Source organism: Caloenas nicobarica, chromosome Z, assembly GCF_036013445.1.
Source record: "Caloenas nicobarica isolate bCalNic1 chromosome Z, bCalNic1.hap1, whole genome shotgun sequence".
NCBI classification, from domain to species: Eukaryota; Metazoa; Chordata; class Aves; order Columbiformes; family Columbidae; genus Caloenas; species Caloenas nicobarica.
This window is the reverse complement of record NC_088284.1, coordinates 88,113,322-88,257,500: the sequence shown is the minus strand read 5'-3', so window position 1 is coordinate 88,257,500 and position 144,179 is coordinate 88,113,322.

Below are 144,179 nucleotides of genomic sequence, written 5' to 3'. Positions count from 1 at the left end.
TCAATAGTAAAAACGTCAGCTCTGAAAAATACTAAGCAAAGAAATCTGTAGGTCTAAGGAGTTATGGACTTATAACACAGATACTTATATCCCATCACAGTATCTCAATACCCAATTCTAAACCTTTACAACCTCCAACATTATCATGTGCTATGAATGGATAAGAATAAGCATCCTGGGTTTGAGTAAAATATTTCTCCAGCTAATAAGTATTTACCTTTCTTCATTAAAACTATATCAATGCGCAAAACTATGTTAAATGCTGTCTCACAGCACCTTCTCTAAACAAAACTATGTGTCAGATTCCCTTCTCAAAAAAAGCTACCTGCAAAAGACTGACATATGCCTGGCACTAAGTGTAACACCATGAAGGACAGGAAAAACACAGAGCTGAGATGAGATGAAAAGAAGTTTCTCTGAAGAAACACTTCCTAAAGGTAAAATTGCTTTTTTCTCTTTTTTCCCGATACTATTCAATCCAAACAAACTTCTTGGTAAATTGCTCTGTAGATGTTCTTCAGAAGAAGCAGCATGCTGACCGTCAACGAGTAATTCTAGTTACCCTCAATGCCAAAAGATTTGACCATATCCAAAATGGATAACTTCAAGGAAGAAATTATTATTGTTTCCAAATGTTCTGGAGAGCTTAAAAGGAGACAGAAGCTGCATGATCAAAAGCTTTCTGTATAACAAACTGTCAGAGGTATTGCTGAAAGTTTGGTCTAATTAATGGAGGCAGATAACTACATACGTCTGACTTGGCTCAGTGGATTTCTTCGTTCCCAACATATTCGATCATATTTGTGAATGTGTCCTCTTGCAACTACTGAACTAAATTCGAGCTTCCAAGAGTCTGCCACAGGACAAAATATTATCTGCATACAGATTTTCACATACTTACATGGGGCCAACATTTGGATTTACACAGAACTGCACCTAAGCAGCTAACTTATCAGGTCAACGTTCCAGCTAGCAAAACAGCAGTGGTCAACAGCCTGCAGAGACTGTACATCCAACTCGGAATCCTTATACATACAGGAAGATGTTTCTTCATAACACCTTTTCTTGCTAGTGGGATGCCAATGCAATATATTGTAAATGCAGTGTCAATATTTTAAGACACCATGCAAATAAGCACATTAAAATTAAAGAATCAAAATAAACCTAAGTGCAATAAAGCCAAATCAAACCATTGTTTCCCTAACCTGAATGAAATCCTGAAAGAACCTGTGCTTGGATCTTGCTGCTTCTTCCACGGAAAGGGGAAAGCAGGTCAGGGGAGATCCTCGAATAGCTGGATTTGTTGCTCTGGCTCACGAAGGCATGAACAATGCTGCCAGGAAAGGCTGCCTCTGGTGCCAGCAGCCACTATTCCACACACTCGCATTACACACGTCTGGCAAGCGGGTCTGTGGCCATTGTGCTCGCCCCAAGCAAAGCCAGTACTGCCTTCTAGTGTCCTCTCATTCCTTTATCTCATTTGCGTACTTTATTGTCCCGACATGTGTGTCACAGAATCACAGAATGTTAGGGATTGGAAGGGACCTTGAAAGATCATCTAGCCCCTTGTGTGTGTATATGCACGTGTCTCTATACATGTGCATATATTCAGTGGTTAATGGTGGAGAAGTATCCAAAACTTCCTATTTCTTTCCTGTCACCCCAAAAGGCACCATCTCTCTGTTCCTTACCATTCAACACCACTATTTGTTTCAGGTAAAGTATGATTTCGCAACTTCTCTCCAAAGCTGTGATCTTACCAGTAAGACAAGCTTAGAGAGAGGGATGAACTGGTAGTGGTGACTACATCTAGTGAAAAATTTGTAAGTGGGGACAAAATCTGCAGCTTCACAGCTTCCTCCATCTTAGATGTTATATTTTCTAATGCAGACTGATTACACAGCAGCAACTTGAAAGTGTCCAGGTAAAACTGGAACTGGCCTGGACTAGCACTGGGCCTAAATAGTTTCTAGGATAGTTGAATCTGAATTACAACCAAACCGAAAAGATGAATCATTTGACTCCCTGATAAAAGCCCAAACAAACATTTTTCACAAATACTTTCCCTATAATTTAAACCCACTATAATCAGCTTAGACATGTTTTTGTTTCATTTTACAAATTCATTCTATTGTAACACGAAGTTTAATTATAGTCTATTCTCCCCAAGTTCAGATTCAGAGTTCCAGTTTTGAATGGCGTTTATGTTGTTTCATATTTATGCAAGACCACTTGAAATACCCCCACACATAACCCTTCTGACCTCCATAATGCTCTGTCTTGTAGAAAGCCAAGATTCAACTCCTCCTTGAGAAGACAATTTTCTTCCACTTTTAACACTCACATTTTGTGAGTGGATGGTATGCTTCAGTCAATCTGTTCAGTGATAAGTTCTGGGGGAAAAAGGAAAAAAAATCCTTCTATTTCCTCATATTGCATTCACTTAGAGGACGAGAACGTTCATTCACTTAGAGGCATTTTTTCATCCTTTCTGAAAACTGGAAAATGTCTAAGTTGCCTTTCCTTCAGTTCAAGTGCCACCTTCATTACTTCATTTCTTGTGCTCTGACACACAGCCAAGGGGGTTGTATTTACTGAGAATCGAGCGTAAATACAGTGCCCCCAGTAAGAGAGAACTGGCATGTGTCTTCAGGTAACTGTGGCACCAGGCCCCAGAAGTGGTTGAAGTTACACTAGGCTACTTTTGGAGGTTGGACATGGATAGGACTTTATTCATCTGAACGTAACCATTTTATTCTCTAAAGCACATACAAACATCAGCACAAGACACTGAAGTAAAACAGGTTCATTGTCCTCAAGATGCAGTTTCTGAGGGAGGAGATTGAGTAATCTGTCTTTACAGCTTTCCAAAAGGTAGCAGAAGCAAGCAGTTAATGTGTAAAGTTTTCAGTACAAGATTTTTTTAATTATTATTATTGCAATAAAGTTTCATATCTATTGTTTGAAGAAAGACTGACTATAATTCTTTTGTATTTTCATACAACAGAGGTACTCAGTCTTCAGCACCAAAATGCTGTGCTGCCTGTGTCACAGCGGAAAACACTGAAATATTGGTTCCATATCAAAAATGGTTTTTTTTTCTGTAGAAGATGCTTTCCCCTCTTTATCATTTAGTGCTTCTCTGCCTAAAAATTGAGAGTGTTTTTCTAACTGGAATAGAGACTCTGAGAAATATCATCATGCACTGAACAGAATTGAGAATCTTGAGTACTTTATTGTCAAGAGCAAGTTTCAATAACATATAAATTAAAATACCTTACAAAAGAATTGGAGCAATCATAGGGAATTATCTATGTTGGTGGCAAATAGTAGTCATGAAATGAATTTCAGATACTGGTTATTTCTGAACTAATAAATGGAATGACAAGGGAGGCCTCTCAGTAATACAGCATGAAATGTATCATAGCAGTTTCATAGCTGTATTTTTTAAAAGCACTATTCAGAAGGGTGGAATTGTTGCGTTTCTTAAAAGATTTCAGCAATCTCGGGTGTCTCACTACTTTTCCTGTCTTATTTTTGAAAAAGTTAGGTATTCCAAATCTTAGAAAAGGAGAGGCCATTGTTACTCATTTACACTTGAGAGCTATTAAATACATCACTTCACAGAGGAAAAAGAAACACAGACCCATGTCTACATCTCCTTGGAGACAGCCAAGGCACAATAGACCAGGCCTCAGAAAGGGCAACTAACACAATATTGCAGGCTTCAAACCTCAACAATGACTTCCTTTCATAATCATTTCAAACCTTGTCTTAGGTTTTTCATCAAGAATAAAAAACAATTAAACTCTTACCATTTTTTTCCCTAATAGCATCTTGAACTTTTACTGGAAATTTCTGATTTCGATGTGTGCCCACTTTAAAAAAATACAAAGAAATAAGTTTAACCTTTTCTTTCATTTCCCTTCACAGCTTCTATAACAAGGTTACTGGAAGAATGGTTCTAATATCTCAGCCTATGCCTCAGACATACAATAACAAAGTATTTGGTTTGTATGCTACTTGAACCTAAGTAGCTGCATAGAAGAAATGACAGTTCAGCCAGCTCATCTCTATTTTCTTATTTTTGTCTTGGTTTGATCAAATGCTCATGAAACTTTTGACTCCTCCAACAGGGTAGCAGTACGTAGATGTAAAGATTAGACAGATTTTCTGAAGATCAACATGCTGATTTTTACAGGGACTGATAAACACAGTTGGTAGGGATGACTTAGGCCTAGTTCTTCCTTTTTTTTTACACTACTGCAGAAGAGCACTGTTTGTGCCCTTCTGTCTCCCTTTTCCTCTTTTCTCCTTTTCATTTAGAATAAACTAAAAGAAAATGTAATGTAATAGTAAAAAAGAAAGTACACCAAAAAAGTAGGAAGAGGGGGAGAAAAAAGGAAAAGACACCGGTCTCAAGAAAAACAATTTACTTAACATGGGAAAGGTCATTTATATTTGTCATTGCCTTACCTTTGAAAAACCTGATATTCCCCATCCTTTTAGTCTAGCTGCCAAAGGCTGAATGTTTCGAGTAAAATATTCCAAACTAGTTTCACCACCAAGTGACTACGTTGCATCAGGGAACCTACAGCTGCAATAGGCTTTGGAGTCTACCTGGTGAAAAACATATTTAAAAAAATTTCAGTTACCTAGCCAGGGTATAAACAAAAACATGCGAGTTGCAAAGCTAACCAGAGCCCACTGGTCCCATTGAAAGTAAATCCCAGCTGCCATCAGATAAAATGTGTTCCTTCACATCGTACAAAGAAGAAAAAAGCCCCAAACCTGGATACTGACATGACTTTTCTCCCTAGTCGGTCCTAATGAAATATAATCTTAATAAAGATGGTGTTTTTGAATCACAGAATATGGCATTTCAAAAAACAATGGTATTGTTTGATTTAAAAGGCAGTGATGCTGCCTCAAGCAAAAGTAAATCTACTTCCAATTTTTGCGTATATGAATTTATCCTCAACAGCAGCATTCCAAGGAGTTTAAACTATTTGCCAAAGAATAATACAATGGTGCATGATATTTGCACTTCCTCATGAATTTTGCTAACTACATTAAAAAGGAAGAAACAAACCCTGGAAACATTGAAGCAAGAAAAACAAACAAACAAAACCCCCCAAAACACACAAAAGTCGCCACACGAAACAAACAAGACACAACAAAACAAAAAAACCCCACAAACAAACAAAACACCACCACAGCAACAATCAACCAAAACCAACACGAAGTAATTTATTAACTAGTAATTAAACCAGTTTTCGGTCTTCTTAAAAATCTTAATGCTTTCCCGTACCGTACTCTGAAATGGCATTACTTTATTTTTGGTAATAAAAATCCTAAAAAAGAAGAAAAATAATAAAGCAACAGCAATCTTTTTCACACAGGATTTAAAACTTTGAGCATATTCCATACATTTTACAATGCATTTGCCAAGTGTCAGAGCCTTGGAAAGGCAACAAGGTCTTGCCTTTCTCAACTTCCAAGTCTTTCTCTAGCAAGTCTTAACAACAGCTCTGGATGCAGCCATGCCACTGAAAGAGAGCTTTCCATCTTTCACTCTACTTTCAAAGTGATTTCCCCTTTAAAAAGACAACTTGAAATGCAATCAGTACTTTAGAAATTGCTAGGCTTAACTCTAGAACATTTTGCAAGGTAAAACAGTTTAGTGGCTGGGACACTGAGGCAGGGCTTGTAAAAGGACTATCCAAATAAGGAGACTAGAAATAGCCCTACAAGGGCTCAGGGCTCTCAATACTGAGTCCAAACCTGTGAACTACTTTGCTGTGTCTTGGGATCTAGTTTTGGCTCCAAGCCAACATTTAAAAAACATTTTTGCTTAACTTAGGTTCAAGTTTCTGCTTATCCTGATGAGTTCTTCACATGAGCATTGCCTTGGATCCCTACCTGTAAAGGGCAGGAGAAGGATCTACGTCACCTAACTTCCGAGAGCTACTCCCTGTGCATGTCATGCCCTAATAGCTCATGGAGAGAAACTATCCAGTTAACCTATGTTAGACCTCTGACTTCAGATAAGATGAATAATCTGCATGGGAGACTAAAACCCAAACTTGTGGATGTATGGATGTCTTTGCTTAGACTGATGGATCCTACCTTGCTCTGCTAAATATACCTGATGTTTTGGGAATACAGCACTAAAGTACAGAAGGACAACTACAGTACAGTTTGAATAAGGAAGTTTTTATCTATGAACTCTACAGCTCTTGTTATAATTGTTGGGATTAATAAAATTGAAAAACAAATGACAAACTAACAACAAATACCATAAAGATTAGCCATAATAGAATACTTGGTAGAAACCGAAGTGAAAGAAGATTCAGATTGATCCAAAATAGGGGACAGAAAGAAAGCAAGCTCACTGGTCTTCTCTATCTGTACTGACAGTGTAAGCCCAAAAAGGGCAGAAAACTGGCAAGAACAACTAATTTTTCTCTCTCCCTTCCACTTGTCTCTTTCCACTCTAGTACAGATGTTCATAATTCATCCTCTTCTGAGGCTAACAAAATTTCAATTTCTAGACACTCCTAATGAATTTAACAAGACATCATCACACCAGAACTCCAATATTTACTGCTGTGGTGTGCATTTTTCCCAGGAGTGATTCTCAAGGATAGGTCAAAACCACAAGATTTCATCAAGTTCCCTCAGCAGAAACACCAGCATATTATTACTGACAAATAAAATTTACAGCAAAATAAATATCTCAAGGGTAATTTCTTGTTCTATTAAGCAAGAGAATATTATTTCCAAAAAGAAGGCTGATGTGACAGAATACAGTTACAGAATTCCAAAATGAATGATATGAAGTCTCCAGAGAGATGTTTTAAAAAGTGACTCAACTATCAGTGTTCTTGACATGCGAGAGAAAACTCCAGAGCTAACATCTGATATACCAACATATTAAAAAAATATTTTTTGTATGGTTATTATTTATGATTGGAAGCCAATTAGCATTGAATAAAATGAGGAAAAAATTCCATCTTCCTGACAAAACAAATCTATTATTTTTCTATATTCCTTTCTAGGAAGGGCACCACTTTTTGAATTAAAAAGGGGAAAAATCTACCAGCACAGTTTAGAGCATTCTGCAAACGTGAATAGCACGATGTCTCTTAGGAAAGACAAAAAAAGAAATATTTTATTATAGAAATCAAATAATATGTAAGTTTATACTGCTTCTTTATATATGTAAATTGTGCTAATATATGTCTAGCAGAAAACCACGTTATATATATATTATGGGCTTATCATAAAGGTTTTCCATTGTTTTATAGACCCCATTAATATACACAAAAATGAGTGTTCCTTTGATCATATTACTTGTGATCCATCTGTTTAACTGAGACCTGTGCAATGACACTTTAAACATGCCATCCCCATTTCTCAGATCCCTCTACAAAGACTTCAGCAAATGAGCAACACAGAAAGGAAGTATTGCTTAAAGTTTTGAAGCCAGATTTAATGCTTCAAATGAGTGGAAAAGTTTCACTTGGAAGGCACATCCAAAGGCCAGCTCAATGCAGCTTCAAAGTGGCTTAGGTTGCTCAAGGCCTTGCTCAGGCAAGTTTTGTAAATCTCCAAGGATGGAGATACCACTTTCTTTCTGGGCAAGCTATTCCAGTGCATGAGCTAATTGGTATCTTGCCACATACTTCAAAGAATTCTAATTTCCAGTTATTTTCCTTCATTTATAACTATGTATTTTACCATTTTCTAGCACTATTAAAAAACCGAAAATGAAAAAGACACTGACAAATACCATCATGACAACATAGGTAAGTGTGAAGAACTTAAGTATATAATACACATCAGGAAACCTGGGTTTATTAACTTAATCTTTGTACTATTAATTTGTTTTTATTTGGGTTTTTAAAGTTTCCCAGCACTAGTGATGCCTTGTCTAGTAATGCCAGTCACGGCAGTCCTGCGTACACAACACTGGTTTGCCGTGGTGTCAGAAAGAGACAACATGACAGTTAAAACCTGAAGGGATGCTCAGTTCATGAGTCTTTCAGGTGTGGCAGCATGATCAATGGCACATTGTAACACATCTGATTTAAACAAACCCCACACCCAAAATAAGCCTAGAAACCTGGAGTTGCATTCTTATGGCTCTTACTGCTCTTTTTCATGTAAATTAATTTGTGATTCAGGAAATCACCCGATTTCAAAAGTTTTTGCTCTTTTCAGAACCATTTCTCACACTTAGCCTTTTAAGTCTCTCACCTTCATGTGATACCACACACTTTTTACAAGCTCGCCTTCCTTTACGTATCTTCTAATAGCTTTTGTGTTAACTGGTAATGCTAACTGACTGCCAAACCCTGCATGAACATTCTCATTCTTTGTCAATTTAATATTCATTTTACTTTATTTCACGCTGATTTGCACTGGCCTTTAGCACAATCATTTGGCAATAACTCTTTTATATTTGGCCAAAGGTCAACAAACTTTGGCACGGAACTGCCTTCAAACCAGAAAGGGCTTACCAGGCTAGAGGAACGGCTGTGTGGTTGGATTTCCTGCTTCTGGCTGATTTCCATGACCGAAGTATGGCAAACTGGTTGGTGCTCCTTCTGCTTGCCCTCGTCTGTATCTAAGATGAAAGAAGAGCACACGCCTTAATTTTTCAGCAATGGTAGCAGAATGGTTGTTTCTTGGTGGGTTAAATTCTCAGGTGCTTTGGCTTTCTTTAGTTAGTGCATGAAAATTCATTCCTTTAAAGCTAGTACATACATAAGTATACTTTGATTTGTCTTACTATGAACTTGTCAGGTGTAGACTTATCCAAGTGGAGAGTGATGAAGAAGCTGCTGCTTTCTTCCCTTCTCCCTGCTGGATTACTGAGCACAAATAAAAAGACAAGTGACCACACTGTACGTTTGGAAGCGGAAATAATGTGCTGCACTGCCTCTAACCTCCCTGATTATAGCTGAATTTTCAGTCAAGAACCGTGACTGATTTTATAACTCAAATATCATTTTATTCTCTTTAGTTCTTATTTAACTGTGGTTATGCATTCTTTGGTACTTGAGAGCCATTTTTCAGTAAAATCAAAAGAGCAAACTGAACATACTGCAGGTAATCCAGTGCAAAAAATCACAGCATTAATTTAATAAGAATGCTGTTATCCATTTGGCAAATGAGACAATGGAGGGGCACTGACATATGTACAGCATGGACCAGTCTGAGACGAAAATACATTGATTTATGAGTGGCAAAGAGCAGCTTAATGTAACTCAATGGTAAAACTGTCACTGATCTTGCTCTCTCTCTGGGATTCCAAGAGAAAATGATGGGAAAGCCATTCTGTGCCATTAATGACAACTGAGTAAAATGTGCCAATGAGAGCTAACAACACACCTGCATGACACAGACCATTAAGCAGCCAGTTACAAGTCTTGAATAACACAAACAAATGAAAGTGACATCTATGGTCAAACCCTCATCTTACTAAACTGTTACATGCTTTCCAGAATAATTAATATGACCTGGAACTGATCATTCAAAAATTTAAACAACTGCCCTGTCTGCTTTCTCCTAGTTAACGATTATTTAAGCAAGCACTGACAAGATGTGAAACAGTAATAAGTAGAACGATGCTGAAGAAAATGTTTTCAGCTGCAATTCAGAAAGGCTAACAATCTGCAGAAATAAACAGAAGGGACTTCTACCCCCATGAAAAATCACTGCCAGGTAAGAAAATATGTTTCGAGGTTAAAAGGAAAAATGAGCAGCACCAAGAAGGATAGGAACGAGAAATATATGCACCATCCTATTTATCCTTTCTTCTCCCACTACACAGGAAAGGTGTGTGAATATTTTCTGATTTACTGATGGAGATTTTTGTTGTTTTCTAAATAACAAATATGTCACAGCTGTCCCCTCTGCAGACATGGAGATGATGCAAGATCTAGCTGAAAGGATTTGCAGATACCTCTCCCATGGTACTGGTCACCTTTCCTATGTCTTTAGGAGGAATTGTACTACATTCAGCTTCGATCACTGGAAGCAAAAAGAAAACAGGTTCTTGAACAACTCCTCAAAGGCATGTGATGCCCAACGACACAGGCAAAACCAAATGAGAGCTGTTCGCACTGAATGTATTATATCTTCACATATCACATCTTTCAAAAGCTCTCAGATGGAGAGTGTTGACAGGAGCACAGATGGACAGTCAGCCTCTGTGAGGATACAGTCCTTCTCCAAATATCTCCTGGGCACTGCCTTGGGCCCATGCAAAGGAGGACACTGTGCTTGTTCCTCTATGGAGTAAAAAATTATCAGCTCCTGCTGGTGTCATTCCAGGGCTAGGAAAATCAGGGTAGTTCTCCTGGCTAAATTTCAGAATCAAGGTGCCTGAGCATCCAGAGCAAAGAAGGTGACACACAGCTGACACCAGCAAAATGATGTGGGTCTAATAACTCTTAAATACTGGGGTGGGAGGCGCTGGGTCACAAATGTTTCTTAAGAAGTGAGACTAAACCCAATACAGCAAAAAACAAGGGCAAACCCTTAAGCAAAATAAATTATATTATCTCAAGCATGTTAAGCATCACTGCAATTACATTTAATCTCATCCTAGAAAATATTTTAGATTTCTTTTTGCATAACTCTGCTCATACTGATTAATATTCAAAATCTTCGTGTGGCAGACGATTTATGGACTAAACGTATGGCTAACTAAATGCCCAATTTAAATAGGTCCAGCACTGCAATTTAGTGCCATAGTTTTCAAACACTGTTTTAAAATGAATGTTTCTTAGGAATTTTTATTGTGAGAATAATGATAAAATGTTTTAATTAGGAAAGCCTAGATTATATTTCATGCCAAATCAGTTCAGATACCGTAATGCAATCTTATTCCTTTAAGTAAAGCAATAACTTTATAAGCCTTTAAAAATGCACTTTACTGGCTACCTTTTCATTAGAAAAAAAAAAAAAAAAAGTGTTACAATCAGAGCTATAGAAATTTCTGCATTAATGTCCAAATAAGAAAAGCAGTCTTGCTTTTCATTGAAAGAATCCAGGTTGGTGAGTGTCTTAACTCTATTTTTTGCTATAGTGCTATGAATGCAGTGTAACTCCATCACTTGAAAGAAGCTGTACTAGAATAAAGCAAGTAAGCAGAGGGCAAAGCTCATGCATGTTCCTTAAAATGAGGAGATATAATTCAGATCTCTTTTACTGTCCAGATTCCTACACAACGTAACCTACTAGCTTCTCACTTTTCCCATCTCCAAGCCTATTAAAGTAACCTGTTAAGTGAGAGGTACTTTAATGACTCTCTTCTTGCTCTCTTCTTCCATTATAATGTTATCCACTTGGCTTAGTTCAAGTGCATCTTTATTACTTTACTCATACCCTGTTGCCTTGCTTTTTTCCCCTCGGCTTGCTTCTTTTTTTGCCTTTGTCAGTCTGGTTGTAGATTCTCTTGGGTAAAGACCAGCTGTTAATATGCAGAGCATCTCCCTCTGTAATCAGTAGTTCTGAAAGGTTGTTACTAATGTTCTCAGAGGACCACTACAAATCATGAGTAAGTAGGAAGCCCTACACCATGGGCGTCAAACTCATTTTCACCGGGGGCCACATCAGCCTCGCAGTTGCCTTAAAATGCCCAAATGTAATTTTAGAATGGTATAAATGTAACTACTCTTACACCAGGGGCTGATATGGCCCCCGGTGAAAATGAGTTTGACACTCCTGCCCTACACAATCTCAGGAAAGCTCTGCACCTTGGATATTAGATCACATCCCTTCATTTTCTGCTCTTTTTACATCAGTTAATACACTAGTGACAAAATGAAACCTTGGTCATGTATACACCATTTAACCCAAAATGATGTTCAACTGTATTTCCATTTGATTCAAATGAGTCTTTTTTTCTTAATGTTGTGCTCAAATCACTGCATTCTGCAACAAAAAGTGAAATCATTTTGCTTATCTACTTGTTCCCTTCAGGGACACATCTCATTAAAAGAGTTTCTGGTGCAGCATACGCTTTCACAGTCCCTCCAAGGAGATGTAAAAATGATCTGATACTATGGTTTTTGCACTGTCTCAAAAATCAGTACCCGGATTCTTGATATTATTTAAAACAATCTGACATGGAAGCAAATCTCTTTATTGTGCCAAGTATTTTATGAATTATTAATTAGTCCATTACATTTTTGCCTGCAATGGGAACATAAAACAAGACAAAAGCACTCTGAAAGGTGAAACTTCAAGTGGTCCTGCCTGGGAAGACAGAAGTTTACTGCTGCATTTGTATTTACAATAAAACTTCTCTATTAGTTTTGGTTTAAACTGAATCATTACAATACAGTGTATATATAACTGTAGATTTAGGGGGGTTTGAAAGTTTATGGTACCACAACAATGCATACACCAGTGAAGGGATTCAAATAGGAAGAGGACGACAGACACATTTGGATGAGGCACAGCCACGGTATCTAAAAATGTCTCTGCACAATGTTTTAAACGGCTTACTGCACTGCTCTATTCAATTTGTGGTTTTTAATGAAATATAGCAGTCATCTCAACATTTTATAAGCTTGTATTGGTTAAAAGCATTTGGCTAAATGTCTAATGCTGCTGATGGTATTCCCATGTCATATTTTACTTCACAGATTTGCAAAGATAATAGTGGGGATAAATTCTAAGTGTTTCAGACTTTCGAAAGCATACTTAGACAGGGGAAAGACAGATTAGTAAGAGAAAAGGCCAAGAGGGTAACTCATTTTATAATAGAAATAGTGTGAGTAGCAAATAATTGTGCCATAATTAAAGAAAATAAAGCATGTCTTCATATTTGTAGGTGGAAAAAGCTGGAAACCAATCACATCTGGCATTAATAGTTCCAGTGCTCTCGTGCAGTATAAATCCAGCAAACTAGAAATAAAGCCTATACGTTCAGAAAGAAAAATTTAGATGTTCACACTGAGACTTTTTCTTGCTTCAGCATCCTCATCAGTTTTTAAAATTAGACAGAGCTCTAACACTCATAACAAATGCACTTATCAGCAGTTCAGTGTTCAGAGGATTGCATTTGTTTACAATAAGGTCCATTCATTATGTTTCTATAACACAGTGAAAAAAAAATCACTTTCCCTGTTCTTGGTGGCAATGAATAAAAAAGTAACATAAGAACAGAACATATTTTGCACAATTAATTGTACAAATTATGCCAAATGCCATTGTCATTGGACTGTTCACCCAACTAAAAAGATCTTTTAACGACTGTCAGCAACAACAAACTGTTGTTTACCCACCTGTGTTCTGGTTCCACTGGAGTTCTAAGGAAAATTTAATTTGCAAATGTTTCAAAAAGGCCTAGACCACATTTAACTAAATCTGAAGACATTGTGAAGCATACGTTCATCGTGTGGCCAGGTTCTTGTATAAAATACAGGTTCTTGTTCTGTATAAAATACTCCTTGAGACTCTTACTCAGGTTTAACTTGGACCACACTTCAATTAGCATTAGTGAAATATGCATGATTAAGAAATTGAAGATTAGCCTAGTATGTGGTCTCTCTCAGATAATAAAAGTAAACAATACAGACAAACTATTGGGGAAAGCAGATTTATCAATGGGAGATTAAGCTTTTCAAATGCTAGTGATGATTAAATGCTACAGAAATGCATGGTTTTAATGAGTTTCCATAAAGATGTTCTTACACTTGTCACTGTACTGCCTTTTAAATATTTCTAGAAGTCTCAGGGCAGAAAAGTTTTTGATGGCAATGTGATCACAGTAAGCTGTTCTTTGGTATTAGCATTTCTGAAACTAGTTTACTGGTTGCATTAGAACTGACTCAATTTGCTTTGAGGTCTATTAGTAGCTGAACAGCTAAATAACATTGCCTTATGCCTTCAGCCTTGTATGAGCTTTGGCATGAAAAGGTATATAAACTGGAAGATACATATACTACATATAAATAATTCACTATCTGTATCACATAGCTCAGTCTGTATTACACAGAGAAACAATTGCATGAAAATGAGTCAAGTTACATATGAGAACTATCAGTGGTACACTACCCAGTGCAAGTCTATTTCAACTTCTCCAGCTACTCCCAAAAACAACTAAAGAAAATACGAGCCGAAGAAAAAAATCCCACTCATTCATTAAATCTCTGGAGTCTCCCACTTTTAGTTACCTATAGAACCAAAAGTACACTTAGAAAAATGTCCTAGGACACTTGGGTGCAGAGCTGGCACCTTATTGCCTTCAAGAACAATGCAGCACCACAGACTCAAGTACAAAGTAAAGACAACCTTGCAATTCCAATTTCTAGACAACAACAGAGTCAGGCTTCAGTGCCGAGCTTGGCCACAAATCTTCATTATAAACCTAAAACAATTGATTAAGGTCCAAACTTTGTCACTCTCCCATTAAAATGGTACCTCACCCCTTGTTCACTTGATCCTTAAATAAAAGACTTCTATGGATGAAAATGCAGAAAAGACCAACTCTGTCCCTCTCTAATTCAAATGGGGACAGAACCACCACCTGAAAACCAGACTTGCCTGTCTTGTGCATTTAGATGGGAATAGGATAATCTATTACTGTGTGCATGTGTGGTACTCGATACAACACAGCTCCAGTGTCTGTTGAGATGTACTCCTGTAATACGTATAATGTGCTCAGGGGAAAAAAAATGCTCAAGTACCAAAGATACACAACAAAAACCTACACCAGCAATTCCTAACTGCCCTGCATAAACAAAACACTGCCACTTCTAATCAACTCTACTGCCCAGCCCAAGTACAGGGTATTTAGAGTTTGGAACTGGCATATGTTAATATGTTATTTGAAGTAGTTTGCACAAGAAAATGTATTTGTTAACAAAACCAATAATAATAATTGTAAAATGTTAGGTGCAAACTAACTTTACTAAAGCCCTCGTGATTATTGTTTCCTGGATTTACATATACAGGAAGCATTTAGGCTTCTCTCTTTATCTGCAGTAGGAAGAGAGAAGCTTTAACCTTCCAGTGTAAATCTTTATTCAAACAAAATAAAAAACCCTCTTTCCTAGAGGGGAAATATATTAATTGGTGTTTACAAACATTCACTTTTCTAAATAATCCCCAAATATTAAGCATTACTTTTTATTTGCAAAATTATAAGTCAGGTACAGGGCAGTATTTCCCAACCAAACAGATGGTAAGGCACCTGGAGAATCTGTTCCCACTGGATGATAAAACACACATGCTAGTCATGAGAGTCAATGATTCTCAACGAGTACATTACAGGCTCCACTTTGTTCACAAGCAAGTCACTAGGAAGAACACCATTACCCGAACGTGTTCAGTTGTGCTAGAATTTGAAGAAATATTTTGTAACAAATCTTATCCTGACTCAAAGACTCTCAATAAGTTTATCACCTTCTATGTCCATGCATCAGAGCGCTACCTCCTTCCTCCTCTTTCCTGGCTTTCTTGAAGTGCCCTAAAGTCCCAACAGGGACTCGGGGCTCAGTTATGAGAGCTATTTTGGTTCTGCAATTCCAGGGATGCCACAAGCCTGATTACCCACTGCCCTGTGCCTGCTTCCCTTTCAAACCCCACCTCATCGCGGGCATTGGTCTCCAGGCTCCTAAATTTAATGCTCTCACTGCTCAATTTCTTCTCCTGCTGCTACTGCAAATTCAAAGTAAATTTCTGTTCCCTTGGCATATGAAAGTGAAGTGTTCCCAAAGTAATAATCCTCTCCGTATGTTCCACTAAGCTGGTGAAATAGTGGTTATCCAAAGGACAGCAACAAAAACATGCAGCCCTGGCTCAGCATATTGAGATTTTTGTCTGCACGCACCATGTGCCCAGAATTATTCTTTTTTTCCTTAGTTCCACGCCAGTAGCTTTCTTTACAGAGCAAACTTGACAATTTATTCTGTTTAACGTATTTTACTTCTGGATTTCTGCTACATTTGGTGTCCACGTAATTCACTTACAGATAAAATTCAATAGTATTATCTTCATGTTAATATTTTCTTTTGATATTGCAGAAATCAGCATGTAACATTTGACTTGCAACTTGTATGGTCAGCCAGGTTGGAAAGGTTTTCAGGAGGAACCTCCCTCTGCTTTTCCCCAAGTTGTTTTTCTGATGAGGAATTTTAAAACCTGCAGTCTAAAGTAAAAAAAGGTCAAGAAAAAAAACATTTCCCTTGACTAAAAAGGGCATCATGCTTAAAACACTAATTTCTAAAATGCTCAGCTCCCAAGAAGCCCATATTGCAGAACCAAATCACTTGCACAGAATGATACACTGTAAGAATGGCATTTCTTAGCCTAGAAGTAACCCTATTTCTTCCTTTAAGCACCAAACAAGGGAAAATCACCACTTAATCTTTGGCATTTGCTATTTGCCTTGTAAATCATTGCTCAGCAGGGAGACTTGCTACTTCTCCCCTGTCAATATAACTTTGAAACAGAATGGGCTCAAGTTCTCCCCTCTTCTCCCTACAAAGCTGGGATAAAATAGCTACAAAAATATTGAATTTTTATAAATTTGGAAAAATGCTGAAAGAAATTGACTAAATAAAACACAATTTAACAAAAAAAAAATTGAGCATCCTCTCTGAAGTACTCAATAAAGCTTTTTCCTTTACATTTCTCACAGAGCAGTTTTCAAAATTGAAGCAAACTTTTGCAAACTCATTCGTTTGCTCTCTCTCTCGTATTAAAGAAAAATTCTGTATACCCCTATCCTTAGCTCAACGGTATGTAGCTATTACACATTTTGTCTGCATCTGTACTTGCTACATCAACATCTATCTTACACTTAGCAATTATTGCCATTCAAAATTCATGACCACGTGGGATCTATAAAACAAGGGATGAAATTTAGGTATGTAAACAAAATCCAGAACCTTGAATGTGGTGCTCAGGCTTTCAGCAGAGAGCAATGTAAGAATATGGCAGAATTTACTTTCAACTGCATCACAGATGTTGGGCTGCCTGAATACTGTATTTTGTTCAATGACCAGCAAATAAGGACAGAGTAATGCCAAGTGTCCCACCTCTGAGGTATGAGGTAGTATCTCTCTTAGATTTGCACACCTACACTTCCTCTAAAATCAGGTGCCTGCTCCCTCCTCTTCTTTTAAAAGACTGAAGTATGAGCCATTTACCTTTTTCAGGTGACAGCACGAAGTATAATAGTTAAAACACCCATATAGGAAATAAGAGCACCAGGAATCATTTTCCCTGTTTTTCTAAGAAGATACAAAAGCAAATATATTTTCCTGTTGTCTAGCATACCTTGGGCGAGGGCGATTCAGTTTTTATGCTGAACCTAAAAACCAGATGATGAGTCAATGCAAAATTGTATTCATATACTGAAAGGCATTCATTCTGACATGCAGGCTGGGTTTGTTCTTGTAGTTTTGCTTGCGTGATTACAGAAAAATAGGGAATGGACAAAATACATTTTTCCACAGAGCCTCTGCCACAGCAAGTGTGAAAAAATACCTAATGAATGTCTCCTGCTTTAGCAACAAAACATATTGAATCTTCTCTGCAGTTGAGCATTTCTAAAGGAAAAAATCGAAATGGAGTATGTTATAGTTAGTCCCTTAATATTGTATTGTATGTGAGGCTGGTTGTAAGGGAGATAGTTTTGGTTTCTGACTAGCCCCCAGGTTCTCACACTTAGGCTGCTAGATAGAACAATTTCTTTGCCTTTTTCAATGTGTCCTTGCTAACACCAATGTCAACATTTCTCTCAAATCCAGCATAAGTATGCCTGGTGTAGCCAAGTAAACATGACTTTTGCCATTGCCAGTAGAAGGCCATACATAGGTTTCCATTGTCCCGGAGAGCAGGGCCCCAGGAGTTGTCTGGGCTTGTGTTGGCCTGAACTGAGTGGGGCTTATTGTCCAGTGGCCTTGTGCTCGTGGCCTCCCTGGCTGCAGCTTCAGCTCTGCCAGCACCAGAGCTGGGGAAGGACTGGCAGCGCCTGGAGGTCAGTGGGTGACGACCCACAGTCTGGTGTCAGCTGAGGCACACGGGCCAGTCTGTGGCTGGGATCCGTGGGGAAAGCAAAGAGTGACAAGAAAATTGACAAACGCATGTAGCCAAGACTGAAGGGGACCTTCACACTCCCCAAAGCACAATCTGCATTTTGAACAGAATACCTCACTTTGGAGATGTAGATTCTTGTATTGGGAAACCAACGAAAGCAAGTTAGAAAATGTTTGTTTTGATTTTCCCTGTCTCCTGGGAAAAGAAAGAAGGAAAATGAGTTTCAGTGTAAATGTCTGGTCAGTATTCAGACTCTATTTTCTATTCAAAGAACATTAAGTTTAAGGAGGAGAAAGGGGAAGATCTACAATATGCCTTTGCACTGCAACTTGATTTCCATTGAGATGTTACTGGAGAGGAAAACTGAGACTCTTAAATGCCATAAGTTACCTGGAGACATCACTGCTGGAATGTGCCATCCTCTTCCTAACAGTCAACTAGGGCAACTTCAAACTTACAAATAGGTTTTTAAAACCTTCTGTAACAAAACACTACACTGGCTAGAGAGAGATGCTGTTCATCTGCTGTTCATCAAAACCTCAAGAGGATTGGTCACAACTGGTGTTGCCCTGATTTTGCATCAGGAGTTCACTCTTTGAACACAAGGTGTGCCACGTGGACTAATGTCTTTTCATCACTGGATCACAGGCTAAGACACATCTGACATCACCATTTCTGTTCCTCCTGATTGTTATTAGCTTACCATCATAAAAGTAACAATTATGGTATTTCTGGTATCCTAAGGATATGTTTAAATGATACAAATGTCTTTTTTTCATTAAGATGTGACAATCATATTTGTCACATATTCTGAACACAATAGCATTTGTGTCATTGTGCCATTATGATAACAAGGTGCCTTATTACCACTGAGTGTTTAAAAACTCTGGTAACACTGTAGAAAAGATTTACAACAAGGAGTTTTCATCCAATTAATACTGTCTGTCTTGGCTTTTGACAGCTGCACTGTTATGACTCTGCAAAGACAGCTAATTGTAAGTTGCTCTTACCCATAAAATATAGCAATTGAATGTGACATAATTATTTTAAATTTAGGCTGCTTGTTTTGACACTAATTATTTGTCAGATTTTAATCTAGGAGTGCCACTTACCTTTGGGGGAGGTAGGACAGAGAGGATTAGTTTCTATATTTTAACCCAGAGCGGCTGAGCTGGTAACTGCCCAGCCACGCTCCAGGCGCTGCCTGAAGGAGCTACCCGTGCAGCCACGGGGAGAACGGCTGCAGCCACCACTTGGTGTGCGAGAGCTGTTTATGTCGTTGGCAATGGTGAACTGTGCTGCTAAACCAAGTATTTCAGAATACGGAATTATGTTGTCATTCTAATCACTTATGTGTGATGTTATGTTTAACTTAATACATCCTAAATTCCTCATGAACTTAAAATACAGTGTACTTCCAAATGACTCAAAAGCCCTGTTCTGTTAATTAAGACCTATAGAACAATATAACGTGTTAACTTAGGGTTGGGCAATTAGCTTTACATTATTATACGGAGGGAACTGTGTTAAATGAGGGAGAAGAGTACAGTATTTTGTGGTACATTGACACCCCTATCTATTTTCAGTGATCCTGGTGTAATATTGTCTTCAGTGAATTTACTGTAGATTTATGCTAGTGTTAATTTAGGTCAGAATTTGGACTTTAGGGTTTAATCTACCTTGTTTTGTGTGCATGTCTCATTATAACAGAGCATAAATGGTTATTGAATTATTTCTATTATACAGTACTGATTTAAATGCTTAGAGTTTAGTTACAGATTTTTACTATGTTGCCTTCCTATGAAAGTATTCAATGATGATTTTACATTTTATTCAGGCTCACACTTCAGAAAAACTCTATGTCCAAAAAAAAGAGAGAAGGAGCATTTAGAGAGGGGTAATTTCTCACTGTAATTTAACTACGGTTCTTGGTTTCATTTCCTTGAGCCTGATCGCATGCCTACTAACACAAACTGATCATCCTTGAAAGTAGAACTAATGAGATCTTTTCAATGTTTAAAAATGTTACACAAATAATTCACTTCTATTTTTCCCCATGGAAACTAAAAATCAAATTGTGTCATGACTGTTAAGTGAATTGAAGCTTAGATAACAAAATAAAGTTCTAGCTACCTAAGATTTAGTGGTACAGAACTAATTTTGGCATGTTAGAGTTTGAACTTGTGAAATACAATACCTAGTTTTTAAAAATCACATTTTATGAGTGTGATTTTAGAAGTTTTCTACAATCACTAAGAAAAATATCTTTCTGCTATAGGATAAATTCAAATACAGTTTCCAGACACGGGTTGGGATTTTTATAGAAGTAACTCATCTTCTGAGGAAGCAGAAGCTAGGCATATTTCATTTCACAATGTTGCAAGTCTCTGGCTGGTACACCTGACCTAAAATATAATAGCTTAAATAAAAATAAATACAATATAAGCAACTCTTCTATCAATTTGCAACATTTTGGAAATGTAGGCATCATTACTTCCCAGGCAGATCTTTAGTTGGTTTCAATGCTACATACTGAGTATATCTCAGAAATCAAGATCCTGGTCCTGCCCAAGGCTGGAAAGCAAGGGTCTGGGAGCTGCTCACAGGCACCCAGTGGCAGCACTGCAACTTGGTTTCCTTAGCAAGATACCAGCTCCCACATTCTCACTCGCTGCCAAACTCTGTCCACAGCATAGATCAAGTTATCTTACAAGAGATTCAAAAAAAAAAAAAAAAAAAAAAAGAAAAAAAAAAAAAAAAAAGAAAAGATCTAATGCCTAAAATTAAACTTGTCTATCAGTATTGGCCATATATGCAAACTAGCAGATGTTGAAAAATATGAGTTATAGCTGGAGGAGCAATGAAGGCACTGTGAGTGCTGAGAAAAGGCTATGCCTGCAATTCTTGGTATATTATTGACCCCTACTCTTGGTTCCCTTTAACACTTTCTCAGACCATGCTACACCATAAAACACTGAGCTTCTTAAAAAGTATCCAAAACAGTACATGATAATTTCTTGCAGTGCTATAATTGCTGAAGTGAGCAGAGTCCAATCTGTATGTGGTACATTAGTCAAGAAATACTGCTGAAATTGGGAGGCGGGGGGAATCATTTCTTCTCTTAGAAAAATAATTGTGGACAGTTCAGAATGCTAACACGCTGTACAGATGCAGTCAGAAATGGCAACAACAACATGTATTCACATTTCCCCTTACACTTAAGCTAAGCTTAGAAAACAGGCTGAGACTAAATTCATTCAGTTAAAACCACAGAAATTGTCTTTTCTGTCAGGATACCAATAGAGCTAAGTATATATTATTTCCAAAAGCTCAAAGCACACAGAAGGTGCCTTGGCCTAGAATGATCACTTTTCATGTGATGTGGCAGACAAAGATCATGCAAGTCACACCTGTGCAGGTACCGCAATGACCAGTCATCCCCCGCATGTCACCTTGGACACTATTTACACAGCACACAGGATCTGAGGGTCACTCACAAATACTCATTTCTAGCACTGCCTGTACTTGCCACATAGTCCAATGCAGAATTCAGTCTTGGGTGAGCAACTTTTTCTATCAAAAGTTTAACCCCATGAGCTGCCACGTGACCTTTAACAAAGCTTACCATCCAGGGATGGATGCATCCTCGAGCATTTGCTTGATGCACAGGCAGCAAATATTTGCTCAAAATGGGAGATATTCCAGGTGCTGCAAACGCACATACTTATTACCCATTCCCTAGAAATCTACGGAGATAAAAGGTGAAATAACATAGCTTACTTTAGTTCATGCATTATTTTTTGATGCAGTCTCAAAGCCACAGAGCAGTAATTAAAAAAGAAAAAAATCTACAGGAAACATATGACTTATAGAAACCAGGGTTCAGCTGCCACAAGTAGTCATGCCTATCCAAAGTGAGTAATATTAACCATTGAATCAGGCTTAACCTGAAAAACTGAATGCGTGAAACTTTTCTTCTAAAAATATAACATCTAGCTTTTGGAAACAGATAAGAAAACAAAACCAAAATCCACATTTTTTTTTTCACATTACCAATCAGAAAGACCAATCTCATGTTGTAATTTTGATGTAGTTGTCTTTATATGTTAAAAATATATCATGTCATTTTTCCTTAGACAAAGGGAAACTCACAACAGTGGGCTTCTTCTTAATACTGTGCCTTTTATGGTCAGCAATGAGCCCCAGAACAGCCACCGTCTTTTCCATCTTGTTTGGAAACATGACCCTGATGTTGTTAATTCCCCATTACTCTCCCTCATTTGCCTTGCACAACTTCCTGTTGTTTTCCCCTCACAAACACATGCATTTTTAATCAGCACCTAAATCACATGTTTATTTCATCAGTCTCCAGATCACGTAGTTCAGCCTCAGTTCAGCCCTGACACTTTCTATTCTGGACAAGAGTCACGGCAGTTTTCAGCTATCTTTTACAGAAGTTGACGCATATCCTTGTATAACTATAATAAATGAAAAGGACCAACACATCCCCCTCTACTCCTGATGATACACTCATCATTATATTTCCAAATCTTCCAATCAGTAGTACTGAGGTTTCAGAAATATGTAATAATCCAGGAAGTTCAAGCAGTCATTTTTTCTGTTTGCCATCCTTACCACAGCGTATTATTTCTTCACTGATTCCCTGTTCTCAGTCTGGCTCTGCAACTGACGGGATATCACAAAGACACAATCGAGAAGCCAGAGACCAGGGAAGGGACAGAAAGGGAAATCAGCAACGGGGGATCCTCAGCTCGACATCGCTGCCAAAGGTTTCCTGCTACAGCCTGAGGCAGGAGAGCACACAGCATACCTTGACTACAGGAACAAGACATACTTCCCACCACAAAGATTTAAAAGGACAGCTTGATATTGGCTCATATAGTTTAGGGTAATTTTGATGTTTTAAACTATACCAGGTAGAAAAATTCTATCAAGGTCAAGCCCACAGAACAGCAGTTTCCCACCCTACATCCCCGACACTCAGTTATGGTTCCTCCTCAGCAGCTGAGAACTCCCACACACCAGAAAACTTTTAAAGCAACGAAACAGTTTCTTGCTCCTAGTCATGCACTAACAAACAAAGCTATGTAGCAGAATATGAACCTGTAAGTCCATCCGCACATCTAGATCAAAGCCAAGAGGACATTTATGTCACAAGTAATTATTTAAATGACTCAACGCTAACAGGTGAAGCACTTATCCAAGGTGATTTCGGCTAGACTACACAATACCTCTCCTTTTCAATCGGAGTTGTTTTCCACGCTAACTGAAGTGATAAAAAAACATACAGAAAACAAAATACTCTAAGCAAATTAGTAATGGACTCCAAGCGTACAAATATTCTAAAATAACTAGGGGTTGGCTCCCCCCCGCATTAGACTTAACCAGGAGGTGAGGAGGAAAATTAAATATATGCAAATGTGTCCAGCTTTCAAAAACAACAGCAAAAAGGCATTGTTCCCTCTTCTGTTTGTGTGTATTAAGGATATGTACTGACTTTATGGAATTACTACAGCAAGCTGTGAATGATGATGCATGAAATGAAAAAATCTCAGTCCAGTGCACAGGAAGAATACAAGGAACAGTAGGCTGTCAACAATACACTTTTTAGAGGAGAATAGATATATACTGCATCTTCCTTGGGTGCAACTGTGCTGAATTCAATGACAAGATCTCGTGGTATCATATGTGTAAGTAGGGGGCACTTCTGGGTAGCCATTAGACAAACAGACTCTGATTCTGCAGGACAGCACTGAATAATTAATACAAAATTATTTTTTATCTAATTGAGCAATATTTTCTATCTCAATTGCAGGCAGCTGTAAACAGAGTCAGCTGGAGGCTTACCAAAATTATGCGTGACAGTCTTCCACTAGATTATTGGTCAGAACAAAATAGCTGTTCAACATATATTCCACACAACTCTGTTTTACTCATCTGTTTGACTGCAAGAACAGGCAAATTCCACGTAATAGAGACAAATGAATAAACCCTTTTTGCAAACCTCCAGATACTGACTACAGTCTCAGTCATGATACAAAGCTCCTAAAAAAGGTAGTTAATCAAGAAACTTAAACTTTTCACCAGCCGAGCATCACGGAACACATGTTACAGAAGACAAAAAGAGCTTCGGATGAACTCTAAAGCAGTAGCTTCAAATTAGAAGAAGATACAATATATTCACTCCTTCAAGTCAACTTTTCAAGATGCAAGATTACATATTACTCAGCACTTGCAAAAACCAAGATAGGTTCCTTTAAATGCATTCAATTAAAGAAAAAACAACAGAAAATTGCACCCATGCCTATATAAGAGGACAGATTCCAAAGCAAAGATGCTGAAAGCAGCACACCACTGCTTTCATTCAGAAAGGGAAGAATTGCCTTCCCTTTGTCTTTTTGGGAGTGTAATGTATTTTAGAGCTATAGTTGATTCTCTGATACCACAGGCCTTCAGCACAGCTGATCTTCATGCCAGCTCCCTAGAGAGATCATATGAAGGTTCCCTGTATATCCATGTCACAGGTACACTTGAGAGTGCTGGAGCTTGAATCTCCATGTGATCAGATGCAAGTTTAGAGCAGCCGACAGAAGAGGTACCTTTCCCCTTTAGTCTGGAAGGCAGTACACAGGAAAGGTCACTGACTAAACATAAACATTTACTTTAGGAGGAAAATTATCTTTCTTCTCTTATTATAATACTTGAGCATTTAGAAATAAGACAGTTTTCCAGAAAACTTTCAACAATATATGCTAAGTACTATCACAGATACCATGAGTGTACAATGCACACACATGTACCTACAGATCCAACTGTCTTGCATAAGAGAGCATAAAGCTCATCTGCATCTCGTTCAGTGTGCAAGCCTCTGCTGGTGACATGTAAAAAGAAACAAATAAATAACCAAGCGGATTATTTCTTCTACAGCAAATGTCTCCCATTATTCCCACACAGTACACAAAAAACTAGTTTAAGTATTTAAATATATATATATTCCTAGCCTACATAAGAACACAGACAACAATAATGGAAAAGGGCTTTACCTTCTAAAATTGTTTGTTTCTTTATTCTGTATAACAAACACTTTCTGAAGTTGCCACACTGTTTTTGCCATGCTTTCAAAATCAGATAATATATCACTTCTCAGGAAATTTGCTAACAAAATTCAAAGACATAAGACACTATTTCTACAGAATTAGTCCAGTGTGAACTTTGTGTGAGAAGAAAACTAATTATCAGTTACAGGCGCTGTTTAAGACAAAACCTGAAGGGTGAACAAGCTCCAAATCGTTCAAAAGATACGCCTTTAAATGACCAAGTTCTAGACTGCAGTCCTTAAGAATATTTTAAAGCAAAATTGTTTCCCTAATACGTGTCAGTATATTACCAGTAAATAACACTTTGATGTATAAAACCCCATCGCATTGAAAAAGTTTCTATAGCTTTAAAATCAGAGCCCTTTCTCTCTTGGCTCAGACTGATGAACAAGTATTCTGCCTGATGGCCAAGAACATTAGTTTGTAACTCCTTCCAGGTTCTCTTGACATCATCCATCGGTCTGGTTTTACAGATCTGTTGAAGACGTTAGAGCAGGACCTGAAGTTAAAAACCTGTCTGCTGCATTTTTTTTTTCCTTCAAAAAGCTGCTGCAGACTATCCACATTAAGTTAGAGTTTGCTAAAAATGTTACGAAATTAGATAAACGAATACCTCTGGTGAGTCTCAGATTTCAACTAAATATCATGCTACTAAACATGTACAAGATGAGCATTGGAGAGAATGTCATGATTTACTCCATTCACACTCACATCACTGGGACTTAAGAGACAGATTTAGGGCCAAGCAGGCAAGACTTGAAATATGCGCTTAAATTTTTTTTACACACTTGATAGAATAATCTTTCATAAAAATGTAGAAACATGAGCATCAGATGGCGAGGCGATATTCTACTGCCAATTCTTCCATCACCCCCTCCCAGTCCCTGAGAAAAGAATACAGTTTATTTGTACTTAGCAGTGAGAAAGTGAGAGGACAACTCCTGGATCCCTGTTCAGTATGTGAGCGGCATTAGGAAAGAAAAGGTAATTGAAGCAGGGTAACTGAAGCATTAAAATACCTGCTAACAAAGACTTGTTATCACTTCACCAAGAGTAACTGTAATATATAGTTTAGGCCTTAGCGGATACCTCTTTCTGCATGAGGATCCCCATATGTTCTCTGAAAACGCACTCTCTCGGAAGAAATCCTTGCTTGCTGACCAAGAGACAGTAGTACCTCCTAATTTCTGTAACACCTTAGTAATGGCATTTGGACACGCTTCAGTCATGTCTCAATGGAGATGTGCTTATTTAATGATACTGAGGCATTAGAAATGGCACATAACTTTTAATCTTACGTTACCAGAACAGCATTAAAGTCTCCTGTGCTATTTTGTTTCAGGTTGGTTTGTTGTTGTGTTTGTTTGTTTTTTATTGGCACCAGTTAGGGCACAACTCTGTGCAGCCCTGGGAACCTGCCACTGATTTCCAGTAGGGAAGTGATCTCCAAACATATTTAGAGGCTGAAGCAGATGCAGTGCTCTAATGATGTAGCCGTAGGGCCCTCCTCTCTCCCTCCTGGCCAAAACCGGTTCTAGCATTCCGTTCAGAGAGGACAGCCTGCTGAGAAGCGCAGACAGCTTCCCCAGCTGTGGCACCACAGCCCAGCTAGAAGGAAGCCTTCTCATCCCTCTCGGTGAATCTGGACAGGGTTCCAGTGTGATTCAGAAGCCCTGCTGCTCCACACGTCGAGGATGATTTGGGTCATGGCCAAAGGCAAAAAATCTAGTTGTTGTGGGGTTTTTTTTTGTTGCGTTTTGTTTTGTTTTCAGGAATCTGAACCACCTAAATGTTGTACTTCTCTTCTTGCATTCCTTTTGTCCGAGTTGTTTCAGAGAAATGTTTTGTGCAAGGATTAACCAAAGAGACTATTTTTTTTTCTTGCCACCAAGTCAGAGCAACATGTTCAACTAAAAGAGAAAAATGTATAAATGAGAAGTAGTAGAGATTGTGAGGGTAAACTGAAAGACTGTTTAGCATCACTTTGTTTTAAAAAACTAATATTTTTTCTACCAAAAAGCAGGAAAATTTTTGAACGAATGCTAGACGACTGCATCTGTCATTTCTACTGTTTGGCTCCACCATATTCCCCCCCCAGCATTCGATACAATCATTACAGCGAGGGGGAGGTGGAAAGCAGATAGAAGTAGATGGGACAACAGAAAGCAGCCCAGCTGCCCTGCTTTCCCAAAATAGCACTGCCTGGGGCCACTGGCTCAGGTTGGGCTAGACTGATCATTTATCTGACCTACCAAGCAGAGGAGAGAAAAACAAACAACCAAACAACCAACACCAAACCAAAACCTGAACGGCAGTCCTACCTTCCTTTCCCTGCTTTCCATACTAACTGAGTAAAAGCCATGCAATGGTACTCAGCAAAATTTTCAGAGAAAAAGCAAACTTGGTAAATGGAAGCTAGGATTTTCCTCAAGCATGCTGTAGCCCAGGAAAAATCAATCCGAGAGTTTCCACCACTATCATCTGTTTTGGTTGAATCTTTTGGCCTTCTAAATGCGTCACAGTGAAATATTGCTTTTTGGTAGTGTTTGTGGTTTGGTTTTGTTTGTTTGGTTGGTTTGGTTTGTGTTTTTTCGGTGGGTTGGTTGTTTTGTTTGTTTGTTTAGGTAGGGGTGTGGGCTGAGTTTAATGCTGGTTAAACTGCTGGAATTATTTTTTTTACTAGTGACATCTTAGAGAGTTTCAGATTGTTAGTACCTTTAATGGTAATTTGTGAGGTGCCATTATGACACTCACTGACAGAAAGACTTTTTTTCCCTCTAACTGCATTCTCAGGATTTTGGTTAATCTGTTATCACTCTATTTAGGTTTTTAGTACTTCCTATTCAACATCTAAAATGTATGAAAAAAACCACGGTTTCAACTGTCTTGAAGGAGAAAATAATTTCAGTACACCTAACCATTAAATAAAAAAATGCAAAATTTTAGCACCTCAGGTCTATTTCGCAGCTATTTTAGTGACTTGAAAGTTTAGAAATACCACATATTTTACATTTTTAATTAATGTTTTCAAACTACTATGGCATTAACACTGCAATACAAGTGTGCCACCAAACAATTACGTTAATAAACAATTAAGTATATACAAAACATAGTTATTACTCTACCAATGAGAAATCAGCAAGGCTACTCATGATTAAATTAAAAAAAATTTCCCAGATCAAGACGTGAGCCAAATATCAAATTGAACAGTGTGTTACCTTTCATAACATTTCTCCTGTCAGAGCCTGGCAGGTGTAACAATGGTTCCTAAAAAGTTTCTTGCATTTTTAAAAGATACATGAACAGCTGGAATCTCAGACATTTTTCACTGTTAGTATATAGGCAATCACTGTGATAAAATCCTAATGACATCAAAGAATTTAGAGCAGAATAACTTGAAGAGCTAATAGGATTACACTTCCAAAGAGAAATCCTGAGCCTGGTCACATCACCACCAAAACTGCTATAAATATCAAGATGATCTTTACTGTTTGACAGCTTTGTGATCTAGACTAAGAGTATCCCAAAGCATGTTATTTTTTAATATTTTCAAAATTAAATTGGTTACTAACACAGATCTGAGAAAAAGATACGCTTTTTTGTAATTGTTTATAGAGATTTTTCAGCACGTTTATCCCTAGGATTTTTTCCAGATTTCTACTGAGCCCACAGTCCTTCCCTTGACTTCTCTTAGTTTCGTTTCGAGTATTTGGTGACCCACATCTTGTTCTAGTGCAACTAAAACACATGACTTGTGACTACTATTACATGATCAAAATATGTAGGGATTGTTTAGAACAAATGCCCACATTGAAATTTCTGCAACAATTAACAACCGTGGTGTAACACCAATGATAAAAATACACATCTGCAGCCCTCAGGAGTGAACATATAAAAAAGGAATGGAGCCGTGTGTCAAAAATACTTAGCAAATACTTCTCAGTATCTCCAAGGTAAAGTGAATAAGATAGTGAAATTAAGTGACAGGAACAGGTCACAAACAACATCTGAGAGAAGAAATCTACAAGAGAGGGTCAAGTGGAAAGATCAAGCTGTTGTTCAGTAAGCACAGAACAATCAAAAGCGAAGCAGAATAAATCTGAAGTAACACCAGTTTCAGTGTTTGAATTGCATCCCCACCCTGTAATATGATCTCCTCAAAAAATCTAAGTAAATCAGAAGCTTGAACTATTAAAATACAGTATACTGGTACATTCCTTTCTTTTTATGTAAAAGAAAGTTGTGAACCAGGAACTACAGATAGCCTGAATGATATTGAAAATCCCAGGATGTTCCGATATGATGATTCATGTTCCTAGGGGATGCTTCTTTAAATTTTAAAGTAGATTCTATATAGAATTATTTAATTGTAGACAGATTAAAAAGGGTATTATGCCAACTGAGCATATTCCCAAGCCACTACAAATTTCCCATCAAACCTTGCTTGCCTACATGAATTATATGTAACTAGTATCAATAAAAAGGCTTATTTTTATTATTTTCATTAAGAGTGTTTAAGAACAGGGAAAAGACAGAGTTTAACATAATTTCCTTTTCAGATATTTATCCTTTCAGGTCTCAGCAAGCTAAGCATCCGCTACTGACTCTGTTACAGCACTGGCTGGATTATATACTACAGGTTTACCATACCCATTTACCATTTGTGCTTGCAGGAAACAAAACACTGTACTGTCATTCCAGCACAAGAAACGATCACACACCTCCATTTCAGTTTACCACTCATCTTTAAAAGCACTATCACATTAACAAGTCAACTATAGTGAGCACATGTACAACTGTAAATAATAAAACCATTAGAGAGCAACCTTTTTAAGACCAAAAGAGTTCTTTCAGCTTTAACTTTCCACTCAGCAAAGATAATCAGGTCAGAAAACATTCTACTAAAGTTATTTACAAAAAGAGTTCCTGACCAGCTTCAGGAGACCTTTCGGTATCAGAGAAGATAAATCATTGGAAAGATGACCGTAGCCCGCCTCATTCTAAATCAATATATGGGAAATATCGAGTTGTAATTATAGTTGCATACAGACAGTAACCAGTACAAAATGTCTTTACAAGTTCCCCTTTGCCCAATTTCATCTTTCATACATTAAATAAAAACCTCTACAAAGACTGACCAAAATACGGATGCGAGCTGCTTATTTTGGAAATATTTGAAAGAGAGAAAGTCTTACACCGAATCTGAGTGGATGTGATGGCTATCTTTTATTACTAGTTAATCCAATTCAATGGTAAATGCTCATTGTATGCCATAACAATGAGATGCACACACATAGGGAGTGATTAAACCTCATGCACGTCCCTATACTTTTCAAATTTATACCCACATTTCAGTAAGTATAGAAGACAATGAGTATTATCTTTCCAAAGGCTGAGAAAAACAAAGGCAAAGGATTGTTCAGATAGAAACATGATCACCAAACTGTCTGTGTCAGGGCTGGATACATTTACAGGCCTCACTGAGGAGCTGTTCAGCTGCACACTCTGCTATCGCACGCAGAGGAATACAAAGCAGCACAGAATTTACCTTGTACTCATCCAGACTAGAAACATTTAATAAATGACCGAAAAATAATATAAGTCATCAACAATGGCTTAGTAGTGTTACAGCCAGGTTTGTGCTGTATTCGTAAGAGGTCTGGCCTGCCTTGGCTCAAGCTCAAGTTACACAAATCCTGGCAGACTGATCTGCAGAGGTTTTGTGCAAGTTTCATTGCAACTTGTGTTTTTGCAGTTCCAGTCTCTGCTCACTAAGCTCTGCTTTCTGCTTGTTGGAGTTGGGTGAATGGTTCACAACCAAGAAATTCTTCACAGTTACGGTTACTTAACTCCCTTGGATACTTAGAATTTACATGTAAAGTATACATGTATACGTGTGTATTCATAGCCAGGTGTGCAGGTGTATATACCACATGTATGGACATAAGGCAAAACTGTGAACATCTAACATAGTCAACATTTATAGGAATGCGGCAACGAGGAACGACGCATACAGCCGCAGACAGAGACGCACACATCCAGAGTTATTGTTAGTAGTGAGAGCAGAGCCAGGCAGAGCTGAGCTGACTTTTATTAACGGTTCTCAATTTATAGGTTTACAGTTACGGGCCTGGATCAAGAGGTTAGACAGGATGTTTTTTCAAAAAATGTTATCCCAAACACACCACACGCATGTTGTGACTGTTTTCAGTCACGTTCCCATGCATATCTTGTGGACAGCGTTCTGACCCACTCATTCACACGCCCATGCCCAACATTCACACATCATACATATGCGGGTGGTTTTCTGACCCGAGATATCATTCTCACTGGCCTGGGCTATTACCCCTTACACTCATAAAAAACATACTTCTGCATAACCTGTCCAAGGCCCTTTAGCTGGAACTGCACATCCTGCCATTCCCACATAGGAGCTCTGGCAATGCATAGGAAAATATAATTTTGTTACTACTGATGATAAAGTCACATGCCAAAGTTTGTGTTCCTAGCATCAATCTTCTCAGAATTACTGCCACAAACACTTGCATACAAGAATTTAAAACATTAGTTGCCTCTCAATCACGTGACTGAAAAAACAGACTTCCATCAACAGTTGAGCTTGATTTTTTTATTGTTTTCAACCAATATTATCATGATGCAATTTTCACACTGCTTTAGCTAGCACATCTATTCACACATGTGGTCAATCTAGCAATGATGTCGGTCCAAGAAAACCATCTGTGACTGAGTTGCACCTCCCTCGAAAACCTTCCCAACCCACTGGTCACAGGATATCTCATAAATGCCCTTGCAACAGGTGGTACCATTCACTCTATTGATATCCAGATGTGCTAATACTGATTTCATGTCAGGGAAGTAAATCAATGAGTAGCATTCATGCTGAAAGTATTGCCTCCACCAATAAGTTTGTATAATTTTATCTGTGACAAAAGCACACTGGGATTGAGAACAGAGAGGAGACAAGAAAACAGCTTTTTCTGGCTGGTTTTGACTTCTATGTTTAAGCAGGACTATTAGCTCTGGTCTGATCTGATCTTTGAATCTTTCCTTTCCTCTTTATCAAAATTAAGCTATAAAAATAAACTTCCTCAGAAAAAGTGTGCTCTCACAGGAGCTACATCATATTTTGTCTCTCTTGGCCCTCACCTGGGGAGCTGAAGTTAGCAAACTTACTTCTTGTCTTAACATCACAACTCAACACTAAATAAACTACTTGCCAAAAGAATGCTGAAAATTGATGCAGCAGGCAACCAAGGAACTTGGGAAATGCCACAGCTGGAGGTTGAAAGTGCCAATTGCAACTCCCTGGGAGCCCCTGGCACAATGTTTGAGCTGCACCGACTTCTGAAGTCAGCAGAAAACAGGAACTCATCTAGCACATACACAACGTATGACTGACTACTAGCACAACAGGAGGGATAAAGATAACGACAACAAGCCACTCAAAGTCTGCCCTTCTGTTCCTCTAGCACGTTGGCTTCTCCATTAGTTATTACCCTGCTTTGGGTACCACTTCTCCAGTATAGACTTGGACTATAATTGCCACGGCTCCAGAAATGAATGCGTCCATTTTGGAAACAATGGCTAAAAACATAGAGATCCAAGAACATTATTTTCCTAATTCTAGTGTTTGAGTATTTTCCAGGCCCTTTTAGATTAGGTGTGTTCCTGCAAAATTTTTGTACCCAAAAATGTGTCAGGAAAAAAACCAGATAATGTTCCACTTACATAGGTTTCTAATTCCACAACGATAGCCATGTTTGAGCACGGCTACTTAAAGTAATGAAGAAACTAATTTTGTTGCAGTTATTCAGATATGAGCTAAAACTTGAAAGTCGAATCATCTAACTTCGGGAATGCACAGCTGAAAGAAGTGTAGGGGAAAAACAGGGGGAGTTTTTCATAGAATCATTGCGGTTGGAAGAGACTCTCAAGATCATAGAGTTCTACCATAACCTAACTCTAGCACTAAACCACATCCCTAATTTTATTCTTAAATTCCTAAACAAGAAGCTCAGGTCCAGGCTGCTTCCTTGAAATCAGAGACTAGCCCTTAACTTAGTGCAAATCTAGATACTCTTTACTCATCACCACCTACCCTTGAATTATATATATACAAGTCTACATCAGAAAATGAGACATTTTACATATAAAAAGTATATCAAGAAGTAGTGGTCTTTCTCTGTAGAAGATGGTGACTGTTGGCTATTTCACTTAAGAGTGGTCTCTTTGAATACAAGCCCACAGTGTGACTGCACTGTATGATTTTCTAGTTAGCATATTTTCTCTTTTTCTCCTTAATTATTCAGTAGGTATATACCCACGGACTTTTAGCTAGAACCTGAATGCCCCAAGGGAAAGCATTTTCTCATTTAGCAACTCTATTTTTGCCACATTTTTAGCGTTTCTGTAAAGACTATATATCTGTAAATATCATGTCCTTTCTACTGCATACTGAAATTCTGAAAGGAAAATTGTCAAAAAGAAAAATACTTCACACAGGATCCAGATTTAACAAGGTATTTTAGGGAAAGAAGTGTCATGGGTTTTTTTTTTTAGGAATATTTGACAGTTTTACTTTGGGAAGACAAAGAGGGAAAATGGTAAAGGGACATCCTGGCAAACGTCTCACAGTATAGTAAAGTTAGGGTGTGAATCCAGGCAGCTTTCCTAGCCTTTCATTGTACATCCTTATTACACGGCAGGAAAACAACAAATTCATATAAAGGAGCTATAAAAGTCTGAAAGGCATGGGATTTAGTTCCATTTAGACTGTTTTTTATAAGGAGAGAAAACTGAATTCCACGAAGTAAAGAATCTGGAATCGCAAGCCATGGTGAAAAAACAGGGTCTTACAACAAGATTGGCACTTAAACCCTGTCTCTATTAATGATGATATTTTTTCCAAATTTTTGCATGAGCACTGCAAATGTGATCTTTAACAAATGATTCACTACAGTCAAGGCAGCCAACAACCTTCATTTATAAAGATTTTAATTATTAATTCTGCTCAAGTTTATTTGTTTAGATAGAAATACTACCTCAAACTTATTTTAATAATGTTTTTGGTTGAAATTTATTAGAAGAACAAGACTGCAGAAAAATAGTGTATTTGCCTATATAAAAATTAATTATATTTTATTATGTTTCTGAATGAACATGAATGAAGTGCAGGATATTTGGTAGAGAAATTTGACTTCATCATAAAAACTTCTCTAAGTTTATAACTCTTTGTAGAGTCTGTCAACCATATGTACTGTATATTTTGTTTTCAGTGAACTGGTGAGTTTCAACAACTTTGTTGAAAAGGTCTTATTTTTATCTCCCTTTACACTGTCAAAGTGTCTATGCATATGATCTGAGAAAAGTCCCTACTTTACCCTGACCAAGATGCTTTTGGACCAGAACATGTAGAGACGGAAGCAAGAAGTTCTGAAAAGGTTTTCCTCTAGTCCAATATCAAATGTGTACATAAACAATCTTTCAGCAAAAGACACTAAAACTGAAGTTTTCAATTAGTATCAATTTGTTTAAGCCCATCACCAGAATGCAAGTTTGAAGTTACACTTAAACATTTTCAGTTCCTGGTATTTCTCTCTCGAAGTTAGATGTCACAATCGTTACAAAATTAAGTCCTCCATCTTGTCGCACAAGGCAGGACAGAATGACCTTTTAAAATCAGCTTTCCCAAAACAGAAAGAACACAGCATTGACCTTGCATTATTTAACCTTCGTTGCCATTCACTGAGTAACAATTAGTACTCCGGGGTATCAGGCTTGAAAGTCTAGTGTTAATGTTTGCCATTGCCAGTTTAGACAAGGGCTCTCCATATAGCCCAGGTTTGTTAGAAAAGGCTGTCACACCTTACGCTTCTACAATAGGCACCTTACTAATTCCTGCAGAAGTACATACACTATTCCACAAAATAGCCTCACAGAGGTATATAGTACACAATGCAAGGCAAATCCACTTACAATAAGATTCATTCCCAGTAAATTTTTTGTGTGCGTGATCAATAGAAATTTTCCTTTTACTACAGAAAAGAAAAACTTTTACGTGCTGATGTTCAAATCACTCCACATCATTTAAAGCATCCAGATACCACAGCAAATAAAGTAAACTCATATGGTATCAAAAGATGAAGCATGACAGCAATTTTCAAAATCAAAGCTGTCTGCTGCATATTCTGTTCTCCAGATTCACAACTCTGAGCCTATGCAACTGAAAAGAGCAAAACTGACACACACAAAACATGACACACTACCTCATGAAAAAGGTGCGCTTTTAGCCAGCTGTACTCCAACGGACAGTGAAAATCCAACAAGTGCAAATGTTATACACTCCACAAAAGAGACTACCTACTAGATGTGGGAGAGGCAAACCAAACAAACAGCTCTTCCTTTCAAATCGAATGGACCTGTTGAACAGGTTCAGAAATTATTAGGAAGGAATTAACAGATACTTACACAGAGCAACAAGATTGAAAATTCCCACTCTCCTTCAGAAAGAGAGCTGAAACCACACATGCAAAGCATGTCCTACCCAGAGCCTTCTGTACAAAAGGAAGCACAAAGATGCCACAGGGTTCAGTACGGGCCAACAGCCACGAGCTCTTACGCATGTGGCTCAGAGGCAACACTTACCATCAGCTTAAAATATTCTCATAGCAGACATACATTTAATGACTCTATTAATAAAGTATACAATAGTATTACCTGTTCATGGCCTTTTTATTTCAAATGTAACAAAATGACTTGATAATTTCTCATGAGACACTATGTACACATTTAGAAGTATCAATGACTTAATGGCTAACTGAAGTGAAATCCAGATCTCACATATCAAAAAATGACATATCAGAATAGTAACAGTATCAGACAATAAGCGATGAAGAAATATGTATTACTTTCAGCTGAAAAAAGACTCGTTTTTTCACCAAAAGATACTAGTAACTAAATAACTCATATTACCAACATAATGTCATCACTTAAAAATTAATATTCAGACTACCTCTATGTGCAGTAGTGCCAACGGCCTCTAGCAACAACAGCTATTCTTATAACCACTGTGTTTCTATCGATAAGGAATACAATCACCTTTTCATGTCATTCTTCGTTATATCATCTATTAGAACCAAACTCTGAGACGGATTAATATGCAGAGATACTAATCAACAGGAGTAGGACTATAAATCATGCCAACTTTCCATTTATTATCAAACCTAGCATATAACGCTATGAATAGTGAAAGTAAGAAACGTAGAAACTCAAAGGAATATGGAGAGTAAAGTAAATAACTACAAAAGCAAAAGCAATTGCCACGCTTCTTTTAAAAAGTCATTTTTTCCGTATTCTAAAATGGATGATTTTTTCTTTTGGATTTAATTCGAAAACCAAATCAAAAACCTTCCATTTCAACAAATTTGAGGACTGGGGATTTAAAAATCATTCATATAAATGATGAGTTTGGAACATTTTTTTTTCAACATATCAATGTTGTCTCTATTATTCACTAGATAAATATCAACATCCATTCTCATCATGCCAAAAATGCATGTCCTCAATTAAAAACAGGCCTATGATTACAACATTACATTGCATTGTTGGTTTGGTTGTTTTTGTACTTGTTTTTCGTTTGTTTGTTCGTGGTTTTTGTTTGTTTGTTGTGGTGGTGGTGGTTGGTTGATTGTGGTTTGGGTTTTTTGTTTGTTTGTTTGGGTTTTTTAATTTTTGTCTGAATAGTACCTGTTTCTGTTCCAGAAAGTCCATGAAACTTTTATTTGGTTCAAGATAATAAGGAAAACCATCAGATGCCATTATTTTAATTAAACCCTAAGATGTGGATTTAGGTCAGTTTCAGTTAACAGAATCTTAGAGTGACACTAATTAATTTTGCAGGTATCTCACCTTTTCAGTGAGATAAATCCACAGTATATCACATGGCACAGTAAGTTGCAAGAAAAACGCTGACAGCATAAGTACAAATTGAAATGCTCTTTGTTAATCTATCTACTAGAATACCAAATCAAAAGCAAATCAGCTATATGAAAGTTGTAAAAAATGCTTGTACAACAGTAACTACAGCTCCAGTTTTAATGATGTCACTTCTTCCTTCTAAATCTGAAAAAAAAAAAGGAGAAATTAATTCGTTTAATTTCAAGCCTCTCCAAATGAATTTTAAACCTCACAGCAGTCAAAACACCGTAAAATTGTTCAAAAGTCCATGAAAGGGATATTAAATAGAATACAAAGTAGAGTGGGCTGTAATGAAGCCTGTTTATTTTTTGGCCTGCAGCAGATTGCTTTGTTCTTTCATTCAATAGGTGCATTCCCTATGGAAGTGAGTGTCTGGTCAATGAGAATGATTTGATCAACTACTGCAGGACACCCAAAAGATGCACTCACAGTTGTTTCCCTGCCCAAATTATGTCTCTTAGAATATATAATTTATTGTTTAATGGAGCACTTACCACAAACATTTCCAGAGTATCCCATAATCATGGGACTGTCATTGGTCCATTACACGAGAAGTATTTTTCCAGAAAGTAAGTTAAAGAATATGATTAAAATCCACTTTCCATCTATTATTCCTACTCAGCAAATAACTTAATATCATTATCAATTGCCTTGCATTACTAAATTAATGTTTACACAGAATAAAAATATTTTGTCACTAAATATTCTTGGCATCGTGTTCTCTAATTTAAAGTAGAAATATTTCCACTGGGTATCAAATGCAATGGCGCAATGTGTGAAAAAACCCACTGAAATGGGGCGAGGGGGGAGTTGGGAAGAAGCAAAGTTCCAGTGATAATTTCAACATTTTCTTTCAATTGCACAGATTTTAAAACAAAAAGTGTGACTTTTAGGTTTTCTTAATGTTACTACGACAACTTTCACTACATCAAGTGGAAATGTTCTAGGTATGCAAAAAAGCTCCTGTGGCAAAATTTTAAATTCTCCAGAAGTACTCTCCCTGTAGTGTTCTATGGCTCAGATGAAACTTAAGGAGATAAAATTCTGCCTTTTCAGTTACATCTGCTGTATTTCATTTGAGTCACTAGTACTACATACAGAAAAAAAACCTCCAGGTCCAGTATTATTTAATAGGAGTAAATCTCAGGTATATTTAGATATACTTAAGTAGCTTAGCATTGTTATTGGTAGCCTAAAAACTAATTGCCAACACCAATTAACTTTAATACTCAGGAGCCTTGCAGTCTGTAATGCATTTATTCCTGAAGCTAAATCTTATTAATGCTACTGCCCCTTTGAAAGTACACACTCAAAGAGAGATAAAAAAACCCACACATACATACATAAAAAAACTACCCACTTTGCAATAGGCTGTTCTTCTGGAACAAATTTTGCAAGAACAAAATAATTTAAAACCTGGTTCAAACTGGAAAACAAGATCTAACACAATATTTTGCCAACTATGGATCACACTCGCCTAACCTGAGAGCTTTTCTTCAATATATTTTCAATACAACACAAGTGAGGTACAAAGGAAAACCTAACAGGATTTCAGGAAAGCATTACAGATAGCTAGTAGTAAAGTCAGAAAGTGAGGATTAGCAGCAGAATTCAAAACATGCAAGGAAGTAAGGAGTTTAAGGGAAAAGCAAAATGTAAGCAGTGGAAGGGAATACACCTGGTAAGAACCAGGTTATTTTAAATTTCTTAAGGATTATTGTTGGGAAGTATTTTATTTAGTACTCTCATCAATGGCATGGATACAAATAGGAATAAGCAAGTGACACTATCTTTATTAAAGAGGAAGATGCTTAAGTTATCGGCGTGATGGAAATCTTGAGGACTAGGGTATGAGTAGCAGCAAAGTTCAGTAGAATAAAACAATAATTTACTTGGCTAACTTGGAATTCACGTACAGAAAGCATCTAAAGAAAGGAAAATCAATCGCAAAAAGACTATGACCTATCAATGTGATATAGCTGCAAGAGAATCTAACATGACCTTAGAAGACACCAAGCATGAAAAAAATATAACTGTACAAGAGGTTCTCTGAATCCATGCATATCACACTCATCAACCATCTTCAAGAAAAGAGTTATTTAAACTAGAATTGGTACAGAAAAGGACCCCTAGACTGAAAAGGAAAACAAAGAGCTGACTATAAGGGCCAAGGGATACACAGCTCTGAAGAACTACTTTGGTGCTAAAGGACATTGCTGACAAAACCAAACAGACAGAATAACCCCAAACAGGTATTAGCTGGCTGTGAGTAAATTTAGGCTAGAAATTAGAAAAATCCTATCCATTAGATCAATTATGTCTCTCATGGTTTTCCTGAGTGCTCTAAACATAAAGCTCTCTAAATTAATGAAATAAATTACATGACATGGAATTGAAGTATTAAGGGACAAAGCTTGATAACATTAAAAATTCCTTCGGCTTGGTTTATCCATTACCTTATATCATGCTAGGAAAAAATAGTGACCTCCTTTTTACACCTAGAAACCAGAAAGCAGCATATGTAGCTGATTTACATTTAAAACCTGTCTTCTGCAGTAGAGGTCAATCATTATGTCCAAAACAGTGACCTCGGGGAAAAATGTGCCATGGCACATACATAAAACACACTGTTCAGACAAAAAAACCCTTTGAAATGGCTGCATATTTTCAGCATTATCAGCTCTTCATTATTTTGCGACTATTTGTAGACATCTTTTAGCATCTATCTATGGCAAGAAATAGACATGGCAAATGCAAACTAAAACTTTTCCTGATGAGTAGTTGACCTAAAACTTCATAGCCTTTAACGTACTGAGCACTTCTTGTTCACAACTCATTATCTGCAATATATTCCAAAATGTCAAGTAAATACAGTAAAAACAATGAATTGCAGTTCTCACTTTACAAAAAGGAAGATGTTGGAGATAGATTAGCAACATTGTGTGTAGATATTATCACTTAGCAGTAATCCCTGGAGTATAAATTAATGTGTTTTTCATGGATACATTACTTGTTTATTTCGGGAAAAAAAAATACCAACTAGAAATTTTCTCTTCTCGCATTGCTATTTCCTACCACTATTTCTTTCTCTCTTAGCTTTCTCACTTGTTTTCACTGCTCACAGCTCTCTTCCTCCCAGCCCATTCCACTCTGCTTTTATGCATGTAGTATTGGACAACATTTTAAATGCCCCTTCCCGCAAAAGCTCATCCCCCTCTACAGATATTTATGTAGAGACAGTGCAGTGTTACTTCCACTACTATCACATATATATATGTGCAGTATGTATATCATTTCAGTCACAATTAAGTTGCCCTTTCTTGATTCTATGCCCTTTCTTGATTCTATGATGCAGACTTTGCAACTCTCCACAACACAACAGTTTCCATCAGAATTTTTAAAAACATTATGGGAAGGCCTGCCTTCCCTTACCCTCACAGAGCTCCAGGCCACAGTGAAATATGGGGAGCATGAAGATTTCCAAGCCAACAGAAACCTTTGCCAGGAAGCCCACGCAGCTGGGAACAGCACTATGGGTGAACCTGCCACCTTAGACACCTCTGCAATAGGGGTACGTTCATGGAAAGCTCTGCTCAAGAAAACGTGCCGTGTGCTACACTGGACCTCAAGCCCAAAACTCAGTTTGGCTCTCTGCACAGTTGTTTCACTCCATAGAGGTTCTCTTACTAAAGCCCAGGCTTTCACTGCAAACACCTTTGTAAAATTGGTGTGCTTTCCATAGCACCAAAACATGGGGCAATTCATCGGTCTTGTGTCATGTAAAAAGAACTCATCTCTGTGCTTCTCTTCCAGCCTGTGCAAGCAAACCTTGTGAACAGTGTGGTTCTCTATTTGAATAAATATTGCCTCATTGGTACTTCAGCTTTCATCTAGAAAAAAAAATATAGATAGAACCTAAGAAGGAATATATTGAGTGTACATATTGCCCTGAAATAATGAGATCTCTCTAAGCCTATTAGGCCTATCTGAAAAAGAATACATTTTATTCATACCTAGTGAGCAGAGAAAAAAGGAAGAGTGTCTCACGTTTGTGAAATCAACAGGAAGTTCACCCTCTCTCAACAATTTGTCTTACTGTGGTTGCAAATGTTCTCTCTTAGCAAGTATTTGGCCTTTCAGCTGACCAAGCGACATGAGAAACACAGGAACATCGTGACATGCCTGTGACAATTTTTCTTTCCAAACACAGAGGTGGAGACTGTTACCAATCCCTTAATGATCAGCAGCCATTCATCCTGTGCAGTAACTGAGACAGGATGGGAAGAGAGAGAGAATTTGAGAAAGTCCACGCTTATTATTTCCATGGCCTTATTCTTTGACTTATTGCCAGGAAGTCAAAAAAAAAAAAAAAAAAAAAAAAAAGGAAAAAGAAAAAAGGCAGTGGTTTTGCCTCTCCTCCTCTGTTCTGGATCAAATCACAAAGCTCCTTCATTTACCCAGGTCACCTGTTCTGAAGTGTTACCACAAATCTTTGCCTTCCAACTCTTCTGAGGTCCTTTGAAGAACCCCTCACTACAAGAAATACTTCTAAATTGCCTGTGGTTGGTAAGGCCTGCTTTATATAGGAGGAAAAATGAACTAAAATTCTGAGGGCTGCTTTGCTGCTTGTATTTGTTTCAGTCTGTGCTCACGCTATGCTCCAAAGAAACTGATAAAAGCAAAAGAACAGGTACATTCTGTACTGTTATTCTGTAAAAACTGCATTAGAGATGAGAAATAAATCTCAAGGTGCATTACTTTGTTAAGCATGAAAAGAAAATCATCTTTCTAAAGTCCAGTTACTCTCTCATTTCTAAAGCAGCTTCACATTGTAAAACTGCCCTATTTTTCAGTCGCCAGTGCAAGAAACTATAGGTTGTGGTGTTTTGTTTTGTTTTTTTTTTGGGGGGGGGCGGTGGGTGTGCGTGTGTGTGTGTGTTGGGTTTTTTGGTTGGTTGGTTTGGTTGTGGTTTTTTTTGTTTGTTTTGTATTGTTCGCCCCCCATCCCAGGATGATCATTACATGCAGTGTAGCGCTCTGTGACTCACAGGGGATTAGGATGTTAAGAGTTTATCAAATCCGTGTAACATCCAGTTAAGCAATATAAACAAAACAACAACCACAACAAAACCCCAACGACAAAAAAAACCAACAGCCAGGAAAAATAAAAGCAAGCACCATTCATACCTGACACAAGAAGAATGAGCCTACTACAGGAAGGCTCATTAGAGGATGCGCCAGAGAGCCCTGGCACTTCTGTCCTTCAGAACAAACGCAGAACTGTACACTGAGTTCTCCAGATGGAAACAAAGAACATTGGAAAGGGTGAAGACCCACCATTACTTTTGCTTCTTTGTAAATAGCCTATATATTTACAACACACACTTCAAACTGATTTTAAGCAGTATTTTACTACTAAACCTGATCTAGTAAACAAACAACTTAAGATCATTTACCAAGATCTAAATTGCCAGAATGCCTTCTATTGGCTTTCAGAGAGCATTTGATGTAAAGGCTCCCTGAGAAATGAAAAGTGCCGAGCCTCTAATTTGGAAATTTTGTTTCTCTTGGGTTGCCAGACACTACCCTTAATTTCAACTGTTGGCTGTAAACAACATCGATGTGAGGGCTATTAAGAAACAATCATTCAGAGTAAGCCTCACGGCGACAAGAGGCTGTTGCCAGGATTCAGTTTAAAACTGAACAGACACAAATACGGAGAAAATGCAACTCAGCTGCATGGATTAATAAGACAAAAATAGGGATAACAAAACTTAGTGTTCTGATTTACACGTGTGTGATTTTTATTAAGTATGTGTCATAAGACTTGTAACCTATTAGAGACTCTTCATTATGACATGTGGACATGCTACTGAACTTAAAAATAATTCCTAAATAGTTTTAAGTCCTACTCTTAAAATGTTTTAATATCAAAACAGAAGAGTTCTTTCTACCCACCACTTCAGTCTTGATCTTTTCATTCCTGTTTCTTTTACAAAAATATAAAGATATCTTGTAACAAAAAATGAAAATGGTTTCGATATGGTAATAATCTTTTATCCTACATGTATGCAGAAATACTAGAAGTCAAGCACTTCTAAGCCTTCTCCCCTACTCCCCTCAATATTCCCACAACAATTCTTTAAAACTGTGTTGTGGATTTTGAGGCAGAGTAATGCTGTGGCTGTTTCATGGCATAGCCTGAGGCTGCAAATGCTCTCAGTCCTCAAACATTATCCTTCAAAGTTTTTAGAAGTTTCTCAATTCTTTGTTTAGCCATCACAGGGAGTCTCACACACAAGTTTCATGCAACCCAGCACTGAAAGGAATTAAAAATCCATCTGCCTTTATGAATAATTCATTACAGAAAACACAACATGCATCATGCTGACTATATTTCATTGTTAAACTAGAGGTGTGCATTTTGCTAGTGGGAATTGATGGCCAGTTTCTCAATGAGTGCATAAACATCACTTGATCGACTTCAATGAAGACAGTTAACACTGAATTATACCATTTCAGTTTATAACTGTGGGCAAACCCGTTAAAAACCACTGATTAAGTTTCTGCATTTTCCCTTGAATGACTAGAGATGAATAGGAAAAATAACGTAAGATTCAAGAAAGTCAGGAGCCAGTATTGAATATTAAGGGCAAATAAGACGTTATCTGTGTTCCAGCAATGGTTATCTGCCTGTATATACAAGATTTTATTTGGACAGAGCAGCTAGTATTTCTCTAAATTCTCAGCAAAAATGTAATGTTAGATTTTCAGAAGGAATTAATTGTAAGACAAATCTACTGCTGATTAGAACAACAGTTTTCAAAATAAATATTTGATATTCAATGTTTTCATGCTCTGAAAGCATAATTAGTTAACAGGCATTAAATACCTAGATTTAGAAACATGCTTTGAAAGGAAGCTTGATTTGTAGCTGGAGCAAAAAAAAAAACCACAACCAAAAAACCCCCCACACCACAACACACCTTACATGCAAAGTTAAGCAAGCAAATGAAAAAGCTGCAGATTTTTCTTTCTACTGCACATTCCATTTCTGAGTTATGGGTCATCATGCCACAGGGGTGGACTCATTCTGGTGACCTGAACTCACAGAAAATTCCCCAGCTTCAATGAATTTAAAAGCAGAATGCTATTCGTGATGCAGGTTTGGAGAAGGATCTGTAATACTGAAGATTAATGACAAGCGCTTCTGGTGTTGCTTCTACATTTCTATATAACAGCAGAATGAAACTAGTAAGATGGAACCATTTTACTACTCCCATTCAGAACCCTCTGGTGGCATTAAAACCCTTAAGAATTATGTCAGTTCCAGGCTGCTGCTCTGAAAAGCTACCAAGAACAAAGGACAACTGAGATATAGATATAAATATTATGCTTCCCCTCCTTCCAGGCAATGAGGATAAAATGTTTTAAATAGCATACATCCCCTTCTCAAAATACTGAGAAGCAGCACACAAAAGAAGGAAGATCTCAGCAAAATTCCTCCCTTTATATTTTGAATGCAGCCAGAGAGGTAACTGGCCAGAGACACCAGTTCAAGGATGGGCTTGTGCAGAAGAACCATCCAGACCCTGCCCGAGATACCCAGCGCTGGCCCTGCAGGGGGGACCCCGGCTGCCCACCGCACGTCCTGCCTGCGAGGACGCTCCCAGCCAGCCCACACGCACTAACTGGCTGCCTCTAGTCCCATCCTTTCTGACTACGAACTTGCCTGTGTAATGAGGGTTTGCAGTTGCATATTTACTCTAAAAGCATCATCTTTTTGTGTAGTCACTTTTCACTACCAAAGTCCTAGCCAGCAAAATGAAAGACAGGAGAAATGTGGCTCATTAGGGACATAATAACTAAAAAACCAAATAGGACAGATTTTTATCTCAATTATTCTGGAATAATTCAACTATAATTTCACTGACTTCCATGGTATTAGTAACATTCATTAGTTTCCTGTGGATGTATTCCAGCATAAATGAGGTTAGAATCAGGGTCATCCTAAACAGATTAGAACTTATTTTGTACAGGATTAAAGTAGTAACCATGCTTATTTACCCTTAGTTACTTGAAACTCTCAATACTGGCTTAGATACATATAGCCAGTATGGCACTGCTTGCATTTGTAGCACTGGGAAATTAATTTCTTTTTCAAGGACATTCATTTTGATCAGAAGTAATGTTTAGTGTTCACTAATTTTAAGCTTTCGGTTGTGATTAAGGAGATCAGCATCAAAACCAAACGAAAAATTGAGCAATTTTACTTACTTGAGTTTAATAACTTCTTAATTTAAGATAGGTATTTTTATATATATATATATATATATATATAATTTAAGATAGGTACTTATAAATAAGTATTTATTTTCACATAAGGTACTAGCAATCTTTTGGATTACAATACCTTCCCTTTTAAAAATGCAGGAAAAAATACCCCACTTGTGATTGTTTTGATGTTGTGTTACGCCTTCATATAGAATAACTCAAGCTCTCCAGACCAAAACCGGCATTCAGAAAGTAGAACGATCAAGCCATATCAGTAACTTAGCTCAATTTCTAAATATTCGAGGACTTTGCATTCTTCTGTGCTTTCAGTTGAATACAAAGACTATGAAACCTGCGCTTGTTTGGGTTTTTTTTTTTTCTGTTTTACTAATTTGAAGAGAGCTTATTTATATTGCTAAGTTTACCGATATTCACTACGATCATCCAAAATGTTAGATGATGGAGTCCAGGAATTATACAATAATCATAGCGTTGATTCAAAAAAAACCTAGCAATGAAAGAAAACATTTCTAGTGATATGAGATGAAACAAAAAATTCAAAACATACACCTAAAGGATCATATTTTTTAATCAGTCTCCTATGCCTGTGAAGTTCAAGTTCATAATTCCTGATCTTTTGCTGCACACTTCTGTTTGTCTACATCTGGAAACTATTCCGGGATCTTTTTAACTGACCAATATCAAAGCTGTGGCTTGATTTGTTGTATTTAAAGAAATTTCTCATGTTCTTACTGCTGCAGATAAGAAAATATCAGTCCTTCTGAAAGCGTTTGTCAGGTTTCATGCTCATCACAAGCCAGCTGGTGCTTAAAATTAATTACAATTGGTTACCTTGGTAACATTAAATCATGCTTGAAAGTTTCAATATTGTTTATCCTTATAAGTTTCCACAGCAATTTCAGGGTAAATTTTCCAAGGGTAAAAGACTGGGGACCAAAGTTCAGCAGAAAAAGCAATCCAAACTGACCCCACTGCTAAATCAGCACCCCTTCTCTCTCCACCTTTCATAACCGTATTTATAGCTTTTTGCATTCTGTTTTAAAAACATTTGAACTTTACATATCTACCCTTAAAAGGCTATTCATCAAATGCCTACTGTTCACATTAGACACCTACTGTTCAAGTCATAGATTCTTAGACGTCTGGTAAATTGATATTGATTTCATGCATTCAATTAAAAGCATACGATAGCTGGGTTGAAAGCAGAGGGTGCGGAGCTTGTTATGTTGTTTTAAATAGGGGAGAGAAGAAAAAAGCTTCTTTCAAATACATCAATCTATTCTCGGCAGTCCAAATTCCCCCTATGATTTAGGATAAAGAAGTGTCAGAAGAACATTAAGTCTTACTCAGTTCCTTAGATTTGGAAGAGAAATTTCATCTTACTAGCAACATAGGCTTTTCAGTATATAGATTTTCCTGTAGGGTAAGGGGTGGAAGATTACAAACTCTGTACTTATATGGGTATATTTCAATAACCCTCCCTTTTCTATCTTACGTTTAAAAGGTTTTAAAAGTAAAGATCTCATGTATTCTGCAACTGCCAAATTGGTAGTTTAATCTTCTACTTGCCACAGAACTGGTTTGAGACTCTCCTGTTTCAAAATCTATGTAGTATAAAACACCTAGCAGCTAACAGTTGTGAACAAAGCTTCTTTATATGAATGGAAACTAACGCCTGTTTTCAATAAACTATTTATATCCCTGTAAAACAAGAGCTGATACCGTCACCTCCACCAGGAAATTTGCCTACTTCTCCACCATGAAATTTGCCTCCTCTTCTGAAATACAAAGAAAAAGTAGCCTCTTTTGGGTGCAGAATTATTTTCCCCCCGCTTCTACAACCTAGGAACTCCTAACATCCCCACCCTGCAAATGCCATTCCATAGTTGCTCCTTGCTCCACATCATTTGTCACAAGAGCTCAAGGATGAGGAATTATATTAGATTAACATACCCTCTCTCCTTACAGGTCTACGGGACAAAACTGTGAAAGAAAGCTCAGGGTTTGAGCAAGTCAGGAGTCTTGAGAGCTCAAATATGTGGCAGGAGAGCATGTAGTTAAGGCTTAAGGTAAGAAGAAAAGCGGTGTCTATAGCTGTCAATAACAGACCTTTCAAGTCTCACTCATCTCCTTGTCATCACCTCCTCCACACTGCCACCTGCTAAAGAATTCATACTGAAAAACCTACTGTCTTCTCTTCCCGATCCATGTGCCAATCACCCATGTTGGACACTCGGGAGTGGACGCTATCACATTTGTGTGCTGCAGAGAAAGCACCTAGCAGGGCCTCACACCCTCTGGAAGGAAATGGAGCCACTCCTCCAAATCCTCTGTATGGCCCAACTTGGATGCACACACCCATCTCACGAACCACAAAGCAAATATCCAATTTAGACACCCCCAGGATAATGAGAGATATAGGCAGATGCATGCACTGCCACTCCAGACATTTGTGAGAGAACTTGACTAAGTTCCCTAGACCTTTCAGCGCCTGGACTGAGGACAGAAAAATTAAATTGACAACTGCTGAGCTGAAGAATACAATGACCTCCATCAGTAAAAATTCTAGTATAAATCGGTGTAAAATACCACCTATTCAGAAGGTGAAGGCTGAGGTGCAATTAGCCTTACTTTTCAATTGAGGCATGCATAGAGGCAGAATTCTGGCACCCATCATGAAAGCAAGTAAAAGGCATTTCTTGAAAAGTGGTATTTAAAACATGTCCCCTCTTTCAGAGTAAAAAGTGAAAAATGTGTTCTTTGCACTTTTCCAGTTGCACAGAGAATTGGCATTACAGAGACAAGGGTGTCTGCATTAGCCCAGAACAGCAGATGGAGCAAATTAACATTCCTTTCTTTTCACATATTATATAGAAGTTTTCAGTTATTTCTTTCACAACTAATATGACATGCGAAAACAAAATCCTTTACTGTAACAAACTATGCGTTGAAATGTAAGCGCAGAGTAGCTGAGCACTGACCTATCCCTGCTCTTAGTGCTGCTCTTACTGGCACAAACCATATAGAAAGAAGTAGGCTGATCAGTACGGAGTTGTGAGAAAAACCTGGGACATACAGGGATATAATGTCCTCTGCTGGACAGCAAGAGGAGAAAGAAATTAATGTAATTCAAACACTACATTCTTCCTGAACAGAGATGAAAACACAGGAGCACCCAGCAGGTGAATTAGATGAACCTTTTCTTGAAGTGACTCATTCACAAAACAGCCAGTTTCATCAGCTCCACAGATCTGGGGCTGGGATGTGCAGCACTGCTTTGCCCTTCAGATGCTACTCCATTCCAATGCCATCTTTTGTTATAATTATTATTTGTTAAGGACTAATCAACAAGAATAAAGATTGAAGAATTGAGTCATTGGAATTCATGTATTGTGAAACTGCAAGTTTCAAAGGTTGACACAGTCTGTCAGAGACTGTGGAACTTTTTAATTAAGTACAAATCCAAGCATTTACCTAAAACTTATGTAAAGCCTACCTTTTCCTCATCTCATATTGTCTGCACATATCTTTCCTTGGCTAAACACAGCTGTCAAGAGACAGAGAATTCTGCCCCTACAATACCCGTGCCACTGTATTGCTCACAAATAAAGGGAAACAAAGTGTTTAAAACCTGATCAGCGCTTCATACAGCTCTTATGTGCCATAGCTGCTGTTTCAGCCAGAGATGACTTTATAGGAGAAACCACTGATAAAGTTGAGATATCCACTAAGGTGGATGACATCACAAAATCTTTTCCTGCTAACAAACTTTAAAACTGCAGCTTGGGCTCAGATCTTTTCTGTGACAGGTTACTATAGTACCTCACTGGCCTACCTGGCTCTCTGGGTTTTGTTGTTGTTGTTCTTAATCTTGTGCTGCATGTATGGGTATCTGCCCTCTGTGTGTGCTGTTTGTCAGATAATATTAGGTTGCTATAGTGATTGTTAAAAAAGAGGAAAAAAAGGTAAAGCTGAACTGTGGAAAACCCTGAGGCTAAAAGTTGGATAAATGACCACTCCTGAAAATGAAACTTAAGCATCATTTATCCTGTATTCCACTGGAACTGTTTGTAAGGAAGTATATTCTCCTTTACGAAAAAAAGGCCGCTTATTTCCTCTATTAAATCTTTCTGATTGGTACCTATATTGGAGGGGACAACAAAAAAGGGGCAAGGTAAAACTATGGGAAAAAAAGTCCTATTTATTATTATTATTATTATTTTGTACTTGCCCAAGAAAGTTGTTGGTTTTTTTTTTTCCAGGATCAAATGCAGACAAAATTACCTTCATGTAACACAAAGCGATATAAATCACAAGGAAGTTAAATAAGACGCCTGAGGCCAAAAGGGGTCATTGCTTCCTAAAACCTGAACTCAGTCACTATACATTACCGTTTCAGATAAAGACTTACATTTTAATTTCCTTTACTTCACAAAAAAGTAGATAGAGAGAGACATGTGCACTTCAGTTTATTAGGTAACAAACATTTACACACTCATACGATTTATAGAGGAAACACAAAATTAGAACCAAATATCTAATGAAAGCTAATATTTAAGGCCTTAAAATACTTTAAAGCTTAAATTGACAGACAGATGTTTCCCTCAGTGAACTTAAAGAACCCAATCTGCACTGCAGTACAAGTATATACATCACCTAGATAGTGCTTCATCAACCGCTATGCCCATCTGTAACTCCATTTGCCCTACTGTGGCTCAGAAGGCAGATGACCGCAATCCTCTGACAGCCTCTTAGGAAGAATTTAGAGTCCCACAGCATTCAAAATAAATTAATGAAACCTCAGAACAGCAAGTCTCCACTCAACAAGAGAGGAAAAAGAACCAGAAGTCAGGAACCTAAGTCACTGACTTAAAAGGCAGCACCAGCATCCCCCCAGGGAACCCTGTGGCTATAAAGAATTTCCAACAGTTTGAACAATCACTTGAAAGCTATGACTCAAACCAGCTGGCTTGCTGCAAGTGGAATAATTGATATTCTATTTAAATCAACAATAGAAATAGGTATCACGGGCAGCACCTACTTATAGTATTCTATTATTGTTTTCAGCCAAACTTTCACTACTGCTACATGAACTTTCAGAGGCACAAAAATCTCTAGATTTGAACTACATTAGTTTGGTGAACTATTTCAGGAATACAGGCATATTGAAAGACAGTTCTATGGACAAATATGGGAAACCAATGGCTAACTAAACCTTCATTACTGGCCTCATTTTTGTTTAGTTCTGTATACCGGAGGATACAGATCACCTTATACAGTGATCTTCATAGCTCTGATTTTACTGGACTTAATCATTGCACTAGTATTCTTTTTGCTTCAGAGGTTCATCCGCTGGCATATGTCAATGCTGGCAGCAGCTGATAAACACTCCAGTATCTGAAATTTCTATTGAAAGATCAAAACACATAACTTGTATGCTTGGAAACAGGTAGATTTTTTTAAACACAATTTTATCCTTATTCACAAAATGTTTAGGGAACAGTACCTTGGCAGTTTTTGGCAGATGGGGAATTTGCAGTAGCTTTCACTTCATCATTCTGTTTCCTTAATTAATGGTGGATACTCAGTCTCTCAAGATACATAGCCTTTGTTCTGATCCCTGATTGAAAAAACAGGTCATAAGCTATAAAATGCATAAATTACCTGATAAATAGACACCATCTCCTGGTCTCTGTAAGGTTAACCCAGCACTAATTTAACCAGAACATTCAGAAAAAATTGTTCTCTTCAGGACAATATTCAAACACAAGAACACTCTTGGATACTGAGTAATGTCATTGAGCTACCTCCTTCAGATAATCAAGGAAACCAGCTAACCAAAGGGGAATATTAACTTTAATGAAATGAAGGAATCTAATCAGAAAAATATTTAGACAAAGTTTCTGGTAAATGGCACAATTTATTGTCATTCTCCTGATTATCTAATCTCAAAGTTTAAAAAAAGGTGGTGATTTAAGTTTACTACGTTATCTGAGTGGAAAAAAAGTCTCTTTTTTCCCTTCTCTGGTTTTAAAAGACAGAAACAGGGCAGGTGGGCAGGAAGAAGGAAGAAAATAAACTATTTAGCAACAAGGGGGAGATGGTAAAGCCCGTTACAATTCCAAGAGTAAAAACTGCTTCAGCTACATTTTAAGTAGATGCCTTCAGGTACCTTGTGTAATTTATGGACAGCTGCAGGTCTAGAAGCATCTAGGACAGCCACAGAATTCCATTCCTCTAATGAAGCTAACTAAGGGTATTTAAAATGTCATTTCTTAATATAAAACTGAACAAAAGCCACAATTTCTCTTATGGGTATTTACACATTTGAGATGAAGTGACTACACAATGGGAATTCTAAAAGTAATTACTTCCCATACATTTATATTCCAGCTCAGAGAGCTACTACCTGCTGGTTCCCTTTCCTATAGAGAATTACTTGAAAGTTTCTGCATTCTTTCCTAGGGGTGAAATACAATAGGAATCCACAGAGAACATCAATTTTCTTTGCTTTTCTAATGTTTACAACTTCCCTGTAGTATTTATTAAGAAATATGCAACTCCCCATAGTTAGAGCTGTGTAGGCTAACAGCAGGAATTCTTGGTGTTGATGGAGCTATTGATCATACAAACATTAAAATTATGTCTCCTGTAGTAAACACCAATAAAAGAGAGGTACATTAATCAGGAAATCAATATACTTGTCAATAGAAAGGCTAACTTTGACAATGTAATGCAGCGGGCAGACCTACTGGATGGTAGACCAAAACACAAGTAACCCAGGTAGTGACCTTTTTGTTTGACTTCTGGCTGTGCTGAAACACTGTGTGAATAACTGGAATGTACAGAATAGAAGGAAGGAAGCAAGGAGTTAGCTGTTTAAATTGTTCCATAGGAACAAACTTTAATTTGTTGCTACAGTGACCTTTAGTAGTTCACTTCAAAAACAAACAAAAAAAGGGAACAGTCACAGAATATTCCTGACAATCTCTGTCTTTTCACTTACATGTCTGGACTAATGTTTAATAAAGTAATACACTTTTGATATATGTATTACTGCTCACGATGCCAAAAATTAAAGATCATTGTTGAAGGCAGGCAAGGTATTCTCAGCCATGTGAAATTTACTCCAAAATCAAAGACAACAAAAATTTATCTCCTCATCACCATTGTGAGCGTTCTCTAAAGTTAAAGCTGTCCTTGTTGTGTTTAACCCTTCCACTATAATCCGGGAAGAAAAAAACCAAACTTGTCTGCATCTGGGTAATAGTATCTAAATCAGAGTTTTCCACGGTGTACATCAAGATTTTAATTCATTTATTTTGAACATTCCACACTGGGACAAAAATCAATTCTCAATTTTACAAATTCCATATGTGGAATTGTTGTAGACTGGCCAGTACAGTACTGACCACTTCATCCTGTATTAGTGTTAAATGAAGACCAAAAGCTGTCAGGAACTAAAGAGCTAGTGTTTGGGTATGGATGATTCTGTTCATCCAATTTCAGATCAACTGCTAAGCTTGCATCAGTGGATTCTTTGTTTTGAGGAAGAATAAAGAAAAAAGAGATCTCCTCACTGACCAGCTAAATAGCAATGATTATATGAAAAAAGCAAATTTATCAAAAAGCAAATGAGCTATATGTGCTACCTAGTAAATTAGGGATATCCAAAAAGAAATGGGGGGAAAAATAACTAAAAAAAAGGTTTTGGCCTATCCAAGACAGAAGCAAAATTGGCTAGAAAAGTAACCCAGATACATATATACATTCTGATTAGACAGGCCACTGAGGTGGTGCCCAATACACATGTGGTAGCACCAATGATAATAATATTACCATAATGTAAATCAGCCACAAATGAAACCTCCTTCAAGGAAAGAAAAGGAAAGAAAAAACCCAATGAAACAGAAAAAACCCCAAACCTTATTACACTCCTCCACACTTATTACACTGAAAAAATAAACTAAAAAAATAAAAAACTATGGATTCATTTTAGGATTCCTTTTGCATGCATGTTGAAATAAAAACTGATCTGGTATAATCCAAAGTACACAAGACTAGTACAACATAAAGTTAATCCTGCCTCCTGTTAATAAATGATACATGGTGGCAAAGTTTAGATTCTTAAAATGATAGAGCAACACTGCTTTACATTTTGTTGTGCTAAATTAAGTTCTGAAAGTGATTTTCTTTTCTCTTTTTCCTCAATTAAAAAAGCACCACTTTGTCTCTCATAACTCTTATTTTCTCTCTTTTCCTGTCTGTGTTGCTTTTCTGTATTATTGCTCTGATGCTAAACATTAACAAAGCCATAACTGGTACAAGACTAGGCAGCTATTTTTAGGGCAGTTTTGTTTGACTACTTATGAGCTTATAAAAACATCCTTAAGTATCAGAAATCCATTGTTTGTATCTTATGATGCTTCACACTCTCACAGAGTGAAATTTAGAGAGGATTCAGACAATCCCACTCAACTAATAACTCCAAAGTCAAATGCTTGGTTCAGCAATAAAGTATGACTTTGTAAAAGAAATAAAGTTTGGAACATTTGCTGCTTTAGGTGCAAACAGACTTCATCACAAAGGAGATTGACCTTGTAGCCTGATCTGATTTTTCAGTAATGCTGGTGATTGCCGCAGCGCTGCTGGAATACAAAACCATTCCATAGCACTAGAAATGGGTCTAGATTAATGTTGACCATTGCAATAAATCCTCTCCAGTTTTATGTACTTTTTGAACCGTGCTGAGATGTGGGATTGTGAAGCCATGCAGTTTCTATCTTCTCCAGTATTTTCTTATTAGACAGGTTCCTCCACTTTTATTTTTGGTCACTTCCCTTCATTTTCAGATATATTTCTACTTACACCTGAAATATGTGAATTTTTGTTGAAGATATTTATGGAGCAGCAGTCACCACACAATCCAGGTGCTATAAATTTATTTTTATACTTACCACATTATTTTTCTCTCGCACACCTATATGACCCAGTTACAGTGCAGAATTAATATGTACTTCATAACTGAAAATAGCCCTGGTTCTGCAAGCTAGATAGACTCATGTTGAGAACTAAGGTTATAAGCTTTTTTCTTATAACAGGTAATTATAAGCACATTTGTCACTCACCTCTCATGATAGAAACATTACAACACCACAATTTATAATACTTCAGCAGGTCAGCAATGAGAATACAGCCAGCTGACCCCATTACTCAGCAGAGAGAACAGATATGGCTCATATGGAATCTACAGAGAATGGAATAGAATCAATTTCATCTGCTGAAAATAAACACTCTTTGGCTGATTAGAGACCAAAGCAGTTATCTGGAAATTACTGCCTTAATTTATGCTGAATTTTGCCTCATCGCTATTCTGCACAGTATCTGTAGCCTGAGAGGAAAAGGAAAACATAAGTAGGGGACAGAAGATAAAAAGAGATCAGAAAGAAGAAAAAACTGTGTCGCTTCTCTGCAATATAGAGGTGCATTTCCCCAGCCTTTTCTTCAAAACCACAGAGTTTATTTTGCAGGAGAATTAGCTGAAATAAAGCTGCTGAAATATAACAGTCCAAAGTGGGGTTATTTAGTTATAAGTTTGAAAATCCTTTGTGACAACCAACTGTTTTATACCTTGCACACATTTTGATTCAGGTAGTAACCAAAAAAAAAAAAAAATCCTGTTCAAATTATGTTCCCTCAAAAACCTGAAACAAGTCCTACTCTGTACACAATTACTATGGCACCATCCACACTGGCAACATTTTGTTGTTAATACTCATAATGTCTTCACATTTTTGATCTCTGTTCTTGTAAGATCAGCTTCAAAATAACCAAACATTTAGAGAAGAAATACAGATTTAATACTTGTGTCCTTTTTCTTCACCGATTTAACCCAAGTGCCACCTGACCTTTTTTTCTACTACAGCTGCATTCACCTGATGATCTAAATAGAGTAACTGGGAAAAGCGGTGAACATATCTACAAAGACTAAATTCATGGATGCTTCCTTTGGTATCATAGAATCTATTGCTATATTTTACCAAAAATGAAAAACTGGGAATAACACACAATGACATTTTATTTGAAGTGTTCAAAATTTGATAAGAATTGAAGTATTATATAACACCTTGTGATTCCTATAGTCAGATTAATATGTTAAACTAAGTAGGATTATGCTATCAAAAGGTCATTTTAAACAAGAGAAAAATGTACTGCCATTAAATTACCATATGTCTTTTAAGACATGTAAAAACTGGTAAGTTGAGAAAGACAAATTAATGAGACAATTTAAGCCTGTTTTCACAAAAATATAAAGTGATTTATCCACATTTTAATGGAAAACTAGCCCTGATTTCAGGAAGGTGTCCAAATAATGTGGTTTAAATATAAATCAGAAAAAAATATATTAATATCACCTGAAACTCAAAAGGAAAAAAATTAAAACCACAAAGAATACATTCAAATATTGCATATATATTCAGAGTTGTTCTATTTGTTCTTAGAATAAAGTGTCACAGAACTCTAAAAAGAAGAATGGGCAAAGAATTTCAGCAGTCGCTGCCAGTTTGTTCTGCAGATGGCAAGGTGAGAGGAAACTGAGAAGTCTTCCTGTAAACTCTACAAAAACCATCTTTCTCCAGTTGCTCTTCCAAAAGAATAATTCTAATCATTACAAAAAGATGATTTGTTGCTGGTGAGTTCTGGTAACCCTCACAGTCAAGACACAGAAAGCTGCTTACACACTCCACGACAAATGGGTGTTTAGGGCAGGCAGTGTGCTCTTGGTGGGAAACAAAGGAAGGTTACAGAAGGGAGCTCATAAACAGCTTTCGCAACAGTCTTTATCATTGAGGTGAAAATACGGCAGCAAATGGTTTCTCAGTTTTTCCAGAAAAATGGCAGCCAGAACAACACAGCAATCCCAGGGAACCTGCTGGGTTGAAACCTTATCGCTCTCTGTTCTAGAGGCTACAATTGAAATCAAATGAAACAAGATCTCAGCACTGATATTTCTTCTTGATGACTAGGGCAGTGCAAGACCTAGCAGCATTTAACACAAAATGAAGCATTATTTCATGTAATCATGTCTTTTCTACTTCATACTAGTTTACAAGTTTATGCAGATAAGTTTCAAGTTGGAAATGAAACTATTTTCTGGCCCACGATACTGCAGAATGCCTAGCAGCCACATTGTTCTACACACTGCTAACAGTAAATCAACCTATATCCTATCAAAGATAACTCCAGCTTTGATAAAGATTTGCACAGCTTACACTTAACAGGTTGAGTCTTTGGGTTTCTCAGAAAACTAATGTACGGTTCTTCCAGTCAACTTATTATCCTACTTACCTCTGTGACATATTAACAAACCAGGAATAAAAACATGCGTTTTGAATTAACTAATGTCTCCTCTTCCATTTTAGTGCCAGACACGCAAATGAAAGCATAGGTTTCAGTTTGTAATAAGAGGACGAGGGCTAGAGGATTACAAGGCATCTTTTCTGTAAAAAGGTCACTACTACCCCATTTTCCCACACTAAGCTCCAGCGTTCAGTTTCTAGTCATCACATTGCTGAAAAACATCTGAGGTCTTAACAATGTGCGTTTCTCCTGACATCCTGCGAAATTCCTCCAGCAGCCTTTATAACTCCATAGTTTAAAATAATTCACACTCTAAAGCTTTTCCTTCCAGACTTTTCAATAAACAGCTCAATAAACTTACTTTTCTATTTTTTTATTCACACATGGAGACACTGATGTTGTCCAGCTTTATATTACATTTTCTGGCAGTACACTGCATGACAGTATTAACAACTTTGCATCTGCTGCGTCAGCAAGTCACAATCATATAAGCCTCATACAAGCTTTTCCTTACAGTAAATCTGAACTGAATCAGATTCCTTTTACAATGCCTCCATTTAGGTCTGCAGTATTTAAATGAAAATGTTTTCTTTTAAAAACAAATGGCTCAAGTACAAGGTTTCCTTTCACATCATATTACGCTGATAGTTTAGTACATTAAAAAGGTAAGCTTTTATCTAAATTTAGCAGACTAAACACATTTTATTTGATGATTGTTTCTACAATAACATGTTTACAAAAAAAGCTACTCATAAATTCAGTTATCAATTGAATCCCTGCTTTTCTGAGCATCTGTTAGTGATCCAAGTATCAAATTAGCTACACGGTCATAGCTTACTGTTATTTTTGCCAACAATTTTATAACTACATTTTAAAAGGACAATTACTCCACAGCTGTTGATTGATACTAAAATAGCATCATCTTCGTGGAGTTTAAATACTTCAATGGTTGCACCTGTTTCTAATTGAATTATTAATGGGAAATGTCTATTAAAGTTATCTTTTCATTTGCTTCAGTACAGCTTAAGAAGACAACTGCAAACAATGCCTGGCTCATTATGACTTTTATTATTCGTCCTTTAAAGTGTATTCTTCTAAATATGATAGGGAGAATTTAAAATCTTAAAGACAAAGACCTTCTTGCTTGTGTCCACTACTTGCCTGCCCTCTCCAACAGGTATTTTCTCCATACCTGACAGTTCCTCTGCATTCAGAAACAGGTTAATAGTAGCAGATGTCTCTACAGATAACAGATCCTGTCCAGCAGAATCCTGTTCCAGTGCCTACCACTGAGCTACCACTGGACAGAACATAGCCAGCTTTAATTAAACTAGTAACACTGAATTTCATGTTAGAGAATTACTTCAGATTAGAACGGATGCAGAGAATAACAGGGGAGCAACCAAATGCTCCCCTATCTACCACTTTTAGTATAAGTGTCCAGTAAACAGTATGTTTTCCTTCCAAGCCTGTATTTCCCATTATCAGAAAAGATATAGGACTAGGCAGGGAGAGCTCTGAACTAGGAAGACTACTACAGTGGATTGACATAACCGTGACTTACTGATTCGTCCGTCCATTTTCAGGTTCGAATAAGCAATATCCTACAGATACAGAAAGGATTACATAAATGGTGACATTTTAATTTAGTTGTAATAAAAATTGCCATATCAATCTCCAACTATTAAAAAACCACAACACAAACAAACAAAACCACAAAAAACAACCAAGCAAACAATAAAACCCAACAACACACAACACTTTAGTAGAAAAAAGGTTTGAATGGACTCAGAAGTTGCTGCCACAGAAAATGGAGTGCCTCAAGCAGCAGTAGCCACTGAAGTAGAAACTCTTTAGCAGTTCCTTTTCGTTCAGAATTTGCAGAAATATATTAAATAGATGTCACATGTGTAATGCATTTCACTGAGATTGCTAATTTAGTACCAAATGATTTTGCTTGCATTTTATAGTCTTAAAAATTATAGATGTTTCAACACTATCACAGCAGTAATCTCTATACTTCTTCTTAACTTAATGAATTTAATGAAATTAAGGTGCTCTGTAACTTTGATTAAATAATGATAGTACAACTAATTAAATATATGTTGAGTTATTAACAAGCCACTTAATTACTTAAATTTTTGGTAATGTTCCAACTTTTTACCTAATCGAGCCTGTAGGTACTACTTTGTTCAAACAAATAGCATTGTACATTCCCCTCATTTAACTAAGTATGTTAATGAAGTTGATCTTGTTATCTTAATTTTCAAGGATGAAGATGGACATGTCAATCTCCCTGTTACTCGAGTAAAATCCCTGTAATCTTGTGACTTTGCCTCTTAATGGCTAGGTATATTTAAAACCTCCAGAGTAGCTAAGTTAATTCCATTGTATAATAGTCACTGTTGCAAAATTTGACTTTTACTGCATTCCAATTCTCAGAACCAATTAGCACACTTTATGACTCCATTTGGAACAGTTCCAAGTTTACAACCACCTCACTATACTTCATTATTACTTTATTGAAACAGTCTGACTTAGACCCTTGCTACTGTAAGGTGGTCTGCTATCAAGTTCTGGAAATACTGCACATATTAAACAGATGTCAACCCTACAGATTTTAAATTAGCTGTTCTTATTTTGTAACATTTACTCAAACTCCTGAGTACTGGAACCATTTGGTGCCGGACAGATACGACGTCCTTCAAATTGGACAAGAGGGGCAAAAAGGTCATGGGAATGAAAATAATAAAAGGTCACAGTCAAGCTTAAAAGTGGAATAGCTACAAGACACTTCAGGTAATAGCTTGACGTGTAAATGTGGCACACAATAGAGGTTTATAGCCCACAGAAACACTCCAGGGTTGTCCTTGGCTTTCAAGCACACAGAAACTCAGAAATTTTGATAACTACCTTGATCTTATAACTTGCAAACTGCTACTATGGCAAAAATAAATAATTTATTTAAATCCTTTTATCAAGGTCCAGGGAAGTAGTCAGAAGAGCAGAGTAAATGTGCAGCGGCAGAGTACTGCACCTCACCTGCCCTTCTCCTCAGCAGTGGTTTTGGTATCGCTGCCTCACACGAAGGCTAAAGAGATAAGATAAGTAGGTCATCCAGAGGCTCAGACTTTGTTGCCATTTGTTTAGAGGACAGTTTACCAGAAATCCCTTAGCAGTTATGGTTTAGCTAAGAGCCAGAAGCCCAATGGGATGGGTATCCACCTCTGATAACTCCCTGAACTCACAGAAATCTTTCCCAAACACCTCACAATCTCTCTCTACATTCAGCTTTCTGAAAAGGTATAGCTCCATGCTACTGCAAAAACAACCTGGGGATTGAGCAAGACATTTCTGGTAAAGAACTAAGTCTCCACTGTTCTTTCTATGTTTTGGCTTTGTCCATCCAAAAAAAAAGTCTCTCCACTATAACTTTTGTTGCAACATTTCAGACCAATTTATAATCAGTTCTAGAAAGTGAAGTCTTAAGTTTGCCCTTTGGAAAAGAAATTTAATAAACAATTTTGTTGAGCTACATCAACATAAAAGATATGAAATATGGCATCAAGAAGTTGAAATGAAACATCTCTATTTTCCCAATATTTTTTCTACCAACTATACTTCTCAATTTGCATTTTGAGGAGAAAAAAACCCTGACATCCACAAAGGATCTGAAGATACAGCAATTGCAATTCTCTAACAACAGAACTTACAGGTGCCTGAGGGAAATTAACCGAGTAATTATTGTGCAGTGAGATAAAAGTCTGGATAAAGAATGAGAAATGTAGAAGCCGCCTAATTCTTGACCCATTGCTAAGGTAGCCGAGATGAAAATATTTGTAAGCTGGGGATTACATTGTCAGAATTATTTATTTACAAACAAATTAATGGGACGCTCTTTTCTGCTGGTTGTCATACATGGCTGTAGGATGAGGCTTGTTTTTTTCTTGCTTTCACACTGAAGTAGTCTACTTCCAGACAGTATTAGAATCTATGGAAAATACTGAACATATCTACCCATACCACAGGGTGCCCACTTCCAAGAAATCCCTTCTTTATTTTCATGATTCTTTCTTTCTTTTTTTTTTTTTTTGAAATACAGAAGTAATAATAAAAAGCTTTACTTAACCTGTGTCACTAACTTTCACCTTACGTAGGAAGGAGCCAGTTCTGACTTTACCCACGAAACATCCAGAGAGACAACAAAAAAGAGCAGTCAGCAGGGCTGAGCCATTCCACATACATTAACATCCCCCCTCTTCCTGCAGTCTCATCCCGTGAAGCAGCCAATGTGGAAAGGACCTGACCATAGAGAGTCATCTTTAAAGAGAGAACTTGCTGTAGACAGTATGCAAGCTTCATGAAATCCCCAGCTCCCTATAATGGCCATATGCTCTTTAAGGCACCATTCACAGCCCAGAGTTAGAAGGATCCAGCACAGCAGCACATGAATGGGAATGCCTGTTCTCTGACTGCTGAGGAAGAGCTGGAAGATGGGTCACGGCTGAAGAGGGGACAGGCAATTGCACCACGGAAGAGAGGCTCTACCCTTGCGGCCTCTCAAAGGCAAGTGCCAGGATGGAAACAACGGCTTCCTCTAGGGTGATAAAGCATTAGTTCCTTGCCCTGTACAGGAAGCAAACCGTCACTGGTGGAGGAGATAAATGAACTCAAAATAGGCAAAATCCACCAGCACAAATGTCTATGAAGTTCCTAACTCCCCTGTGGATACTCAAATGATCTTTGCAGGTTTTTATCTTCATACTAAAATTCAAGAGTATGTAAATTTTGCATAAAGTTACATTTTGAAAGACCTGCACAATCTTACGGAATATGTTTCAAAAAACTAGCACAATACAGCTAAGCTTTTAAAATACATCATGATGCATAAAAGCTAAAACTTTATTTTTAATCTATTTTCTCAAGTCAATAAGTCTTACATGAATGCACTGGGTTTTCACATGCTTCTTCCTCTGCCTCTTACTTCTTCCTAAAAACTAATTTTCTAACTTAGCAATACATTTTTATCAAACCTGAATATGACTAAGGTTTTTAAGAGAATCAAATATCTACTGCTGTTGTGAAAAATAGGTAGCCTGAAAGACTAGACACAAGACCTAAGCACCCTGCTGGAGGAAAACTCTTGATGTGCGAGTTCCCACAGCTGTCAGACCAGATAATCCTCATGGAACAAATTTAATAAAATCGTAAACTGGAGGAAAAATTGAAAACCGAGACCAATTTACTGTGAGACCTAGATACACTGGAATGTGTGCAATTTCTAGTGCTGGTAGAACTATTTTTCTCCCATATAAACTACTTTCTTTACACTGAAGGCCTGTTGTGGGCCATTCCCCTACAGATATACTATTCAAATTTCCTCCCTATTTATGTTGTTATACTCTACTAGATGATATAGTTCTTTAAAAAATCTGAATGTTGGAATGCGATATTAAAATTTCAATGGCATTACAAGTCCAGGAGATAAGTATTTCCCAGAATTGTAAGCATTAAAATCTAAGAAATAGGTTTTTAAAAAATTTTCTCAGTTATTTAGAATATTTTTGTCACTTTCTTAAGTCAACTGAAATGTGTCACAAATAAATTTAATTGCCTACAAATAATTGCAAAGATTTCAAAAAGCACACTATGGCAGAACATCAGCTTGATTGCTACCTTTGTGGAATATGAAGAAAGTATAAATGAAATTGCTATTTTAAACCAAGCAGCCCTAAAGAAATTGAAGTATTATGCTTGTAACCTGGTAACGACCCCAAATTTCAATGAATGTGCAGTAAACCTTGACAAGGCAAATATTTCTGACAAATCTGATAATCTGTTTTACTTGGAGATATGATTACTTAACTTAGTAATAAAATCTGAGATATCTCCATTTAATTTTGAAAGCTTCCTCCCCTCTGCCCCACACACTTGAGCTCTGTTGTTTAGAAAACATTATTGTTATGCAACAAAGGTATTCAAACTTAACACATCAGCAGCCAAATTTCATAACTCTATACACATTCGGCTGTGTTTTTAGTTTTGTTTGTGTCCATCCTATCTAGCTATTACATTTCCTAGAAATAAAATGACAAAAAAATTTGAAAGCATAAAAAGGAAAAAAATCAGGTCAACTGCAATTTTTGAAAAATATATAATATACAACTAGCAAGGAAGCAGTGGGGAAACCTATGGGGAAATTCAGGAAGGAGGCCAGCAAAGAAAAGTCTATGTACCTCCTGTAGATGGTAAAAGGGTCAGGTAGCATATCAAGTGGGTATAAAAAGATCAAACAGTAAAAAGCAATTAACCCCTTGGCACTGGGAATTGGGATTTCCTGACACCAACTGCTAATGCTGGCCTTAAGGGGTTATAGGATCAAATAATAATAAGCCAAGTCCTCAAATAAAAAGCTATCATTTTAGGCAGTGAGGGAAGGCATTTCAAGTACATTATGGGCTGCCAGACTAGTATGGTACAAGGGGAAGTGCAGAGAGGAGAAACACTCTAAAAGATAAATGGTAGAAATGGTTTTCCAGATTTGGACTCACACAGATTTCTTTCAATCAACCTTAATCACTTAGCATATGGAAATATTATAAGGAAAATAACCTTTGGCATAAACTTCAGTATTTTGTTTGAAATTTTGTTTATAGGCACAGGATTCTTCTCTGTTAACTACCTGTCTTCATGCAGATGTAATAGAGATTTAGAAATTCAGAAGTATGAGCCTGAGGGCATTTAAAAGGTGAACACAATCTGTCTGCTACTCAGTTTTCTCTCCCTCATATAGCTGCTCATGTTTGGCCATACCCACTAGCCTGCCAGTAGTGACACTATTTATAACTACCTACAAAGCATTACCTCAAGAGATTGGAATTTCATACAGTAGATACCATGAACTAGGTATTGGTAAGACCCAAAGGTATTGTCCCTTTGTATATGCCTTTGTACTACCACAGCTTCAATTTTGAACTGTGCTCACCAATGAAAACATCTCCGTCATCTTCAGTGTTACTGGTCCAAACTCTGATAGAATAGCCCTCTACGTATTGTCAGCAGAGACTGACGAATTCTACAAAGATTAAGAGCAGTGGGAAGGAGAAGAAAATGATAGAAAAGATACAGAAAGACATAATACAAAAGTAAAAAAGAAATGAGAAGGAAAAAAGCCCAAGAGAGAAAGAATCCCACTGTGATATAGCGTCATACAAAAGACAGTGAAAAGGTTACATACTAAAGCAAAACTGCTGCTCTACAAAAAGAGATGCTGCCAGTTGGAAACCAAAGATTGCTTACTCTAAGCAGGTAAGACAGGTTTCAAAATAGAAAGAAACACCTGACACGCCTCCCTGCTAGGTAGCCCAAAAATATACAGACTTCATGCAAAGTTATGAAGGGCTTCTCTAGAACATTGGTCCCAAAATGGGCCCCTGAGGAACATTATTTGTCACCAGATTCCTCTCCCAAAGGCAGTACCCAGCCATTCCTTTAAGGTGCCCTACAAAAACATTTTCTCAATGAAACATGTTATTCAATCCTTTACTGTACTCCAGAAAGATAAGATCTCTTTTGTTTCCCCAAATTTCTGTAATGAACTCTAAAATAAATTGTTTCCTCCTAGGTCAAAAACTGAGATGAAAAAATGTATTTGATAAACTATTAAAGAGTATTAGGATTATTATCAGGACCCTGCCACTCTTTACAGTATTTGTTCTCCAAACTTTATTTGCGAAGATTTAGGAAATTCTGACTTCCTATGGCCTGAGAATAGAGTGTGATTCCTTTCAAGTTCAAATAAAGTTATGCCATTAGAATATAAGTTCCACCTTTGGGTTGCCTTCAATTAACACTTCTGTTCTGAATTCAACAGCTTCCTGGGAAGCAGGGGAAGACAATGACAAATGGAGAAGATCATGCAGTAAAGGATCAAATAAAGCTTAAAACATATAAAGACACGTTTCACGAGTTTGTAAAGCTTACTTGAAGCTCTTCCAAATAACTCAGAGCCATACTACTTTGTAAAAGCCTGCATGGAACTAGCACTAATTTATTTCAAATTCATATTTTTCATTTGTATTATAGAAGCATACTGATATTCTTATATAATGCAAAACAGCTTTTCAGTGAATAATTTAGTCCCAGTCTACACTGTTGTAGTAAATTGCTTCACCACAACCCTGATCCCATTAATTAAAAAGCAGTTATCTGTTCTTCCACTGTACCCTTAGGGGCACACAGTAGCCAGCATGGTATTGATTTTAAACTCTGCAGATTAAATGAACGTATGTATAAACTGACCATAAACCTGAATCTTGATGCAAAGCATTTTGTATGCAAGTCCGAAAACATACAGGCAGAAACCTCATTTTTGTTCTGTTTTCGGTTGGTTTGTGAACCAATAGATTTGTATGTGAAAATTGCAGCTGTGGTGGTGACTGTACCAACCAGCATGAATAAAAAGACAAGCTGGGATGAACTGTTTTCTCCAAGCATTGCTGTCTGTATGTATCTTTTCTCTTATCTGATTATCCTAAGGAGATTAGTGATTTTAACAGCATTGTATTTCAACTGCCATTCTCTTCTCTTCCCTCAGAGATACTTCAACAGCTAGTGGACCATTCATGTCACACCAAGCAAACAAGCTTCCTTCTCTTCAAGAGTTACAAGCATGCAGACAAAGCTGCCTGGCATTTGCAACAGGCTAAGACCACACATGAAACTCATCATGACTCAGCTAAGGGGCAAAAATTTCTACCTGTGTGGTGGTGATTGCTTAGAAGCACTCGTCAGGATTCCCAGGACAGCACAAACATGCGTTTGCAGAAAACAGTTAAAAAATAAAAAGGCAAGCAGACATTATGTTTCCATACTTGGTCTTACATTGACTTGTCCACTTTTTAAAAATTCTTATGGAAATATAAGACAGTCATGCTGAAGTTTTCATTCTTATACCTACTATACTCATGATCTCTCCCATGTTGTTAAGCTTCACTCCCCACAACACCTCAAATCATGCCCAATCATTCTCTTTTCTAGGACATTTTACATATACGCTATATGATGAAGATTAGTGAAGTGATGCCTAGTGTGTAAAATAAAGCACATAGTGCAAATAAAGCCCAGTGACATGAAGATGAATTGAGAAAACCCCAAATTCAATCATAGTTCTGGCACAAAGACTGAGGTGTTCCTGTCACTTAGACTGCAAGCCTAATTTTGGCCTGAAAATTACTTTCCTGACCCTTAAATTTTCTCTGCTTTTGAAATTATTTCTGCAAACTATCAGAGGGTATTGATGCCACTAGATTAGGAGATTAGTAACCGTAATTAATTCTACCATGATGAGACAACACGTTCTCCAAAGAACTTTTCAACCAAATCTAAGTGCTCTGAACCATCCTTTGAAGGAGGGCTCTCTTCCTTTCCCACTGACTTGGACCATAGATATTATGGCAGGTACTCAATATAGAAGATTTAAATGCAATTCACTGCTACTACTGAAAGACTTTTCCCCTCCTTTTTTTTTTTTTACATGTAAGTGGGGTAAGACCTCATGACAAGGTTAAGCAGCTGCAGTGCACCAATGGTTAAGAAATCTTAGCAGATCAGAAAAAAAAAAATCCTTTGCACTGATGGCCATAGAAAAACATCAGAAGCTAAGTCAGAGCTTGCTTTCATAGATCCTGGGGCGGTGGGGTGGGGCGGGGAAGTTCCTTTCTAATATTTTTACTTAGAAAACAAGGTGGTCTACGACAGACTTAAGAAAGCCCCCAGCTTTAGAGGTAGGTACAATCTTTTAATCAATGATAAGTTTTAGATTCTAAAATAGTTCTCTTTCCCTGCCAGAAACTCTTCATTCCACGTCTTTTAACAGTCTACAAGTCCTTCATCTGTTCAGGGTTATAGATAATTGGAAGTCATGTTGTCCTTGCAAAATGTTTGTCATATGTAAACTGACATAGATAATCATAAAATGAAGAAAATACATTACCAGTTTCCATTTTGAGACTGGTGGATTAGCAATTTTAAGCTTTATTCTAGAATGAATAAACTTCTAATTGCCCAGTGTAATTTAGTAGGGATCAATTAGGAAACACTGTGTGAATACACGTTACATTACTCTAATTTCATATAATATTTTCTAAATTATGTTGGTATTTCTACAGATAATGAAAAAAAAAGCATCTACACATATCATTTTCTAAATATATTCTGCTTTTATATATATCCTGTAGAAAGGATTTTCCCCCCATAGTTATCCCCATATTGCTGCAAAATGACAGCTGTAATTATATAGGAGAACCTTCCCCCTCCTCCCTGAAGGACAGAAATTACAGCAGGTTACAGTCTGGAAACCAGCCAAATGCTTGTTTAAAACTGTTTGAATGCTTTGTAAGTGAGGTATATTTCAGCTGGGGCTCTTCTTTCAACCACACAGAACAATGGCTCATATAAATGCAAAGCAGGTATGAGAACCAAACAGCTGGTTTCCCCAATCTAACGCTATTAACCATCTGACCCGCTATTGGCAGGATGCAACTCAAGAACGTCACTGCTCCCTCTGACAGAGCCCAAGGACCAGGGAACGGATTGTGAAAGATAAAGGAGCAAGGCAAAAAGTATGTAATAAAGTCCTGCATGCTCCTAGGCAAAGAAATATATCGCAGTAAAACTTTTAAAACATTTTTTCCCATTCTACACAGCCTGCTTTTTACATAAAGGAACCAAGAGGACAAAGTCCTCACAGACACACACACAAAACCTTTAAAAAGCCATTTGAAAAGCTTTACAGTTTCTACAAAGAGGCTTCCTGCAGCCCTTTGAGAAGGCAAACAGTGCTTTTAAGCGCTATACTTTTGTTCTTTTCAACTTGTAGATAAAATCTAGGTCTGATGGAGAACATCCCCTGCATGCTCTAGTTTTGCAAGGGAAGTGAAGACAAATTTATCTCACTGATAGCGTCATAAGAAGTGGACAGGAAAACATATGTCACAATCTCATCACAGTGAAACGAACACAGTAAAATGAACACCAAGTCTACAGACGTAAGGACAGTGTCAGACAAATACAGTTTAGGCAAGATTATTATCACAAACTAGTTCAATAGTACAGTAAACGTGCAAGCTCCTTACATACAAAAAAAGCCTTATGCAGATGCTTATAAAGATGGGATTAAAAACCTTATTAACATCCCCAATAAGGATGTTTTCTTCAGTTAGTATGTAAGGTATCAGAAATTAGTCTCTTGTTCTCAACAAAATCAAAGAGTTCCCTCGCAAGGACACAACTTTTCATCGTGACCTTAGTTTCTCTGAATACTCCATTCACATCAGTGGGAACTTCTCTGTAGATGTGAAGATATAGTAACAGACATCTCACTTCTAAATACAGGCAAGCATTTCAAGAGTACTTGCAGCTAATAATGTTGGACACTGTATTCCATGTACCAGACCACACTTGCAAAATCCTGATTATGGTCTTTGACAGTACAACACTATGACGGGTACAAAAAAATGTTTATTTTTTTTCCCTTCTGGCCAGACAGTATGGGTCACACAGGCTAAATTCAAGTGAACATCTAACCAACAAGGAAATTATGTGGGCTATCACATCCTGTATCAAATAATCATGGAGAACGGCCTTCTATAGCACATTACAGATCTGAACTGGAACTAAGGGAGTATTTCAACAACAAAGTATTTCAAATCTATGAGCCTTATGTTGCTGTAAGTTTAAAGCAAAAATCTCTACTGCTTTTACTAGCTCTTTATTTCAACTAGGAGTTAGGCTGCACGTAGACCTCAGTTTACAGGGAGAGACTATGGTTCTTAAACCCTTGCTATCCATTATAGGATGAAACTCACCAAAAACTGTCGTCTGCACAATTCATATTGTGTATTCCAAACAGGCATATACCTTCAAACCTCTTGCTTTTGCTGAAATAACATAATTTGAAATTTAAAATTTCATCTTCCATGGGGCTTCGATCCATGTCTTCATTCTCCAGGCTCTCTCTCGCTGGAAATACATCAGTGTTTTCCTTTACTGTTCTCTATAAGAACCATGACATAGCCTGAGAGGGTATAATTTGGTTATATACCCATTTTTGCAACTAGAGAAAGTAAAACAACAAAGCAATGAAAAATTATTGCATCAAGTATTTGGGGAAAAACAGTCGCCTGTTTTCTGTGATTGGCATGCATGTTATTAACATTTAACACAATTGCAAGGCAGAGCAGGAAATCACAGAAGGTGACAGATTAAGAGTTGCTTAATTGGGTTTAAATTCAATAATATTTTCTGAAGAAACCAAAAATAGACTTCATACACTAGCCCCAGTGGCAATTATCCAGGTTTAAAATCAAATATTATTAATGCATGAAAATACATGTTATCAAGGGATAACTATGCCGTTTTAAACATGATTATTTCCAGCCTCTATTTCCATCTTATGTAATGCAACTTAGCCACTAACTGATTAAATCTTTAAGACCAAATTCCAGTTTCAGCTCTAAGGGAGACACTTCTGAAGAATTTTTCTTAACTTATTAAGGTAAATATGATGTATGGCATTAATCTAACAAGACATGGAATTATTTTAGGCGTGCGGGAAATGAAAGTCAATTCCTAAAAGTATCAAAAATGCATGCAGGTTAAAACTCGCACAAAACTCACTTTGGAGAAGGCTGAAAATCAGTTACTCGGCTGATCTGGGAATATGAAATGAGTCTTTGGTCAATTATCAGAATCCTTTCCTGAAAAAACTACAGATATAAGCAAAGTAAAACATTCTAAACATTCTTAAAGCACAGGTATCATTCATATAGAAACATTTAGCTGTGTGACATCTTAATATTCATATTGTTATTTAGAGTCATCTGGAATTAATCCCACATATTAAAGCTCAAAGTTTCTGCAAGGAATTTATTTTCATCTGTAGTAAGCATACACCACATAGATTTGGAATAGTGATGGTAATTATTCTTCACACAACACTTCTCACTTTTTTTTTTTTTTCCCCAATTTAACTTGTTTTGGACTTGTTTTGGAAATTCTAAAATCATGAACAATGGCAATTATATTTAATTTACCCATATACTCCTACTGTTCTACAGATGCACAATCTCAGACAAAGATAATATTTTAGAGTTTACCAACAAATGAAACAAAGTTGTAACTAAAAATGTATTTTAATACTTTGCGTCCATTTTCTCACAATAAGTAAGTGAAAAAATTGTGTTTATGCCTGTTTTCAGCTCACGGACGGCAAAACTTCTGTGCACCGATAAATCTGATAAAAATTTGACAAAAAATGAGAGAAAATAATGAAAAATAAATGGGCACGCTGAGTCAAAGGGAGAAAAAGAACAATACAGACTTTTGACAAGAGATGGAATAGTATTAGACTACATTTTATTTATTACACGCCTTTTCATTGTGCATAGGTTTTTTATATTTACTAATACACTGTGTGCATACTGACTGGTTCCTACACTCTCATATCCCACTGCACTAGTAGAGCAAATACTTGCCCACTTACCCCTTTGAAACAGTCCTCATATTTACAGAGAACGTAAAAATAGATACCTTCATTGGAACTGCAACATATGTTACAAAAGTTAAGATTTGGCGGTAAGGCCACTACCTATTGCAGTGGGCGCAGTAGCTTTCACCACAGGAAACCCATGATCCTCTAGTCTGCGGGGCAGGAAAGGGTCATGACGTTCTGCCATGAATTTGTGCCCTCATTCAATCCCTACTCACATTTCTGTATTGTGCCTGAATGATCTCTATATCCAGGCATATGTCAGGCAGATGTGAAGCTCCATATTTTTTTGCCTTTTCCACAAAAATTCTGTCAATTTTGGCTGTTCTCCAAATAAATATCTGTAAACATTTTAGAAGTCAATGAAAATATTAAAGATATACTTAGTAATCTGGGCATCTCCTTTCCTTTCTCTCACTCTACCACAGTCATCTTTGGGCCACTGAAAGCCTCTCTGTATGCTTCCTAGTCCATATGGGGTTTTTTTGCAGAAGACAGTCAGTGAACTATTCTGACATAAGAAAATCAAAGCATTCATACTCGTGACGAATTTCGGATTAAAATTTAGTTTAACCATTCCTAGTCCTGGTTTCTATGCTCTTCAGCTTGCCCCATTTGCCAGTTTGGCTTGTAGTCTTCACTAGAATGAGGAGGCATTTGCAAGAAATCAGATTGGTACAATTACACCTATATTTCATCAGAACCAGCCAAATTCCCACCTTGGAGCTCAATAAGACAATTTTTTATGTATAAGTTAGTGAAGATATTCATTAATTTAACATCTTAAATAAATAAATAAATAAATAAATAAATAAATGCATTTTTTGGTAGAACTAGTAACAAAACAAATTATACAAAAACATGGTGGTAGACTTCTGGTAAATCCAAAGACAGCTTCAAAGATAATCTTCAAAGAAAAACCGGATAAAATGCCTGCATCAATACTCTGGCTCAAAAAGTAGTCTGGCTTATGCATATGCTGTTAGAAATTGTTCACACATGAAACTACTTTTATTTGAGAGAAAGAGTGCCTTTTTACTGATTAATATAATGGACTTTCAAAGCTGCTTAAATTTAACACAGTATAGTGACATGAATATTGACAAAGAACTGGTACACTAGTGCATCGTCCCAAAGTTAATACTAATTTGTATGTTTAAACAAGCTCCTATAGAGTTGCAACTTAATTTGACCCCAAGGAGAAAGAAGCAACAGTAACCGAAGGATGAGTCTACAGTAGGCATCAGTGCTCTGCAATGAGACCACAGCTGGATGCCCATCTCCATGTGTTGCGCATGTGTGTGCTTTTAGAAATGCAATATCTAAATCTCGTGCATCTACTGAAATGAAAAGTTGTTCTCAACACAGCTATTTCAGAAAGCCCTGACAGAAATTCATATAATCTCTCAGTAAGACCTTCCCTATTTACCTCTTTCTAAAGTGGCTGCCTTGCAGGTTGTATCTAGTTCAATCCAGGGACTGAACTAGATTTTAGTTCAGTTTAGAAATCAAGTCAGATTTTATTACATGCATTTTATTGCACTGACACACATGGATACATGTCATCACCCACATAGTAGTAAATTTATTCTGGTTGCAGGAGGACGACACAAAAGTAGTTGCTACTACATGAAAATTGCACTATTATTTGAGAAGCCACCCTATAAAGAGCCCGGTAGCTATTGTTACTAAGTCACATCACTTCAACCTTCAGTATGAAGATGAGTGATCTGTCTTGTTTCGAAACTTGCAGGAATGAACTTAAAATCTTGCTGAATAAGATTCACTCAAAGATTTATACAAAACAAGAACAGCAACAACCTCTTTTTTTAATCTCATCTTTCTAGAGTGTTCTCAGCTACATGATTCTACAGCAAATAAAGTGATCTACAATCTCAGGGAAAACAAACAAATAAACAAAAAAACCCCAAACCAAACACAACCAAAAACAAAACCAAAAAAACACAAACAAAAAAACCCCGACAACACACCACCAGAAATAAGATCATTGCCAGCATACGTGGAATCATGTACATGAACCTAAAAGGCTTTGTACCTGTAAGTACAATATATTCAACAGTATATAAGGAGGAAAACAATGTCATAATGAATACTTTTTTTGGTCTCTATTTATTATAAAGGTTATTCAGCACACCATTGGATGCTAAAACTACATTCTACAAATCCAGAAAAGATAAGTGACATTCTGATTGGTTTCTCTAGGAATTTATGAAGGCACATGTCCACAAATACAAAATTAAATGTAAAATGCTGATCACAAGTATGATATGCAGTGAGTTAAGAGCCATAAATTCCCAGTTCCCAATCTTGTACTTAAATATGCTGTTTTGTTTAATGGGAAACCACTTTCCATATTTAATACAGAATCTCTGAAAAGTGTTTGGTTTTATGCAGCTTTTCAAACCTTCTATCTCAATGGCAAGTGAACCACTTTCAGAATGAATTTTCAGTAAGTGGTATCAAGTGGGCCCAAAATACCCATTGACCCTAAAAGCAAGAAAATGGAAACAGTCACTTCAAACAATGTGACTTGTATTCTCCAATAGTGTTAGAGTGAATAGTATTCAGCTAATCTGTGAAACTCTCAAACCATTATAATTTATCCTATGAAACAGCTCCATTGTCGGATGAAGAATCTACGATACTGGAGGAGCACTGTATACTCAGTTTTTATACAACAGTCAAGAGATTTCTGAAATGGTCTCAGGAATGTAACCTCCACAAAACTCCTCAAGGTAAAGACATAGCTTATATTGTTTGCACAGATGACGACAATATGAAAATCCTTCCAGAAAGTGAATGACAGCAATTTCAGAACAAAGGATTTAAAAAAAAAAAAAACACCACCAAAAAACTTCAGAATTCCTTACCATAAGAAATTACTCAAAAGACTTAGGTAGGACAGAAAATCAAGCGCTGGTCAATTGGTCATATATTTATATTTTACTTTACTAAAATGCAATTAAAAAAATTAATGGGTCAAAACAAGCAAACTAAACACCACTCTCCCTTAGAGCTAATCAGCAGAACTTGAAACCCATTATACACAAATGGAAGTAGCAATCTTATTTCTTGCAGACAACAGTGGTAGCAAAAAAAAAAAAAAATCAGCCCCCCTCCCAAGAGTTCATATTTCATAAATCTATGTTAGAGGCCACAAGTGTTTATGTTACAAACAATCTTGTAAAGTAATCCTTCCTCCACCTCTCAGAGGACTACTGAGCGTATCACTGTGTTAACATGTTAGCAGATATAGACTTCTTATAATTTCCAACCTAGGTATGAATGTTTGAAAGCAAATTACTTCATCCTTATACAGCAAAATAGACTTTTGCCTAAACACGCACACACACACACGTACACACAAATCCCTCTCCTCCTTCCTGCCTCTTAATAGTAATCTATTTATAGACTGCAATCATATTAGCATGCAAACCACTTCTCCCAGCCGAAACAAGCCAGGCATTCATCCTTTCTCATAGAATCATCTCTTCCTTTCCTTGAAAGCACTTGCAGCTCAACTGACATCTGAATGGAATCAAAAGTCTATCATTAATATTATCAGCTGCAAGCTATAAGCGAAGAGCATAATAGTAATAAGGACACAACTCAGGCATCTATCCACAAACGTGACTGAAACTAGCAACATCTGGATATTACATAGTCTGTGGGAACTATTCAAAATATTTTAAGTCCTAAACTTCTTAAAGAAAAACTTCTTATCTGATCTCAGGTCAAATTCTTCAGACTTCTAGCAGATACTATTCATTTAAAATTATAACCATGGATATATCTATTTCAAAAGAAAGAAAGTTTACAATCTCCTACTAAGACAGTATACAGAAATGTAAAAAAACATAACATATCTAAACTAATGACAGACCAGAGATTCAAGTCAATCTAAAGTAATATCAGTTGGTTACCTTATGAAATTTCCTAAACCATGTAGCTGAGGATGCTTCACACAAAGTCAATTCCACTAAGGAACAAAAATACTATCACACTTTTGAAAACGATTTACAATCAAGCTGGCCTGGTAATAATCCATATGACATGCATCACCTGTGGTTAAAACAAACCCAAATGCTGCTATTACACAGAACTTATGGTCTTGGTTACAGGGAAGAGAAATAATTCTTTTCCATAGAGGAAGCCGCCAGAGACAAGTAGGTCTGCTGAAATATATTGACAATATTTCTACTTTAATTAATTTTGGCCTATGTACCAGTTGTTCTCATGATCATTTTATCATGCCAATCATGAGATTTATTCTAGTTTATCGATTAGTTTTCTTTTCATACTATCCATTTTATTATTTTTAATTCTTCCATGTTAGGGTTGTACAGTTTGTAGAATTCTTTGCTCTTTAGACTAAGCAAAGGCTATATTATTCCTACTGTAGATTCTGGCTTATAGGATGATTGGTACAAAGAATATCTGATCTGGAAGTGTATAAGAAAAGGAGGTGAATCTTGAATGCAAACACAGGTAATAAGAAATGCTCAGACAGAAGCAAGGCTTTGAATTCTTCACACTAGTAAGCAATACACACTGTGAAATAAGTAGACAGTATCTGGCCCAGACAGAGGGGTATACTGGGTCATAAAGTCCAGACTGTTCCCATCAGGCAGACATGTTCATTTCGTACAGTTTCAAAACTCGCTTAAATTCTGGTGGCTCCTTCGTGAATAGAGGGAGTGCACAAATTTTGTGACATATTTTAAGTCGTTGAACTACTCTAGTCCTGTGTATATATTTTAAATACTTCTTTTCATAGTTCTGCACTTCTAGAACACAGTGCTGCTCACAAGACTTTCTACATATTTTTATGAAGCACTTTGTCTATGCCATCACTTCTCTTTTTTCCAGTGTAAGAGCTGTCCAGTACATTGGTGCAATCACTTCTCTTACATGAATGGGAATGCGAATCTCTGTTCTACTCACTTAGTATTGCACCTTGTTAAATATTTCTTGGGTAATAACAGTACCTTTTCTTCAGATAGCAGTATGACAGCAGTTGAAAATGTGCCTCAGCTATATGTGAATGTGCCTTATACACATAATAAATACTTACATAAGACCAAGTGGAAAGAAAATAAAAAATATAATATGAAATGCATGCTCGCACTTTGAGTTTCAGATAGATGTACTGTGAGTGCCAGTAAGGCTTTCATATCTTCAGGTTGTGCTATCTCAGTCTTACTACAGCTGTAAAATGGTGTAACAGTGAAGTATAGCAAACCTTTATTTGTGCAACACCACATGATGCAGATTTTCAGCCTACATTCTCCCAGTGTTTAAAAGCACCTTTTTTTTTTATATGCTGGACTTCTTTTGAGAAAACTGAAAAGAATTATATGTCAAAGTCTCCACAAATTAGCAAGTTAATTTTCGAGCCAACCCTTAATAATTCAATAGCAAAAGCACTGAGGATGCACAGAAGACAATTTACATCATTATAGGATATTTCATATGGCAGAAACACCTTGGGTCTCAGATCATTTCTGTTCCATGCTTCTACAGCAGCTAGAACAATGAGATGCTCGTTACCAGGGCTCTTAAATGTTCCATGGAAAACATAGAATACAGATCACATAAAGCTGCTCTTTGGTATGCGGGTATTTCTAATGCTTTGAATATTTTTTTTGTTTTTCCAAGCCAGAAGGTAAATGCAAACTCCCTGAATTCTAAATAATCTTCATTTAGCAGAAATTAATTAAGAAATGACAGTTAAATATTCTATGTAGATAAATCCCACTCTATAATGTTACCATTAAATACTTACAATATTATTTGCTTTAGCTGTTGAAACATTATCCACTGAAATATCCAGTTCAAAATGAAATGTAAAAAATGTCAGCCTCTGAAAGTAGAAGCAAAGGTTGAAACCATGTTTCCCACGTGAAAATAACTGAAAACATTAAATTTTTGCAGAAGTTCCAGCTTTCAAGCAAATTCATTTTCTAACGGAAAAACTATTGCACAGCTTTAAAAGGTTATTTCTAGTAGGCATCCATGGTACATATCCATACTGAAGAGCTTTGTAATAGTTATAAAAGTCATCTTTGTTTCCAGTTTGAGCCAACCAGATTATACTGAACTTAAAACCTACAGTCTGGAAGATCTTGTTATAGCAGATTCTAAAAAATACTAGAAAGTATTTATTCTTCCTCAATAATAAATGAAAAGAAAATATTAAGCAATATATTTTGGGAATGTGATGTAGATAAAGGTAAACATAGCAGAGAGCCCTCAGCTAGTTTAGAAAACAAAACTTGCACATCATCAATCTTCTGGTCAAATGCACCTCCTTCAAAAACCAAAAATATACTTTTTCATGCATTATTTCACTGTATGTAACATTATAAACTTACGCCACCATGCTGTGGAAATGAAGTACAGACAAAATTATTATAATCATGTCTGCTTTTAATTTTGATTGAGAAATAATAAAGAGATTCATTAAGTCTTGGACAAAACTATTTCACTGAAGGGTATGACATACAGTAGACCTTAAGGAATTTTATGTGCACTGTAACTTTACCTTGGCAAAGTAGCAAGATTATCTTTTTTTTTCCAATGACACTTTATTTTTACCAAAGGAATAAGAATATTCTTCTGTACTGCGCAAAGAAATTCTGCTCGGTAGGTAGAAAAAAAAAAAAAAAAAAAAAGCCCTGTATGAATATGTAGGAATTCTAAGGCAAAGTCTTTGTCACTGTAAGGTTTCAATTCAACTTTTTAAACTTTAGTAAGATTTTTATGACATGTCTCTCTTAATGCTGTATTTTGAGCAAGGTAATTTCTTAGTCTTGGGCTTCAGAATTCAAACAAGCTTCAAACAAGCACAACAGTAGTCCCATTGAGTGTAATAGGAAGATATGCAACTCTGGGGCCTAGGAGACTATCGCTGTACTCTACTGCCACACTTAAAAGCTGTGATGCACGGACTTCTGGTGTCTCATGTTGTTAAGGAGATACCACTGGCATGGATTTTGGATAATGTATTGATGGAAGGCAACAGTAACTGACAGATCTGTGTTTGCACACAAAGACCACACTGAGCACAAGTGAAAGCTGAGTCTGTGCCTGTGCACAGTTTGACATAACGTGATTCAGAGTTCTCTTAAAACCTTGAAAGTAGAGGGACCAGGGAAAGATACTGTCCTGGCCCATTCTTCTCCCCTCTAATATTTTTCCACCGTGCTCAAAAGTTCCCAGGAGAAATAAAAAAATAAATGTATGTATTTTTTAATCCATGCCAAAAAGACATTTCCTTTCTGCAGGGAGAGATCTGCTGATCCAGTTCTGAAAACCTATTTCATTTTTCTCCCAAGATTGCCTTCAACACTCTGCTGAAGAAGGATAAAACCACCTTCTTAATTGAACTGGTTTTTAAATTTATTTTCCTTATAATGTATTTTCTTTCTAAATATCAAGTTAATAAACTTGTGACTAAGCCTTGGCATCTTCTTTTGTTTCATGAATGTACAAAACACTCTCAAGTGAGTTACGTTTCAGTTTTCTGTTTTCCTGATGAAACATCTGTCCCTCCTTGACCATGCCGGAGCAATTTTTTGCTTTAAGAAATAAATTCTTTTCCTGCTTTCTTCCACAATTGCTGACATCACTTACATTAACTAATACCATTATTAATCCCTTAAGAGGTACTAATGTTTTGCATATAGATGACATGGAAGACACAGGCTACACTGGAATCATAATGTTGCTAACAGAAAATCAGTCTTAAGTAGTCATGCTGTATTCCACCTTCCTCCCATCTCATTTATGTACTATTTGGAAAATACTGTTAGTTTAATTTCTGAGTAATATACACACTGATTTCCTCTCTTAATCATCTTGAGGGAATTTATTCACAGAAATGCAACTTTCCTCAGAATGATTGAAGTGCTTTTTAGTTATAAAAGATTAATTTATTGAAGCAAAATAATGTGAATCAAAGCAAATAAACTACTACATTTTAACATGTATACAGGTTAATGTACATGTTTAATGCAACATATTTGGAAAAATGTTTATATTACTTAGGCTCTGTACATAGAGGCCCAAAAAATCTTTAGTTAAGATGCCAAGTCTAGTCCAAGATGTATTTATTACTGACAGCTCCTGTTCAGAGAAATTGCTGAATCCATATTTGGGTCCAAGTTTTGCCTCTGTGTTATTTATAATCTAGATTGATATTTGGCTGTGGGGAAAATATAGACACTTCATAGTTTTTCATAAGTGCTATTGAGCATTACACAGCCCAGAGCACATAACTTCAGGAATTTTCATTGCATAGATTTTCTTCAAAGCACAACAATCTAATGACTGTTCATTAAAAATTACTTGGATTTACCACCCCTTCATAATCTGCCCACATCCCTTCCTTCTTTGATTAAAGCAGATTTATAGAGGGCCATAAAGGACGCCATTGTTGCAGAAAACATGCTGGGAACAATATTTAATTTCTGCATTTCTTCACTTGTTTAGGTTAAATCTAGTGCATTTTTAGGAGCAGACCTCAAAAACTAATTATCTGGGTACATCTCTTTGCATTCCAAATACTTTCTGTAGAGCTCATGTCACATCAGAGGTGTGCCTCGGTGGACCAGATTCATCAAATAGATGTTAAAATCCAATCACATGAAACTAAACGGTCTTGCTCCTGAGGGCCGTATAGTACTAAATGAAATAACAATAAAAGAAAGAGATAATAGCAGTCACAGGACTACATTATTCTTACACACATATGTATATAACATAAAGAAAACACCTTGTGCTGTATGAACAGTAAATTACATCCTCTATAGATTAGCTAAACTGACTGATAAAACAATGTTACCTGAAAGGCTGTCATTTAAGAAGTAACAAAAAAGTGGTTTAGATGGGAAGGAAATGTATGTTTAAAGACATATTTCAGCCTTCAAAACGTACTTGGCTATTGTGATGTAGGAAAGAATAGTCTGTATAACAGAAAAAGTAGACAGGGTAGCAAGCTGTAAAAAAGCTACTGAATATATTTTCTTAAAAAGAAAATATATATTGTTCTCTTTCATAGGTTACCATAAACCCCTCCTGAGATCAATGAGAGTACTTCAGAAAGGCCTAAGCTGTTTACAGATGATGACAACGGCAGCAGTTTGATATACATAACAGCAAGAAACCACCTGAAATCATTCAGTGGCAATACAATATTACCTACAAAAGATGTGGCTTTAATATACATAATGGATTAATGTCAGGATCTCACAGCACAGTGCAAATAAGAAGAATAATTCCAGGATAAATGCAGTTTTAGAAATTGATGACATTTGGAAAACAACTATTTGACACTTGAACCCTGGGTCAGTTTTACAATTTATATGAGGTGCTTGGAGCTGATATACAGTTTATTAAAATGTATTTGCTATCATTAAACAAAAATTAAAACAAATTCTGCAGAAATGATAATAAAATCAAAACTCAAAAATATTCCTCTGCTGCAGCATCCAAGTGGCTCACATGTAAATTACCTGCTTTAAAACAAAATAAAGTAATAACTATCTGCATTTTGCAAGAAAGGACGTTACGACCAGGCATCAGGTATATTTCGCAAAAGCAGTCCCTTGACCTTTGGGCTCTCCTGTCATTTACCAGATGGGTTGGGATTTAGCATCGGTGTGATAGCAATGGAACTGGGCCAATAAGGAATAAAAAGTTACAGTGATTAGAGCAAGATATATGTACAATTGATGCAAATTAGCAAAAAGCACTTATAACTAACAGAACAACCACCTTCAGCATCCAGCAGGAGGACAAGTAGATGTATTTCAGTGTTTTCTCTTTTTATACTTTTTCTCTAAAACTACAGAAAGCAATCACATTTGAAATTAAATAACTGTTTTAATTATGACAGTTTGTTTTACTGATATAGATATACTCTCTCACTTGGCTGATTTTTTAGAATATTACATCCATTATTTTACTACTATTGGTCCCTTAAGATTGTCATATTGAATTTTTGTAGTCTCTGAAGTAATGAATATTGTAATTAAATCTCAGTTAAAGGTAGTTCACAGCCAAATGGTGCTCATTTCTTCCCAGCATCTGGTTGCCAATTCAACTTTTAGTTTGCTGGCTTTGATAATTCTTTGACCCTGATCAAAGAACTTTTTAATAGAGTTCTTAGTGGCTTTTTATATGAGAAGATAACAAGTGGAAAACAAAACTGCAGAAAAAGCCAAGCAGGCACTACAATTCTGATTGCTTTTGCTTCATCTTACTCTCTCCTCCTTCAGAATAATCACAAGGATACAGAAAAGAGGTAGAGTTAACTTTAAAAGTCTGTTCATTGACCCAAAGTGACTACAAATTACATTAACAGTGAGATCCTGTCCTCCTTAGTCCCATGGAACTCAATGGTAGCTTCAAGTAAAGCAGAAGTCAGCCCTACCTGCCATACACGTTCATGAAGTTAGCATGCGAATATCTAAATTTAGTGAGAGAGAGTTATGCAGGATGCTGAGAAACAATCATCACATGAGGGCTGAACTTTTGTCATGCTGTGATTGTAACTTCTTCAGGTAACATGCACTCTAATTCATATTACATCTTGGTCAAAACCACATCAGGATAAGAGCAGAAGGAACTGGAAGGGACACAGATTGTTCCATAGCACGGAGGATGCAAGGAGAGAGTAAGAGCTGCGACGAGGAAGAGCTGATCTCCAGTCAACCTCGGAAATAGAAAAACAGGCCTTTGAGAGCTCTCTTGGAGGCTGGCACAGAGAACCACTGACTTAAAGTAAACAGAGCATATGTCTAGAGGATTTTGAGATGAATGAAACAAGAGAGGAGCTGCAGGGAAGGAGGATATAACAGGAGTCATAAGAAATGAATGAGCAGAAGGTACAGACTTACTGCTTTGGGAGACACAGGCTAAGGAGATAAGCCAGGGTACTTGTCCTCACATCAAGTGCAGTCCTTTCCAGAGCCTGAACGGAGCTCATAGTTTAAACTTTCTCCTGTCAGGAAAGCTCCATAGAAAATTGGGCGAGGACTTCAATATTCCACCCCGTGTATCCAGGAGCTTAATCAGAGGAACACAGTATAATCTACTTTTCTACTGTGGCTGCCAGTTTTTGGATCCTACTGCAAAATCAGCATGTGCACTCTTGGAAAACTGCTGCGACCTGAACTGGAGTAGAGTGACATTGTACTACACAAGTTCAAAAAATGACTGCACCTTGCCCATACCCAAAGGGACTGTAACAGAGAGGGAGGCAGAATGGGCTCCCACCTCCAAGGTGGTGTACGTAAACCATAATTACATCCCAGCTGTACTCTTTCAATTCAGGTAGCGAGTACAAGCCAGATGTATAGCTCTGGCACCAATACTACCTCTCAAATCACAAGGTGGGGATCACTTCTTCCAAGTTGGGTACTAATTGGCTATTCATTTTCTAAACACGTAGACTTGGGAGCTTAGAGTGACCTGCAGAAGAACTGAGCTCTCACAGCTTGCAATAAGGTCAGTGGAAGAACTGCTTTGAGGGTGGGGGACAAACTGTAAAATGGACTTAAATGTAAGAATCAGCATTATCGAATATTTCTGACTGTATAGTTCCTTAATTTATCAGATACGGATACGAGCTTCTTGAATTACAGAGAGACTGGAAAAAAGCATCAAAATTAGCAAAAAACTTTATCTTTCTATTGATGAACACCTCAGAAATTAATGATTCTGTCTTGACAGCAAAGTCTGAAATAGCATGCAGTAAATAAACTCAGATACATATACAGATCAATAAGATGGAAGGTAATCAGTGTTGTGTTATAAGTGAGCAACACTTTGGACTAAGTAGAACAGCCATTCTAATGAAAAAAACATGTGAGATCACAACCTGGTAGGTGAGTTTTTCACTGCCTGTAATTGCAAACATTTATGAAAAGGCTAGATAAATAGTTTTTATGAATACACAGTACAGCTGATGTAATTTTGGGCCCATGGCAGAAATTAGAGGAGATCAAGATCTTACCCGATCCTATGATTTTGTGACTCAAGACTGTATCCTAATACTCACATACAAGTGGGGAAAAAATCCCCAAAATGTATGGCCAACCTTTTTCAATCTTTTGCTAACCTCTCACTGATTGACTTCATTAAAAAACCAAACAAACAAACAAAAACGCCCACAAAAAAACAAACAAACAAACAAAACAACTCCCAAATATATTCTTTAATTTGAAAGCATAGTTATTTCGCAAATACAAACTACCATGTTGACAATCATCACAGATAGATAGATAGATAGATAGACAGACAGACAGATAGATAGATATCAAAAAAACATTTTCCTCCAAGCAATTTTAAAATCCAAATTGCACATTTAGGCAGAATGTTTGCTATCTTCACAATTTCAAAATATCGTATATGTAATTATGCACAGAGCAAAGTCTCCCAAGTGTAAGTAAAATGTTTGCAAACAATGAGGATGCATATGTTTAAATGCATAACTTTAAACTTTTAGAATATGACACTGTGTGTTCTGGTCAGTCTCAGATAAAAATACTACAGCTATGAATTTTCCTAATAAGAAGTCTTTTCAAGTAACTATAAAAATACTAACACCACCCTCTTGTTCTCCCATTAATTTTCTCTTGGTGGTCATTACCATATTCCTGCCTTACAAAGAGTGGCATGCTGTTGTGACATTACCCAAATAAAGCTTATCCCTGTCTCTAAGGAAAGTGTATCTCCAAAAATGAACAACTTAACAAGTTGACCCATCATATTCTGTTTTCTTGCTAAAAGTATGTCTATTTCCATGATCTTACAAACAGTAGAGTACTACAGTAAACTAAAATATTCCTTAGAATAGTGACACAAACCAACCCGTTCCACTCATGTGCTCCTGTCACCACGGACAGCACATGTGGAAACTCAGCCCTAAACCAGCAGAAATATACCTGGAATGTTAAATATGGTTTTCCTGGACAATGCAAGGCTTACAATCTACAGTTTCCCACAAGTAAAGATACTTGAACATGAAGTGGAAGTGTCTCCTATACATTGATGTTTGCAAAATTGTCAGAAAGGATCTGGTGGTTTTTTGAGGATTTTTTGGTTTGTAGTTTTTAATCCTTGTTTGAAGCAGCCTTTTGCGGTCCATTTTTAAAGGTGTATAATGGATTCATAAAATACTCCATCTGAATACCAGTGCCATGTAAATATAAACAAATCACATGGTCTCCACTCCTTTTCTCAGCATCAGCTTTGCCATTCTTGTCTTTTTAGACTCCTAAAGTGTCTTTAGATCAGTGATGTTGAGAAATATGTGTTAGACAAATTATGTCCTCCAAAAAAAAAAGTTAAGGTGCAGAAGTTGTGTTAGCAGGACACTTGCCACAAGTCCACAACTGCCTCCCTAGGAGGATTAGCTAAATAGTAAATCATGTTGTGTGCCTCTGGCATCTGGCACTGTCTTAAAATGGCACTGTACTAACACTTCTATGACATTTCATTATAGGCACATAAAACTATGCTATGTCTATCCATTACACTCTTTCAATACTTCCAAGGTACTCTGTTCACTTACAAGCACGTTTATCCGTCTAATAATTTCAGTATTTTGGTTAGGACTGAACAACCTTTAAACAGTAAAGACAGTAACAAACAAGAAGTAGAGCTCTGTTAATATAGAAACAGCCTATATTATTTGGAAAAAAGAGCTAATTAAAGTAACACCTTATAAAAATAAGTCTATGGCAGCTGATAGCTTGTAGCAGCTTTTGGCACAAATCAGAACCAACTACTGGCAATGAAACACCTGAAATCTTTTTGAAGACATATCTTACTGTATGGATAGAATTAAAAAAGCACTATGTAAGACTTTGTTCACCATTCACAAATAATGCACGGAATAATGTCATTTCCCCATTTCACCTATTTTTTCTTGAAATTATAAATTAAAATTCTCTTTTGTCTACCATGTCTCATCATTTCAGATAAAAGATACCAAGTCACAATAAAGTAAGCAAACATTACCCTTACAATCTTAATATACATCCATTCCCATACAACCAGATCAACATACCTTGGATTGCTCAGATTTATCTGATTTTGGTTGCTCGTGATAGATACATCATCATCAACTTCTAGGACACATGTCAAATGGTCGTCATCTTTTGACCTCTTGAGAAAAAAAATAATCCACGATAGCAACAAGTAATTTTGAGCCTAGAATCCCTCCTTTTTCTAAACTCCAAGTGTAAGAGCAGTTGTCACCCTGGTTTTGCATCAGTGCAGTTACAACTTTAGGCTGAACTGCCAACTAAGAAAGGAGAACAGAAAAATGAAGCTTAGACCCCCTTATTCCATCCATTATTTTCCTTCTGAAAACTTTACCCTAGAAACCAAACAAAAGCTTTCTTGTCTTCTTTACAAGACTACGGCTGCCTTATATATCATGTATGAATTTCTGTACTATAGGACAAAGCAGAACTTTTTTTAATAGTAAGGAGGATGAAATTAAAATGGAACATGAAAACTATGCAGAAATATGAAAGTCAGGCTCACTGTTGACATTTGAGTTAATGTCTCAAACCAAAACAGTCAGCCTTAGCCCAATTTACAGTGATAAAGTATTTTGTGTCACATACATGTATTGCAATTACCTGAAGCAGTTACGTTTTTAAAGAACATTAAGAAGAATATGATCCCTCCTGGTGCAACTGTTGGCTCTTTTTTATCAAGACTAATGAGAATAAAATTCTAACCAATCCTAGACCAAGTGGAAAATTCAGTTAGCTTGACAACTGAATGACAATGATATAATTACCAAACTATACAGCTTCCAAAAGCTCACAATTCCTTCCATGCAATAAATAAAGGAAATTATTTTCAGTTCAGTGCATAAGATGCTCTCAAACAGCATCATGGGGAAGTGACCTTATAAAACAAATAATCCATAGTAAAAATGACCCTCAAAAAAAATCTCTCAGTATATCTCAGCATTTTCTCTAGCTTTCTTGTAATAGCTGATCAGAGTCTATCCTTTTGGTTCTATGGTTTTTCCTTAGTAATCAGGGGCAGGGGGAAGAGGAAGTGTCTTTTACATTCTTTTGTAGTACATTCAGTATGAAGTGCTCAGGCATGCTGAAAATGATGTTCTGATTGGTTTTTCTAGCATTCTTACACACTGCCTCTGACAAGACCAAACCCAAGATGACAGGATGGTGGTTTCTCTGCCTCATCGACAATTAGATTCCACTTACCTATTCAGGGCTTGAAAACACTTTTGTGCTACGCCCTTAATATTTTTGAACAGCAGAATTTTGCAAATAGCAAGGCAAAGGCAAAAGTCTGAGCGAGATTTGACTGATTCAAAGTCCAAACAGTAAAAAGCTAATTTGGAGCGAAGACTATCTGAAAGGACAGCAAGTTTCTAGCCCTAGACAAAGTCTGTTGTAGATCAATTTTGCCCAAAACAAATAACCCCCAAGTTCCCTGATCACCTCGAGAATATCTCCCAGGAGGTTTCAAAAGCAGGAGTTTCTCCTGCAAATATCAATCTTTTTTCCTCTAATTATACAGTATTCTGTTATGCTCCCTTCCTGCTTTCACCAAGATTAGGAAACAACACATAGCTTGGGGAATAGGATGTATCCATTAGACAGGTAATTAGACCAAAAAGAAGAGCGTAAAAAAGAAACTAAATACGCAGTTAATTGAAGTCTCTGGGTTTTTGGTGCTGGGAAAAATGAACTGCTGACAGAAAATCATGCTGAGTAGAGCGAAGGCTGAAAGCTTTAAAGGCAGCAATTGTACCCACAGAAATTTCTCCTGAACCAGGAAAATGCTGGATTACCTCATTCTACGAGAAATAACACAACCGCTTCCACCAAGCTGAAAAAACAGGCAAGACTTAAAGTAAAACTGTTATTCTCAGTTCCAGTTACTAATGCATTTCATACCTCAGGACTGCTTGACCAACATGTGTTGTGCTTTTTTATTCTAGAACATTATGCTGAAGAATGGCAGAGCTCCCCTCCTCCAAAATTCCTGCAAAAAAAGAAGTGTCAGAATTAATTTTTATTTCCTATCTTTCTTTTGTTTCTTTTTATTACTTACAAACAAGATGGATTCCAAATTTCATACAGGATTTTTTAGTTTTTTGAATAACAGATGAAGATTTCTTTTTTTAAATATATACTCAGAAACGTGTTTTCATAATTATATCCTCCCACTGAGCAATGGTACATTCAAGAAAATGGAGAACAGTTTATAAATTTTCAAGTACAGGAGAAGCACAGAGAACAAGAGAAAATATATAATTTGTCAAACTGGAATTTTGCTAGCACAGTCAGCCCCAATCCTTCGCCAAAAAAACACACACGTGCTGGGAAGAGAAGGGCATACTGCCCTCTGACCACATTGCAAGTGGTCAGGTTCAGCTTGGCAATTCACATAACTCTAAGTAAACCACACTCCTTTTAAACTTGGTGCTCAAGGCATCTCTATTTTTTAAGATTTAAATATGCAAAAATACATCTTCCGTGCCTTCCATTCCTAGTTGGATTCAGAAACCTGCATATATAGGTATGTATGTAAAATATTTGAGTTTGTTCTTCCACGGAGACAGTAGGGAAATTACACCGAGGAGTTTGATTTATATTTCCATTTCCTGACAGCCTTTGCAGAGTGATACAATGCCTTATTTTATGAACTCCATCTCATTATAATATCACACTTGGGAGTCAAAAGTTTTAATCATTACAGAGGATGTAGCAATTCAAATGGTCATAATGAGATTAATAAAGCAAGAAAGGTCCTTCAGATAGAACCTTATGTCATGTTAGGCCTTATTAGAAGAAGAAAGTATCTTGTCACTGTACAGAATATTCTGGAGGGATTGTCAATAACTGTTGCATGGTTGTTCATAATTGTGATTCACTGCTTTGGGAAATTTATTTTTCATCTAGGAAACCAGGACCCTGGAACTTATTTCATTCAGGATGCTGCAAATTCATACTACCCTACAGCAATTTGCAGGATGCCAAATGTTTCAGGAAGGTTCCTCTAATTAGAGTGTTCAGTACTGGGAGGGAATGAAGTTGGGCACTCCTGACCTAACGGCACAACACACTTTGCTGATCTGCAAACAGATAACGTATTCCTCAGCTGACACCGATTCCTGAAGCTATAAATCGGCTTTCTCCTCCACTGGGAAGAATGCTACTCTCACATTAATTAATCTCTCTAAAAAACACTCCCTGTGTGTCAGGACCTTGGTTAGCATATTTGTCGTACAATCACAAGCCTGTATTTTTCAGTTTCACTAAGTTTATAACTAGCTGGTAATACATTTGCTTGACTTAAACATAGATGCTAATACTCAAATGGCAACTAAGCAATTCTCTTCCCTAACCAAACTCCCTCCTGTGCCACATTTTCTGACTAAACACATGGCAATATTTAACAATTTACTTTCACACTTTGAGCAGCGGGCAGTGCAGTAGGCCAGGGCTGCGGACACCCATGTGGTGGGCAAGGCAGCCCCAGAGAGGCACCAGCCCAACTCAGGAGGCAGCGGTGAGGGAGGACCGAGGTCAAGCTGGGCAGTCACTCTGTGGGTCAGGGTTGAGCTGTGGTGCAGTGACCACTGGGCAGGTCCATGGAGATGAGGTCAAGCTGGGAAACCATGCCGGGGTGGGGGTCCGGACCGCAGGCCTGGCAAGCTGGGGACCCTGGTGCTGAGGGCAACGCCGAGGTGGGTGCTGGGGGCCCAGGGCTCAGCTAACAGGCCCTGCTGGGGGCCCCAGGTGAAGCTCCTCATGGCCATTAAGGTCTATTAGTGTCCTCAGGGCCCTGACACATGCATCCTAACAACTGGGTTTTTTTCATTTTGCAAAAAATAAGGGGAGGGAAGAACTGGGAGAAAACTCTTACATAACAAGGCAATTTATGAGGGGTGACGGAAATGTAAATCTCAATTTCATCTCCTCACTCCAGCCGGGCTGTCTAGCAGAGCAGAGCACGTGGTGCTTTCTGGAACGGCTGTCAGCCAGAGAGTCACAGGCAAAAGGAAAGGATGTGTCTGACTGTGGCATGATGGCTCAAGACAAGAGGGAAAAAAAAAAAAAAAAGATTATTTCCTGTAAAATAAATACATACCCCCATACAGAAGGATGTCCCTGAATCACAGCAGTGCAAAAGAAGGTGGCAGCCTTCATTTTCTTGCAAACTTGAGCCATCAGTGAGGAAGCTGCCCAAAAATCTGAGTCTCACCTTAAAAACAGGAAATAAGCGTAAAGATATTAAAAATTAATGTAGAAAGAAGGAAGGAGTAAACATCATGCAAGGTTGTTTAGAAAAGCTTACCTGCTTGGTAAACACTCATTTTAAGCACATGCTTAAATAACACATCCTGAAATTTCACTTGAGATTTCTTATATCTGAACGCAAATCCACCTAATAAAACAGCTGTTATGAGACCTGATCCTCCTAATAGCACGGCATCAAACATTTCAATGCATTCTTCAAACAGTAAATCAATTCTTGCACTGACCTTGTGAATTACTTTAAGTTTTGCTTTGATTTTGAATTTTGATGCTAGACCAAAAGTAGATCTTTCCACTGTCAGCTGTCACAATCATCCTTTAAATGTTTAAAACGTAGTAGTATACACAATATATTTGTTCTAAGGAATGTATGTTCAGGGAAGAGACAGAACTTCTACCAAAGGAAGGACACCAAGTGTTTAACCTGGCTATCTTTTCCCAAGATAAATTTTCCTCAGTCAGAAACTATAGAGCAGCATCTGTCCACAGCAGCACAGAACAGCAATTAAGAATATAATGTGTACCTTGGATGCCATTAAAGCCTTTGGCACTTCTGTTAAGAGCATTCTGTAAGCCATAAGAACCCCTATGTGCATATTTAACTCATTGGGGAATTGTATACCCAAGCAGCTACTTAAAGTTAATCCCCGGTAAGCCAGAATGGCAAAAAATTCAATTTCAAGAGTTGGGGAAAGTTTTCAATGTATACACAGGATAGAGAATGAGCTAGGATACAATCTGACATCCTAACAGAACTTTTCCCCTTCCAGACATCCAAGGTAGCATGTTCACCCCGTCAGTCTATGCTGCGAGTATTTCATATAAGTTTAAGGCAATACTTGGAGAAGAATAAAAAAAATAAGTTAATCACATCAAGGCATGTGTACGATACCACAATGTCACAACCAGAGCTTTTGACGAAGTGCCTAAACCACACTTAAGCTGTTTCAAATCCTGCTAGAAGAACAATGCAGAGTTCCATACAGACTCACCAGCCCAGTGTTAAAGCAGGTGAGTCACCAGTGCACTGAGGTCCTTGCCAGAACAAATGTGATGTTTATAGGATGGAGGAAGGGGCAGGGAAGGAAGGTCTCTTCCCTGGGCAGGGAAGTATTGGTTACACTTGGGTTAGTTTTTACACATTCTTACCACTTTCTGCTTCCTTCCCACTGGATGCCAGCACATGCATCTTCCCCAGCCTCAGCTGATACCGGGACATGGGTTGTCACTCACTGACTCTGGAGCTGTGATGCACCAACATCGCAGGGCTGCCAGCCCTTTCCCACCTCTGGCACTCACACAGTTGAAGATACAGCCAGGGAGACCACAGGCACGAGGCTGCTGGACACGGGGAAACAAGTCCCAGACAGCTCTGGTCACAATTCTCAGGGCCCTGTTCTGCCAGGACAATGCAAACCTACGGCATTCATCTGGCCATGGCAAAAATACCGAGCTTCTAATCACCTCTTCGTGGTCAATGAACCACGGACCATCACTCAGGAGTGCAGCAAACATGTTGCAAACTTTATAACCCCTCAAGGATCCTAGATTAAAAACGAGCAACGTATCTTCCTGGTCTGCTGGCTTTTGCTGTCCGGTCTTGTCTCGTGACAACCTGCATAGGTCTGAGGCTCACATTTACTTAGCACCCTGCATGGCCATTACTGCGCCTGGTAAGTGATTTTTATAGCCAACGCAATTTTCACAATCAGCAAAAACAGTACGATTGTAGAACTTACAACTACAGGTTGTAAAGTTAAGCTCAAAATTCTTGCAGTTGTTGCAAACTACGGTCTTACTTGTAAGGGTGTAGTATAATTAAAATCACACCTTTTAACAAAAGCACTTATGATAAGGCAAGCCATAATCAATAAGGTAGTTTACAACAATTTCTAAGCACTGAGTAAATATACAAATATAATTAGTTTCCACATATACGATTATAGGTTGATTAGAAAATACCAATTTCATAACCGTGTTTGGCCACGTTTTGATCTAAGAAATTGCCTGAAGTTTGAAAATGAATACCTTCATATGTAACATGCATAAATTAAGCTGCTGTTTCCTGGCAGATTCTCTAGAGACAGTTTGGATCATTTCATTTGGTGGGTAGCTTGCTTTCATAAATACATATCTCAGAAACACTACAACACGTTTCTAAAACTGCCAAATCAGACCTTTTCTAAGAAAAAGAAGTGTTTCTATCAAACTAAAAAGTAATTAAATACCATATACATAAGTAGTATTTTGATATTTCCATAAGTGAGAATTTCCACACCATTTGTTAATCGCTATGTGTCTCAGAATATCCTCAGGACAGCATAAAGCGAAGTCCTGGTGTTAGAGAGCTGCACTGGCTAGTATGTTAAAAAAAAAAAAAAACCACCAACAAAAAAAACCCTTCAAGCAGTATATTTTTTAAATATTTGATCAATTCACCTTCGCTTCTTATAGCTCTGAGAATATTGTTTTATAGACACAACAAATTTAATGCATTTACAGATTATATATACAACATTACAAAAATAGACTTCGTATATTGGTAATCTACTAATTATTTTCATTATTAATAATGGGAGAAACATCTACCCTCAGCCAAGGGGGCAAGGTTGCTCTTGTCTAGAAACAGAATCACCTGAAATCGGATCTATTCTTGCTTATTACGTATTTCTTATGCATATTTTTCTCTGACTTTAACTTCAACCATGACAACTGACCTTGAAAAACCCTTCTAGCTTTCTTTTTTTCAAATACGCATAATAGCTAATGAAACAAAATTAAAACCAGCTAACACGAAGTTAAACGATATATAACTAATGATAGTCAAATGGTTGGACTGGAGTACTTTTCTGTGATATCAATGGAAGAAAAAAATAGTTAAGACTTTATCAACAGCCACCTTAGTTATCCAGCACAAAGTATCTCCCACCGTAAGATTTTCTGGTATTAGTAAGGCTATTTAGTATGTCTGTATCTGAAATGTCTATTACTAGCGCTTTAGTGTTATTTCATAAATTTTACTCGATATTCTTAAAACCTGTTTATTAATCATCTATTCTCATCTGTTAACCTTTGTTTCCATCTCTCCTTTATTCCAAACTTCACTTTAACATTGATGGTAGTCATGATACTTACACATAGTTTTCACAATTCCTTTTTTTTTTTTTTCTCATTTACACTTCAAAGACACACTTTTCAACACATGAATTAAAACCACTTATTATAAGGTTAATTTCTGACCTTCTAGGTTAACTCTATCTTAGTCTAGTTAGGTCTACTTACATTCTGAGAGCAGTACATATTGCTCTATTTAAAAATCTGCTATTTCCCCCCTTCTGCGTTTTGATGTGCCTTTTCACCACCTGCTCAGCTCTCAAAATTATCCCTGCTTATTGGACCTATTCTGCCAGTTCTACCGGTGATCTGTATCACTGCCCAATCTATTTTAGTTTAACGGAATGGTTAGTGTCAGTATTTCTCACATCCTCTATGTTCAGGCACTGCAGCAGGACCTTGCACATCGGCAGTCACAGCTCTCACAGCACCTTTGGTTGCACATTTCACCGTCTTTCCCCTTCTTCCATTCCTCCACCTTTTATATTTACAGTGACCTGAGCAGCAATGAGCATCAAAGGATTTGCTTTACGTACAGCCAATGTTTCATAAACAGGATCAGAAGGTCTTGTAACTTTTTACTCCTCTGAGAAGGAGTTATCATTTGGGTTAAAACACCCACTGTGAGGCTCACCCCCCTGATAGGAGGGTGCTTTAGAAAGGGCCACGCTCACTCCTCGCTTTGGTCCTGGTGCTCCTTTACATCCTTCAACTTCAGCCTTACAGACCCAACTGTCGGCATCCTTCTCTTTCAAGGTATTTCCTGCATCAGTACTTAGATTCTCGTTACATAATAACTTGCCTAGATTAAACAAACAAAAACACACCGGGAAACCATCAGAGCAGAGAGCTCTTTTCCCAGCTGCTTCCCCGTATTCGGTAAGAAAGGCCAATCCAGTGAGAGTTTTTTCTCCAATATGGAGGTTTTAAATCCTCAAAAGCCTTCTTGGCCTCTCTGTAAATTTAAATTGCTAAGAAGTTAGAGGGAACAGGCATGACAGAGGAATGACATTCAGATCAGGCAATGACAGGCACCAATAAAAGTTGCTGAATGGTAGAAATGCTGCATGAAATGGACAATCAATTGGAAAAGCACTTCTTCCAGGATTCAGTGGAATTTAGCAATAGAGGGGAATGTCACATTACATCATCACAGCTAATACTAATGCCCCAGATTATTCACAAATTCTGTAAACCAGGACAAGGACATCTAAAAGAAGTTAGGGGGCAGCAGTAAGAAATCACACAGTAACTGTGAAGGGGCTTTTCTGTACGGAAATCTAAAAAGGGTCTAAAAGTAACATAAAACTGAAGTTTGTCGTGTGATGCAATTACTCAAAATATGCAGAATCAAAACAGAATTGTATTTGTCTAATTCAACTATATTTTAGCTATTCTCTTCTGTTTTCTCCTCCTACACCTTGCCAGCCCCACTTTGTCACAAGATTTTTCTGAAAAATAGGATCCTTTGACACTACCGTAGTAAAAATAAAGAATGTGACCCTGTATGCTCTGGGGAAGATTACAGAATTAATTTCCTACCCTCTACTTCATGATCCTGCTTACTCCACTAAAATAAACTTTAAAAAAGCTTGATACACTTAGCAACTTGCATATGTGATTCTTGCTAAATTAGTAAAATATCAAACTCTGTTCATGCTATTATTAAGCAAAAAAAAAGCAGCTGCAAAGCAGAAATAAAATTTAAAAGATTGGCATTAAATATGACTCTGTAAGTACTGTAAGTTTACTAGCCTACTAAGCATTTCAGTTTGCAAAAATACAGTTTAAAAAGAACTTTCACAAAATTTTCTTGCCCTATTTATTGGCATGAAATAACAATACAATATTTTAAGAAGTCTGCATCCAGTTTTGAATATGGAAAAGATCCATCATAAATAAAATATGCTGGACAAAGACACCCAGGGCAAGACCCTCTTGAATCTTTATAAGCAAACCAAAATGAGAATAAATAAGGAAAAACTGCTACTAGCATATACAGTTATTGCATCCCTACCATAACGTGAATACATTTATGTTCTATTAGCAAGAGTAAATGAGTATAATTTGACTTCTTCAACTTCAGTAATATTAACAGCAACAAAATTTAAAAAGGCTTTAAAACATGCTAAATTTGGAATTTGAGCACAGAAGGAAAACTGAACAAACACTTTAATTTAATTTATTCCACTCTACCAACAGAATTTAATGGCTCTAATAATATTGCCAGTAATGCACATGTTTATAATAACCAGAACTATATCTTCTGTTTAATCATTAGTATATGAATAGTAACACTACAAAATACTAAACTTAAGTATTTCTAAGTACAGCTTTATTTATTTACCAACCTAAATTGCACACAAAATCACACAAAAGTCATCCTGAGATTGTACTGTGTGCAGATGTCAGTACAATACTAAAAAGGCAACTATGTTTAATTTAAAACATTAAGGCTAGAACAAGGAGGCAGGAAAAAAAAAAATCACATGACTTTCACTTCTCTGTATATTATCACCAGATGTCACACATACTTCTGAATCCCGCTGTCCAAGGGGGATAGTATATTGTCTATATGTATTATCTGTCTTTAACCAACAGGTAATCAACTGGCTATTTAGAGTCTGAAATATTTTCAGTTCTCAGCTTTCCCACTGTCAATAAATAACAACCACAAGTCAACAACTTTCCCTGCACACCTTTCAGGGTAGTGGCTTTTTTTCCTCAAATTCAAAACCTACTGAACCAGACTTCTCCATTAGAGTAATTCAAGTGAGTCAGGTTCTCAGCAGATATCACAACGGTGCAGAATTACTGAAGACAAGACTCAAACAACAAGTCTCTGAACAAAATAATTGTAAATTCCTGGACCAGCACAGCCAATACAGGGTTCATGTTTCAGAGTCTAGGTTGTTCTGGATATGTAGATGCTCCTGTGATTCAAAGGCAGAGCTGGGTCCAAATTATTACAAAATGAACAATGACCAAAGACCTAACTCTGATGCCTGCGTACGTCACATGAAGAGGAGGAGCAAAGGATTATGTGGGCTGCTGCCAGCCACACCAACATGCCAGCACACCCACCCTAATACAGCTACACTGCTCTGGGATCCAACTGTCCATCTCCAGAGAGCCTCGGTGCTGCACCACGCACCAACCAGTGCTCGCCCGGGATTTTGTATCCTGTTTCACAGCCAGAGCAGAGGTTTGGTGCTTGCCACAAGCAGTTACAGCACATAAAAAGTCAGAGTCATACTAATCTTCAGAGCGCTCCTTACATTTTCAGTTATGGAATGGAGGCAACAACTAGCTTCCAGGCATTGTGGTAAATTGTCATTGTTTTGGAATTGCAACCTATTTTTTTAATCCCTAATTAAGCATCAGCCAAGTAACCCTTATTCTGAAAAAACGCCTGAGCCAGAATACAGTACTATATAAAGACAGGCACTTGATTCGCCTTTTTCTCTCTTTAACACTTCTTCTCTTCTCCAGAATTCATCTGTCAAAAAAATTACAATAAATTTCTTCAATGATTTGCACTTCCCACAGGCAGTTCTGACATTTTTGCTAGGCAACACCATACCTTAACACATAATTTTCACTAGAACATCATTCACATCAGTATAACAAAAAGAGATTGTTTTTAGAATCATTTCCGCCTGAATCATATGCCATAATCAGGGGACAAAGGATTTTCCTTTTCGTATCTATGCAAAATTCACATTTTTCTCCTAGGTTTCCTAGTATTAATTTTAATAACTACTACATAATTTTTAGCAGTATGGTTTTCTGATTTGGACTTTAAGATTCTACAGAGAATAAGAATTGCCTGCCTAATTTTTAAATTATTATTTAATTATTTTTGACCTAGGGAATCTGTACCTATACAATCTGAATTAATTTACTTAGATATAGTCTAGTGAGCCAGTGAATCCAGAGGTGGCTGGATTCTATTCAGTTACTTCTGACAACTAATTGTCAGCTGAGTTACATCTGCATGGGATTTTATTTCAATAAAAGGTCAGCTCCTGGATTTCAATAGACAAAGACCCATTTTGGAAGCAAGAGGTTGTCAAAAGCCTCGTTAAATTAGAAGCTTTAATAGAAAGTGGTAAGGAACTCTGGATTTGTTTCAAAGGTAAGTGATTAAATGTTTGTGTTCATAGAAATTACAAAGAATATGCACAATGCAGAAGCCATCTGCTGGAGGAGTCTTATAAAAGATTAAACACTGAGCGTACTGGAAAAATCCTATGGGAGTATTTTGCACAACTGAAGCTAGCATTCTAGTGCACACAGCAGCATGCAGAATGAAAAAAAAAAAAAGTATGGCACCAGGTCTCTAACCATAAATCCTGTGAGTTTTCAGAAAAATCTTGCATATTGTCCATTTATATTGGCCCGCCTTGTAAACAAACAGCCTGCAAAGGCAATAAACAGCCAAGCCTCGTATCAGAACTGATGAGTTTCTCTTGTAATCACAGAAGAATCCAAAAGAACAAGCCCAAGTGCATCTTGGTAATTATCCAGGATTCCTCTTTATCAAGGCATGTGAATCTTGTCCAATTTCATTGGTCAAACTAACTTTCAGCGCTATCATTCCTCAGATAGTATTTTTAGTAGCTCTTTATTCTAATCAGTCAATACCACAAATATTTTATTGCAACTGCAGAAATCTGCAATGTGTGTAAAATAATTAGGCAGAACTCAACATGTTTAGCAAGTGATAAAGTAAACACTATTTGCAAGGAAGTGTTTCATGATCATTGTTTTACAAAGTGAAATAACTGTTTTACATTTACAAGAATGCTCAAACTTCAGAAAATACAGGCATTTCAGAGTAACCAGCTATCCATTACACACAAAACTCATCTTATGAAACTTCCCATGCAATATTACTTCTATTCCCGATGGCTACCGTCTAATAGCTATTTGCATTAATTTGCTAAATTATACTTCTTACTGATACATACTTCCTTTAAGACAGAAGATCATCTGTTTCTTTTTTTTTTTTTTAACTCCAGAAGAACAGCATCAACTTTGAAATACAGTGGCATTAGATAATACTCTTCAGTTTTCCAAAACCCTTCTTCAAATGCTTTTTGAACTACAGAATAATTCGCCTGAGAAATACAGCTTTTTAAATTATGTAGAACTTTATAGAGCTTTTCAAAACATTGGCCAAAGACTACCTGCCTCTGTGGAACCAGAAGTGAACCAAACAAATTTTTTAACCTGCATTCTGACCAGGTTGCCAGGTCAAGCTTTCTCTTGTTGAGAAGTTGAAGTATACCTAAACAAGATTCACACAGATGGCAAAGCAGACATAACCCAATTGACTCAAGCCTACACATCTCTAACACTAGGAAAAAATGAGAGCATGGACATCACCTGTTGGATCACCATACCACATGTAACTTCTACACTTTTGTTTGACCCCTTAACTCATGAAAAACATATAGAATTTCCACACACTTTTTCCTCTAAAATATTATACAAGGTCAGTGGGTCTCAAAGTACTAGATTTCCAGGTTAACAGGGCTAGACATTTCTACTTCTGGTGATAATGTTAAGGTTTCCAAAACTGGTTGCTCTAATTTCTACAAATTTCTGACAGGAATTTGTGCCCTATGTAATCCAGCCCTTATTAGAAAACCTTCTCAGGGTCACCCCATTTGCCAATTAAGCTATTTGGCATCTGTTGCTGCAGAACCTACCAGCCGATCTACTGTTCTGTTCACCGTATCACACCACTTCTCCTCTAGAAAGACACCCAAGCCTCACTGTAGTGCATCACAGAAACACGCTCCTAGGAAGCTTCTCCTTCTGACCGCAGGCCCTGCAACTTTTTCATCATCCTTCTAATCCTGTGTTATTTTGCTGCTGCTCCTTGAAACACTTTCCAAAACAAAACAAAAGGATTTTGCTCAGAAGAGCCAGAAGAAAAACAGTTAGACTCTTCTTGTAAGAGCATTATTTCAGGCATTTAGATCTCCCCCCCTCCAAAAAAAAAAAAAAAATCAGGTTTGCTCTTGGCTGTATTTTGAAATACAAAACAAGCAGAAAATCACAGAAAATAAGAGCCAAACATAATGAACCCCAAGAAAAAAAATATCAACCACATTAGAGCTTTGCAGTTTGGCATGACAGGTGAGTATTTCTTTTCTTCAAAGGCCCCAGTAAATCAGAACAATGGTGCTGATGGCATGGTGTAATTGTCTCTGATATGCTGCAGTGAGTGTTATTTATGGTTGTTTATAAAATACGCTGTCAGAATGGCAGGCTGCCTGGGACCTAGCACTATTTATGGATTCTCCTGTCTTCACATGCCCTTTTGTGCACCAAATTAAAAAAACCCAAAAGTTTCAACTCCATGCTCTTGAAATGAGAACACTTCCTTCAGAAAACAAGATTTGTTATATTACACACCTGTTATTAAGTTATTCTGTGAATGCCTATTATTAAAAATATTTGCAGCTTCAGCAAAATATTACCCAAGGTCTCTCTCAGCAAAAGCCCAAATTCTGTACTGACTGATCACATGTAATGCTAGTTACACTATTAGCATTACACTTGATGTAAGTCAGGAATCGGGACTTTTATTTGGGGCTTTCACAGGTGTGTATGGTAATATATCAGCCTGTTCCCAGTGAATTTTTAAAATATGCTCTTAAATACCCCACATCTATAAGACACCTTCAAAAGTATCTACATAAAATGTTTTGAGGTACAATTTTCTTAACTATAGCCAATACCTGCTTTGCCAAACATGCTTTTATTTAAGTCAGGGGGAAACAATCAAACAAACCACACCACAAACAAACACCAAACCCAAACCTTTCTAGATTTTCAAAAAGCAAAGTTTAGAGGTTATGTTCTCTTTCAAAAAAAGGCTTTAAGCAAGTAGAGTTTTCAACTTCATTAAACAGCCAGCACACGTTAGTTTCTCAGGTTAAGCTGTGCTCATCAAAAATTGTCATTTAGCAGCAGAACATGCCTTTGAGAAGAGATGCAAGATAGGTGGAGCTGTTTGGTTTCAAGTGTTAAGCAGCAGAACACATGCATCAGGACAAGGTAGATTTGCAGTCATCAGTGTAGGTGTTTTTTGACTGGTCTGATCCCAAAAGAACCACAGTAATGCCAGCCACTTGAATCAAAACCTAAGAGTGGTAGTGTAGCAAGCTAATTTATTTGTGCATCCTTCCATACATTTTTGATGCTTTGCAGATTCCAGGTATTGTTTAATGAAGTGCAATTTGTAAATGGAAGACATAGAATATTTTAGGTTGGAAGGGACCATCAAAGGTCATCTAGTCCGACCCCTCTGCCATGAGCAGGAACATCTTCAACTAGATCAGGTTGCTCAGAGCCCCGTCCAGCTTGGCCTTGAACGTTTCCAGGGATGGGGCATCTACCACCTCTCTGGGCAACCTGTGCTAGTATTTTACCACATAGAAGAATGAGGAAAATAATTACTTTGTTGCGATTTAAACAAATATTATCTGCTCTAGGTGAACCTGCCTTAGCAGGTGGGTTGGACTAGGTGATCTCCAGAGGTCCCTTCCAATGCCAACCATTCTGTGATTCTGTGATTATCATGAGGATCTAAATTGTTATACTTTTTGTCAACAATTATGTAAACAAGATAACAAAATATAAAATTACAAGACATATGACAATAAATATTTTTTGTTTTTCATCAGATAGTAGTTATGCTTAAAAAACAAAACAAACAAACAAACCCCACCACACCAAAAAAACCCACAATCAACAAAACCAGACTACAAGTCACAACCACATTTAGTTCTCAGGTTCCTAAATAAACATATATCTAATAAGTACATGTTTTTTGTCTAAAAGCATCTTTCCTCTTCCCAGCATACAGAACTAAATGACATGTAGGAGATGCCCAAGTTTGGTTGCAAGCTTCTTGCTAATTCACAAATGAAATGAAGATAAATGAATTAGGATTCCAAGAATGACTCTAATGTGCCAGATCCCAGCAGCTGTTGATGATACCTTACTGCAGTATCCATTTTGTCTGTTACTTGCAGCAATCTTTTCACAATTTTCAGACAGCCTGAGCCTTGGGAATAGTCCCAAAAGAATTCCAGCCTCCTCTTTTGTTTACAGCACTGGAGGAGATAGTTCAGATGTAAGATATTTAATTTGCTTATGCCTTTCAATCCAGGCTGAATCATGTATGACCTCCTTTAGTCTTCCTATGTATATGCCCTGTATGTTAATGCTAACTAAACAGCCAAAATTAGTAAATAGCATCTGACAGAAGTCAGACAGCATCTGACAGATGACAGATTATCTTCACATCTCTCTACATGGCTTTATCCAAATATGGAAGGCTGAAACACAAGGAAGGTTAGAAAGTATGATTTCATTCATGAGAAAAACTCAAGATTTGTTTTAGTTCTGAAACTTGCCATCGAAAAGAAAACTGGGGTTTTCTAATTGAAAAGGATCAACATGATTTCCTTGAAAAACATCCAAAGTATTTCAATATGAACTAAAAAAAATGTTCCAATGCTTCAACTTCAGTCTTTAGTTGCAGATTGAGATTTCTCAGCTTCATTAGAAAAGTGAGTTACCTAGCCACAGTGGGATCTTCCTAAACATCCCGGCCTTTAGCAGTGTACTAAGAGTATTTCTGCAAATATAATGAACTGCTTGCTGTGATCCTACAGTTTATTTTAATTGTACTATTTCTAGGTATGTTTTCAAAATACTACACGAGGAATACACATGTGCTTTAGCTAATTCCTACCATAAAATTAACTTATCCCAGAATTCTCAACAAAGTTGAGCTAACAAGACAGATGACTAAATAGAGAGCAGACAAACATCTACTTTCTGAAAAAACTTTGCTGTACTTAGGTTTACTTGTTTATGTTGTAAAGAATTAAGTACTCCCTGGCTGTTGAACAGAAATCCAAAGCATGGGTTTTGTTACAGAACATAACACCTGTAACTTCAACGAGTAAATTCAATTTGTAGTTGAAATTGAAAAGAACTCATCTCCTGAAGTTTCCGTCCTGTCGCTATAGAAGTTGCAGCTATTTTGAGCAGACTAGTCTCTGCACAAGACATTTCCTCATCATGGGACTACAGAAATTAATTCCCAGAAAAAGGGAATCTAGATTAAACAAGCTGTCAGCTATATGAAATTGCTGAAGTTTTTACAGAGTACAGCACAGCCATGGCATACATTATTAAGAAATCTCTGTGCCAGAGTCAGTCACATTTATCCTAAGCTTTTTGCCATTGGTACTGCCAGATGTTTTCCTACTCGCGACGTTTCTTGCTGATCACAAACACTAGGGGGGTGGGGGAGACAGCCCAAACCCCAGCCACCAGAAAATGCTACTTGGAAAAGGCAAACCCATGGGTTGTAATCCTCCATAGTTCACTGTTGCCCCTAGGAAGAGTAAGAGATTATAAATCCCACTAACCCATCAGATGTCCTTAAGACCATCCCATTTTACAACCTGCTGGGAGGAACGGGCATTTAAAATGATTGAGTTGCATCAAAACACTCAAAGATCACTCAAAACACATCACTTAAGTTAAAGCTACAGAAATCAGATGCAGACACAAACAATCATCCAAAACTTCAGGTCCAAAGTGTGCCTGTCTACCCAATAAATGCCTCAAATAGAAGGATGCTTTCTTGGTCAAGTTATCATTAGGATACTGAACAATTCTCAGAGGCCTTGTACTGATCCAGGTATGTGCTGGAGTACCAAGCTCTCTCAGTTTCCAGTTCTCAAAAAGGCAGTAAATACTTCTGGCTTCTTTCAGAAAATGTGGATAACACAGAGCATGAAGAACATTTTAATCTTGCCGTTTATTTACCAAAGGGACATACTGCATCAGGACCAGTTTTGAAAGAACTGACAGAAATTTGAATGACGGTGCTCTCACTTTAGCATCTGACATTCTTAGCAGTGTCTGATCTCATATCAACTAGGTATCATTCAAAATCCAGAAATGAATAATGGCCTTGATCCCTTAAAAGAAACTTAAAATAAAGTCCTCTAAAATGTTGGTTTGCAGTGCTCTTTGCAGAAGGTTTTTCTGAACAGACCAACTGCAAAAAAAAAAAAAAAAACAACAAAAACAAAAACGTTGCAACTGAAAAATTAGAGGCTTTTATGGTGATGAAGGTGAAGAAATGACAGAAGACAGAAGTAAAATGCAGCTTCCCATTCACATAAAAGATACGAACATCTTGAATTTAGAAGGAAAAAAAAAATCCACAAGGGGAAAAAGAAGAAAGATTTGAAAAATATTTCTTTTGGGATGGCAAAGTTGAATTGTTCATTTCAGAAATCAAATTCTCCATGTATTAAACCAGTAGGAAGTAGAACAGAATGGGATTCAAAGGAGAAGTCTGCACAACATGTTTCATCCATCTTCATGGTGATTAGTGAAGAGGTTACAGCTAACTATGGTGGCGTTAGCCAGGCCCATGCAGCCAGCAGAGACACACATAGCTGTAGGAAAGAAACAACCAACCAATTGAAATGTTCCTGTTTGGTTTGTGATGCAGTCAAGGACGTGCAATACACTGTAATCAGTCTGAACATTAAAGAATTGCACGGCCTCACCCAGGAGGTGAGAGACATTTTTATGAAAAAAGAATCATGTAATTCCAGCTCATTGACCAAGATCCAGAAATTGTCCAGAATCTTGCCCAGCTTCCCCCTCCCTAATCCACTGATTGTACATCATCTAATAATCATGTGGTTGATGCTGCTGGCTCACTATCAGCACAAGGACAGATGCCATGAGCTTCCTATTAGCACGGTACAGACGGCAGCAGCACTTGTAAATCAACATGATGGATTACTCCAGGAAGCAAGCCGATCCTGATTGCAGCGACACAGAAAGGGGAAGATTCTTCTCTGCTGATGGCAGCATATCACTGATGTTTTAATTCCTCCTTTGAAAAATAAGTATATCTATATCTCCCCATACATTTGGCAAACATGTTAATGAATCAGATCATTTCTGCTAGTACCTTGTATTGTTATTCCACACGTTGTTCTACCTGCAGCAGGTTACTGCCTTTGTACTTATCTGTAAAAGAGTTAAAGTTATTTTAATCCACAAGTGGTGAAAAATGTCACAGTTTGTTTAATACTATAACATACAAAACTAACATTAAAGGGCAAAATGAGTACCAAACAAGACAATGTGATAGCATCCTTTAGAAAGAGAAATCTTATTCTCAGCTATGGTTTGATCAGCATAGACTTTCATAGATACAAGGTCATGCAGTAACCATGAAATGTTTTTGTTGGGTTTTTTGTTTGTTTGTTTTTATTAAGAGCAAAGAAAGCTACAGAAATTCTTTGCAGCATTTTAGCAAATACAACTGTAACAGGCATTCTGTTCAGAAAGTTGTATCTGATTTTTTAAGTTTCCTTCTCTACCTTCCTAAAAGTTAGCCTAGTAGTTTCTGTGATGGCTAATTACTCTTTCTGTAGAAAATGTCAATTTAAAGTAAATAAAAAAAAAAGAAAAAAGTGTGTAACAGTAAATCCCAAGCACTGTGTATTTTTGGATGTGTGCGCTCTGGAAATGTTTATATACCGGTCAAGTTGATCCTTAACGCTCTTTCTGCTGACACTCAGCATGCAATACTCTCTATCTTTCACCATGAGGCATGTTTTCCACCATTATCACTACTTCATGAACATGTCTCAATTTATTGGCATCACTTTTTTTGAGCTGTTGACTCCAAAACTGAACACACTATTCTACTTTGATTATGAAAGTGACAAATGCAGTGAAAGCAGCACCTCTGTAACTTAGACTTCCTCTTTCAACACCTAAAAATATATTATCCTTCATCCATAACATCACCGTAGTAGCATACATTCTACTGACTATAGATCAACACCAGTATAATTTCACAATCATCATTCCCGCACATACCTCTGTCACTGCAGTATCACTTTCAGTCATTTTATGTTTCTGGTCACTGAGAAAAGTCTGAAAAACCTATTATTAGCCCAATTATTCCTAAAACTACTAACTTATGAACTCACTTTATTCAACGTCCACAACATGACTTAGCATCCTAACATTTCCTCAAGTAAAAATCTTAAGTGCTTACAGGAATCTATCACATAAAACACCATTGCCTGTATCAGGCAATCTAAATCACATCAAAAATTATACCAAGCCAACTTGGCAAGATCTATCTTCCATCAAGCCTTTTCAGGAGTCATTAATTAAACTTCCCACTTCCAGTTCTTCATTATTCAAAAGCCTTTTCTCAAACATTCCATTATTATATGTGGACTGAAGCAAAGATGAAAACTCTGAAACTGAGTCATAACCCTTGGAAAAAGTGTTAATTTTCCTTTCATCTCTTGAAAGAAAAGTTTTTCATTTTTCTGAAAAAAAGAACTAACAAAATCTCAACTTTGAAGATCTTCTTAAGGCACTCTTTAGAAAGAAATCTTTGAAAATTAGGTGGGTTTTTTGAATGCCTGTCCATTTTTCATAACATTTGTCATGTTCATTCAATTATTTGCCACACAGTGGTTTTATGTAGGTTTTAATGTCTATTTTCTTAACATATTTACATTTCCATGTATTGTTAACTGCATCATCAATCACAAGTGTGATACAGACATTTAATTTAGTTCATCTTCAGCTGAGTTTTGATAATTGCACATATCTAGTCCATTTAAACATAACATAACAGGCTAGTTTCACTAGTTCAAGTACATTAATTTGATTCAATATCACTATTGGACTACACCCATTTAAAGAAAACCTTCCAGGCTCAGATTTTTTTTTTATGTTTGGACTATACCCATTTAATCAAAACCTTCCAGCTGTAGATATATATATTTTTTTTTAATATTATTTTGTTTCTCATCATCTGTCTTTCTGCAATTCTTAACCCTTACTTTGTAACTTCTCTATTTATGTACTTCTCCTTTGGTTAAACCCAGTTCTCTAGCATTATAGAGTTGCATCTAACTTCTCCCTAAAATAGAGCTGGTTTTCTTCAAAAGTAAAAAGGGATCTTCTGTATCAAATGTGGCATTAGACTCTTCTATGCTACTCATTTAATATTTTATGCAACTTTCCATTTTTATTCTATTATCTCAATTTTCTAATTCATTTGATTGCATTTCTTAAGCGAGCAGAATCCTGTAAAATGCTTTTTAGCAAGCTGTGACAGTCTCTTCATTTTCAGTCTGGATGAGGTCCAAATTAATATTTTTATTAGCAATATTCAGCATGCAACTGAGTCAGGAATTGTATTCTAGGATGCTGAGACATTTTGAAATTACTTTCATATTAATTTAATGCAGGTTCTAGAATGACAATTTAATGTAAAAATATCCATGATATCCACAGTGAAGTATATATTTTTCTTGCTACATATAAATAAGCCTTTACAGAACTGTCATTCTGTTCTTATGTCTGATCATTATAAAGCAGACACCCACTGTTACCATTTTGCACTTCAGTTCTTGCAAGATTTATCCATTGTCACTGGAAGCTTCCCAAGCTATTGGTAATTCACACAGCTAAAACTGTTTGGCATAAAGCATCATCGTCCTCCCCTTCTGCCACTTAAGTCTTACCCAATATGCTAAACATCAAATCATGTGAGTTGTACTGCTGGGCTTCAGTGTTGCCATAATGGTATTATATTTGTCAGTTTTCCTCCTCAGTTGCTGAGCAACTTTTAGAATATCCTCTAAATGCAGTCTCCCATGATAATGGCATAATAGCTTTACACTAGCATGAAACCATGTTTGTTTAATTCACATTTTAACTTTATGTCCCTCACCCTGTTCTTGTTTAAAATAAGAAATACATCAGAATCATTAGGATGGGCCTGAAAACTGTTCTACCCTATGTGCCTACTGCAGCATTCCTTCCAATAGCTTTCTATTTTGCTGAAAGCATGGAGCCCTCTCTACAGAGACTGAATTTACATCCCTTGTCCTTCTGCCCCCAACAAGCATTTCCCAGACCACTGATAAAGTCTCCTTTTCTGAACAGACAATCAGACTGGAGAGGAGCTAAACTATATTTGACATATTTTTTCCCTTAGGAAGCTTTGATTTTATGCAACTGAATATCTTTACTCTTGGGAATAATTTCTTTGTTAGACCTTTGTGCATATCTGTTTAAAGATTTAGTTCAGTCTTATTTTTTTCCTTGAATAATTTTGCATATTTTAGGACCTTCTTGTGTCAATAAGCATACTTTTTTGCACAGAATTTCATTAGGTGTTAAAAAAATGAAAATGAAATTCAGAGCATCTTCCCTCAATGCATTTGCAGGTTTTCCAACTTATATCTTGAAGCTATTCCTCTCCAAATATTCCCCTTCCAGATGTCTCTTTCTGTACATGTTAGTAACATATAACTATGAAAAAAATCAAATCACTATTGATGTACAACAGAGATAATTATGGATGAATGTGTAGTAAAGCTTTCTAATAGAATTCTGTCAATCATTTCAAAGCCCTACTTTCTCATTATATGTTTGCTGAAACTATATGATGGAATTGTGCTGGTGACATTTGAGTGATAGTGACTTTGATTTCAAAGGAAATGTTTCAGGTTCATTTCATTACTTTGGAAAAGTAAAAGCAAATTTGCCTTATAAAAAGCAATTACTTCTTGGCTGACCAGTGCACAATAGCAATATAAAAAAAGATTACTCATTCCACTATTCAAATCCTAAACTAGCAAACTAGTGTTTGATTTTGCTTTAAACCAATTTTACCTTGTTTGAATTGCAAAACCATTTAATCTTCATAAAGCAGGTTATTATAATGGAGATCATATTTTATTGGTACAGTACACCAGCCTGGGATAACCAGGGTTGTTTTTTGGGTGGTGTTGTTGGTTTTGTTTGTTTTGTTTTGTTGTTGTTGCTGCTGTTTTGTTTTTTTTTTTTTTTTTAGGGGGGAGCAGTGGGGGAAGGTGGTTTTTGTTGCGGTGGTGGTTTTTTGTTTGTTTTAATCTAAGGAAAGAAAGCTTAAAATTGGAAGAATACTCACCCTCTTTAGGTATGCAAGATTTTGAATTTTTTTACAAATATCTGCAATAGAAAGTTTTCAAACTATAATAAACAAACACATCTATGCATGCTGTATGTGTCATACAGCAAACAACATTTCAGATGTTATATAAAATACAACATCTCGTTCAGGTAAATGTTCTCTTTCCACAATAATTGTTGTAAGAAGATCGATGATAAAAAGGAGCTGAATACTTCACTTATGTGGTTTCTACAACGAGTTGTATAAATTCTTCTTTTTTGTCTCTACACTGAATTGTATGATTTCTTCTTTTGTTCCCATTCTTGAAATAGCCAGAATTCACAACTACTTGCATGGCAACAAAGGTATAGCATTTAAAGCAGATTCAGTGTAAAGAACAGTAACTACAAGCATTTCAGGTAAATACAGTATCAAAAATTCTCTTATCTTCCATATTTAAACACAAATGGAGAATACTATATTTTCTAGCCATGTCTTTCAATTTAATTACAGAATTTCCTTAGAATTGTCAACATGAGTTTACAAAGCATCATCTCGCACACATACAGAGTATTCCACAGCAACTTCTATTTTAAAGTCACTTTGGAAAATAAATAGATCAATATGCAATTATAAGCATCAGTAACAGGTGTATCATTCAGCAAGTCTAAGCAATTAATTAGAAATAACGGAAAGAAAATCACAAGAGTTGCCTTATTTTCTGATCATATTTTTTAGAGCAACTAAAATCAAATCCCTATCTATCTCTGTAATACAGCATGGCTAGAGGTATAAATTATAGGTAAGAAGCACAATTCCAGAGTTTTTAAGGCTCTCCACTCAAAATAATCTAAAATCAAAATGCATAAATCGAAAACAAAATGAAGTGGAGAAACCGTGAAATCAATGGTAATACAAACTAGAAATCCAAGAAAAAGCTTTAGAAAAGGAGTAGCATGAAGTATCTTGAGCTAAATGCAGAGCAATTGTGCTCTGCATTTGAGTTTAAGATGTGTACAGATACACATCAGCAACTAGAAGAATCGTTACCAAGATTTTTAAAGGTAGTTCCAATATCATTTCAACCTTTAAAAGGTAACGTACAATATCCAGCTTGGACTTTTGAAAGAAGGAGGCATTTAACATAAACAGGCACTTCACTCTTAAGGACTGTAAAAAGTCAGAGATGAAGCACATAATTGTTGCACTTGTGGAAAAGGTTAAGAAGAGACTAAACACACGTAAGTGCAAGGGAGGGAAATATTTCAGCCAGTCCCCTGAACTGAATAAAGCCTCTGTCTCCTGCACGGCTTCTGCACATGATGCATGCAGAGGGGCCACATCAGGGCTGAGTTTACCATCAGGTGACAGATTTGGTTAAGTGCTGTCTTGAACTTTAAATGATGCAATTCATCTTTGTAAGTAGGGTGGAGTAATTTTCCGGCCACTCAGAAACCTTCCTATTAAGGAAGTTCAGATTATCCTGTTACTTTCTGCATAACCCAATTGATCTTTTCGCTTGCATACATGTGCAAACCTAAAACATTCTGGGACCAATAGACTTGCTTATTTCAGAGGGAAAAGAATTGGATCTTTTTCCCAGTAGATGGCAAATAACAAAATGCAGTTTTTCTTGTTGCATTCCTCAAAAGACAAATTCAATATTTCTTTTTTGGCAACTCTAAAGGAAAAGCATATTTCTGAAAAAAGTTCTGTTCCAAAAGCTTGAGAAGTGATGCCACCAGTTCCCTTTAATTTATAACTTCTAATTATCTGGAGAAAAATCTCATCTACAAATAAGAGAAATAATACAGATTTTTGTTAGATAGAATAAAGATTTTTAACTAACATACACAAATCCTTCATGTAATTGCAATTTCTATCCTTTGTAATTGAATACTTCGAAAAAACAGAGCAAGAATAGTCTAATTCACCTGCATTTGACTGGATCCCCTGCCCCAGATATATGGTGGTAGTTATACAAAGCAAGAAAGTCCTTTCTGTCTTCACAGAGGACATGGTTACACCCCGAGCAGAGCACACAAACAAAGCCTAAATCTGGGACTAAGGAGATAAGACAAGAGCATAACTATGGCTTCTGCTTCAAAGAGTGGAGCTGAGGTCTCTTGCTCATCTGGACAAGCCGATCTGCTCCTCCCATGATGACCCTTCTCAGATTCTTCAGTCAGGTGGTGTCCTACAAGCAGCTTTCTGTGCTTTGCCTCCCACCTGAGAGCCTGGGCTGAGACCACTAAAGAGTGACTGTGACATGGAGAGCGGGAGTTTGAAAAGGGACTGTGAAAACCCTTGAGAATGTATGACCTGAGGACAAAATGATGTTTTGTGTTCTACTCTTGACATCATAAGTGATTCTTCCCCAAACTCATTCAAACACGAGAAATCTTCCTTTTTTCTATGAAGTAAAAAATCAGTTTATATTTTCTGAATAGTCTTGCAACTAAGTAAATGGGGGCTGCTATTGCTAGTAACAGGCTTTGCAGTAAGCTAACGGAGTACGCTTCAGGACTCGTTGGATTTCACTGGGACTGCCTGGAGGTTTGCTTTAGCTTGTTTAGCTGCAACAGAACTGTCTAAAGAGCCAATGAATATTACCTTATTAGTTTTAGATTTTCTCTGCTTTGTACAACTGGATAGTGTACCATCTATTGTTATATACACACTTGAACTAACAGATAATAGCAAGCATGTAGTCTGTGTGGGATGAACTATCTATATGACCTTACAATAAAAATCCAGGAGAACAGGCATGGAAAGAGAGGGGAGGTCTTGAAAGCACAGGCATAGGATGATACAGGATGTCTCATGGCTGCAAACAACTTGCTAGTGGTCAGCTTCTGGTCAATAAAAAATGAAGTCTTGGGTAAAAGCAGTTCTAGCTAAAACAAAGAATCCAACACCTGCAAAATATATAACTTCTTATAAACTCAGATATAATAGGAACTGTAGACCAATGCAGAAAAAGCAAGCGAGACTATGTTGGTGATCACAGGAAACCAACTTCGAGTGTATCCAAGTTGGAAGAGAAAGAAACCTTCAATGTCACGTCCTTCCACCAAAGGACTTGGGACACTTAAAAGTCATCATAACCCACACAGAAAATTATCACAGTAAATTACGTCTAATTAACAAAAGGTATGTGAACACTGCTACATACTAAAACCTAAACATAGCTGAAACAGAAAATTTGAATTTTAGATCATCAGAAAGTGAAAGGAGAAGACATACCTCACCAATGTTCTGTAAAGAAAGGCTACTTTTCAACATGTCAGATAATAAACTGGCAGTTCCTAGTCCAGAATCTGAAGTAAAATAATCAGCAACATAGGGCCAGGTAAAGAAAGATTAAAAATCTTTCCATTTAAAACAGTATTATATTACAAGTAAAGAAATTAGTGTCTTTCCTACAGAGATGTAAACAATCCCTTCCACTGAATGATAGATACTACAAAGCCAAGCAGAGATGAAGTAACACTGTCCTTGAATCGAGATAAATGTCAAATAAAATTGTACATCATTCTCATGAAGAGAAAAAAAAAAATATGATCCTCAGATATAAATATTAAATGAGGGGATACAGAAATTTCTGAAAGAGTGCTGTGTGTAAATCACTGTATAACACAAAATTAATCCTGTGAGATTCAAAGTGATTAAAATCACTCCTCAGCTTTAAAAATATATCAGAGAAATAGTTAACATAGCAGGCTGGCTACACAGAAAGTGAGGAAGATGCTTCAATTAGAAAAGCAATTTCATTACTTTATTGAAGGAATTCAATCTCGCCATTAAAGAATATGATATTTTTCCACCCTTCTTTCCCATTCAACAGCATCCCTGTTTCAAATTGAGATCCCCACATTGTCCAGAAATTTCTGTGAGAAATTTAGACATTTTTCATAATAATGTTTTGATTTTGTACATTGCGGTGCCCTCTTCTTAGGCATAATGTCAACTTTTTATTAGAACACAATTGGAAAGCATAGGTTTTTTTGTATTTCAAAAGGTATGTTAATTTATGCTACATAGCAGTTTCCTTCCTTTCTTTCCAAAGAACAATAGAAAATAATTTTAACCAGGCTACCAAAAAAATCTCCCTATATACTGTTGCTTTATCAGTGCTATGCCTATGAACAATTTTTTTCATAAATTAGTTTTACCTAATGACATCATTGTTTTGATCCGAAGCCCTTAACGACTATACAGAAAAAAAATTCAACAACAAAACACACACCACAAAGATGAACTAGGAAAATAATATAAATGACACTCAAAGTTAGACTTTATCATAGTAGAACAGAAATAGTGAATTCAGCGATAACAGGAACTCTGTAGAGCAGTAAGTTTTAGAAGCTAAAATCAGCTACAGGTATTTGCATCAAAGAATCTTAATGATGTTTGTAGATTTCCTGTCAATAAAACAGCCTTAAGAGCAACTCCTCCCTATCAAAGACATGGTTTTCAGCTATGTAAATCATGACACCTCCAGCAGCATAAACACTGTAATGGTAGCTGTCCAAAAACATGCTACCACTTAAAATCAATCAAGGGGAAGAGGCTACAAATACCTAATTAAATTTAAACCCAAAGATGCCAATTAATAAAAATCCTTTGCCATGTTACGAAAAGCACAACTCTGTAACACCGCAACTGAAATTCTTACCACCAATGTATCAGTAAACTACACGTTCACTGCCTCCTCATGTTCCCTTTTCCTTCTATATTTTCAGCCTGAATTAGAAAACCTTTTCCTTAAGTTGGGGGGGAAAAAAAATTAGAAATTTTCATAATTCCAGGAATCTCAGCATAGTGATGTAGCCACACAATTAAATTAGTACCACAGCAGATGTAATAACCTGCTGCAGCTTGAGTAGAATCAGACGGATGCTCATTAAAATCTAGACTTGAAAGTTCAAAGAAAGAACTTGGAGAAGTCAAGCTGTCCTCAGGTCTGAAACATTTTTTGATGAGACACAGAGGTGATAAAGTTAAATTCAATCAAAGAAAAAATGAATAATCAAATTAAAAAGCGAAAAGAAAAAACTCACTACATCACAAAGGTGAAGATTAAGGTAAAGCATGCCATAAAGCTGTGTTTTGTTTTTGTTTTTAATTGAATTTAGTGCTTCTAAACAGGAATCAGGTTGACACGAGCAGAAACTGAACTCTTTTGTTCTCAGAACAGTCAGCACTAGAAAGCACAAACTCCTGCCACTGACCAGCCACACAGCTAAACCCAGACCTGGCAGGGGCAACCTTCCTGCAGGATTAAAGAAAAATTCATTTTCTGTGTTCATCCTCAGCTTGTTCTTTCCTGCAACACTGTCAGCTAGTGAAATAGCTGGTACTGCTTGGTATGGCCTAGTTTACAGATATTCATATTGCAGAGCAAAAAGGACCACAGATAATAAAGAACTGTGGGTCCAGCCAGTAACCAAAATCCACTAAATCTTACACACACACATATTTTCTGATGAGTTCTGTGCTACCTGCCAACTTCAGTCTAGCTGTGGCCAAATATTTTAAAAAATCCAGATACCCACATCCTTTAATGGCACAAAGGGACCCTCTGTTCTTTACAGTGTGGAAATACACACTATAAACTAAATACAGTCTGGGCAGTGAGTTGCCACACAGCAGAGACCTCAACTTTCTCAGTGCTCCTGAAATCACAGACCTAAACAGTCACTTTTGGACTAGTTGGCCCAGGCAGCACTACCGCTCTTCACTTGAAGGTGATCCTGGAGAGATCCTACACAGGGTCTTGCACACACATTCACATGCACCAGGAGGTCACTTCAGAAAGTCAGCCTTTTGTCTGTAATCACCTTCCTTTACTAAACGACAAAAATACATTAAGCATGTCAAAAGCTGTGGCAGCAAGACTCAGAAACACAAGTTCTCATTATCCAATAAAATGCAGGATCAACCAGATGCAACTGACGTGGTGCCACAATGCCAGCAAAATAATGCAACTCACTCCTATGCAACTATCTTTACCTCTCAGGGTGTTAACTACTACTTGTGCCCAGCATTACACTGAGCACCCGCTGTCAATGAAACACTCTTCCCTGGCAATCACTTGGCAGCATTGTGTTGCTTCAAATGGTCATCATCTCCAGTGACTTGCTGCGAAAATGAAATGTATTTTCTCTTCTTTCTTGGTTGTTCATACAGAATCTCAATGAAATTTGAAAATAATTTATCCAAAGCTTCAGGTGCCATGAATCCACTTGCTTCCAAGCAGATGTTACAAGCACTGACAGAAACAGAATCCCAGCAATTAGCAGTCAGACAGAAAAACCCTGATTAGGTTTGTTAGCACTCATACTGCAGCTTACGGAGGCATAAGAGCTGTTAAGACCCTTCCACATTCCCACTGACGGAAGGAGAGTTTAAACATTTACCAGATAACACGTGGTTCTCCAACCTTCCAGTATAAACGTTTCCTTCATAGTTTGCAGCTCTCACAGATTTTGCAAAGAGATCTTACAGAGGCTGCAGTCAAACCAGCACTTGTCAGAAAAACTTAAGTATTTAATAAATGTTACATAAACATGCAGAGCCGAGCTCCAGTGTCAGAAAATAGCATTAACCTCATACGTAAGCTCTTCAGTATTTTGCAACATCAAACATGTGGTAATCAAAGTAGGGTAGGTATTGACAAATATCATACGCTTATAAATTGTCTTACTTACCAGACCAGATTATTAAAATCTTCCTGTGAGTTGTACTATTCCTCATTGATAACCTACAGAACAGATTATTGAAAGGGACAAACAGGATTTCTTATTATACTTAGGTCATTTTCACTTCAAAAATCTTCAAAATAAAATCCACCTTCTGCAACCAAATCTTCATTTCCTGCTTCCTGTATTTATTTATTTATTAAAATTGAAGTTAAATAATGGTTTTAAAATGCAAGGTTTTTACTCTATAAATAGTTATTTCCAAATACAGAGTGGTATATAAATATTTGAAAACAGTCAAACAGAAAAAAGCCTTTCATAATATAAAAAGGGTTGTGACATCTCTTTTTTTTCTCTCCTCTTTACAAAGGAAATGCTAAGTGACCTTTGCATGAATTCACAATATACATGTTATTTGTAAAAATATGCATGTCAACTTAGAATCTCTACATGCTTAAAGCCATTTACTATTTGATTTCTTTATACAGTGTACAGAAAATTGGCCTAGTTTCTCTGAAATTTCTGTTAAGACATCCACATTAATTTAAACTTTTTATATCTCATACTGTGTAACTCATTTGTGCACATTTATCTACCCCCACATCCAGTACTCAAATGTCCCTCTACGGCTTGCTTGAAAGCTCTAGGTACAGCTCTTCACAGACATCTGCCACTGCAGTAAAGAGAAAAACGCAAGGCCTGAGCCATGTAATGTCTTCTCATGTCATAAAGCCCAAAGAAACCCAGACAGCCAAGCAACGCTCTCTTACCTTCACGCCTTCTTTGGACACTAAAAAGACTCCTTACTGCAGATTCCAGTGTAAAAATCTGCATTCTCCTCTCCCCTTGCCATGCTGAAACATTTGTGTTTCTCCCAGCAGCCCAGTGCTAGGCGTGATGGACTGCCTTCAATGGAGGTGTATGGGGGCACAGAGAACAGACGAGTCAAATACTAGACAACGTGTATGTAGACTTAATTTTCCTTATTTCCTCTCATGCTGCTGTTAATGAAAAGCAAGTATGCACCACCATAAACATGAAGAGGTCTGGGACATGCATCACAGGCTTAACCTTACGCAGGGGACAAAATAGTCTTCAGGGTCTACAAAACAAACTGAAGGAACTACTAGGAGGGGGAGTTCATTAAAGGCAAGCTTGCTCAAGGTAGCTAGAGTGTCAATGAAAGAAATACCTCTAAAAATTATTTGCTGCGTAAACAGGCTATGCTTGGGCATAATTAACTCTGATTATCCTCTACTGAGGAAGGACATGTGACACTCTAGGCTGTAGAGCTCTTCCAAACAGTTGAGAACATGAGCAATTCAAACTGTCGGCAGTGGTATGATTCATGCTATGACATTTACGAACATACAAATTGAATTTATTGTAATACTTTTTAGTGGCAGGCTGAAATAACCAAGGACAGACAAAACGGTTGTTTTCCTCTCCGTTCTTAATCATGGCTGGAAAATCCACACGCATATTCATAAAATTGGACATTGTTTTGCCTGATGCTGACAGTGCTACCAAGCTTTTCTTACTCCTGAGAGGACCAGAGCTCAGAGCACACACAGTTGACAATGCTGCCATGTAGGGGACAGACTTTTCCTGCAACTGGGGCTGAGCTATCTGGGTGGTTACCATTATATGCCCTGAGACATGGTGGCTATTCACAAAAGGAAGAAGTTGTTGGTTTAAACCATCACCAGAGGTGTTCTATGCAACACTATTTTAATTTGTGGTCTGACATGGACTGGGAGTGTTGCCATGGTCCAGTGAAGGATTACTGGTTTTCAGCTGAAGGCAAAACTGAACAGCAATAACTCAGATAACTTCCTACTCAATTGCAACAGCAGATTGGACAGCACTCATTCTGCAATCATTGATTCACATGTTAGTTTTTCCCCAGGACTGCACCTTGTTTGGTAAATAAGACAGATGCTCACTTAATGAAAAAAAAAAAAAAAAGTATTTTATTCTATCTCCGTTATTCAATGGGATGCCACAGGTCTTTCATGTCACTTCAAACACCTGCTTTGAATACCTCTTATTAATTTCTTCATAAGTTGTTGGGGGTTTTTTTTGTTTGGTTGGTGGTTTGTTGGTTTTTTGTTTTTTTTTTTTTCTGTGAAACTTTCCCCTGTATCATTTGAATGACTAACAGCCACCAATCAATTTACTATCAGGATGTAAAATAGCATTCCCTTATCTCCAGTGCGGAACTGAGACACAGAGAGTATGTCTACCCTGTTGTCACAGGATGACAGCAATATGATGTACAGGCACCCACAGAATTTAAACAAGCCAGTAGCAGCTTGTCAATGACATGTGTGAATTCACTTTAGACTATTTATCCTACTGCCCAAAGCTAGCTATGCACACATTTTACTTCTCCCTGTAGTTCATTGTCCCTGCAAATGTAAAGGGTTTACGCTCACTTGATGAGTCTGCTTTAAAGTAGTCACTTTTTCTGAGTATTTGGCATTCTATAGAACTTTGAACAATGCAACTGATGCCACATAACTGAATATAAGGCAATTCGGCAAAACAGGCCTCTGGATTCAATAAGAAGTTTAATGTTTTAACCCCTGTGAGTAGAAGCTGAAAAAACACATTACTGAGAGGTAACCATGAGCTAATAGCAAGTCATCTAATTCACACAAACTTGGTTATCTAATTATATGTATTATATTAAGCAGATCCCTATTCGTAGGTTAAATTATTCATGTGTCTCCATGTGACAGAGCAGAGGTTTTCTAAGGTGAACTTTACTGCAGTGGCTTGCCTTTTCACTAGACACATTCTGCAGACAAAGATAACATCCTACATTCAACATTCTCCATCAACTTACAGCACTGATATCCTCATAACTATTAAAGCAAGATACTTTTGAGAGGTTGACAACTATGTGATCCTCTAAGTTAAAGACCAGACCATAATATCAATGCCCAAATAAAGGATTTGCCAAACTCTTCATATTAATTTGACCATGGTGTTATTTGGTGTACACATGGGGACTATTTGGGCATACAAACGCATGCACAACTTAGCATGCTAAGAGCTACCCAAGCCACAAGCCTGTGTAGTTAAGACCTTTATCAAAAGAAACAATCATCAGCCTTCTACTAGAATTCTTATAGATCGTAACTTCTACATATATGATTTAACATCTGTATAACGTATATAGTAGTTAGTACTATGAAATACTGTGTTGAAATAGTGCACAGCAGAGCACAGAAGGGGTGAAAGTGCAACTTCAGTCTGTGTTTCTTCACACAACTCCGTGCCTCCTGGATGCCTTTCAGCCCGCAGGCACCCAGCCTAACAGTAACACACACTGAGACAGGATACACACGAAACCGTGTCCCAGGCAATTCTGACAGAAAGGTGTTCTTTCTAATCATATAATACAGTCATATTACCTTTTTTAAAAACATACCTTTTCCTCTAATAGTTTTTCTTTTATAAACTAAGTGCAGAATATGAAAAACATAGATTCAGGTCACTCAAGCTGGTAAGGGAACATTTCCTATATTATGATACAATGAAGGTGATGACTCACTGTTTCAGCTTCGGTAAGTACTCTCTAAAATTGGTTCTATTGATTACAGCAAAAACAAATCTCCTTCAACTATCTGCATTTCCTTGTATTATATATGCCAAAATGTGTTTTCTTATTTTTGGGATGCATAACTGCATTTATTACAGTCTCATATTTTATTATGCACTTGATTTGTAAAAGTCTCAAAATTATGGAAAATGCTCTGATGTATTCTTTTGTTTTGAAAAGATGCAGATTACATATATATGCGGACTACTGCTCTAGTTGAATTTCTTTTACTAATGACAATACAGTGATACAGGCCAAATTATCTTCCATTCTTATATGCTTTGTTATTTCCAAAATCATTTTTATCCCAGGGTTTTCTGAGTATCGGTTTAAAAAGACTCTTTAAATATTAAACATACCAAAATACTGATGGATTAAATGAGACCTCGTTTCATAATCATAATGCACAGCGTTTAGTGCACAATGTTTTCTTTGAGTGTGCTTAATACCAGCTTTCAGAGGTTGCCTTGCATTTTAAAATAGACTCAGTTTCATTATCATAGATGTTTTCTCCTTTTGAAAACATTTAGTCATTCAGATATATTTTTTTTAATTTCCCGGATACTAAACCCCTGGTGGGATAATCTCATACCAATCCATATGGGGAAGGCAGTTTTACAGACCCACAAATCCTACCATTATTTGATTTGATCCAAGAAAAACTTAATTGAAACAACACAAAGTCGTTAAGAATGGTTCTTACGCACATCCTAGTTAATGTAAATGACAGACAGTTTAAAATAATGAAAATTTTGTTATGACCAATAGATCAACCCATTCTCATATTAAGTAAATCCAGGATTTTCTTGCATATACAGTGCAGTCTGGTTGGTCACAGATAATGGTTAGTTTTATACCAAGGGAAGAGAACGGTTTATAACAACCATGCAACACGCAGTGTAACACACACATATATAGAGACTATTAAAAAATGCCGTTAAAAACTAGGCGCATGCCACAATCCAGGGAAAGTATCCGAGGCAATGAAAATTCTCCTCATAGGTATTCTGTTGAAGTGGGTTTTCATTTCAATACATACATCCAAAAATGTTATTTTGGGTTATCAAAATAAAACTAATGAAATTGCAGTGACTCATCTAAGAAAAAAGTACGAACAAGAAGCTTTTATTGCCTTTGCGAATTAAGCAAGTCTTTAGCATTTAGCCAGCATTACAGAGACTAAAGACAGAGAAATTAATAGGCTACTGAAATACATTCAAAACCACAAAAACTCCTGCCTAATTCAGAGATCTTCTTGTCTTCTAAATGTACAAATATCTTACTGAAGCTACTTCATGTTTTACTTCTTCTGAACAAACTGTGGGTGAAAAAGACATTTCCTACCTACACAAATGAACAGGTTTTAGAGCTCTGCTTTAGGCAGTCAAATCTCCAAAATTCTCATTATGGACTAGAGGATAATTTAATGTGGAAAGCATATTTTTGGAGTAGAGGGGAAAAAAAATGAGAATTTCCTAATGAGCTGTTTCTTAAATCCTTCAAGGTAGAAGAAATTGCACACCATTTCACTTTATTTCAAAAAGAAGAAAAAAACTTGTAAAGGAGAGGAAATCTATGCCCTGAAAAATCTTCCAGTCAAAAAATCTGGTCAGCTGTTCACTCTTCCACTGAAGCATAATGAATCACTTCACTCATGAAAAAGTAACAATACCCATTGCGATTCACTTATTATTTTTAAATGGCTTTGTTGATACTTTCTGAAAACACACATACAACCAGGTTTTAATTCATGTATGTCTACGGAAGGTGAATTTCAGAGTTAGTTCTATTTACACACACTCATGACCAAAAATACTTGCACAGCTTATAGCATTTGCGGACTCAAGGACAAGTAGAAACAGGATCCCACAGCGCATCCAGGCAACTATACCTAACTAGCAGGACATGGACAACAACTGTGAATTACCCTCAAATAGTTGGGAATAAAATTCCAGAGTTAAAATTTCATACCACTGAACTGACACATTCAACTTGCCAAGCTAATAAACCCACAGGCTAAAATAATCAACTAACTCGCCTTCTGCAAATCATCTTCTCAGTCCAGGTATTTTTCTTACATCTACAAATACCTTGGTAACACAGTTGTTTTGAAAGTTAGAGAAATTGTTTGCTGCAGTGAGTTTCTGTTCTTGGGACACTTGTAAGCCTTTCTAGTATGCCACAATTTGGTATGTTTCGTGCATAGAAATCATGAATCCAACCTTCACACTTCTACTGGCTGATTTTCTACACAATGGGAATATTGCTAGTGCTTACCATTATTTCCCCATTTATTTCCGTTTATTCACTGATCTCCTGGATCAAACCACATTCTTGACGTAAATCAACAAAATTCATGCTCAAACTCGAACACTAATTATTCTACGTATTGTATATATTCCAAACTTATATAAATTTTAAATTATTGAAGGAAAACTATTATGATTATCCAATCTGGTCTGTAATTTTTTTAACTGACGTATCAGGTGTACTGAGTTTTGGTAGTTTTCCATTACATCTAATAGTTACGCTACATTTGGATGCTTCTACTCTTTTGAAAGAAACACACAACCAAGATGGCCCTACCAACATCTGACTGACAGGTCTGATCGCTAACCAGTTGAAATGATCAGACATATTCTACAGAAACAGTATTTGGCACTCAATCTGTCAGGCCATCTCTCACGGAGTCTGACTCACGATGCAGACCATTTCTTGGCTAAGAGAATAGGCAAGCTTAAGAAGGCTGCAGGAAAGTAAACACTAGTTTGGACTGGTTTCTTTGATTTGCTCCTGACTATCCCTCTTCTCTTTCTGTCTTTTGGAAGCCATGCTACAAATTATCAGTTGATTCTTGTTCAGATCAAAAAACACTGAAGACTGACCAAATTAAATGTGTATACTCCCAGGACTCCTTTTCAGTGACCACACAAGATCTTTTTGAGGAAAATAACTGGTAAGCACGAATAAGACCTTAAATTTCTGATTTACTCCCTGACAGGTGACGGTAACGCTTTGTTGGTTTTAACTTTAGAGTGAGAGTTTCAAATGTCAGTTGGACTTTAAAGGGGCTTGAACTCCATGAAAGCAGGAAAAAACAAAATTAAATCTTTTTATATTGTTTTCTTAGTATTCTTAATATACTTTTCTTACTCTATCCTAATAAAACACCCTCCTCTGAAATGCTGATTTGTGTAGATTTTCCAATTCATACATTCAGGATGGGTTAATGTTTCAAATCACACTATACTCTTTATGAAAACATATGAGAAAATATATTCCTAGAAAAATCAGAACTGCTGTCCTAACTAAAAGGCAGACAATTGCAAGTTGCTTTGGCAAGACCCACTAAGTGTTACTGGAAACAAAATAGTGCTAAATTGCAACAGTTCAGAATCAGTTCTTCCTTACTTTATATTATCTTTCCTTCTTTAAAGCAATACAGTTGCTTATACTTAATTTTTGGTTATCTGTCCTTTAAATCTATTAAAATCAGAGCTAAATAATAACAAGAGAACAGTTATTCCTCGATGGAATAACTGAGGATACCATCTTGTCAACAATACACTGTTCACATCGGGGGAAGAATTCTTCATTATATTTATGTACCATGACATTCAAAGCAACTGGATGTTAATGTTGTTATCTGGATGAACAGCAAGACTAGTTTCTCATTAATATGTACATTAGGTCATGAAAATTTTATATATTCTTTAGTAGAAATCGTAATCCACTGCTGTCTGTGACATCGCAGCTGGTTACCCTGGGGATACTGACATTGTTGCAAATAGAGGATTATTACTCCAGGTGAGGGAAAAAAATGCAGAAATAGATAAGCTGTAATAAGGGGCAAAGATATTATTTCTGAAAAAGCTGAAAAAAACAAACAAACAAAAAAACCCCACAAATGAGAAGAAAATAGTCTGTAGGTGATATATACAGACAGAACTGCTTAATCAGGCTGTTTTCTACATGGTTCGTTCAAACAAAAGAGTCTATCTGTGTCATGTTAAAACAGCTGGGGGTTCAGAGTTAGTGAAAAAGGGCCAAAATGTTCACTGTCAGGAATAAACTGCCTTTCAGTTCAACCTGCAGGGTTTCCAAGTTTCATGACAAGAAATCACTTTTCAAGATCAAAACCAAATTAATTGGATTTAAGGCTGTGTTTAACATTAAGAACAAAACATAACCACACCTGTAATTCAGACTAAATTAGGATCTCTGCAAAAGACACACCTGGATATATTTTCTGTTAAATTATCCATCTAGTTTAATTCTCTATATTCACCAGTTCATATAACTAAGTGTATGTAATCATAAATGAAATCTTAAAAGACTAATTTTTATCTCGCTCTATTACAGTCAAATTTCAGAAAAACTCAACAAAACTTCTCTTACTTTGCTTGGGTAGAGCAGAGGTTTAGACCACCTGCATTGACTCATGATATATCATCCAATCTGATGACCTACCAACTTAGGGAGGTGGTAAAGGCGGTATTTTCAATTTGCTGTCACTTCTGAGCAGATGATTATCACACAAAAGAACCTGGACTTCCCCAAGGCCAATGCAACAGATCATAAAATAAGGCAATAAGGCAACTGCATCTATATAATGTACCATTTTCCCTAGGGACATAGAGTGATTGATCGATTGATTAATTGTAGTTATTAAACCAGAATATCCACCCTCTGCCTTGTCACATCTCATTTACAATCTGGTTGTTGTCACAGGCAAAGTCATTTCATATAAATCTTCATTTGAGACACAGACTTTGGTACAGATGTGAGGATAAAAGCCAAAAGATAAAGCACAGCAGAAGAACCCTAAGCTAAACAAATGGAAGGGATTTTAGATGTCATCAGCTGTGTTCATAATATCAGTCACAAATTAAAAGCATAATCACTGCTACTGAAATCAGTGGCAGCAGAATTAAATCACATTTTCTGGGAATATGATAAAGATCTAACTATATTGCTTCAGGTTCTGTATGGCAACATATTGCAGATAGGTCCTGCATCCTCACTAAAAAGACATTACCTCACTATCAACATGACCAGCCTTAATGCCTTTCTTCCCTTGACTATACATTCTCAGGCTGAAAAGATCAGTACTCAAAAACTATATTGAGGAGAAGCTGAAGAACAAACTTGCTTCTGCTCTTAAGTCACTTCTCCTGTTCCCATTTTCACAATTTCTTCTTATTCCTTGGTTTCTAACATCTATTGCAATTCACCATGTCTTCTCTCACTTTTCATAAAAATCCTTATTTAAAGGTATCCTCCATAAAGCCCAGAAATAGAAATCTTTTCAGCAAACAGTGCTACCATCCATAAACAATTCTTAGAGAGACTTACTCAGATAAAGCTTTCCTTCAGGTCTATGGTTGGTTTTTTTGTTGTATTTGTGTGCTTTTCTGTTCACACATGATCTTTGCACTCAAACTCAGTTTTATTAGATAAAAAAACCTGCGAGAAACATTTGCCTGAATTTTTTTTTAATTATTATTCAAGGTTTAATTGCCTTTGCTGTTGAGCCCTCAGCAAACTCAGAAAAAGGTGACCCCAAACTCACCAAAGACTAAAGAGAAATTTCTATTGCTGTCAAATCACCTTTACATCAAGCTTTGTTTAACCTGGCCTTCCTCCTATACAATGTTCAAAGTTACCTGAATCCAAGCCATGTTTGTGGCAGATACTAAGCTCTTACTTGTGAGATTTCGTGGAGGCACACAATTCTTAATGCCTACTGTTTTCCTTCAGAATTTTGCCAACAAATTCCATGCCCCATCCACATTTTTAACTGTCTTAACAGATTAAAAAAACCCAACCAAACAAAAAAACAAATAAATGAACTTAGCTTACACTGAATCCATAAGCTGACAGTTCTCCACAAGATGAGAGGCTACGAGGTCCTTTTTAGTGTCTATTCATTAAAATCACTCTTTTCATACCATTAAGTGTGTTAGAGTCCATGTGTGAATTACTATCAGCAGCCTAGAAGTCCCAATTAGAAAGATGACCCTCTTCTGCTAGCTATTAGTCGTGTGCATATCACAAGAAAAGTTAATTTATTTGAAAGTCTAGTAAGTATCAAATACACTCCAGATGTTTTAACATTAATCAAAAAATACATTACTACACCTAAAATGTAAATTCATCATTACCTCATGTCTTATATGCTGCCATGGTAAATCCCACTGTAACCACTCCTCCTTTCATCCAATTACTGCAATCACTCAAGACGAACATCACCACCAAAACGCAGGAGACTAAAAGGGCAGTTAAAGAATGTTAGCAGGTTCTCTAGTTTCTGAGACTTCCTAGGTAGACACAGACCAGTGCTGCAGCAAACACTAGTTTTACATTCTCCCAGCATCGTCATCTACTTAATAAACAAACTGACGGTTTCCTTCTCTACCTGATGACAAGAAATAGTCTCATACAGGCCACATTACAATGTTCTCCTATGGTGGTAAAAACCAATCACCAATACGTACTAAACATAAACCATATGTACCGTACATACTAAACATATACATTCACCAACCAATATAACTAAAACCACAGGCACCCGGATTGTATCATGTTGCTCCAGGGAACCAGCCTATCATAATTTCACCAGCAGAGTGTAGTAGCCTGCAAGGAGAAAGAAAATACTTCATCTTTAAGATTTCCTTTCCTATTCAGCGTCAAAAAATAAAAGCAAACAAAAACAAACAAACAAAAATTCCAGACTATTTTACACAGACTCCAAGCAATACTATGAGCAAAGAGTCTCTAGAGAGACTAGGATGCTTATACTAATTGTGTTTAACATTTAAGCATTTTATAAATAAGCCATGGGGCAAGTGAATCATCTTGTGAAATTATGGTGGTTAGGATTTATTCCCGAAAGTATAAACATTTGAGTTTATAAGTTCTTAGCTTGTATTGCCTCAGGCACCAATAAGTTTATGTGTTCTACGGCTGAAGTTGGAATTTCTCAAGATCGTGGAAAGCTCGCAATGCCCTTCAAGAAACAAAAATCAGCCTACTTTTGCAAGGTAACTTGTCTAATATATAAAAAAAAAGTCTACATATCTTGTTAGAGATTGTAGGGAGTAAAATTCATAGTGATTAAATTGAGGTGAAAAGCCAGGTTAGCAAGGGAGAGGTTGCTGAGTGCAAATCTGTATTCACCTACAGGTTTGATTCACCTTTGCAGACAGAAATCCATTAGGTGGTACAGAGCTCCACCAAGAGAAAATATTAAAACAGAATTATGAAAATGAGGTGGCAAATACTTTCTTCGGGACTAGAAGAAAGCTGTATCACCCAGTCACAGTGATAAGATGAAAACAAAGAACGGGAGCAAATAAGTACAAAGCTTATTATTACCCACAATTCATAGTCTGTAAGTGTCACAGTAAGGAAAAAATGAGTTAAATATGCAAAGACAAGATATATGGTGGATGGAAGACTCTGGAGAGGCACAGTTTTGTCTTTATCACCAATCTGGAGACTGGTAGCGAATGGAACCTTCCCATTGAAAGTGCCAAATAAAGGGTTTATTTTTATTATATTCCATTTTGGGAAGGAAATAATGGTTAATGGTTAGGCAGAATTATTTACATGATGCCAGACTGGAGTGGAAACTGGGGTTACACAGCTTCTTCATTGACCAGATGAATAACCTTGAGCAAGTAATATCATCTGTGTGTTTATCAGTAAACAAAATACTTTATTGCAAGTTCTTTGAAGCAGAAGCTATCCTCTATGTGGCTGTACATCTCCTAGCACAGCAGTCTCAGACCAGCTTGGCAGACCACATTATAATTCAGTTCATCAGTATCAATAAAGACAGAACATGTGTAAACTGGCTATAAGACCAAGAGTTTCAAATCACTCAAGCAGTGAGAGCTCACAATTTCAGCAGATTTTTTTTTCCTACATAACTAAAGAGATTACAGTACAGATGCTAAAAGACCCTTTCAGCCAAAGTAGTTTGGGAGATTTTATTTATAACATTTGAAAATGCAAAGAGTAGTGCAGAATGCTGAAATGATACAAGGTGATTCTCATCAGCAAAGTATGTCCCTCAGAAATCTAAGTCACTAGCAGGAATAACATTATTCTTGTTAAACAGAAATCAGTGAAAGAACTTCACATTCCAATGAGTTACCTTTCCCCAACTTAGACCTTTTCATCCTCTGTACCACAAAACATCCCTAATATCAAGAACTTCCGGTCCAGTGCCTGCGTTATTTCCCCAGTAGGTCACTGCAAGAAAATTTCTGCTGATTCTTCGTTTCCCAAGCCAAACCAGGGAGAGTCACAAGAAGCCAAGAAAATAAATCTGCAATGTGGAATGCCACAGACTTCTGAAGGTTGGCTGTCAGCTGAAGAAACAGGACAGAATGGTGAGTGACATTCTGAAATAAACAGAGCTTTTGCTTTCACTCCAAGGGGCTAAGAATTTACTTGCTGTTTAATTGTCGTTTCAAGAAAGAATCCTCCGAAGAGGAGGATCCTATTAGAAAGAATGGAAATTTAAAATAGCTCAAGCAATAAGGCACTTCATTGTATTTATGAACAGGTCAAATAATTCTTACACAAGGCCCATTTGCTTGGCTTTACAAACCAAGGAAGGAAATGTGCTGTTTCCATGTTTCATTTATGTTTTTTAGGACATACAGCTTCGTAACTGCGACAGATTGGGTATTAAGTACCCAACAGTGCAGATGATCTGTAAGGGATAATATTTCCCCTATAATTCATCACCTCAGAAGGTGTTTTAGCTGGACGAGAACAAGAAACAGAAGTGGAGTCACAGATGGGGAACTGTATCTTTCAGAGTCACTGGTCCAAGCTGATTTGGAGTCAATTATTTTGTTATATTGAGGCTCTGGCTTGAATTCAGATCCTGAGCAAAGCGTGACTACCCAACATCCTGCCTCTTACTGACTGCTGGAAAACAATACAGTAGTAGAAATAAAATGACCTAATAAAATCCTGAATGGAATAAGGGAGAAGTTAAATCTCTAGTAGAACTGAAAAATCTGTGGAAATAAAGAAGATGGCTGGGGACCATTTAAACACCCTTTGGCCCTAACGCACAGATAAGTTATCAGTGAAGTAAGCTGGAACTTGGGCACCAGTAATGACAGAAATCTGAAACAAACTACACTTGCTGTAAAAAATAAACCAATATGAGGATTTTTTGTTTGTTTTCTCCACTCAACTACTGATGCAAAACTAAAAATAATCAGAAGACTTATATATCCAATACGAAACTGAAGAGATTCATAATGCAGTACTGACAGGGTCCATAACTCATTACCGATTAGACTAATATCTTATTTATTGACACAGGAACAACTTAGTCTAAAGACGGAGCTGAGCAGTTAAGCTCGCACCTGGCCTGCAGCCAGTATTATTGCCTCCAAGATGCAACCGAGCATCCCTGCACACTGGCACCCTGTGGGAGCAGCAACTTTCAGGGCATGCTGCAGGATCCCAAATATACTTCCAGGTGGCACCATGCTGGTGCTCAGAAGGAATTCCTAGAAATGTGACCCATGAAGACAAGAGGGCACCAAACCAAACTATCCATTGTAAATGCCTCCCACCAATCTAGTCAAAACATGATCCTGAGACACACTCATCAGTGGTGGTAGATCTCAAGCTCAGTAAAAAACCCTTGAAGAGGGTAACACTCAGTGTAACTTTCTTCTGAGCTTCAGCCACTGTTAACTGGTAAAGAAAGCTGAGAAGCTGCTTTTATTTTGGGTTTATTTCTGTGTTTTACTGGGGTTTTTCTGTTTTGGTTTTGTGTTTTTTTGTTTGTTTTTTGGGTTTTGGTGTTATTTCTGTTTGGTTTTTGTTTGGTTTGCTTGGGGTTTTGTTTGTTTTTTTGTTTGTTGTTTGTTTGTCGGGGAAGGGGAGTAGAGGGTGTGTTGATTGGTTGTTTTTTTCCATAGGAGGTACTTTCCCCAAATTACTTTGAAATATGCTTTTTCCACATAATTCTGGACAGGTATGTCAATGGTCCTCCAGGGGTATGCAAAGGAAATTAAACACCTAACACATCTTACTCCATTTGAATTTTGTGCAGGCATCTAGCAGGCATTCAGATGTCTCTAAAAGTGCCTTCAGGCCAGGCCAGGTCACATTTCCCTGACACAAGCTAACAAGTATCTAAGAAAAATGATGTATGATGGAAAGAAAAACATTATTCCTACTTGGAGCACCGGTACAATGCATGCTTCTCAGTGACTGGCCTCTGAAACTGGCTGTTTTATGCTGTCAGATATTCAGAATACAACAACACTACCTTGTAATAACTGAAGACTACACTGTTTGCTGCACTTCTTCATTCAGACTAAATGAATTTCAATTTGATTTCAAAGCTTATAATGTAATATTTTCCTTTTGGAAAGACTTCCTGCTATTTTCTGGTTTTGTGTCTCCTGTCCACAGTTTGAAATATTTTTTCTTGAGTATCTCAGGTCTGTAAACAATGCTATAGATGAAAGAGTTGCAGTAATTATATATTTGGGTTGTGGAAGTTTGTACAATGGTAAATAACTCTCCATAAACAGACTTCCCTGCTTGCCCAAATTGGAGAAAAGGTGCTGATCCTTAGAAGACAAATGCAACAGATATCAGCGACCCACAAGTTTCTGCAGAAGTCAGTGAAGGAGGGGAACGACACCTAGAAAATGTGGAATGGTACAATACCCTTATTTATCAGGGTGATGTATAGCTATGGAAAGTTCTAGACACTCTCATCAGAATCATTATGTTAAGGAGCATATATTAAAAAGAGCTTCAGATCTCTTCCTCAGTGCTTTGAAAAGCACTTTTCCTACATTACTATTTATTTAAATGTATCCAGACATGCTGCTAACAAATACATTGTGTACACAATCCAAATATTATAAATGGCAGAGCCAGAACATACGTAGCTGGACAATATGTCCATTTTAGGAAGCACTTGGTAAAGTACCGCTTTCTTACAGCATTTGATTTTTGCAGATATGCTCCCTGGCTTCAAAAATATCAATAAACGCCACAATTTATATTAAAATGGGACATTACTTGCTTTCTAAAGCCATCCTTTTCAACACTAGTGGTTTTCAACATCATAACAAATCTCTTTCATCATTGAGGTATATGCCTTTCTAATTACATATGCTGGTGGTATTTTCCCTATTAAAATACATAGTTTAGGAGGATTTTTGTTTGCAAGTGTGCCTGAAAATAACCTCATTTTCCTGGTTTTGGAGGAATGAGATGCTCTTTGCTAACTGTTCATGAGAGAGCAGCAATTACTACCTATAGGGCTTTTTGTTATCACTAACCTAAAATATCTATCTTCTGATCCAGCACAGATAAACTGCTCCTGCGAGTCTATTTAAGTCTGAATTAAAAAAGGAACTGGAAAAGGGAAAAACTGGGAAACCATGGCAGGTTGCACTTTTATGGTACTTATAAAATGATCTTATCCTCACTGCAATATGGCCATTATATGGATTTTACTTGAAGTGGGGCAGCAAGGTCTATTTCAGAACTGCATTATCTAAAGTACCATAAAGCATTTTTCTCCTTTTAGAATGGGTGATGAAAACTGTTGAAATTATTTTTTTCTCTACACATGCACCTAGATAATGTGTCATTTTTCTGCATTTACTTAATATTCCAAGGAAAAGGTTACTGCAGTTTATTACAGAATGTTTTTTTAATCTACATTGAATGTTTTAATAAACCTACAGTCTTAAATAGATCTGTGGGACATATCAGCGTTTAATCACACAGTAACCTAACAAGTCTTTCTGTCTTAGTATACGCAGAGAAAAATAGGGGCTAAGATGTAAGCAAGTATATGTTATATTTTAACAGAATCACTAAAATGCAAAGCTGAGCTATAATACACAGGCTTGAATTGCATCAGATATAGAAAGAGACTTAATAAAAGATAAGTATGGAAATAAATGAAAAAAAATATTCTAAAAAGTATGACTGATACATTAACACTACATTGATTTTTTACTCATGTTTATATTTTTTTAAACTACATTTTAATAACAGCTAAGAATAAGGATATTTCTAGCACTTGAACTAAATTAACTTTTCATGATTATATACTAAAAATGTGAGACCAAATGTAAAAGCCCTTATATATTAGGACACTCACTGAACAGTCAGGTTCATGGTGTGTCCTACCGGTCCTGGCCATTTTATTTTCTATAATGTTGAGACAAGAATGAGGTTGAGACAGAGGAATAAGGAATAGATATTTACAGCACCTCAACCAAGTCTCCACAACCATATAAAAGCCATTTCAGCACACAGGTTCTAAACATCCTCTCTGGTATTCCAGCTTTGATTCCTCTGAAAATGCTCTACAAATGAAAACACTTTAAAATAAGTCTAAGATGAAGAGAGGGAGGGATGAACAATTAAGTGAAACTGTTCAGTTTGTGGAAGGCTTTCTGGGTCAGTGGCATTCTGGCTTCTTCTTGAATTGTCCTCTACAGTTTTCTGCTGGATTACTAGTGCCATCCAACTCATCTGTGATCACATTTTAAGGCAAGGGAAAGGAGGAGCGCTAAAATGGGATTGCTGCATGAGCAGATAACAGAAGCACTGACTGGAGAAGCAAAACCAGCAAGAGATTTCCATCTCAAAAAAAGTACTTTGTATCCTCGTAGTAAAAATACATTGTAAAAAACTACTTAATGTAAGATCATGATGTAAGAAAAAAAGGTTAGCTATAAATAGAGTCCATTGACTTTGGAAGCTGGTTTTTGGTTTTCTGGAATACTCACTTGAAAGTGTGCTTAAGTTGACCAAGTCAAACCATTTCAGATGGCCTGTGAGTCAGGATGTGCAGCATGAAAACACAGCATACAGGTAGGTATATTTTGTTGTTGGTTTGGGAGGGGTGGGAGGGGGAGGTACTTGTTTGTTTTTGTTAAAAAACAACAACAACCAAGCAAAAAAACCCCATGACAATTACAATAACATGCCAGTAAACAGCTTGAAGAGGAAAACTAAAAGTAGAATGAGAAACCAGTACCTTCCCATACCACAACAAGTCGCTCAACTGTCTCTGCTATGCTGCTTTCTATGCATAAATGAAATACTTCCTGTAGAGCCAAATTGATACAATGCAGGAACACAGAAATATTTGTAAATAATTGCTGAAATAGAAATGTGCTGGTAAAGGGAAGAGGCAAGGAGATAATAATTAAAATGAAGTCAGTTAGAGGGAGTCAGGCAGAGGTAATCAAGCAGTAAAGTAGCATTACACTTACTTTCTATTGCATACAGTCCATATTGTTGTAACACTTTCACCTGATGAACCAAGGCGTTCTCTCACTCTAATAGTTTGGTTATATTGTTTATTCTCTTGCTGGTGGAAAAAGAAAACATCTACCCAGTTGAACCTCTTCAAATTGTTTCACGACAATTAAGCCTCTTAAAACCAGAAACAGGACTAGAGTGCAGAGCATTACTAGAGATGTAATAAGCGTTGGCTTTACCGGTACCAGTAAGACTTCAGGAGCTGGAGAATACCGGCCTGCCTCAAAACCCCTGTTCTCACACAGGCACATACTAAAGCAAATTAAAAAAAAGAAACTCTCCCATGATCTATGATGCTTTCCCCGATGACAGACTGGCCAATATTTTATTTTCAAACAGGGACAACTGCATTCAATGCTAACCCTTCTGTACCACAGAGAAGCACAGAGAGGGTGCCAGAGAGTCAAGGGAATCTGTTCTTCTCCATATGTATTCTAAACTAAGTTTTGTAGCCTAAGAATAAACCAAGGGAAAAGGACAATAACTTGCCAGATAAATTTACTGCTCATTAGCTCGAGTTTTTACAGACTCTTATACTTTATTCCCTAAAGAATAGAGGCTCACATACGCAGCCCAAAATATCTGCAGTTTCAGCCTCACTAAAGATGGAGAAGTCACCTAATCATATCCGGAAAGAACAAATGCCCTTGTCATATAGTGCTGTACTGAAAAAGAACAGAATACCATAAAAATAAATTCTGTGACTACTATCTGTTAAATGCCATCTCCCATCATTAAATCCAAACCTAGTTTCTGACAATGGCCCATACCAAGCACAAAAGCACCCCATCCAGCACAGTGAGCAGAGCTGCCTGCAGCTGACATAAGAAACCTGGCAGGAGGGTGAAATCACACGGGTCTTCAACCACACTTCACTGATGGCTGAGGAGAGACTTCATTTGCAGTACACTGGCTGAGGTTTCTCCCCAAAAGCAACCTCCTTCCAAAAAACTATGCAAAACTTATGCTTTTCTTATTTAAAAAAAAAAAAAAGGTCAGATGAGGAAAAGTGTGTTTATTGAGCACACTTCTGGTCGATACCTCTACAGTTAAAATGATCATACAGATGAGTATAGAAAATTAAAATGTACTTTCTTTCTCTGCTAAAGGATTTACTACTGAGTCTCCTATCAGGTATAGAAAATTGCAGCTACCCAGTTATGGGCTGTCACTGGTAGACACAATTGTACTGCAATCATCCCACTGCACAACAGAGACATTTTGAACAGATGGACTACCGGAAGGGAAAGTGGCTAGGGCACTTAACTGAGTGTATGAACATCTCGGCCTCTTCTATAAATTACTTTTCATAAAGCAACCATTGGAAGAAGGATAGCTCCTCTGTGGTTCCTCTTCAGACAAAGGCAAGAGGGACAACCCCTGTGCTTTGCAACTCTCGCTCCTGGCTGCTGTCCCAGTCCCTCCTGAGTGTACGTGGTAGGCAAGGCCCAACACACTCTTCGCCCTTTCCTTCAAAATGCAGGTAGAAGGAGCAGGATACATAAATGAAAGAACAGTTTTCACTTAAGTAATATACAGTGGTCACTGAGCTGTTAGGGATTGCAGAGGTTATAAACAAAAAAAGTTTCTCTTCGCTTATTTCATTTCACAGTTGAATTAAATTTCCTTATTAATGATGAATGAGTAACAAATAAATCCTGTCTCAAGCTCATTTTTAGATAACCATGTTACTTGATTCTAGCAATGCAACTTGATTGTTTTCAGTCTGCATTGTACGTGGCAAACATGAGCAACCAAAAGTCAAAATAGCCAGGTCCTCTCAGACCATTTTTCCACAGATACTAAAAAGTGTTTCACATAAATTTGAGCAATATGGAGATAACCTGGTAATGCTTGAGCAATAATGCACTATATTTATAGGCAGTTTTTGAACAATGAGATCCGAGAGATACTGTTGTTATCTTTACTTTCCAATAACTTAGCTCCATTATTCATCTACTGTGAGTGGATCATTTTCATGAATTCATTTGCATCGCAAATCTAAACCTTTTCTAGTTAAAGCCTTCATATAACTGTTGTGTGGTTCTAATACTTCCTAAATCAAAACAAAACAAAGTTGCTTAGTGTTTTGAATTACAAAAGCAATATATTCAAGTCTGCAAATTTCAAATGAGGGTAGTTTTCAATAAACTGAGACAGGCATTTTGAAAATCTCTTCTTAAAGGATTTGCACATTTAGAAACACTTCACAGTCAAATCTAATGAGTCCTGTTTGCTAACGACAGTAGTGACACAATTTCATGCTGTATTAGATGCTGTCTCTGCAAGAGTTTGCAGACTATTCCTTATACTATCATTGTTACCCTTTGATAGGACCTTATCCAATAGAGAAAGCCATTCAGAAACTCCAGCATAACCATCCTAAGGGAATGACACAACAGTAGTTAACTCTGTTTTGTAAACAAGGGGAAAACAGCATAACCAAGAAAAAGATACTTAGTAACAAATTACTACATATTTACCAGCTCATTTCTGTATTTCACAGTACATACCTTGCATAAACTTGCACATAAAGACAAATAATGAGCTCACAGGACTTTGAAGATCTGAGCTGCGAGTATTAAAGAAAGAGTAAGCACAGGCCTTTGTTCTGATGTGTTTTAATCAAGGAGAGAAAAACTATCGGTTTCCCAGAGCAAACCCCTCCATATGCCAACCTGTTCCGCAAGGGAGCTGCACTTGACAGCCCAAAGAGCTCCAAGCTGCCTCCCCTCCCCGGTCTTGTCTTTTCCTGAGTCCCGAATTCTTACAGTAGGTTCACAAGAAAAAGCCTTTAAAACCTGGTGCCTCAGTTAGCCCTGCAGGCAAAAACAAAAACACTTTTGAAACACCAAGATTTGAAAGGAAGCATCACCATTTTCTTATAGCTACCCCAAATAAAACCTGTTAACACTAAACTCATACCTCTGCCAAGGAGGTTATTTGTTCCAGCACTGAGGCTGCTGAGACAGAAGTGACTGACATTTCCATCGCAATGTAATTTTGCTAAGCTACACGACAGCAAAGTCACTGCTTCGAACATAAACCCAAAAGCCAGGAGAACTCAACAAACAAGGAGGAGTATTGTCACAAGTCAGGCAACAAGAAAGGGAGAAGCCTGGGCTTGCAAGGCAACAATACAAGGAGGGCGGGGAGAGGAGCTCACCCCTCTGAATTCCCACCTCATTCTCCTTCCAGCTCTTGTTTGTGAAAACAGCCTCTCAGAACCCGGAGAAAGGAAGAACTGCAGACAGCGTCTTGGAGAGCTGGGCTCTTTGCAGCAAGACTCACATGCGAGAGGGAAGAAATGAGAGCTGAACAGGTGAATGCTGCTGTGTTGTGACACATAGATGCAACCAAAACCTGATGGATATAACATCAGAACTTTTCAGAGAATTCCAGTACACGCAGCTGTTTTCATCAAATTTACCTTGCAGCTACGGCATCTTAAATATTGCAGCAGTAACAACCTGAGAGGGAAAATGATTACCGGCCCACCGAAACTAACTTCATCGATTTTCCCTGTCTAAACAAAGTGCAATGCAAAAAAGGTAATCAAACAAACAACCTTAACTGTGAAAACAAAATTGGATTTTTAAAATACTGTCATTTTTATTAATCTGAGTTGATATTACTTAGCTGAAGATTGCCCTTTCATTTACAATAAATGTGTTTTTTTCAAGTTAACATTGACTATCTAAATGAACAAAGAGTTATTTAAAAAAAAAAAATGCTGTGTTTCAGACAAAAGCTATTTTTTTACCATGAAGTCCTAAAGCCCCATGAAAGGAGCTTACAATGGGAGCATTGACATCCCCTTAACTACAGCAGCACCAGCTAAGGCAAATGTAATAGGGAAAAAATTTCAAAGATAAGAATCAAAGTGTTTTATCAAGGTTGTTCATCCTATTACAGTCTCCACTTCTACAAACCTTTTAATGTAGAAAGTCACCTGCTGGACAGAAAGCTGTTGGCATGAATCTGTATATAAAAGCATTTTTCAGTTACGGTCTGTGCCTGAAATGCCAATAGGGTTTCTTCTGTGGAATTTCTTTTTAATGAATTTTGGCTTAAATGATGGTTCTAAAGTAGGTTGAGCCTGTTAACCTTTTTTAAAGTTTTTTAACATACAAAATTGTAGTCAGTGTAATAATAAAAGTCATATTCTGTTCTCAAAAATACAGTCAAATTAAACCCACTGAAATGTTGTATCTTGCCATAGGTTTACACTGCTGATGCTCAAACTGGAATTCATTTCTTCAGTCCTTAAATGTTGCAGTTGGCCTGACCTTGGAAATACCAAGAATAAGCTAAATACAGCCAAGAGTACTTATATCTGAGCAGACACACATTTTCAAATGTGCAAACATTTTCAAGAAGAGGGGGGGAAAATATTTCAATGCACTGCCAAACTGATAAACTAATATTGACAATTCAAAATCATCTCAATAATTTAAAAATGTAACAATTTTCTCTCTCCAATTCCCTTTGAGTTTGCTGATATGTAGCATACTCTCAGAAGAGTTAATAGTGTCAGTAAGATCCCACCGGATTTGTTTTATGGAGACGTAGACATATGAATTTTAAAAACCCACCACCACCAACACAACAACAACAGCAGATTAAAATACCGCAGGTTTTGTTTCATTGAGCTACAGAACAGCTACTGAAATATATCTGAGAATGCCTGCACATTTCCTATTTGGAAAATGGAAGCAAAGTATTCCAGCAGATACCATTAATAAACACTACACAAATAGTATCATCTGCTCATGTATTTGGCTAGACTCACTTGTTTCTCAGCGTAAGACAATGGTATCTGGAGAAACACATGTATACAGTAAAATTACCTCTTCACTCAGTTGGCCTGACAGATGCATTGTGTGATTTAATTGGCTGTGTCCTCTATCATCATGAGACAAGTTTTCCAAATACATCAGCTGTAAGATTTAAGAAATCACTGACACTAAAAAGGTCTGAGGAAGAGCAAAATGTATCTGAAAAGAAATAACTGGACTTTCTAGACTTTACTACATACCCGCAAAAGGAAACGGATAGGCCAAATATTCATGCTTAATACAAATCCTTTAAATTCAATCTGTTCAGGAGTGAAGACTTTGTAAAGCTTCTCTAGCAAAATATGAAACATTTTATGAAAGTTCTTCACCCCTGTGATTTAGTTATGAAAAGTGGGGCTTTGTTTTTACACATATAAATCAATGATTTATAAATTCAGAAGCCTAAACAAGCACTGTTCCTTCATTTATGTCAACACACAGAAGCCTGAGCCTATCTGAACAGCCTGCAAGGGGCTTAAAAAGTGGAAGAATTTTTATTTGGATGAGGAGACAATTTTTAGTCAGAGATATTAATATCAAACTCCTCGTTACTAAGTTGAGTATTTTTCTATTAAACCAATTACTAAAAAGTGCTGTTTCAGTATTCTATGCAAGGGTATGGTTTGACCAACATTTTTTTTATTTCTCCATGGGGAAAATTAAAATTGTATATAAATTTCAAGCAGAATTATCCCAGCTTGAAATACTGCAATTGCAATATTGCAAAATATTGCTTTTGAGTCAATGCAACATTTTGCTTAAATTATTAATAGAGCTAGATGTTCCTCAGAAGCTGTCAGAAGTATGCGTCACCAGCTTGCTCTGGCTCTCAGCTGACATCCACTGGCACTTACGTCATTTGTATGACGCCAAAGAGTGTCGTGACTTGTGAGAGGCCAGTGTGAGCTTCCCAGATATTTAAGGGTTCTTTTCATGCTCTGGTTCCCGTGGCTGCTTTTTAATCTGGTTTAAATCTTCGAGCACAGAGCAATGAGGAGTCCCATGGGACCTGGCAAGAAGCATGTCTGGATGTTATCACATCAAGTGGCAGGTGACTGGCAGAAATTCCAGGATCCGAGTGTACAGTTAGAGGCAGAGTGCTCAAACCACTGCAGATCCAAAGCAAAGGCCAAATTTTCCAAAACTCTACCTTTGCTTACCACAATCTATTTTAAAAACACCTCATTCTCCAAAGAACTTGTATTCCCTGCTCAGTATTCTCAGAATATTCCATGTCAGGGACAGCTTCAGTGTAACATCTGATCTCTTCCAAGGACACATTAATACATAATGAAGGCAGCTTTAATTAAGATTTCCCCTTAGCGATGAACTAGCCAGGGACCAGCTATACCACTCTTCACTTTCCAGGATTTTTGCTACGAGGAAGACATGCCAGCCACGTCAAATTTAGGCCAAAGTAGAAATGAGGGAATCGGACTGCATCCTCTGTTTCTCAAATGTTTATTCCTCATTCTGTACGAAAAATACTTTGTAGAATTTGCTGACAACACATTTTCTCACATGGGCTCTTTCAAAATTCTAGTGAATTTATTTTCTCCTCCTTCTATCTTAGGTCTTTCTTAGCCCATTTTCCTCCATTCCATGGAACTTCTTTTGACAAGAAAAGGAAACCTACTAACTGAAAGACCTGACATAGATTCACAAAATTGTATCTTTTACCATGAAGTAATAGAATGCCTATTATGGATTACAAAAGCAAAGAATAAAAAATAAAAACCTTAAAATCATTAATAGGTCCTTAAATTGGTAAGTAAATAGAGTGAAACAGGCTACATGCTGCTCCAAAAATGACTGGTAGTATGGGCATTGCAAAATCATTCAAATTGCTTCTTCATAGGAAAGGAAAAAAAAGTGGGTCTAAGTAAATGGATAAATTTCAGCTCCCAGTTGAGGACTGATCTGCAACTTGGTAACAGAACGTTGCAAGGGGTACAAGACCCCAAATAGGAAAAGAGCAGCTCTGTGCTACTCTTTATTTGAATTTCAAGCCACATAAAATTGCTAGCCCAAAGGTTCAAGATGACAGCTGATGTAACTGTATTATCAAAAGCAATTTTTCCAAACAAAAGCAACAGCAACCACACAGCAGCAAAGCCCAGTCCCTACACTTGCATATGCACTTTTGTCCCTACCATCACCCATGACTGCCAAAAATACTGACAGTGTACAGTAAAGCTCATGTGCATAAACGTACTAAGAAAGCACATGGACCATGGATGAGTTCTTTTCAAGCACAGCACATTTTTGCATGGATGTCTTGCAGGTGCACTTCACAAGACTGAAGTGTAAACATACGCGAACATTTAATATCACACTTCACAGAGAAACTGTTTATAGTGATAAAATAGATCCTGTTCACAAATGTCTGAAGATCACAAGAACAGCCATATTTTGTTTGAACAAAGGTCCACAGTTGGGAAATACTGTAAGAAACTAGGAAAATACAGAATGGCGTGTCCTTCCAGCAGGATATTATATCTGAAAGCAGAAGCAGGAATTATATCTGAAGATTGCATGTTCTTTAAAATCCACAAAATTTTAAATCCACAAAATAATCAAATCCCATTTCAGCCTTTTTACATTTCAGATCTCCATCATACCCTCTGACAGGGAATTCCACAATTTAATTACACATTTATGAAGCAAACATTTCCTTTTGTTGGTTTTAAAACGGCTGCATGATTATCTTATTCAGTATTCATCCTTACATTATAAGAACTAATAAAGAATGCTGCCTTTCCTACACTGTTTGTCATTTATTAGGTCTTTACTACAACCCTAGTCCTCTCTTTTCCGAGGAGAAGGTATATAGCCATTTCATTGGTCCTCAACAAGAAACCCTTCAATGTCTTTATTGTTCTTGTTCTTTGTAGATCTTCCAGTTCCTCTGGGGACTTTTACCATTCTTGTCTGTAATATTCAAGATAACAATGCAACCTAGATTTCAAACCGATCGTAATAATTTTTTTCTTTTTCTTATTTTTTCTTGGATGTTTTATAAAACTGTATTTTCCTCTTTAACTAACACTGAGGCAACAGTTGTATTGAACTAATCACAATAATGCTAGCTAATCACAAATCTTAATAGTAACTACCAAGTCAAAACACATGTGTATTCCTTTGCATTTACCAAGAGTCATTCAGTTTCATAAAAAACATGGTTTACCTCTTTAGAATCAGCTTTACTTTTGAGTATTCAAAAATATTTAACCAATCAGTAGCCTGTATCTCATAACTAATCACTCCTTTCCAAGGTTTTTTATGAGCATGCAGAGTAGAATCAATGCCTGACCAGCCAGACCGAAAATCTTCCCTTTAAAAATCGGGTTCCCAAATATCAGTGACATCCTTACCATGAAGGTACAAAGTTTGATTTGGGGTGTTTTCACTTGGATTGCAGACCTTTCACTTTCTAAAAATTTTATTCCACATGAGATTGTAACATTAGAGCGTATGAAACATGGGAAACGTTTTCAGAACAACTCACTTGAGCAGAACCAATTTTAATTTGGACTGTTTATGATCTATTACTCATCATGTGAATTTTCACACCAATCTTTGCAAATATTGCGTTTTAGGTTATTAGTAGATTTTTTTGGTTACACAGAAGAAAAATAATTCTTTACTGAAGAAAGGAACCTGGAAGAGGACAAGTTTCCTAGAAAATGTCATATAACCTAATGATAGTCACCACAAACAGTGACATATAGGGACAACTCTACAGCTCAAATCACAAAATTAAATATCCAAAGCATACATTGAGCAGACACCATTGACTCTCCTTCTCTATGTTTGCATGAGTCAAAATATTTTTAAGTTAACCATAAAATATATAACTATTCTTCAAATAAAAGGTATGGGTTTTTGGAAATATGTGTGTCCTTAACCAGCGGGTCAACTTCAACCATGATGCAGTTATTTGACTGCTTTACTGGCACGTGTCACCCACTCAGTGGCAGACAATTTCTTCAAATACAGAATAATATCTATTATACTAGTTTAAGAGAGAAAAATGAAAAAGAGATCCAGGAAAAAAAAGAGAGCTGCAGTTCCAGAAATAGTTTTCAAAGTGAAATCTTTCTGGTCAGTCTCTGTGCACCGTAACAGGCTATTGTAACTGGCAGTTACCTCATGAAGATTAAACTTGCCATTGTACATTCCTTTTCAGAAACAACTGGAGATAATCATGTCCTTCTCCCACCAATATGAAACTTGCTGATGATGTAGGTAACAATCAGAAGTGGACATTTCTAAGCCTGTGCCCACTTAAGAATCCTATCCTGACAGCAAGTCCTACCCAGAATAAAGGTATTTTATCGTTAATAATAATTAATTCTCATCTTATACTCCTTATTATATTGTCTCTAAAGTAGTTACGTGGGCTTGCTCAATGCCCTAATTTTTCCTCACTCACAGCCATTTAAAATAAGCTTTTTGAAATTTGTAAGCTTGCTGAGCTGAAGAATTCTTTTTCTCTTTAATGTGTGTGCTTGCCTGACATTTCTATCCAAGCTCCCACAGCTCTGCTTAAGAGTTAAAAACTGTAATAAAATTGAAATATGTTAATATAAAAATGAAGAATGGGATTTGTCTTACCATATTAAGAAGATTAAGCAATGGCTAGATAGTCCTGGACCATCTAGGGTTTAACTTCTACTTGTCAAAGCTGCTTCCTCATCTCTATAAAGACACTAGATTATAGCCCTTTTTCAAGGTCAGGCTACTCTGTCTATGCTAGTGAAAAACATGAAAGAGATTTATTAGGCAGCAATATATATCTATGCATTTTATCTTTCTGCAGTCTAAACACCTAGGAGATGCCTGAAGCAGACTTTAAGAGGAATTCAAATGAATTATAAATGATGATAAAATCTAACTTGATTCAAAACCGATGGGGCTGCATCACTTAACATTGTCAGTAATGTTGAATGCCATTTTTTAAATAGTACACTTTCTTGTTTGAAAATGTGTCATACACCGTCTATTAGCAAGATATCAGTATACGTCAGACTAGCTTTCAATTCGAAGATCATCATAAGCATATTTTATACTACAACGAGCTTTTAAAATTGAAGTCAGTTTATAGGAAGTAGCTGAAGTGTGAACAACCATCTCCACAATTCTCACGGCCCACACAAATGCAGACATACTGTGTGTACATATTTATATATGTCTATATCTGTATATCTGTGTCACCAGATACTGAAACAAGGAAAGTAAGGAATCTTTTTTTCAGAGAGCACTTCACAGACAGGTAATGGACCGACATCTACATAAAGAACATTTAAATACATAACAATGTATATCATTAGTATATAGCTCTGTTAATCAAACCACTGGCAACATACTTAACGAGGAAGATTCCCAGGCATAGATAACTTTAAAGTACATCTACAGAAATTAATAACAATAACACAATAACATTGTCAATATTGTCATTCCCACTATTTCTCCTACAGTGTTCTGAAGGCAAGGTCAACGTTAAGATGTCTGTACTGCTTTGTGCCACACGTCACCTTTCATGTGACAGGAGCATTAAGTAAAACTTTCCATTTGCAAATAGAAACTGTGTCTTAGATGTCAGTATTGACCATCATGCTCTTGTCCATTTCTTAAAAAAAGTCTTTTTAAACAAAGAACAACTTTGCAGATAAAGAATACAGCCAAAAAAATCTGTTCCTCAATCTTTGGGATCTCTTTCATTACAAAAATAAAATATTCAAAGTTGTAAGAGAAATTTTGTAGGCACACTTCCCACAACAAAGAACTTCGGATACTCTTAGTGTCTGTTTTCTTCTTTCCTTGCAAGTACTCCAAGCTAGATTTGCAAAAAAAAAAAAAAAAAAACAGAAAAGGAGGAAAAGCATCAAACCCACACAGCAGATGACATAAAAAATGTCCCCATGAATAAAATGAATCAAACATGTAAGATTGTTTTCAGATGAACCCAGGCAGCCTGGGTTTATTATGAAAGTGTCACATTTAGACAATTAAGTCTTAAGCTGTAATTTAACACAAACTCAGTGTTCTAAAAATCAACCTAGAGAGCAGATTCTGACACCAAAGGTTGCATTCTCCCTCTCGATTCGCACCTGCCCGGCTCTGGTGGGCATCGGCCTCCCCAGCCCTCCGCTCGCAGCCTCCGGCACTGCAGGAGCAGGTCACAAGCATCGGAACTTCCTTCCTGCCTAGCACTCCAAGTGCAAGGTTATAACTCTGAGACTCCTTGGACCTTATATTTTTCCAGACCTTGGTTTATTTATAACATGTATCCCTCTGGAGGTTCTCATAAAAAAAAAAAAAAAAAAAAAAAAAAATCTATAGAGGATTTTTACGCAGTAAAAGCAACAAAATCAAAAAATATGATTTTCCCTAATCCTCAATCCTGAAAATTCCTTCCTAGTTGTATTTTAAACGGTAACCTTAATGAGTTATTCAGGCATGTACCTGTAAGCAAATGTATGATATTTAGAGACTGAGGAAATCAGAGTTCAGGACTTGTACAGATAGTCTTCTGGCAGTACTGATGCAGCGAGAACAAAAACTCTACTTGTCCACTAAATTTGGTTCAAATAGAAGTTGATCTATTCAAATAGGCTGCAGAAAATTGGAAGCAGCTTTGGAAGATGAGATTTCTGTGATGAATGTCACAATACAGTTCTGTACATATTGGAGGACAAAGTTAAAAGTGCTTTCCATCCATTTGTTACTTCTTGCTCCTTCTGTATGGGATGCAGTTTTACCTATCATCCTTTGCTTGAGATGTGTTTGCTGCAGCTCAGAATATCTCCATAATATGTCATTTTGGATCACGTGCTTATCATACCGTAAAGATCCTTGGAATCCAATTCCCACAAAAAATGTCATCCAAACCCTTGTGTATTGTTTAGGTTGACAAAGGCTATTTAAATGGTAATAGCTGCAAATGCTCGTATATGGTCTTTGTTCCGAATATGCTATCACTCTCTGATACCGTCACCAGTGATCAATCACCTCAAGCTGAAGGTTAAACAAGAATTCTAAAAATCTTTAAATTGGATTAACCAATATGATCAAAGCTTGATGGTTTCATAAACATCAGCATATCTGCAAAACAGAACTTGAAATCTTTAAATTAAGCCAGGTGCACACTTTTTTCTGTTTAGGGATCTTAAATGCTATTAGCTTGGACTTCAGGTCTAGTGCTCCAAAAATGAATAAAAGTATGGATTAACCTGACAAAAACAAGGAAAAATTATGGATTCAGCTAGACCTGAAAAGGAATATTTTTGAAATTAATTGCATCTACCAACCCAACCTAAAATGTTTTATATAATTTAGCCCTTAAAAACAGATTTTTGGAACAAAACAGTGACATTAAGAATATACAAAACTGGAAGTTCTTAACTATTGCTGATTACACTGGATAAAACAATGTAATTAATTTCTATATTTATACACGTTTATTTGCAAACAGCTCTAGTCCATTGACACATGCACTAAAAAAAAAAAAGTTAGAGAGGAAAGCTACACGGTAAACCTTTCACTGAACTCCCCTCATGTTTACATCTCAATTGAATGAAAACAGCCCTAAAGACAGCAGAATCATTGATGGATTATGACCCACCACGCTGGAAAATTGATTTACCCACAGTTGACTCAGAGAAAAAATCTTCATCTACTGGAGAACTGCTACATGCAGTTATATATTTTAGTGATTCAAATCCATACAGATCGAAAGGCCAGCTGTATTTACTTTTTGTAATTCTTATAACTAGAATGTATTTTTATAGGTCCCACATGCACAGAGTCATTAAGAAAGAGAGATGCATGTAAAGAGAAGTTTAAGGAGTCAAAAAGCAAAGAGATTATCGAAAGACGGGGCCATACTCAAATTCTTGAAAACCATCAGCCTGTGGCTGTGCAAACAAGCACTCTGCGTTGGCACGTTCGGCATCTCCTCCCGCACACAAGTTGCATAGCATCAAACCTGCTCCTGGTTTGTGGTCATCATCCAGTGTGTTGCCTAGCAATGGTTTACTGGTTGCTGTTGATTTAGCTGGCCACTCGATGACAGAATTTGTTATGAAAGATATTGTGAGTCTTTAAGCATCATTGTGTATGTAGCACCTGAAACCACCTCATTTACAAGCACTTTTGGTGTTTGTTTAACAACTCCTCTATTTAAAAAAAAAAAAAAAAAAAAAGTGACACAAATTGTTTGAATAGATTAACCAATATAGATCAAAAATCATGTCAGCTTTTACAGATTTTCTGCCAAGTCCTCCTGGGTAAACCAGCATAACTCTACCAATTCACAGAATTGTCCTAATTTGTATGAGTTGAGAGGTTGATTGCATCTGCCCACTTTTTACCTCATGGTCAAATAGGACTAAGTATTTTCTGATCAATATTTCTATTATATAGATATTTTCTATAAAATATACAGCCCGCAGTATCATGGACATTCAATAGCATTTGTTTTCCCATGTCAACAGTTATAGATTTTTTTGAAGCAAGCATATGATAAACTAAGATTTAGCATTTGAGACTGTCAGTAGCTAAAGCATATTTCTAATAGACTGGAGTACACAACTAAAACATTACAAGAGTGTCAAAACTACACTTGTGTTTACACTGTCACTGAGGTTTTGCCACTAGCTGATATACACACACAGAAATACCTCCTTTTTCTTCTTTGCCCTTCCATCCAAGAACAGCAGCAATTCCAAAATCCTGTGCACATGATGGTAGAGACTCCTATAAACTCAACAGTTCAGTTTTATTTCC